This window comes from Acipenser ruthenus, chromosome 16 (assembly GCF_902713425.1).
Source record: "Acipenser ruthenus chromosome 16, fAciRut3.2 maternal haplotype, whole genome shotgun sequence".
Lineage (NCBI taxonomy): Eukaryota > Metazoa > Chordata > Actinopteri > Acipenseriformes > Acipenseridae > Acipenser > Acipenser ruthenus.
In genome coordinates, this window is record NC_081204.1 from 27,189,217 (window position 1) to 27,315,449 (window position 126,233).

The window sequence follows — 126,233 nt, forward strand, 5'->3', positions numbered from 1 at the left end:
ATAGGAATGTTTGGAAATGCTGCTCTGTGATTGCTTGATTTCTCATATGTGATTTATAATAATTGGGATAGCCACTTATTCAGGATATTTTTCCTTCTTCCAAGGCGTCCCGATAAAGTGACGCAGACTGAATTAAAGTAAGGTACATTTAAACCTACTTCCCTTTGGGGTAAAATGTCTCTATGTATGTGTAATAAAATACTGCTCTTAAAATGCAAGTGGTGTCCTGACTGATATGCAATCACAGAGTTTGTAAAATAGCCTGGGGAGCACTGTTACATGATGCTCATCGCATCATCCTTGAAATTCAAAAAGACAAGTCTAATGAAAGGCACAATAAAAACTATATTGCAGATTCATCTGGCTGTGGCTGATTTGAAATGTAAACGGTTTTTAAATGCAAAAAACACACCAGGCAGAGAGAATTGACGCACGGCCCCCCTGGTTTTACAGGCAGCTAAAGGTGCTGAACTGGAATCACTAGGCCCACTCTGGGTCTGGCTCTTAACTCCTCAGCTCTCCCACGGGGACAGTGTGTTTAAAATCAATATTCATGATAACTTCATGCTCCTTCATTACTAAAGTAAGCATGAAGCTCTGCCAAAGCTCAGTAAATTGCTCAGATGCTTTTATACTGCAATGCCATAAACATTCAACTACACATTTCATATTCATGAACATAGTGACCATCAGCATCATGAACTTTGCTTATGAACACGTTACGCATTACTAATAGCAGCTCATGAAATGTCTTCATCTTAAATATTATCAATGTACATATTCATTATAATATATTATAACCAGTAAAGAATACTGTCTGGGGTAATTCTGGGGGAACTGGTAGGCCCCACAAATTACTGGTGACAACTGCAGCTTTCTGTTGAATATATATAGGGCTTCTGATTTTTTGTGTTTTCTTTCGACTTTTCTACTCTCCGTTAAAAATTCAATTATACCTGTTAAGCCATTTGTGTATCTCAATCACAACTGAGAATCGTGTTAATGGTAAAACTGATTTAATTTACAGGGTTTTTCTACGAAACAACTAAATGGGCTCATTTCAAAGCAGAAGCGACTCCTCTTTATTCATGTAAATACAGTCAATTGTAATAAAGTGTGTCCAGCATAAATTAAAGATTAGTCGCTTATTAACATGTTGCAATCTAGTTTGTATGTTCTGCTTCTGCTTGTTAATCAAAAAAAAAATATATATATATATATTAAAGAGTGTTTATTTAATGAATGCCACTAGATGTCAGTGCAGTCTAAATTCTTTAATGATGGTTCAGCCTCCAAACAAAAGGAGATCTGAAAGGAGCATTACATTGCCATAACAGATCATTTGGTGAGGGCTAACACATCCAAAGTAGCACATTAAACACCTTAACTATATAACTCATAAAAAAGACAATTCCCAGATATCCTATTCACCTTCCTTTAATGCAAAACTTACTGCATGAAGACATACACAGGAGACACAAGACCTCAAAATGATCAATTACCGGGAGATAGATACATGCACTTTGATTTTGATTCCTGTTCGAGAAAGGACCTTCCTAGGCCCGGTGCCTTATCTGTACAGGACAAACTGTAGAAGAACCAAAGAACAATGTGGTTTATTTTAATGATTTAAACAGATTTTAATACTGCCACCATATCATTTATACAGCTGATTTTTCATGGACCTCTTTTTGTTGTGTTTTTATTGTACAGTATGTATGAGCTATTTAGATCCACCACAGTTTAGATCATTAAAATAGGCCCCATGGTCTGCATTGCACCTCACTGAAGATTGGGGGCATTGTTTGGAAAGTGATGGTACTCATCAACACCAGAGACTAGGACTGTAGCGTTAAAGGTGCGAGGACGATCTGGGTCCTGTAAGAAAGAAAAAAAAAGAAAGGTTTTCAAATTACTTTTAAAAAGATTGTGAATGTAGTGGGATAATTAACTGCCTTTTACCTATGGGTTTAAATCCTGTGTTAATGTTATTAATATATATATATATATTTTTTTCTTAGCAGACGCCCTTACCCAGGGTATGCTCTTACCCTTACCCAGTTGTATACAAAAAATTCATATCAAGAATTACAGCACAATTAATGGCAAGATGCAAAATACAATGACTTCAGTCCTAACAAGAGCAAATACAAAACACAGTACGATTTGATATCGGGGCAGTTCAAGACCAGATAACAGTGTTGATAGTTACATCAGGGTTAGATACGAGTGCAAGTGAAATACAAGATACTACAGATTGGGTTAAGTGCAGGATTAAATACAGTAAAATAGGGAGCAGATAAGTGCAAGTTAGAGTGCATTAAAGGCAGAGTGCTATATTGTCCAGAAGGGAAGAGTTGAGTTTTACATGTGTTGTCTGAAGAGGTGTGTCTTGAGGAGGCGCCGGAAGGTGGTCAGGGACTGGGCAGTCCTGGATGCGAGCGGTGATCCGGAGTCAGTGGAGTGAGCAGAGCAGTGGAGTAGCGTGGGAGAAGTGAAGGCAGGAAGCACGCCAGGCGAGCAGCGGAGTTCTGGATGAGCTGGAGCTCACAAGTCTAAGCGAATGTTCCACTGTTACACGGTATTAAACTGTAAAGCAGGTGAAGCCAACAGAAACAGCCTCGCACGACTTTGGGGATTAAGGAAATCAATTTTGCTAATATTTAATCTACACTAAATGTAACCTATGCGTTAACTGATTAAAAATGAAGAACCACTCAATGATTGCAAAATTGCAAGGCAACAGAAACAGACTATTAAGAACCACTCAATGATTGCAAAATTGCAAGGCAACAGAAAAGTTACATTTACAGAACATGAAGCTTAAATATGTTTTACAATAAAACAAGTATGGAACAACTATAGGGTAGAGTCTTAGTGTCTCCTGACTTTTTAAACTCTACTTTTATAGTCTTGTGGCCACCCCCCCGTCTCCCATCTCAAAAGTGATGTGCTTACCTGAACAGGATAGGCAGAGGTTGGCACATAGCGAATAACGAAACCACAGCGCCTCCGAGTGGACAGGTTGGGCTCACTGCCATGGACTGTCAGACCATCGTGGACCTGGGGTATAAGAGTGAGTATAGCGCCCTCTTGTGCCGACAGGAGAATTTCTTGTGAATTTTACTCCTTTTTATTGAGTATCCAACATTTTTTATGTATAAAAAATACATAAAATTTCTCAAGGATGTCATTTTTTGGTGGGGATGTTAAGCTTTCTTTTGATACCAAATGCACATATGTGTATATATATATATATATATATATATATATATATATATGCAGTATTATCAACCACTGGAAAAGGTCAAATGTTGCCACGGCGAATTAGTGAAAAATCTTCATGTTATATATATATATATATATATATATATTGAAACATTCTGACGGGAAAATATGGTATGCTGTGATGAATAAAATCTCATTTTAAAGCGGTAGTGATGACAATATCAGAGATTTCACTGTGAAGCATTACTATGTGTTGCTACCTGTTAGCAATGTGTGCAAAGCTTAAATCCCAACTGCAATACTGGTATGGGTTCTATACACTGAAAAGACTGAAAAGACTATGACCATATGGAACATTTTTTAAACTTCCATACTAATGTACTCAGGTACTTTTTACCTGTCATCATTACAATAGCTAAATAATAAGTTTTGGTTAAAATTCGTCCTCATACTTTGCTATAAGATTATCAAATAACTGTGTTGACCTCCTTCTAACTTGCACAGTGCATAAAAAAGTCTACATCTGTACATGTTGATTACTGTACATGTTGATTGCTCCTAGCATTAATAAATTGTAGGGCTAGCATCAAATGCACATATTCATTATATTAAAGGAACCTGCCTTCTAAGCAGGTGTAAGTACTATTTATTTATATTTTAATTTGTTAACCAGGTATGGTGAAAGGGAACAAGGGTTTTTTTAAGGACCCTGGCAGCAGCTATAGAGAGATAAATACATATGAGCACCATTTAAATGTGAAAAGCAGCTAAGATACATCTAAATAAATAGCAATATACAATAAATGCAAGAAGAAAAGGTGTAAGTCGCAGTACCTGGGATGACCTGCAGGACTCCATTCTCTCAGTCTACGTCGTCCAGGGCCAGCCACACAGAAGCCACTGAACCCCCCTCAAAACCCCAGTACCTGCCATTCAAAATCACACTCAGGGTCAGTGATGATTTAAGCATCATCTCCACAACTACAAGACCCCCCAGCATCATTGCATTAACAAGCCCCCTTGAGGTGCTTGTGTAATTAGTGCAGTCACTGAGTTTGTACCAAATAAACACCCTCTTATTTTCTTGTTTTAAGGTTAAAAAATATTAGATTAAGTCTAATGCCAGACAAACTTCCAGGAGCACTTTTCAGTAACCAAGTTTGATTCAATAAACAATACAGCACCTTCATTATGTCAGTGTTTAATGTAGACATTTAATCAAAGGTGCAATAAACAGGATTGCTATAAAGAAACCCCTTAAAGCTTTGTGGCCATAACTTTTAAAGGGAATGTGGAAAGAAGTTTGTAAAGGGAAGTGGTTACATTTGCCTCTACACGTAATGCACAATATCGCCCTCTGGTGGACATGAAACAACCTTGTAGGCCAATTATTACTATAATTAATAAACTTCATTCCATACATGTGTATATGTGTTTAACATGAGGCATGTTCACCATAATAATTGTATTGATATTTTTCTACACTACTGACCTGATGTCCTGGTGCCAGGCAACAAAGGGAAGCCTGTGATTATGCTGACCTCCACAGGGGGGCGCTGTGATATTGCAGTTCTCCACAGGGAGTGCTGCTGTTCTGTTGTTTTCCACAGGTAGCTTCGTGGCTCTTCTGTTTGATCGGGTATTTGCAGATGAAGCGTGAATCAAGGAGGATGACGTTGGGTCCCAGGATCCCCTTGATTGGCTCCAGCACCTTGGGATGGGTGGCCAGAGACATCACCCAGCGGTACTTCAAGTGCACGTTATGGAGACTGTACTGGGCATACTCCAACCCTACAGTGGAGAGGGTAATAGAGGTGAGGACAGGCACTCAGCAGTGCATTCATACAAGCCATGGCAAATTAAGAGATTTTACATTTATTCAAATTGTACAACCAAACAACATCCTAGGCATATACTCACCAAACTCCCTCTCCAGTCTACTGAAGCCCTCTGTAGCTCTCTCCAGCTCTTTGGGGTCTAGCGCTGGCACCCCTGTTAGGAAGCCACGGTCGCATTGTTGAGTTGAATTGGAGGTACTTACAGCTCCAAGCTCACGCCCTTGTTTCCCTCAAAGTTCGCTCTCTTTGTTTCTAGTTTACTCTGTATTGTCTCAACTCACTCTCAGCACTTCCAGCTCACTCACTGAGCTCACTCTGTACATGCCCAACAACTTAGGAATTACTCTTCCCTTGCTCACACTTCACATTCACGCACACAGCTTATGCTATGCAATGTGAGTTCTCTCTACTCTCTTCAGAACACAGATTCCCCTGTTTTCAGAACACTACTCACACCCGCTTGACACTCTCTCACTACTCACACTCACTTTTTCCCAACAGCACACGTGCCACACTTTGTACACTCCCACTTTGCAGGATTTCTGCTCACTCTTTTAGCACTTAAAGTTCACTTGCCTAAATCTCTATTCCTTATCTAAACTGGCTTTTTTTTTTAAAAAACTCTCTCATTCTGCGCACTCTTAGTTTACACAATACAATTTTAGCTCACACTCCAAGCCCTCTGTTCCCTCACTCGCCATGCTCACTGTTTTTTTTTTTTTTTGTTAAATCTCAGGTCACCCAACTCAATTTATTTTCTAGATCCCCTTGTGCACTATAGCTCTAGTGCAGTATATTACAATCACACTGAGCTCACCCTTTCACTCGCAGTGCACTCTGTAAACTGGGCCACTCTCTACCCTCACAGCTGTCTCCTCAAAGTCAGAGTCCCAGCAGATCCAGGGCTGCTTTTTAAACCCTGCTGGATCATTTTTTGAGTGTTTACGAGTGTTTTATTTGATAATAAAAAGACAACACCTGAATTTGCTTTAACAGATGAATATCTGCATTACATTAAACATATGAGTAATTCATTTATAATTTCTGGGTACAGGTGCTTTTTTCCAGCTAGTCAACTTCCTTGTGTCAAGAAAGTGGAGGAAGCCAATTACATTGTTATAGATTATTGCGGTCAATACTTTTTCTTTTGATGCACACGTTGCTACTGTTACAATTACATGTTTTTATATAATTTGACCAGAATTTACATGTGTACCGATTAAAGCAACTTTATATCTGATGTGTAGGAATATTCACATTAGCAGTTTTGTTGCATATATAACATTTCCCTTTCATCCAGAACCTCTTGATTCTGTAACATCATACTAGCACTAAGCTGTATGATCGATCAGTCAAAAGAAGAAAAAAAAAAAGCCTCATGGTTTAGGAACTTACAAATCTTAGAGGGTTGCTCACCAAGAAACTAAAGTATTACTGCTTTAAAAAAAAACTAGTATGTTGGTGTTTGTAATTTTGATTTATGGTTATCCGTTGCATAACACCTGTCTGATTAGTTTAATCTACCTACCATTTAAATTTAAAAATAGAAAACAAAACAAAAGCACTAACATGCTTATGAGATAATAAGTGTGCCACTAGCTATGCTGTCTATATGACATCATCTTCACCTATTCACACCTAATTCAATTTGCTTTAAGTTTTTTTTTTAGTGATGCTATTATGATGTACATATTTTGTATGACAAAAGGGAAACTTTATGCAGTTACAGAAAACCCAGTTTTTCTTGCTTTACTGGTAATATAGGTTACATTGTGTGCTTATGTAATGATGGTATCTGGGTCTCTGGCAACACATATGCTGGCCTGTTAGATTTAAAATAGAAGTTTTGTGGTCTTTCTTTAAAACTCTTCAAAAAGGGCATTAAAGTCAAATAAAGATCCCTCTAGTCCAGAGGTTCCCAAACTGTGGTACGCGTATCCCCAGGGGTACGCGAGACGTGTTTAGGGGGTACGCGTGACAAATTGTGTAATGGCGAACATTTTTTTTGTTGTTGTTGTTTTTGTTTTGTTTTTTGCATTTTCATAAGACTTGTCATACTCACACAAAACTTTAAAACGCATTGGAAATTCATTTTAATTTCTGCCGTGAAATGGAGAAACAAACAGAGCCATGCAAGACAATCTCGCAGCAGCGGGGCATTTGGGATCAACACTGTGGTGTGCTCGTTTATTGCAAACCTCCAAGAGGTAACAATGAGAACAAGGATACACAGGCACAGTGACGTACAGAACTCTCACCACCAATAACTGTACAACGCGAATTAAATGTATTATATTTATGACATATGTTTTTAGTTTTTTATTAATTACATTTTTTTGGTGCTTATTATGAGCTATTTTCGATTTTTATGTAAATCATTTTTTCAGAGCTTTCGATTTTTATGTACTTGTATGAAATTATTGTTTTCTGTTACTGTACTTTACAAAATGCTTGTTTTTTTCTGTCACAAAGTAGTAACTGTACAGTACCACACTTTGTACCTTCTTTCCTTTGGTGTCTTCCACAACGAAATCCCTGTGGTCATGGACACATTCTTCTGGGTTTTTTGTGTTTAGGCATTGTTTTACATTTCGCCACAATTTGCAATTCTGTTTTAAATCTTACGTATCTTAACTGTAATATAGCTTTAAATCCCGCGAACAAGCCTCCAGTCGAGAAAGTATTCAGAACTAATCAATACAAGTTAGGGAAAGGTAGTTTGTTTTTGTTTTTATGTATTAGGTTTTTGAGTTATGTGAATTGAGTATATTTCCAGTGTTTTTCTGGTGTTTATTATACACAGATTTTTTTAATTATTTATTTATTTATTTTTTGTATCAGGGGTGTTTTATCGGTTAAACCCTAAAATCAGAAGCCGTAATTATATTATCATAGTCATTTATATTGTAAGTATATTATTGTGTATGTGTATAAATCTGTGTATTATGAAAGCATATATTAAAAACAACATGAAAATATAAGTCTGTATGCTAGGGGTACGCAGACAGTTGATAGGTCTGGAAGGGGGTACGCGGCAATCAAAAGTTTGGGAACCTCTGCTCTAGTCCATAAGTTAAACCTCAGTTCAGAAATTCAGGTTTTTTTCTGAGCTTTTTGAGAAACGTTAGTTAGTAAACCTGATAAATACATAATGATCAAAGCAGAAAAAGCAATCGCGAATGAGACAAAACACACCCAGGAGTCTATTTCAATGATCTAAAGAGTGGCATATGTAAATACCCCTGCTCTTTATCTCAGTGTTAACCCAGCTGGGATTTACTTACAGTATTAACATTACAAATACAGTGTGACAAAGTCGTGAAAAATCTAGATTTACATTTTTAAAATAGACCCCATAATACAATATAAAAGAGAGTGTTAATCATGTATTCTCCTTGTTGCTTAGGTTCACTTTGCAAATTAAATAATTTCAGTCATTACATCCTGGTGGCTTTTTAAAAGAGAAGTTTAAACAAGCCCTCCCCAGACTAAGTGTACAAATTATCTAAGAGGGGCGTCTAGTTTGTGAAGTGCATAAAGTTTAAAGGAAACAAAAACTAAAATAAGTAAATAAATAACACATTGATGAAGCAAAGTGAAAGAAAAGGAAGAATGACAAATAAACACCAGTGTAATGAAGAGGTGAAAATGAGAGAAAGGGGGGTAAGGGAAATGTCTGTGGGGATATTTTTGTTTGTTTGTTTTCCAAATGGTTAACAAACTCTTTACTTAAGAAAAAATGAGCACCACTGTTGGTCCAGTTCAGTAAATAGCAAGGGTCTAGAAAGGGGATTTTTAAATGAGGCACAGATTGTAGAAGGGCAGCACGTATGTCATACTAGAATGGTGTTTGAGGAAATACTGAAAAGGAAGAGTAATGGAGAGTCCTGCATACCTTCACTGGGTGGGTGTCCTTCCCCTGAATGCATCTCATCATTTACATATACAGTGCCTTGCAAAAGTATTCAGACCCATGACCAATTCTCTCATATTACTGAATTACAAATGGTACATTGAAATTTTGTTCTGTTTGATATTTTATTTTAAAACACTGAAACTCAAAATCAATTATTGTAAGGTGACATTGGTTTTATGTTGGGAAATATTTTTAAGAAAAATAAAAAACTGAAATATCTTGCTTGCATAAGTATTCAACCCCCACACATTAATATTTGGTAGAGCCACCTTTCGCTGCAATAACAGCTGTAAGTCTTTTGGGGTAAGTATGTACCAGCTTTGCACACAGTGTCGGAGTGATTTTGGCTTATTCTTCTTGGTAGATTTGCTATAGGTTGTTCAGATTGGTTGGACGACGCTTGTGGACTGCAATTTTCAAATAGTGCCACAGATTCTCAATGGGATTGAGATCAGGACTTTGACTGGGCCACTGTAGGACATTCACCTTTTTGTTCTTTTTTTCCACATGGTCAACAGACTCTTTACTTAAGAAAAAATGTGCATGATGAGGAAAGTCAGCGTGCGACAATCTCTGTCAGTTCAGGAAATGGCAAGGACATTCACATTAGCAGTTTTGTTGCAGATTTAACATTTCCCTTACATCCAGAACCTGTTGATTCTGTAACATCATACTAGCACTAAGCTGTATGATCGATCAGTCAAAAGAAGAAAAAAAAAAAAGCCTCATGGTTTAGGAACTTACAAATCTTAGAGGGTTGCTCACCAAGAAACTAAAGTATTACTGCTTTAAAAAAAACTAGTATGTTGGTGTTTGTAATTTAGATTTATGGTTATCCGTTGCATAACACCTGTCTGATTAGTTTAATCTACCTACCATTTAAATTTAAAAATAGAAAACAAAACAAAAGCACTAACATGCTTATGAGATAATAAGTGTGCCACTAGCTATGCTGTCTATATGACATCATCTTCATCTATTCACACCTAATTCAATTTGCTTTAAGTTTTTTTTTTAGTGATGCTATTATGATGTACATATTTTGTATGACAAAAGGGAAACTTTATGCAGTTACAGAAAACCCAGTTTTTCCTCCTTTACTGGTAATATAGGTTACATTGTGTGCTTATGTAATGATGGTATCTGGGTTTCTGGCAACACATATGCTGGCTTGTTAGATTTAAAATAGAAGTTTTGTGGTCTTTCTTTAAAACTCTTCAAAAAGGGCATTAAAGTCAAATAAAGATCCCTCTAGTCCATAGGTTAAACCTCAGTTCAGAAATTCAGGTTTTTTTCTGAGCTTTTTGAGAAACGTTAGTTAGTAAACCTGATAAATACATAATGATCGAAGCAGAAAAAGCAATCGCGAATGAGACAAAACACACCCAGGAGTCTATTTCAATGATCTAAAGAGTGGCATATGTAAATACCCCTGCTCTTTAACTCAGTGTTAACCCAGCTGGGATTTACTTACAGTTTTAACATTACAAATACAGTGTGACAAAGTCGTGAAAAATCTAGATTTACATTTTTAAAATAGACCCCATAATACAATATAAAAGAGAGCGTTAATCATGTATTCTCCTTGTTGCTTAGATTCACTTTGCAAATTAAATAATTTCAGTCATTACATCCTGGTGGCTTTTTAAAAAAGAAGTTTAAACAAGCCCTCCCCAGACTAAGTGTACAAATTATCTAAGAGGGGCGTCTAGTTTGTGAAGTGCATAAAGTTTAAAGGAAACAAAAACTAAAATAAGTAAATAAATAACACATTGATGAAGCAAAGTGAAAGAAAAGGAAGAATGACAAATAAACACCAGTGTAATGAAGAGGTGAAAATGAGAGAAAGGGGGGTAAGGGAAATGTCTCTGGGGATATTTTTGTTTGTTTGTTTTCCAGATGGTTAACAAACTCTTTAATTAAGAAAAAATGAGCACCACTGTTGGTCCAGTTCAGTAAATAGCAAGGGTCTAGAAAGGGGATTTTTAAATGAGGCACAGATTGTAGAAGGGCAGCACGTATGTCATACTAGAATGGTGTTTGAGGAAATACTGGAAAGGAAGAGTAATGGAGAGTCCTGCATACCTTCACTGGGTGGGTGTCCTTCCCCTGAATGCATCTCATCATTTACATATACAGTGCCTTGCAAAAGTATTCAGACCCATGACCAATTCTCTCATATTACTGAATTACAAATGGTACATTGAAATTTTGTTCTGTTTGATATTTTATTTTAAAACACTGAAACTCAAAATCAATTATTGTAAGGTGACATTGGTTTTATGTTGGGAAATATTTTTAAGAAAAATAAAAAACTAAAATATCTTGCTTGCATAAGTATTCAACCCCCACACATTAATATTTGGTAGAGCCACCTTTCGCTGCAATAACAGCTGTAAGTCTTTTGGGGTAAGTATGTACCAGCTTTGCACACAGTGTCGGAGTGATTTTGGCTTATTCTTCTTGGTAGATTTGCTATAGGTTGTTCAGATTGGTTGGACGACGCTTGTGGACTGCAATTTTCAAATAGTGCCACAGATTCTCAATGGGATTGAGATCAGGACTTTGACTGGGCCACTGTAGGACATTCACCTTTTTGTTCTTTTTTTCCACATGGTCAACAGACTCTTTACTTAAGAAAAAATGTGCATGATGAGGAAAGTCAGCGTGCGACAATCTCTGTCAGTTCAGGAAATGGCAAGGACATTCACATTAGCAGTTTTGTTGCAGATTTAACATTTCCCTTACATCCAGAACCTGTTGATTCTGTAACATCATACTAGCACTAAGCTGTATGATCGATCAGTCAAAAGAAGAAAAAAAAAAAAGCCTCATGGTTTAGGAACTTACAAATCTTAGAGGGTTGCTCACCAAGAAACTAAAGTATTACTGCTTTAAAAAAAACTAGTATGTTGGTGTTTGTAATTTTGATTTATGGTTATCCATTGCATAACACCTGTCTGATTAGTTTAATCTACCTACCATTTAAATTTAAAAATAGAAAACAAAACAAAAGCACTAACATGCTTATGAGATAATAAGTGTGCCACTAGCTATGCTGTCTATATGACATCATCTTCATCTATTCACACCTAATTCAATTTGCTTTAAGTTTTTTTTTTAGTGATGCTATTATGATGTACATATTTTGTATGACAAAAGGGAAACTTTATGCAGTTACAGAAAACCCAGTTTTTCCTCCTTTACTGGTAATATAGGTTACATTGTGTGCTTATGTAATGATGGTATCTGGGTCTCTGGCAACACATATGCTGGCTTGTTAGATTTAAAATAGAAGTTTTGTGGTCTTTCTTTAAAACTCTTCAAAAAGGGCATTAAAGTCAAATAAAGATCCCTCTAGTCCATAGGTTAAACCTCAGTTCAGAAATTCAGGTTTTTTTCTGAGCTTTTTGAGAAACGTTAGTTAGTAAACCTGATAAATACATAATGATCGAAGCAGAAAAAGCAATCGCGAATGAGACAAAACACACCCAGGAGTCTATTTCAATGATCTAAAGAGTGGCATATGTAAATACCCCTGCTCTTTAACTCAGTGTTAACCCAGCTGGGATTTACTTACAGTTTTAACATTACAAATACAGTGTGACAAAGTCGTGAAAAATCTAGATTTACATTTTTAAAATAGACCCCATAATACAATATAAAAGAGAGCGTTAATCATGTATTCTCCTTGTTGCTTAGATTCACTTTGCAAATTAAATAATTTCAGTCATTACATCCTGGTGGCTTTTTAAAAAAGAAGTTTAAACAAGCCCTCCCCAGACTAAGTGTACAAATTATCTAAGAGGGGCGTCTAGTTTGTGAAGTGCATAAAGTTTAAAGGAAACAAAAACTAAAATAAGTAAATAAATAACACATTGATGAAGCAAAGTGAAAGAAAAGGAAGAATGACAAATAAACACCAGTGTAATGAAGAGGTGAAAATGAGAGAAAGGGGGGTAAGGGAAATGTCTCTGGGGATATTTTTGTTTGTTTGTTTTCCAAATGGTTAACAAACTCTTTACTTAAGAAAAAATGAGCACCACTGTTGGTCCAGTTCAGTAAATAGCAAGGGTCTAGAAAGGGGATTTTTAAATGAGGCACAGATTGTAGAAGGGCAGCACGTATGTCATACTAGAATGGTGTTTGAGGAAATACTGGAAAGGAAGAGTAATGGAGAGTCCTGCATACCTTCACTGGGTGGGTGTCCTTCCCCTGAATGCATCTCATCATTTACATATACAGTGCCTTGCAAAAGTATTCAGACCCATGACCAATTCTCTCATATTACTGAATTACAAATGGTACATTGAAATTTTGTTCTGTTTGATATTTTATTTTAAAACACTGAAACTCAAAATCAATTATTGTAAGGTGACATTGGTTTTATGTTGGGAAATATTTTTAAGAAAAATAAAAAACTGAAATATCTTGCTTGCATAAGTATTCAACCCCCACACATTAATATTTGGTAGAGCCACCTTTCGCTGCAATAACAGCTGTAACTCTTTTGGGGTAAGTATGTACCAGCTTTGCACACAGTGTCGGAGTGATTTTGGCTTATTCTTCTTGGCAGATTTGCTATAGGTTGTTCAGATTGGTTGGACGACGCTTGTGGACCGCAATTTTCAAATAGTGCCACAGATTCTCAATGGGATTGAGATCAGGACTTTGACTGTGCCACTGTAGGACATTCACCTTTTTGTTCTTTTTTTCCACATGGTCAACAGACTCTTTACTTAAGAAAAAATGTGCATGATGAGGAAAGTCAGCGTGCGACAATCTCTGTCAGTTCAGGAAATGGCAAGGACATTCACATTAGCAGGTTTGTTGCAGATTTAACATTTCCCTTACATCCAGAACCTGTTGATTCTGTAACATCATACTAGCACTAAGCTGTATGATCGATCAGTCAAAAGAAGAAAAAAAAAAAGCCTCATGGTTTAGGAACTTACAAATCTTAGAGGGTTGCTCACCAAGAAACTAAAGTATTACTGCTTTAAAAAAAACTAGTATGTTGGTGTTTGTAATTTAGATTTATGGTTATCCGTTGCATAACACCTGTCTGATTAGTTTAATCTACCTACCATTTAAATTTAAAAATAGAAAACAAAAGAAAAGCACTAACATGCTTATGAGATAATAAGTGTGCCACTAGCTATGCTGTCTATATGACATCATCTTCACCTATTCACACCTAATTCAATTTGCTTTAAGTTTTTTTTAAGTGATCCTATTATGATGTATATATTTTGTATGACAAAAGGGAAACTTTATGCAGTTACAGAAAACCCAGTTTTTCTTGCTTTACTGGTAATATAGGTTACATTGTGTGCTTATGTAATGATGGTATCTCGGTCTCTGGCAACACATATGCTGGCCTGTTAGAAGTTTTGTGGTCTTTCTTTAAAACTCTTCAAAAAGGGCATTAAAGTCAAATAAAGATCCCTCTAGTCCATAGGTTAAACCTCATTTCAGAAATTCAGGGTTTTTTTCTGAGCTTTTTGAGAAACATTAGTTAGTAAACCTGATAAATACATAATGATCAAAGCAGAAAAAGCAATCACGAATGAGACAAAACACACCCAGGAGTCTATTTCTAAAGAGTGGCATATGTAAATACCCCTGCTCTTTAACTCAGTGTTAACCCAGCTGGGATTTACTTACAGTATTAACATTACAAATACAGTGTGACAAAGTCGTGAAAAATCTAGATTTACATTTTTAAAATAGACCCCATAATACAATATAAAAGAGAGCGTTAATCATGTATTCTCCTTGTTGCTTAGGTTCACTTTGCAAATTAAATAATTTCAGTCATTACATCCTGGTGGCTTTTTAAAAGAGAAGTTTAAACAAGCCCTCCCCAGACTAAGTGCACAAATTATCTAAGAGGGGCGTAGTTTGTGAAGTGCATAAAGTTTAAAGGAAACAAAAACTAAAATAAGTAAATAAATAACACATTGATGAAGCAAAGTGAAAGAAAAGGAAGAATGACAAATAAACACCAGTGTAATGAAGAGGTGAAAATGAGAGAAAGGGGGGTAAGGGAAATGTCTCTGGGGATATTTTTGTTTGTTTGTTTTCCAAATGGTTAACAAACTCTTTACTTAAGAAAAAATGAGCACCACTTTTGGTCCAGTTCAGGAAATGGCAAAGGTCTAGAAAGGGGTCGGAGTGATTTTGGCTCATTCTTCTTGGCAGATTTGCTATAGGTTGTTCAGGTTGGTTGGATGACGCTTGTGGTTCGCAATTTTCAAATAGTGCCACAGATTCTCAATGGGATTGAGATAAGGACTTTGACTGGGCCACTGTAGGACATTCACCTTTTTGTTCTTGAGCCACTCCATTGTTGCTTTGGTCTTGTGCTTGGGATCATTGTCCTGCTGAAAGGTGAATTTCCTCCCAAGCTTCAGTTTTTTAGCGGACTGAAGCAGGTTCTCTTGCAGTATTTCCCTGTATTTTGCTCCATCCATTCTTCCTTCAATTTTAACAAGATGCCCAGTCCCTGTTTACGAGAAATATTGCCACAGCATGATGCTGCCACCACCATACTTCACCGTAGGGATGGTGTGTCTTGAGGCATGGTCAGTGTTAGGTTTGCGCTACACATAGCGCTTTGAGTTTTGGCCAAAAAGCTCTATCTTGGTCTCATCTGACCACAAAACCTTTTCTCACATCGCAGCTGGGTCACTCTCATGCTTTCTGGCAAACTCCAGACGTGCTTTCAGATGGTACTTTTTGAGTAACGGCTTCTTTCTTGCCACCCTCCCATACAGACCAGTGTTATGCTGAGATCTTGATATGGTTGACAGGTGCACCATTACTCCACTCCCAGCCACTGAACTCTGTAGCTCCTTCAAAGTGATTGTTGGCCTCTCTGTGGCTTCTCTCACAAGTCTCCTTCTTGGATATTATTTTGTACCCTTTCCCTAATCTATGCATTTGTATCACTTTATCTCTAACTTCTGTAGAATGCTCTTTGGTCTTCATTTTCCTTCAGATTCACAGCCTGACCAATGATCCTTCAACAGTGGGGTTTTTATCCAGAAAATGTGACAGCAACTTTAATGGTTCACAGGTGGAGGCCAATGGTAAGGTAATTGTGTCCTTGTTAGGGCAATTTCTTTCATCGGTGTAAACTGGGAGCTTCCACAGCACAGGGGTTGAATACTTATGCAAGCAAGATATTTCCGTTTTTTTATTTTTCTTAAAAATATTTCCCAACATAAAACCAATGTCACCTTACAATAATTGATTTTGAGTTTCAGTGTTTTAAAATAAAATATCAAACAGAACAAAATTTCAATGTACCATTTGTAATTCAGTAATATGAGATGAATTGGTCAGGGGTCTGAATACTTTTGCAAGGCACTGTATATATCCCTATATGAGGAAGTGTAGGATTACATTTCTCTGCAATGCACCTGCACCCAGGTAAACCAGGTAAAGGTGCGTGGAAATGGCAGTGTCATAGCAGCTCTTTCGGTTGGAAGAGGTCAGTGACATTTGTGGTTTATATTTGACAGAAGATTGTGTTTCTAAATTTGCAATAAGTGATGTCCCCAGATCATGAAGTTGACACACAAAAACAGGTAGTGCAGGTTGAAGCGCTGGTGCGTGTATTTATTACACAAATAAATAAAAAAGCCAACAAAAAACACTGCTCACAGAGCCAAATAAACACAAATACCTCCACCAAAGAAGTAACAATTGTCTCTTTTCTTTTGATACTTTCTCCTTTGCTTACTTGCTTGCTTAGTAGCTCGCTCACGCTCCTCCTTCCTGCGCACCCACCCAGGTCAGCAAATGCTGCGGGTTTTTATAGATGTGGTCATCTCCGGATTAGCAAACACTTAATCAATCTGGAGATGACGAGTTTGCACGAGTTTATGGGGATGGGTTTTTTACATTAACAAACATTCACCCGTTCTAAATCAACACAAACAATACATTTAAATCATACAATAACAACATCATTTGTTGCTGAATGCATGTCAATGCATACCCTGCATTCGTCTGTTTCACCCGCTAGACACAAATTACAGCACCAGCTCAATTGGAGCTCCAACTCTTAGCTAATCAACCTCTATCCCTCAGGGATAAACCACACCCGGAATTGGGGAGATTTCTGAGGAGATAACTATTTTGTTAGGTGAGGAAAGACTTATTTGGGGAAGTTTGACGGGTTATTTACATTCCCAGATGATTCTAGGTTAGGTAGAAGCTGGCTGCAAACACTAATATAAAAAATGATCCCATGTTTACAGAAAAGTTCATTTGAAGTTTAAAATGTTATTATTTTTGGTTTTCTTTTTATAAGCTCAATGTCCCACTCCACTCCATGTTACTGTTGCTGGTTCTTGCTTACGTAGATGTGTAGACTGTGTTTCTTCCAAATTGCTAACATACAAAACTACAGGACAGGACCGCCCAGGTGTATTAAAGTAAAGCAGGAGAGGACCCCCTGTAGAGATGGGGTCTCAAATGCAGTCTCAATATGTGAAATGGCCCCTCCAGAATAATTTTAACAACACGTGGACTTGCAACATTGAATAAGTCCTCGCAGTCAATGGTGGCTATTTATTGCTGTTATTGCTCAATTAAAAAGCATGTGCTGTCAGTGTTTCATGAGTATTGACACAACTGTTCCAACATTTTCTTGAATTCAGGCAGCTGCAAAACATATTTTCTGTGTTCCTTGCTCTGTTTATAGGAGTGCTGGGTACCGTTTGTTCAATTGCAACCTCTTGTTGAAATCAGCTGTGGTCAATAAAGTGAACGAGGCCTGTTTTCCTTGCCAGGAGAGAACAGGAGAGGAGTAGACCTGCATTCGTGTGGAAGTACCTCATGAAACCCAACAAGTATTCTCTTTCTTTTAAACTGAGACTGTTTCCAATAACAAATAATGTTTGTCATATATTTTTAACTTTTATTGTGCTGCCCCCAATGCCAAATGAGAACAGAAATAGAAGGTAAAGAAAATGAAATAACCATTGTTTCCGATTAATAGTTCTCTTGTAGATTGTATCAGTATGCTATGATATTTGGTTATAAAATGGCATGGATGGTTTCTTTAACCTAATGTAGGACATTTCTCATTGTAGTCTCACACTGCAGTTTGTCTATTGATGTAATTTGAAGGAGCGGAAAGTAAATGTACTCTTGCATGGGCAATTGATTTCAAAAGAGAACACATCATTTTACCAATTTATTATCTGCAGTATATACAATATCACTTAACAATGAAAGTACTGTATTATTGTACACCTTAAACACTGTAAACTAATAATCTTTTTCAATTAAATAAAATATAAACACCAAAACAATTACAATTGTTTCATTTGTATTATAGTTGCACACTTGGGGCATTACATTGATTTCACATTTGATGATTTAATTGATTGAATTGACAGATGATATCTTCCAAACTAGTGACCTGTTACACAAATCAACAGTATTGCAATTCCGATGCAAAAGTCTGAAATTACACACAATAAATATTTGTAAAAGATCAAATAAAATAACAAGAATTCAATAAATAGAGCAATAGTGAGATTCACAGTGCTATCAGAATTGAGAGTATATACATTACATAATCCATGTGAACTGTGCTTTACTTACAATTGAGTATGACTGGTAAATTATGCACTATATAACAACAACAACAACAACAACAACAACAACAACAACAATACTAATAATAATAATACATTAAAACAAAACACAAATGGCATAAAGATATTGTTTTCTTCAAGTGTACGTCATCAAAGGATGTCATGAAGCCCTTCACTCCAGGTGCATGGTGAGGTGGGAGCAGTCCTGCATGTCTTCTATGTTCTCCACGGCATCAATGATGGCCTCCACTCTCTCTCCTGGCAGGACTGCTCCAGCGTTGGCCCGGAACTTTTTCAGCAGACTGTCACGACTCAGTGGCTTCCTCCAGTGTCCATAAAAGGTGTCGCAACGACCCTTCAAGACATCGCCCGTTGTGAGGGTCACCAGCACCTCTGCGTACATCTTATTGAAATTGGCAGGGTTGTCCTGGGGGTGCTCGACCTGTACTCTGCTCAGGAGGCTGAGCAGCTCAGGACGGTCCAGGAAGGCTGGGCTGAAGGATTGTACACTGACCTCGCCGTCCAGCAGAGCAGTGCAGGCGTTGAACTGGAAGGAGTGTCGGGCCTGGTGCTCGGATTCAGGGAAGGGCCGGTTGATATATTTGGAGAGGGGGATTCTCAGTAGGATGTTCTGGATCATAGAGGGGTGGAACCCCCCTACGGTGTTGACCAAAAGCTCCCGTGCTGAGCATGCTGCGTCTGCCACCCAGTGCATCCCCAGGTGTGCAGGGAAGCGCTTGAAGGCTATGTCCTGGTCCTCCAGCAGGAAGCGGGGATCCTGTTCCACCGGGGAGGGCAGAGCCTGAGGCAGGTAGTCGTTGTAGAAGGCACTAAAGCCAGCGCAGCCTGGGGTCGAGTCCAGGATCAGTGTGCTGGCCTCCAGGCCCCGGGATGCCAGCAGTGCCGCCTCCAGACCAAGTCGGGCTGCGTTCCCAATATGAAGAGGCTTGGATTGAGTGGCAGCGTTGGCCATGGGAGCCCCTGCCAGCGAGGCAGCAATCGCCAAGGCGTTTGAGCACTGCGAGCGATCCAGGGAGAGCAGACGGGAGCAGGCAGCAGCACTACCCAGAGGGCCCACTACAGTCGGGGGATGGAACCTGAAGGGAGAAACACTGGCATGACCATCCTGGTAACTGAGAGAGTATTTTACATTATATATGCTTTTAATGGTTTTAAAATTCTGATTTAAAAACAACCTCGGGTAGACAAACGTTTCTTATCATGCCTTCTAAAAAAACATGTTATTTTGCTAGGAAAGTGTAATAATTTCCAATAAAAACAACATAATCACTGTGAGGCTAAAAAACCACTGAAAAACAGATTAAGATTTGCTTTCAAATTCAAACACGGTCTCATTCATGCTGGAAGAATATTGGCACACTTCCTTCTTGGCAGCACTACAGTATTGTGCCAAGTTTGTTCGGCAGCAGTCTCCTCACCTGTTGGGGATGTTTTGGGCTTCGTTGGAGAACCTCATGAGCCGACCCTGAATCTCAATGCCCACGTTGAAGGCTAGCAGGAGGTCCATCCCACTGGGCTTGGCGTTGCCAGGTAACATCTCAGCAATAGCGAGCAGGGCAGGAAGGACTGCCCCTGAGGGGTGGGTGGCTGGGTGCCAGGTATCATCGAAATCCATTGAATGGACCTGCAAAGAAGAACGTGCGGGCACAGTAAGCACCTGGTACAGTGTGATCTCCACTGACATCCCTGACTGTGAGGAAGCCTGGCAGTGCCCCATCTTTCTACAAAAGAAACCTCAAGGACATGAATACAAACCTGAGCTTTCACTTTTCAAAAAAAAACAAAAAAACAACAGGATAAATGGAATGTGTCCTGAATACAGTCACTCCCTGATGGGCAAATATCCAGTATAATGAACAAATTAAATTATTTAAGTATTATATTTAAACAATTAAGGCATTACATTGGTTTTAATTTTCTGCATTATGAAAATGTTTAGCCTCAGATCTCAGAAGTTTTTCTCCTTTGACTTTCTCATAGAACTACTCCTTAATCATCTGCTAAGTAACCTGTAAAGTGCTCTTGTTTGCTTTTCTCAAACAATTACTTAAAACTAGAGATAAAACAAACGTTTAAACTATTTTATGTTGAAATAATAACACATCATCTCTTACAGGATCTACTGATTTGTGTATGTACGGTATATACTAACATTTTGGAATGCTGTATTTCAAGAGGTGTTTTCACGGAAATTAGTTGCAGGCAGTGTAATGAGGAAATGACCAGCCACAGACATGAGCTGCAGAGCTCGTCAGCTGCTAGAATGTGCTCATTTCATGGACTACATTTTTACAATTTGAAAGGGCTGAGCACTGTGTAAACAAACCTGACATTAAAATATGCCAGCCAACAAATACACTGACTTACCGCAACTCCATTGACAAAGGCTGCCAGACTTGGAGAGAGTCTTGTGTGCCTTCGACCAAAGACTGAACTGATGTAATCTGGAGCATACATTTGCTGCAAAGAGAGTTAATCACAGATCATTATAGGGTCTCAATGTTCTTTAAGATGGAAACAAGCAAGTTAAATTCTTGATTATCATCACCCTGGTTTGACAATGCAAACCTCAACTGGAACGGTGACTGTTCAAAGAAACTTTTAAAAAATGGGGTAAGTACTGAAGGAATGGTTGATATTAAAATTGTACAGCCAGGGCCCACTTCTTTGGCCATTATTTTAGGACCATAGCCCAGTGTAAGCCTCAGCTGAAGGATTACCTGGCAGTGCTGCAGAGCCAGCTCAAAGACATGGGAGCTGCTTCCCAGCAGCCCCACCCCGATGCTGTCCAGGATCATCCTCTTACTGCGGTGCAGCACAGTGTCTGACAGCTGGCCTGGGTGCACCAAGTGGATGAACCCTCCAAAACTGCTGGTGATTGTCTCCTCTGGGGCAGGTCTTTCTTGCACTGCAGGACAACAAACAGCAGATCAGTCTCTGCCTGTGCTTCACTTTAGTATTCAGAGCATCAACTCTACAATAATGCACTAAAATAACAACACTTAAAGACAACTGGGTCCATTGAATTGGTGATGGTATGAAATCCTTAAAATTAACGTTATTTATACCGTTTTTTTTTTTTAATTAAATAGCTTTTTAAAAAATGTTTACCTTCAACTGCAGATTTATGTAGAAGTCGCAGGCAGGAAAAGTGCCTTGAGGTTCTCTGAAACTAATTCAAAAAGGGAAAAAAATGAAATAAAATCAATATGATATATGACAGAAAATACTACTACGACTACTATGACTACTACTACTACTACTACTACTAATAATAATAATAATAAAATAAAAAATAAAAATGCATACATTTCTAAGAGTTTCAGCGCAATAATTACCTTGAGTGCTGAGAGCATGATGGTGTTCAGTAGATTGCTGTGTACAACAAAGTTCTGTCACTGAGCTGATATTTTGCTGTGGTTCCATCCTCTCTTTATATTCTTTCATACCTGGATGCTGATTGTCCTCCAGGTTCCAAAACCCCTCCTTCTTTTAGTGAAACTATTCAACTAATTGGGGGGATTTTTCTAATTTGACCAGGAAATGGGTTATGTATTGACCAAGAAGGGGTCTGGAATGTTGGGGAATAACCCTCTTTCTGTTCTGGGAGGACACTTACTGAGAACTTGGCACTGGGAGACTACTCCCCTGCTTGAGAGAGAGGTTCTATAAAAAATAAACTCTCACCTCCTAAAGTTCACACTGCAGCTGAAGAGACACCTTGTTGGCCAGGTACTGTAATACCAATCTTGTTTCATATTTTTAGTTAGACAAATGCTTGTTTGATTATATAGAAAATATTTAAATGTATTTGTTTTATGTAAATTATGTTATATAGTGTGTGATCATTTTTTGTATTATTAAAAATACCAACTGTATTTTAGTTAACTAGTAGAAATGTAGATTATTATAAAACATATATATCAAATACTGCATGCATTGGGGGCGCCCATCCTCATGAGTGTGATAATAATTATTATCACATACCATACAGTATATAATAAAGGAAACACAAAGACTGCGCAGAATATTTCCTTTACAAACACTAAAGATAAATAGATCAAAATGGCAAGCTTTTTCATAAACCAGTATAATTAATGTATTACGTTTTTACGTGAACAAACAGTTAAGTTTACAAAGTATATATACAGTGTGGGTAATATATTTCATTAAAAAAAAAGATATATATCATTATAATCATTTGCATTCATAGAATATCTACATGATTACCTGACATATGCTTTCATTAGTCACCATACTATATTGAACTATACTGTACTGAACAAGTATGCTTAAGACTTAAATAAAATGCCTCTGTATAAACTGGCACTGTGGAAAATAGGTTGTGTTTTTGAAAAGACCACTTAGTTCAGTTTACTATTGACACAGATTATATTACCCACAATTTAATAAAAACATGTATTTATTTATTTATTTGTTTATTTGTTTATTTGTTTGTTTGCTTGTTTGTTTATTTATTTATGTAGTTTGTGTATATGTATATACAAATAATGGGGTGGATATCCCTTTTTTCTCTTAGTACATGGTTATGCAGTTTCATTTGTATGCTTTATGGTGCATTAAGTTGGTACTGGTATTGCTAACTGTTCCTTGGCTGGCAGGCAGACAGATCACTGATAGCTAGATTCAGGAATTTCCTCATGCATGTCGACACTCCTGGGTGTTGTGTTCAAGCCTTTTCTTCTTTTTCAATAGCATTGTGTATCAGTCATTGTGGCAGGATAGCGGCAGAGGGAAGACTCAGAGACAGAAAGTGCAGTGAAACCAAAATATTTTAATGGACAAAACACAAATAAAAAGGCACGGTGGCCAACCAAAAAGACAAACACAAAAACAGGCTTTAAACATAAACTATACAGAAAGAATCACTCACTCTCTCACACACGTCTTTTCACTGTTACAAACACTCACCTCCTAACAAACACTCACCTCCTAACAAACACTCCCACTCCCTTTTATACAGGTGCCTGGGCTAATTGGGCGATTCAGACCTCATTAGCCCAGGCACATTCCACACATTCCTCACACATACTCACTGAACCACACCCCAAACTCACTCACATCCACTCTAAACAATACAAAAACACAGAACCACCACAAAATAGGCTGCACCCCATCACAGTCATGCTTGTTTAAGGAAGTAGTTTGACTCTGATTTTGCGATCAGCTGTACAGTGTTTACCATAAAAATCAGTCAGATGTGCATATGAACTCCAAATCACTTTAAAGGAAAAGCAGAAAATAAACATTTTGGTGTATCCATTTAAATTGTTTCTCTGGGCAGTACCAGATATCTAAATGGAACAACATTACTGAAATGCCAGTTTCTCGGGTTTGTTGTTGCTGAAAGATGCTGAGCTCCAGTCGAGCTGACAGGCTGTGATTGGCTGATTTGGCAGTTGTGGGTACAGACTGGTTGCTTTCATCGCTACAAAGTATTGATTGGCTGTTTGTGGTGGATAATATAATAAATGTGTACCAATTGTGTCTTTGTTTGGTATTTGCTGTCCAATAGAACTGTGCTTTCATTACGGCAAGTCAAAATGAAAAGCCGGCTCTTGCACTGATTGATTTTAAGTTTGATTCACAGTTGATGCTGTGACGTTCCAGTGGGCACCGTCTCATAGAAGCCTGCTAGAGTTGGCTGAGTGTACTCAATGGTTTTCTAATTTGACAGAGTTTTGACGTTAAGAAGATGGCGAGTGCAGATGAATTTGCGGCCATGTTCTATGGAGAGCCAGGGGTCCTGGGCCTCCTGGCCAATGGAATCAGTGCTTTCCTCGTTCTTCTGCAGAACTTCAACGGAGCACAGACTGGTGTACCATCCCAGGGAGTGGAGCACATTCTGGCTGGTAAAAACACAATCTATCTGTGTCTTAGGCAAAAAAGGATTCCATGTTCTCTAAACACCAATTCTTCCTGTACTGATCTCTTCTATGATATTTAAGATGTTTCTTAATATTGTATTACTCTTATATGCTTCAATACAGTCTTACAGACCATGAGTGTAAGGCTGAGGTGCAGCAAATAAAGTTGGTATTCTATTAGAAAAACAATATGAACATACAGTGACCCTGTATGCTAATTTTTTAAAAAAGAAAAGAAAGATCTTCAGCACAACAATAATTGGACCTGTAATAGCACAGCTGATAATTACTTTGAAGTTTGTTTGTTAGGTGACCTTGCTGGACTCTGACTTCTACCTATCTACATTTCACAGGTGTTCAACTGATTCTGATTGGGGGGGTAACTCAGCTGTTGGCTGGGCTCCTATCCTTCCGGAAGTATGATCACTTAAGTGGGACATCCTTCATCGCATTTGCTGCTCTCTGGGGCAGTTATGGGTCTACCCGTATAGTCCTGGGTGCCTTTCCACCCTCTATTAACAGCACCAACACCACTGACCAGCTATATCCAGCCAACAGCACTTTTCCAAATACAGAATTGGCTACTCCACCAATCGGTCAGTCTGCTATAGCAGGGCTAATCGCTTACATTTCCATCTCATTTATCCTGTCCTTCTGCTCTGCCACTGTAAACTACATCATGCCTTTTGTCTTTGGGGCCATCACCTTGACGCTGATCTTTGAGGCAGTGGGGCTTGTCGGGGGGTGGGCTCTAGTGGTCTCCGGGGTCCTGGAGCTGGTGATCCTCATGTGTGGGCTTTATGGAGCGGCAGCCTTGCTCCTGAAAGGTGTCATGCAACGTTACATCCTCAAGGGCTTTGGGACCCCCCTTTTTGACGTGCTGCTCCTGGGGACGGCCAATAACAGCAACTCCCAAAAAATAGGGGAAGAAAAGAAGAAGAACACCCAATATGCTGAACCCATGGCACTGGGCTACCTGTGCGACACAATCTCTCCTTTCATCTTTGCCTTCTTCTGCTTTGGCTACCTACCTTCCTTCTTTGTGGGCACTATTTGGGTCACTATCAACGCTTTCTCCCAGCTTTTCTCCAGTTACTATGCCTACCTCCGAAAAGACGTCTACCACACTACCAAGTTTTGTCTGCACAGCACCTACTGGCTGGTGAAATCATGGGAGGAGTTTGTGCTGTCAGTTCTCATCGACAGAGAGGGAGCGGTCAGCGGGCGAGAAAGGATGGTTGGTGACTGGTTCTTCCTAGCGACCGCCATTGTTCTCTGCTTGATGTCACTCAACATGGATGTGCTAGAGGTGGCCCATAACTTGCTATTCCTCCTGCTCACGGTATCCACAATCTCCCAGATCCCACTGGGGGGCTACTACATCTTCTTTGGGGTGATCTGCAGCTTGTTCACAGCCCTGTCTCTCTACGGTACCTTTGCCCGACTCATCAATTCCATAGGGGAGAAGACCTTGATCCCTGTTGGGGTGCAGCCACTATCCACAGAGAAGCTCCAGGATGTCCTGGGACTCATCAAACGGTGCTGGGTGAAACCCCAAGACCTCCCTCGCAGCACCGTTACACAGCTACCTGATGCCCTTTTCTACGTGACCAATGGCATAGCTGCCCTCTCTGCCATCCACAGCCAGGACGTGCACCCCACCTTCCTCCATCTCACCATCCCCTGGGTACTGATCCCTGGAGCAATCATCCAGGTTTACGTGAGCCGACTGGGCATCCAGAAGGGAAGGCGCTTTGGGCCCATTATCCCATCCTGCTATGCTGCCATCTGGGCTACCTGGACCTGGTATCGGTTTGCAGGTATGTTTTAATAAGGGGAAAAGGCAATGCCAGTTGTCTTTTTAAGTAAATTCACATGATAACTTTACAGTGATCGACCAATTTGTTATAATAAACCCCTGTAGTAGGCAACAGTCATGTCAGTGGAAGTGCAACCTGTTTTAATTAAATAAAGTGGTTGAGGAAGTATATAGGTGTTGAAAGTAATAAATAAAAGATGTGTGTCCCTGTTGTAAAAAAGAGTAGCTCTGTTTGACTGCACACATGATATAAGGATTCTAGAACAAGCTAAACACTTTCTATTTGTGAAATCCCCCTGAGGATGTCCATGACTGTCCTGCACCTAATTCATGATTTTCTTAGTTGGGAATGTCTTGCTTTTAAAATTAGTAAAATAATGTCTTCATTTTGTAGGTGTGTTACTTGGCATTTCTACTGATTTTGCTGGTGGATTCACAGCTGGGGCTGTAGCATTCTTGGTACTTAATGGCTTCCTAATGCTTATAGGTAAGTAATTTTAATGGAATTGGATCTTCGTCTAACATTTAGGGGTTTGTTTAGTTGGAGTGAAAAGTGTCAGAGTAAATGGATGGAAAATATTAATGTGTGTTGCTGTGTGTTTTCCTCTCTTTCTCAAGGTGCCTATGTAAATGTTGTGCTGCTGTTGCTGACTCTTGTCATGGAGGTGATTGTGGTGTGTTTCCTGCTCTCCACACTGGGCAGACTGCCTTACCAACTGGAAAGTAAGAGTCTCCCCTTCTCCTTCCCCAAAGTCAAACCTGGAGCAAAGATTAACAACAACTTGTTATTTAAACAATTTGAATTAGGAAGGTAGACATCTATCACCCGAACACCATACATAATGGCTAATAATTTATCCTTAATGAAAACATATTCTGTGTTTGGATTGGCAATCAAACGGGTTAAGTTCTTGACTAAATGTTTTCCTTAGACTAGAGTATTCATCTTTGGCTTTTGATTGAACTGAACTCAACAGATCCTAGACTTTTGGCTCACCCACAGTTCACGCATGGCAATCTCTCCTGTTTCTCCCCAATGTTACCATTGTTGGGTCTGTTTTGTTACACACATGCACTACCTCTATGGAGCCTGCCTGTAGACTCCAGTACATTTTCTTTCCAAGGATGGTGATAAAACTAAGTTGGTTTTCCATTACAGTTGCGATGCTGGCCATCTTCTCTTTGATCTGTTTGTATGGTACTCTGGCCTCCCTTGCAAATTCCATCTTCAGAAAGGAGCTGCTGCCTCTCGGGCCCCCATTGCTGCAGGTAAAGTTGTCATCCAGCTATATCGGAATTAGTTTTAAAATAATGTTTTTTTTTCAAAATAATAAAGATTTTTAATAGATCCTTAAACTAAGGTATGTCCACGAAGCCTTTGAATTCCCAGTGGTCATTACAAAAGTGCTGAAGTGGATTGTTGCAGATTTGACCATGCTTTCAAATACACTCTTTCTTATAGGCTACACAGGAAAAAGCTGACAAAACTCCCCCTCCTCCTCCTTGTTCCATCGCCACCTCAAGAAAGACCAGTGGGCTGCTGAGCATCTCAAAACTCCTGGATGCTGGTGGGGTCTGTGGTATTCCCACTGATACTGTGTACGCATTGGCAGCATCCTGCAAACACCCACAGGCTATAGAGAAGATCTACAATATCAAGGTATGGACTGGCGTATTTATGTGTTTGTTTGTCTGTGCTGTACAAAATAAGCACTCAAGAGTTCTTTTGCATGGAGGCAGGAGTAGAGTCACTTTCCAGAGCCATGCTCTCAGCTCACACTTCTGTCCCTCTTTCAGGATCGCCCACAGGAGAAGCCCATCTGTATCTGCATCTCCAACTTGGAGCAGCTGTCAACTGCCAAGCCCCCCTTCAGCCCCCTGCTCTGGGAGTTCATGAGGAACGTCTACCCAGGAGGCATCAGCTGCATTGTCAAGAAGGGCGAGTGGCTCAATAGGCTAGGTGAGTTCAGACAGGCTCTTCCATCTAAAGGAAATGATCCCTGCCACCGTACAGGCAGTTAGGTCAGCTACCGTTTGTATGTATATAGGATTTTACACAGTACGTTTTTGTTATTTAGTTGTATTACTGATATTACTGGCAAATGGAAAAAAAACTTAAGTTTAATATGAACTATTTAAACACCTGTTAATTTAATGAAACTACTTTAAAACTCCTGTTGAAAGTTTAGTTGTATGTTTCTAGTTTTGTAACATTAATAGATGTTTTTGTCCTTCCAAAAATTGGAATGTATAATTTAGAGAAAAAAGCGAGGTCTGTGTTTCAAATCCTGGCAGTCATCACTGCATTGGTCTAATAGTTTATGGGTGTTATGGCAATTTCTGTGTAAAACCACAGGTGACTTCACTCTCACTTTTATAGCACTGCTACATCTGTTGACTCTTTTACTCATATGGAAGGCTATCATTTGTTTCCTTTAAGAAAATCCAAAAACCTGTGTGAGTTTAGTTTGTAAGAGAGGCTCTGTCCAAAGACCCACGCTCACAGCCTTCTCTTGGTTCTGGTTTAGGAATCGGGCCAGCCTATGACAGAGTGGGGACTAAAGAAAGCATCATGATCCGAGTCCCTGACCACACAGTGACCGCCCATCTGTGCAATATGACTGGACCACTGGCCATCACTTCAGCCAATCCAAGTGGAGAGCCTGATAGCACACACCATGACATGGTGATAACGTAAGTATTTGTGCTGTATGCTAATGACCAGGTGACAGCCACAACAGCAGCCGTTAAGGAAGATTCATTTCTATTCTAATTGTTAGATACTATATTCATGGCAGTGTGAGGTTGGTCCTAATTATTGAGCGTCTACTGGGTACTAATGGGAAAAAAGTGTTGTATCATGGATACATAATATTGCATGTTAGAATAATATTTACCTGCATTAAAGGACCTACTGGGCTAGTGTAGGAAAGCTAATATTTTGTAGTCACTGTTATTTCCTTTTTGTTTCCCACAGGCGTCTCGGGCACAAAATCAGTGGGGTTCTGTGTGACGGAGAATCAAATGAAGCGGTCGGTTCCACTGTGGTCAACTGTTTGAAGATAGATGAAGGTATTTCCTTGATATTTTTCCTGTTCCCTTTTGTTTAAGGCAGCCTGGACTGAGAGCTTTTTTTACTGAACACTGTTACTCAGTTTTATTTTCTCTTTCAGGTACAATCACTATTATACGAGAAGGCTGTTTTCCTGCTGCCCAAGTTAGACACATTTTTGAAAAAGTCAAAAATTCCATGGAGTAAAGACAAGGAACACTCACTACAAATAACAGTAACGTAGTGAATCACTTCTCAGGATGTGAGAAGTGTACTAGCTGGTGAAAATGTGAGCAGTGATCTTCAATTAGAACTGAGATGATGTAGTGACATCACTAGGATAATAAATTATTATTATAGTATTTATAATTATAAAAACTGTGCCATTTAATTTATTCTTAAACTTGTTTCTGTGAAGACTGGCAACATTTACTCCTGAAATAAAGATTTCAAATTTTACAGTCCACATTTGTGAATAATGTATATAGTAATAAAGTATAAATAAACATTTTGTGTGTGCATATATTGAAAACACTTTGATGGTAAATTATAATACAATTTGTGTATGCTATGTACTTTATGTAATTATATTTGTTATAGGTTTGTATTTATAAACTAATAAAACAAATCAAATAATTTGGTGAATCTTACCCCTGAATGCTATTTGCTATGATTGTCTCAAAATCCTGGATATAAAAGAACTGGTCAAGCAATTAAATGCATAGTATAGGCATTTGAAAAACATGGCCAAGTGTTAAAAATTATATTTGTCGGGGTGACATTTCTGTTTTGTATCTGCTGTGAATTTCCTTCCTTAAACATGTACTGTTTTATTTCATAAGACATTTTTAATACTGTGTATATATGTATATAGATATTTTTTTTCTATTCTTATAAAGTATACTATGTCTAGGAAGAAGTGACTGGATTTTGAATCTGTAATTAATCCTTGTTAAAACTGTATAAACTGTTCAATGTCTTATAATTACAACATGTATTCTGTGATTGTCCTTATCAATGACCATCAATAAAGTATAATTAAGACTCAAATGACTAATACTTGAAACTTAACAAGATTACATTTATTTAATTTCCAAAGCACAACTTAAACTTCCATTACATTTAGTTGCAGCATCCAACAGCAGATTTAAGATAATGGCCAGGTTACCTGTTTTCTGCTGGGAGGTGATGGTATATGACTCCTTCACATGGTGGATAGGAGATCTGGAGATGTTGGAATCATCTTGGGATGTCTCACTACCCTTATATCTATACTGAAAACATGTTTAAAAATAAGATGAGGCCCCTTAACTATTTCCTTTTAGCTTTTCTCATGAAACTGGTCATAAACCAATTTCTGTCAAACAAGTCAATATGTTTATGTCCCAGCCATCACCTTACAATATATACCATAGGTTAACTATCGGTCAGTGCATATATATTCTCCTGCCAAAGCTTGATATAATACATCTGCCGAAGCCTGAACGCATCTTTGGTACACTCAGGCATTTCCCCTTGACATTTTTACTTTCTATACATAGTTCACTGAGGACATCATTAAAACTCCCTCTGTGTTATCTGGATTTGAGACTTGAGTTTTACAGCAACTCAGACTTTCTTAATTGGTTAAACTCAAATCTGTCTCTTCTCAGTCAATTACACAGTACAGCAGTCTAGTCCAGTACAGCTCCAAATTATGCTGTATTGCTAAGCAGGCGTGCAGCTTGATAAAAGGAAAGTAATTCTGAATTCAGCTGTTTAATTTAGGTTTGGAACATACTAAATACAAACAAAAAGGTTTGGGATGAAACCTGAACTAGGATCGGTACAGTGATATCTTTCACTATTAAAAGTTAGAAGTATCAAACCCCTGAGAATTACCCCTGAGAAGTACAGCCCAACCCCACCACCGCATGACCCAGTACATCACAACCCCACCACTGCGTGACCCAATACAGCGAGACACCTTTACAGCGACAGACCTCCATCATGAGCCCCGTTACAGCGCATCACTGCGCACAACTTTGTAGCTATACTTGCTGCCTGCCTGAGATGCATTCAGGGTCTTAAGTTATTGTGAAGTAGCTGCCTGGTTTGTTTCAAGTTATTATCATTGTTATTATTTATTATTTTTATTTTATTACACATTACCTTAACAAGTTGCTCTTCTTCAGTAAAGACATGTTTTCCATGCAGAGTTTCGATAAAGGACACTTCAGAAGCAATTCATGTTCAAAGCACTTTTTTATTATTATTTGGCTTACAGTACCAAAATAAATAAGTCAAAACAAAGTGAAATGAAATTCTGCTTCCCTCTCTAACAAAAATAGTTCCAGTGTCACACTAATATCTGCTCTGTTGGAAAATAAAACTTAAAAAAAAAAATAATAGTAATAATAATTATAATATTAATAATAATAATAATAATAATAATAATAATAATAATAATAATAATAATAATAATAATAATAATAATAATAATAAAACTGCAGTCTTTTTTTAAGTAAATTACCTTATACATGTGTATGTGTATATGTCTAATTGATTCATTATTGTAGGGTTACATGTAAAAATACTACAGCATAAAACATTATGGAATGTATACAGCAGCTAAGGTCGAAAGTTTTGCATCACCTAGAATTTTAGGATTGAGTCCAAATTAAAATAAAGTGCCTATATTAGCATAATTTAGCTATTTTATTTAACATAATGTAATCAAATGATCTTGCAAAAGTCTACCAGAAGCCATAATAATAGTACAATATTTCACATTAGATTTTGAAATGTCAACTTTTTGTCTCTTTCTCGTTAAGTTTGGAAAACTATGAAGCGGTATGTAATTTAATATGTTAACGTAACATTATTAGCCGGTTTCAACTGACTTTATGAAGCAAAATGTGTTCATTCTACATGGCGATGCAAAAGTTTTGGCCATACAGTAGCTGTAGTATAGTATAGTAACTGCATGCAGCCTTTCTTTTGAAAAAAAGTCCCTGTTCATGTTCATTTAAAATAAATACATGTAAATCTGTCTAAAATAGATGTGTACTGCCTGGGAATTCAATACCATGTGCTTTCTCATGCATGATTACATTTGAATTGCTGACAGTGTATCAATCTCTGAGATTATAATGGAAACACATTGTGTAGAAATGGAAATGGAAATTGAAAGCACATTTTAATAGGATGTTTTCAAGCAACATAATTGATTTCTAAAATGTTTTCCTTTTCAAAGTTGACTTATATCATGGGAAAAGCATTGCAAAGTGTAGTTTAAGACAGCAAAAAAAAGGTATGATACATGGCAAATTAAGGTAAATGCATAGACTAAGTATGACAAACTGCAAAATGAATGTGCATTGTATACACAAGACAAGAGGTATAGGAATGTTTGGAAATGCTGCTCTGTGATTGCTTGATTTCTCATATGTGATTTATAATAATTGGGATAGCCACTTATTCGGGATATTTTTCCTTCTTCCAAGGCGTCCCGATAAAGTGACGCAGACTGAATTAAAGTAAGGTACATTTAAACCTACTTCCCTTTGGGGTAAAATGTCTCTATGTATGTGTAATAAAATACTGCTCTTAAAATGCAAGTGGTGTCCTGACTGATATGCAATCACAGAGTTTGTAAAATAGCCTGGGGAGCACTGTTACATGATGCTCATCGCATCATCCTTGAAATTCAAAAAGACAAGTCTAATGAAAGGCACAATAAAAACTATATTGCAGATTCATCTGGCTGTGGCTGATTTGAAATGTAAACGGTTTTTAAATGCAAAAAACACACCAGGCAGAGAGAATTGACGCACGGCCCCCCTGGTTTTACAGGCAGCTAAAGGTGATGAACTGGAATCACTAGGCCCACTCTGGGTCTGGCTCTTAACTCCTCAGCTCTCCCACGGGGACAGTGTGTTTAAAATCAATATTCATGACAACTTCATGCTCCTTCATTACTAAAGTAAGCATGAAGCTCTGCCAAAGCTCAGTAAATTGCTCAGATGCTTTTATACTGCAATGCCATAAACATTCAACTACACATTTCATATTCATGAACATAGTGACCATCAGCATCATGAACTTTGCTTATGAACACGTTACGCATTACTAATAGCAGCTCATGAAATGTCTTCATCTTAAATATTATCAATGTACATATTCATTATAATATATTATAACCAGTAAAGAATACTGTCTGGGGTAATTCTGGGGGAACTGGTAGGCCCCACAAATTACTGGTGACAACTGCAGCTTTCTGTTGAATATATATAGGGCTTCTGATTTTTTGTGTTTTCTTTCGACTTTTCTACTCTCCGTTAAAAATTCAATTATACCTGTTAAGCCATTTGTGTATCTCAATCACAACTGAGAATCGTGTTAATGGTAAAACTGATTTAATTTACAGGGTTTTTCTACGAAACAACTAAATGGGCTCATTTCAAAGCAGAAGCGACTCCTCTTTATTCATGTAAATACAGTCAATTGTAATAAAGTGTGTCCAGCATAAATTAAAGATTAGTCGCTTATTAACATGTTGCAATCTAGTTTGTATGTTCTGCTTCTGCTTGTTAATCAAAAAAAATATATATATATATATATATTAAAGAGTGTTTATTTAATGAATGCCACTAGATGTCAGTGCAGTCTAAATTCTTTAATGATGGTTCAGCCTCCAAACAAAAGGAGATCTGAAAGGAGCATTACATTGCCATAACAGATCATTTGGTGAGGGCTAACACATCCAAAGTAGCACATTAAACACCTTAACTATATAACTCATAAAAAAGACAATTCCCAGATATCCTATTCACCTTCCTTTAATGCAAAACTTACTGCATGAAGACATACACAGGAGACACAAGACCTCAAAATGATCAATTACCGGGAGATAGATACATGCACTTTGATTTTGATTCCTGTTCGAGAAAGGACCTTCCTAGGCCCGGTGCCTTATCTGTACAGGACAAACTGTAGAAGAACCAAAGAACAATGTGGTTTATTTTAATGATTTAAACAGATTTTAATACTGCCACCATATCATTTATACAGCTGATTTTTCATGGACCTCTTTTTGTTGTGTTTTTATTGTACAGTATGTATGAGCTATTTAGATCCACCACAGTTTAGATCATTAAAATAGGCCCCATGGTCTGCATTGCACCTCACTGAAGATTGGGGGCATTGTTTGGAAAGTGATGGTACTCATCAACACCAGAGACTAGGACTGTAGCGTTAAAGGTGCGAGGACGATCTGGGTCCTGTAAGAAAGAAAAAAAAAGAAAGGTTTTCAAATTACTTTTAAAAAGATTGTGAATGTAGTGGGATAATTAACTGCCTTTTACCTATGGGTTTAAATCCTGTGTTAATGTTATTAATATATATATATATATTTTTTTCTTAGCAGACGCCCTTACCCAGGGTATGCTCTTACCCTTACCCAGTTGTATACAAAAAATTCATATCAAGAATTACAGCACAATTAATGGCAAGATGCAAAATACAATGACTTCAGTCCTAACAAGAGCAAATACAAAACACAGTACGATTTGATATCGGGGCAGTTCAAGACCAGATAACAGTGTTGATAGTTACATCAGGGTTAGATACGAGTGCAAGTGAAATACAAGATACTACAGATTGGGTTAAGTGCAGGATTAAATACAGTAAAATAGGGAGCAGATAAGTGCAAGTTAGAGTGCATTAAAGGCAGAGTGCTATATTGTCCAGAAGGGAAGAGTTGAGTTTTACATGTGTTGTCTGAAGAGGTGTGTCTTGAGGAGGCGCCGGAAGGTGGTCAGGGACTGGGCAGTCCTGGATGCGAGCGGTGATCTGGAGTCAGTGGAGTGAGCAGAGCAGTGGAGTAGCGTGGGAGAAGTGAAGGCAGGAAGCACGCCAGGCGAGCAGCGGAGTTCTGGATGAGCTGGAGCTCACAAGTCTAAGCGAATGTTCCACTGTTACACGGTATTAAACTGTAAAGCAGGTGAAGCCAACAGAAACAGCCTCGCACGACTTTGGGGATTAAGGAAATCAATTTTGCTAATATTTAATCTACACTAAATGTAACCTATGCGTTAACTGATTAAAAATGAAGAACCACTCAATGATTGCAAAATTGCAAGGCAACAGAAACAGACTATTAAGAACCACTCAATGATTGCAAAATTGCAAGGCAACAGAAAAGTTACATTTACAGAACATGAAGCTTAAATATGTTTTACAATAAAACAAGTATGGAACAACTATAGGGTAGAGTCTTAGTGTCTCCTGACTTTTTAAACTCTACTTTTATAGTCTTGTGGCCACCCCCCCGTCTCCCATCTCAAAAGTGATGTGCTTACCTGAACAGGATAGGCAGAGGTTGGCACATAGCGAATAACGAAACCACAGCGCCTCCGAGTGGACAGGTTGGGCTCACTGCCATGGACTGTCAGACCATCGTGGACCTGGGGTATAAGAGTGAGTATAGCGCCCTCTTGTGCCGACAGGAGAATTTCTTGTGAATTCTACTCCTTTTTATTGAGTATCCAACATTTTTTATGTATAAAAAATACATAAAATTTCTCAAGGATGTCATTTTTTGGTGGGGATGTTAAGCTTTCTTTTGATACCAAATGCACATATGTGTATATATATATATATATATATATATATATATATATATATATATGCAGTATTATCAACCACTGGAAAAGGTCAAATGTTGCCACGGCGAATTAGTGAAAAATCTTCATGTTATATATATATATATATATATATATATATTGAAACATTCTGACGGGAAAATATGGTATGCTGTGATGAATAAAATCTCATTTTAAAGCGGTAGTGATGACAATATCAGAGATTTCACTGTGAAGCATTACTATGTGTTGCTACCTGTTAGCAATGTGTGCAAAGCTTAAATCCCAACTGCAATACTGGTATGGGTTCTATACACTGAAAAGACTGAAAAGACTATGACCATATGGAACATTTTTTAAACTTCCATACTAATGTACTCAGGTACTTTTTACCTGTCATCATTACAATAGCTAAATAATAAGTTTTGGTTAAAATTCGTCCTCATACTTTGCTATAAGATTATCAAATAACTGTGTTGACCTCCTTCTAACTTGCACAGTGCATAAAAAAGTCTACATCTGTACATGTTGATTACTGTACATGTTGATTGCTCCTAGCATTAATAAATTGTAGGGCTAGCATCAAATGCACATATTCATTATATTAAAGGAACCTGCCTTCTAAGCAGGTGTAAGTACTATTTATTTATATTTTAATTTGTTAACCAGGTATGGTGAAAGGGAACAAGGGTTTTTTTAAGGACCCTGGCAGCAGCTATAGAGAGATAAATACATATGAGCACCATTTAAATGTGAAAAGCAGCTAAGATACATCTAAATAAATAGCAATATACAATAAATGCAAGAAGAAAAGGTGTGAGTCGCAGTACCTGGGATGACCTGCAGGACTCCATTCTCTCAGTCTACGTCGTCCAGGGCCAGCCACACAGAAGCCACTGAACCCCCCTCAAAACCCCAGTACCTGCCATTCAAAATCACACTCAGGGTCAGTGATGATTTAAGCATCATCTCCACAACTACAAGACCCCCCAGCATCATTGCATTAACAAGCCCCCTTGAGGTGCTTGTGTAATTAGTGCAGTCACTGAGTTTGTACCAAATAAACACCCTCTTATTTTCTTGTTTTAAGGTTAAAAAATATTAGATTAAGTCTAATGCCAGACAAACTTCCAGGAGCACTTTTCAGTAACCAAGTTTGATTCAATAAACAATACAGCACCTTCATTATGTCAGAGTTTAATGTAGACATTTAATCAAAGGTGCAATAAACAGGATTGCTATAAAGAAACCCCTTAAAGCTTTGTGGCCATAACTTTTAAAGGGAATGTGGAAAGAAGTTTGTAAAGGGAAGTGGTTACATTTGCCTCTACACGTAATGCACAATATCGCCCTCTGGTGGACATGAAACAACCTTGTAGGCCAATTATTACTATAATTAATAAACTTCATTCCATACATGTGTATATGTGTATAACATGAGGCATGTTCACCATAATAATTGTATTGATATTTTTCTACACTACTGACCTGATGTCCTGGTGCCAGGCAACAAAGGGAAGCCTGTGATTATGCTGACCTCCACAGGGGGGCGCTGTGATATTGCAGTTCTCCACAGGGAGTGCTGCTGTTCTGTTGTTTTCCACAGGTAGCTTCGTGGCTCTTCTGTTTGATCGGGTATTTGCAGATGAAGCGTGAATCAAGGAGGATGACGTTGGGTCCCAGGATCCCCTTGATTGGCTCCAGCACCTTGGGATGGGTGGCCAGAGACATCACCCAGCGGTACTTCAAGTGCACGTTATGGAGACTGTACTGGGCATACTCCAACCCTACAGTGGAGAGAGTAATAGAGGTGAGGACAGGCACTCAGCAGTGCATTCATACAAGCCATGGCAAATTAAGAGATTTTACATTTATTCAAATTGTACAACCAAACAACATCCTAGGCATATACTCACCAAACTCCCTCTCCAGTCTACTGAAGCCCTCTGTAGCTCTCTCCAGCTCTTTGGGGTCTAGCGCTGGCACCCCTGTTAGGAAGCCACGGTCGCATTGTTGAGTTGAATTGGAGGTACTTACAGCTCCAAGCTCACGCCCTTGTTTCCCTCAAAGTTCGCTCTCTTTGTTTCTAGTTTACTCTGTATTGTCTCAACTGACTCTCAGCACTTCCAGCTCACTCACTGAGCTCACTCTGTACATGCCCAACAACTTAGGAATTACTCTTCCCTTGCTCACACTTCACATTCACGCACACAGCTTATGCTATGCAATGTGAGTTCTCTCTACTCTCTTCAGAACACAGATTCCCCTGTTTTCAGAACACTACTCACACCCGCTTGACACTCTCTCACTACTCACACTCACTTTTTCCCAACAGCACACGTGCCACACTTTGTACACTCCCACTTTGCAGGATTTCTGCTCACTCTTTTAGCACTTAAAGTTCACTTGCCTAAATCTCTATTCCTTATCTAAACTGGCTTTTTTTTTTAAAAAACTCTCTCATTCTGCGCACTCTTAGTTTACACAATACAATTTTAGCTCACACTCCAAGCCCTCTGTTCCCTCACTCGCCATGCTCACTGTTTTTTTTTTTTTTTGTTAAATCTCAGGTCACCCAACTCAATTTATTTTCTAGATCCCCTTGTGCACTATAGCTCTAGTGCAGTATATTACAATCACACTGAGCTCACCCTTTCACTCGCAGTGCACTCTGTAAACTGGGCCACTCTCTACCCTCACAGCTGTCTCCTCAAAGTCAGAGTCCCAGCAGATCCAGGGCTGCTTTTTAAACCCCGCTGGATCATTTTTTGAGTGTTTACGAGTGTTTTATTTGATAATAAAAAGACAACACCTGAATTTGCTTTAACAGATGAATATCTGCATTACATTAAACATATGAGTAATTCATTTATAATTTCTGGGTACAGGTGCTTTTTTCCAGCTAGTCAACTTCCTTGTGTCAAGAAAGTGGAGGAAGCCAATTACATTGTTATAGATTATTGCGGTCAATACTTTTTCTTTTGATGCACACGTTGCTACTGTTACAATTACATGTTTTTATATAATTTGACCAGAATTTACATGTGTACCGATTAAAGCAACTTTATATCTGATGTGTAGGAATATTCACATTAGCAGTTTTGTTGCATATATAACATTTCCCTTTCATCCAGAACCTCTTGATTCTGTAACATCATACTAGCACTAAGCTGTATGATCGATCAGTCAAAAGAAGAAAAAAAAAAAAGCCTCATGGTTTAGGAACTTACAAATCTTAGAGGGTTGCTCACCAAGAAACTAAAGTATTACTGCTTTAAAAAAAAACTAGTATGTTGGTGTTTGTAATTTTGATTTATGGTTATCCGTTGCATAACACCTGTCTGATTAGTTTAATCTACCTACCATTTAAATTTAAAAATAGAAAACAAAAGAAAAGCACTAACATGCTTATGAGATAATAAGTGTGCCACTAGCTATGCTGTCTATATGACATCATCTTCACCTATTCACACCTAATTCAATTTGCTTTAAGTTTTTTTTTTAGTGATGCTATTATGATGTACATATTTTGTATGACAAAAGGGAAACTTTATGCAGTTACAGAAAACCCAGTTTTTCTTGCTTTACTGGTAATATAGGTTACATTGTGTGCTTATGTAATGATGGTATCTGGGTCTCTGGCAACACATATGCTGGCCTGTTAGATTTAAAATAGAAGTTTTGTGGTCTTTCTTTAAAACTCTTCAAAAAGGGCATTAAAGTCAAATAAAGATCCCTCTAGTCCAGAGGTTCCCAAACTGTGGTACGCGTATCCCCAGGGGTACGCGAGACGTGTTTAGGGGGTACGCGTGACAAATTGTGTAATGGCGAACATTTTTTTTGTTGTTGTTGTTTTTGTTTTGTTTTTTGCATTTTCATAAGACTTGTCATACTCACACAAAACTTTAAAACGCATTGGAAATTCATTTTAATTTCTGCCGTGAAATGGAGAAACAAACAGAGCCATGCAAGACAATCTCGCAGCAGCGGGGCATTTGGGATCAACACTGTGGTGTGCTCGTTTATTGCAAACCTCCAAGAGGTAACAATGAGAACAAGGATACACAGGCACAGTGACGTACAGAACTCTCACCACCAATAACTGTACAACGCGAATTAAATGTATTATATTTATGACATATGTTTTTAGTTTTTTATTAATTACATTTTTTTGGTGCTTATTATGAGCTATTTTCGATTTTTATGTAAATCATTTTTTCAGAGCTTTCGATTTTTATGTACTTGTATGAAATTATTGTTTTCTGTTACTGTACTTTACAAAATGCTTGTTTTTTTCTGTCACAAAGTAGTAACTGTACAGTACCACACTTTGTACCTTCTTTCCTTTGGTGTCTTCCACAACGAAATCCCTGTGGTCATGGACACATTCTTCTGGGTTTTTTGTGTTTAGGCATTTTTTTACATTTCGCCACAATTTGCAATTCTGTTTTAAATCTTACGTATCTTAACTGTAATATAGCTTTAAATCCCGCGAACAAGCCTCCAGTCGAGAAAGTATTCAGAACTAATCAATACAAGTTAGGGAAAGGTAGTTTGTTTTTGTTTTTATGTATTAGGTTTTTGAGTTATGTGAATTGAGTATATTTCCAGTGTTTTTCTGGTGTTTATTATACACAGATTTTTTTAATTATTTATTTATTTATTTTTTGTATCAGGGGTGTTTTATCGGTTAAACCCTAAAATCAGAAGCCGTAATTATATTATCATAGTCATTTATATTGTAAGTATATTATTGTGTATGTGTATAAATCTGTGTATTATGAAAGCATATATTAAAAACAACATGAAAATATAAGTCTGTATGCTAGGGGTACGCAGACAGTTGATAGGTCTGGAAGGGGGTACGCGGCAATCAAAAGTTTGGGAACCTCTGCTCTAGTCCATAAGTTAAACCTCAGTTCAGAAATTCAGGTTTTTTTCTGAGCTTTTTGAGAAACGTTAGTTAGTAAACCTGATAAATACATAATGATCAAAGCAGAAAAAGCAATCGCGAATGAGACAAAACACACCCAGGAGTCTATTTCAATGATCTAAAGAGTGGCATATGTAAATACCCCTGCTCTTTATCTCAGTGTTAACCCAGCTGGGATTTACTTACAGTATTAACATTACAAATACAGTGTGACAAAGTCGTGAAAAATCTAGATTTACATTTTTAAAATAGACCCCATAATACAATATAAAAGAGAGTGTTAATCATGTATTCTCCTTGTTGCTTAGGTTCACTTTGCAAATTAAATAATTTCAGTCATTACATCCTGGTGGCTTTTTAAAAGAGAAGTTTAAACAAGCCCTCCCCAGACTAAGTGTACAAATTATCTAAGAGGGGCGTCTAGTTTGTGAAGTGCATAAAGTTTAAAGGAAACAAAAACTAAAATAAGTAAATAAATAACACATTGATGAAGCAAAGTGAAAGAAAAGGAAGAATGACAAATAAACACCAGTGTAATGAAGAGGTGAAAATGAGAGAAAGGGGGGTAAGGGAAATGTCTCTGGGGATATTTTTGTTTGTTTGTTTTCCAAATGGTTAACAAACTCTTTACTTAAGAAAAAATGAGCACCACTGTTGGTCCAGTTCAGTAAATAGCAAGGGTCTAGAAAGGGGATTTTTAAATGAGGCACAGATTGTAGAAGGGCAGCACGTATGTCATACTAGAATGGTGTTTGAGGAAATACTGAAAAGGAAGAGTAATGGAGAGTCCTGCATACCTTCACTGGGTGGGTGTCCTTCCCCTGAATGCATCTCATCATTTACATATACAGTGCCTTGCAAAAGTATTCAGACCCATGACCAATTCTCTCATATTACTGAATTACAAATGGTACATTGAAATTTTGTTCTGTTTGATATTTTATTTTAAAACACTGAAACTCAAAATCAATTATTGTAAGGTGACATTGGTTTTATGTTGGGAAATATTTTTAAGAAAAATAAAAAACTGAAATATCTTGCTTGCATAAGTATTCAACCCCCACACATTAATATTTGGTAGAGCCACCTTTCGCTGCAATAACAGCTGTAAGTCTTTTGGGGTAAGTATGTACCAGCTTTGCACACAGTGTCGGAGTGATTTTGGCTTATTCTTCTTGGTAGATTTGCTATAGGTTGTTCAGATTGGTTGGACGACGCTTGTGGACTGCAATTTTCAAATAGTGCCACAGATTCTCAATGGGATTGAGATCAGGACTTTGACTGGGCCACTGTAGGACATTCACCTTTTTGTTCTTTTTTTCCACATGGTCAACAGACTCTTTACTTAAGAAAAAATGTGCATGATGAGGAAAGTCAGCGTGCGACAATCTCTGTCAGTTCAGGAAATGGCAAGGACATTCACATTAGCAGTTTTGTTGCAGATTTAACATTTCCCTTACATCCAGAACCTGTTGATTCTGTAACATCATACTAGCACTAAGCTGTATGATCGATCAGTCAAAAGAAGAAAAAAAAAAAAGCCTCATGGTTTAGGAACTTACAAATCTTAGAGGGTTGCTCACCAAGAAACTAAAGTATTACTGCTTTAAAAAAAACTAGTATGTTGGTGTTTGTAATTTTGATTTATGGTTATCCGTTGCATAACACCTGTCTGATTAGTTTAATCTACCTACCATTTAAATTTAAAAATAGAAAACAAAACAAAAGCACTAACATGCTTATGAGATAATAAGTGTGCCACTAGCTATGCTGTCTATATGACATCATCTTCATCTATTCACACCTAATTCAATTTGCTTTAAGTTTTTTTTTTAGTGATGCTATTATGATGTACATATTTTGTATGACAAAAGGGAAACTTTATGCAGTTACAGAAAACCCAGTTTTTCCTCCTTTACTGGTAATATAGGTTACATTGTGTGCTTATGTAATGATGGTATCTGGGTCTCTGGCAACACATATGCTGGCTTGTTAGATTTAAAATAGAAGTTTTGTGGTCTTTCTTTAAAACTCTTCAAAAAGGGCATTAAAGTCAAATAAAGATCCCTCTAGTCCATAGGTTAAACCTCAGTTCAGAAATTCAGGTTTTTTTCTGAGCTTTTTGAGAAACGTTAGTTAGTAAACCTGATAAATACATAATGATCGAAGCAGAAAAAGCAATCGCGAATGAGACAAAACACACCCAGGAGTCTATTTCAATGATCTAAAGAGTGGCATATGTAAATACCCCTGCTCTTTAACTCAGTGTTAACCCAGCTGGGATTTACTTACAGTTTTAACATTACAAATACAGTGTGACAAAGTCGTGAAAAATCTAGATTTACATTTTTAAAATAGACCCCATAATACAATATAAAAGAGAGCGTTAATCATGTATTCTCCTTGTTGCTTAGATTCACTTTGCAAATTAAATAATTTCAGTCATTACATCCTGGTGGCTTTTTAAAAAAGAAGTTTAAACAAGCCCTCCCCAGACTAAGTGTACAAATTATCTAAGAGGGGCGTCTAGTTTGTGAAGTGCATAAAGTTTAAAGGAAACAAAAACTAAAATAAGTAAATAAATAACACATTGATGAAGCAAAGTGAAAGAAAAGGAAGAATGACAAATAAACACCAGTGTAATGAAGAGGTGAAAATGAGAGAAAGGGGGGTAAGGGAAATGTCTCTGGGGATATTTTTGTTTGTTTGTTTTCCAAATGGTTAACAAACTCTTTACTTAAGAAAAAATGAGCACCACTGTTGGTCCAGTTCAGTAAATAGCAAGGGTCTAGAAAGGGGATTTTTAAATGAGGCACAGATTGTAGAAGGGCAGCACGTATGTCATACTAGAATGGTGTTTGAGGAAATACTGAAAAGGAAGAGTAATGGAGAGTCCTGCATACCTTCACTGGGTGGGTGTCCTTCCCCTGAATGCATCTCATCATTTACATATACAGTGCCTTGCAAAAGTATTCAGACCCATGACCAATTCTCTCATATTACTGAATTACAAATGGTACATTGAAATTTTGTTCTGTTTGATATTTTATTTTAAAACACTGAAACTCAAAATCAATTATTGTAAGGTGACATTGGTTTTATGTTGGGAAATATTTTTAAGAAAAATAAAAAACTGAAATATCTTGCTTGCATAAGTATTCAACCCCCACACATTAATATTTGGTAGAGCCACCTTTCGCTGCAATAACAGCTGTAAGTCTTTTGGGGTAAGTATGTACCAGCTTTGCACACAGTGTCGGAGTGATTTTGGCTTATTCTTCTTGGTAGATTTGCTATAGGTTGTTCAGATTGGTTGGACGACGCTTGAGGACTGCAATTTTCAAATAGTGCCACAGATTCTCAATGGGATTGAGATCAGGACTTTGACTGGGCCACTGTAGGACATTCACCTTTTTGTTCTTTTTTTCCACATGGTCAACAGACTCTTTACTTAAGAAAAAATGTGCATGATGAGGAAAGTCAGCGTGCAACAATTTCTGTCAGTTCAGGAAATGGCAAGGACATTCACATTAGCAGGTTTGTTGCAGATTTAACATTTCCCTTACATCCAGAACCTGTTGATTCTGTAACATCATACTAGCACTAAGCTGTATGATCGATCAGTCAAAAGAAGAAAAAAAAAAAAGCCTCATGGTTTAGGAACTTACAAATCTTAGAGGGTTGCTCACCAAGAAACTAAAGTATTACTGCTTTAAAAAAAACTAGTATGTTGGCGTTTGTAATTTTGATTTATGGCTATCCGTTGCATAACACCTGTCTGATTAGTTTAATCTACCTACCATTTAAATTTAAAAATAGAAAACAAAACAAAAGCACTAACATGCTTATGAGATAATAAGTGTGCCACTAGCTATGCTGTCTATATGACATCATCTTCATCTGTTCACACCTAATTCAATTTGCTTTAAGTTTTTTTTTTAGTGATGCTATTATGATGTACATATTTTGTATGACAAAAGGGAAACTTTATGCAGTTACAGAAAACCCAGTTTTTCTTGCTTTACTGGTAATATAGGTTACATTGTGTGCTTATGTAATGATGGTATCTGGGTCTCTGGCAACACATATGCTGGCTTGTTAGATTTAAAATAGAAGTTTTGTGGTCTTTCTTTAAAACTCTTCAAAAAGGGCATTAAAGTCAAATAAAGATCCCTCTAGTCCATAGGTTAAACCTCAGTTCAGAAATTCAGGTTTTTTTCTGAGCTTTTTGAGAAACGTTAGTTAGTAAACCTGATAAATACATAATGATCGAAGCAGAAAAAGCAATCGCGAATGAGACAAAACACACCCAGGAGTCTATTTCAATGATCTAAAGAGTGGCATATGTAAATACCCCTGCTCTTTAACTCAGTGTTAACCCAGCTGGGATTTACTTACAGTATTAACATTACAAATACAGTGTGACAAAGTCGTGAAAAATCTAGATTTACATTTTTAAAATAGACCCCATAATACAATATAAAAGAGAGCGTTAATCATGTATTCTCCTTGTTGCTTAGATTCACTTTGCAAATTAAATAATTTCAGTCATTACATCCTGGTGGCTTTTTAAAAAAGAAGTTTAAACAAGCCCTCCCCAGACTAAGTGTACAAATTATCTAAGAGGGGCGTCTAGTTTGTGAAGTGCATAAAGTTTAAAGGAAACAAAAACTAAAATAAGTAAATAAATAACACATTGATGAAGCAAAGTGAAAGAAAAGGAAGAATGACAAATAAACACCAGTGTAATGAAGAGGTGAAAATGAGAGAAAGGGGGGTAAGGGAAATGTCTCTGGGGATATTTTTGTTTGTTTGTTTTCCAAATGGTTAACAAACTCTTTACTTAAGAAAAAATGAGCACCACTGTTGGTCCAGTTCAGTAAATAGCAAGGGTCTAGAAAGGGGATTTTTAAATGAGGCACAGATTGTAGAAGGGCAGCACGTATGTCATACTAGAATGGTGTTTGAGGAAATACTGGAAAGCAAGAGTAATGGAGAGTCCTGCATACCTTCACTGGGTGGGTGTCCTTCCCCTGAATGCATCTCATCATTTACATATACAGTGCCTTGCAAAAGTATTCAGACCCATGACCAATTCTCTCATATTACTGAATTACAAATGGTACATTGAAATTTTGTTCTGTTTGATATTTTATTTTAAAACACTGAAACTCAAAATCAATTATTGTAAGGTGACATTGGTTTTATGTTGGGAAATATTTTTAAGAAAAATAAAAAACTGAAATATCTTGCTTGCATAAGTATTCAACCCCCACACATTAATATTTGGTAGAGCCACCTTTCGCTGCAATAACAGCTGTAAGTCTTTTGGGGTAAGTATGTACCAGCTTTGCACACAGTGTCGGAGTGATTTTGGCTTATTCTTCTTGGCAGATTTGCTATAGGTTGTTCAGATTGGTTGGACGACGCTTGTGGACCGCAATTTTCAAATAGTGCCACAGATTCTCAATGGGATTGAGATCAGGACTTTGACTGGGCCACTGTAGGACATTCACCTTTTTGTTCTTTTTTTCCACATGGTCAACAGACTCTTTACTTAAGAAAAAATGTGCATGATGAGGAAAGTCAGCGTGCGACAATCTCTGTCAGTTCAGGAAATGGCAAGGACATTCACATTAGCAGGTTTGTTGCAGATTTAACATTTCCCTTACATCCAGAACCTGTTGATTCTGTAACATCATACTAGCACTAAGCTGTATGATCGATCAGTCAAAAGAAGAAAAAAAAAAAAGCCTCATGGTTTAGGAACTTACAAATCTTAGAGGGTTGCTCACCAAGAAACTAAAGTATTACTGCTTTAAAAAAAACTAGTATGTTGGTGTTTGTAATTTTGATTTATGGTTATCCGTTGCATAACACCTGTCTGATTAGTTTAATCTACCTACCATTTAAATTTAAAAATAGAAAACAAAAGAAAAGCACTAACATGCTTATGAGATAATAAGTGTGCCACTAGCTATGCTGTCTATATGACATCATCTTCATCTATTCACACCTAATTCAATTTGCTTTAAGTTTTTTTTAAGTGATCCTATTATGATGTATATATTTTGTATGACAAAAGGGAAACTTTATGCAGTTACAGAAAACCCAGTTTTTCTTGCTTTACTGGTAATATAGGTTACATTGTGTGCTTATGTAATGATGGTATCTCGGTCTCTGGCAACACATATGCTGGCCTGTTAGAAGTTTTGTGGTCTTTCTTTAAAACTCTTCAAAAAGGGCATTAAAGTCAAATAAAGATCCCTCTAGTCCATAGGTTAAACCTCATTTCAGAAATTCAGGGTTTTTTTCTGAGCTTTTTGAGAAACATTAGTTAGTAAACCTGATAAATACATAATGATCAAAGCAGAAAAAGCAATCACGAATGAGACAAAACACACCCAGGAGTCTATTTCTAAAGAGTGGCATATGTAAATACCCCTGCTCTTTAACTCAGTGTTAACCCAGCTGGGATTTACTTACAGTATTAACATTACAAATACAGTGTGACAAAGTCGTGAAAAATCTAGATTTACATTTTTAAAATAGACCCCATAATACAATATAAAAGAGAGCGTTAATCATGTATTCTCCTTGTTGCTTAGGTTCACTTTGCAAATTAAATAATTTCAGTCATTACATCCTGGTGGCTTTTTAAAAGAGAAGTTTAAACAAGCCCTCCCCAGACTAAGTGCACAAATTATCTAAGAGGGGCGTCTAGTTTGTGAAGTGCATAAAGTTTAAAGGAAACAAAAACTAAAATAAGTAAATAAATAACACATTGATGAAGCAAAGTGAAAGAAAAGGAAGAATGACAAATAAACACCAGTGTAATGAAGAGGTGAAAATGAGAGAAAGGGGGGTAAGGGAAATGTCTCTGGGGATATTTTTGTTTGTTTGTTTTCCAAATGGTTAACAAACTCTTTACTTAAGAAAAAATGAGCACCACTTTTGGTCCAGTTCAGGAAATGGCAAGGGTCTAGAAAGGGGTCGGAGTGATTTTGGCTCATTCTTCTTGGCAGATTTGCTATAGGTTGTTCAGGTTGGTTGGATGACGCTTGTGGTTCGCAATTTTCAAATAGTGCCACAGATTCTCAATGGGATTGAGATAAGGACTTTGACTGGGCCACTGTAGGACATTCACCTTTTTGTTCTTGAGCCACTCCATTGTTGCTTTGGTCTTGTGCTTGGGATCATTGTCCTGCTGAAAGGTGAATTTCCTCCCAAGCTTCAGTTTTTTAGCGGACTGAAGCAGGTTCTCTTGCAGTATTTCCCTGTATTTTGCTCCATCCATTCTTCCTTCAATTTTAACAAGATGCCCAGTCCCTGTTGACGAGAAATATTGCCACAGCATGATGCTGCCACCACCATACTTCACCGTAGGGATGGTGTGTCTTGAGGCATGGTCAGTGTTAGGTTTGCGCTACACATAGCGCTTTGAGTTTTGGCCAAAAAGCTCTATCTTGGTCTCATCTGACCACAAAACCTTTTCTCACATCGCAGCTGGGTCACTCTCATGCTTTCTGGCAAACTCCAGACGTGCTTTCAGATGGTACTTTTTGAGTAACGGCTTCTTTCTTGCCACCCTCCCATACAGACCAGTGTTATGCTGAGATCTTGATATGGTTGACAGGTGCACCATTACTCCACTCCCAGCCACTGAACTCTGTAGCTCCTTCAAAGTGATTGTTGGACTCTCTGTGGCTTCTCTCACAAGTCTCCTTCTTGTTTGAGCGCTGAGTTTTGGGGGATGGCATTTTCTTGGCAGTGCCTGGGTGGTGTGATGCAGCTTCCACTTCCTGATTAGTGATCCAACTGTGCTCACTGGGATATCCAAACACTTGGATATTATTTTGTACCCTTTCCCTAATCTATGCATTTGTATCACTTTATCTCTAACTTCTGTAGAATGCTCTTTGGTCTTCATTTTCCTTCAGATTCACAGCCTGACCAATGATCCTTCAACAGTGGGGTTTTTATCCAGAAAATGTGACAGCAACTTTAATGGTTCACAGGTGGAGGCCAATGGTAAGGTAATTGTGTCCTTGTTAGGGCAATTTCTTTCATCGGTGTAAACTGGGAGCTTCCACAGCACAGGGGTTGAATACTTATGCAAGCAAGATATTTCAGTTTTTTTATTTTTCTTAAAAATATTTCCCAACATAAAACCAATGTCACCTTACAATAATTGATTTTGAGTTTCAGTGTTTTAAAATAAAATATCAAACAGAACAAAATTTCAATGTACCATTTGTAATTCAGTAATATGAGATGAATTGGTCAGGGGTCTGAATACTTTTGCAAGGCACTGTATATATCCCTATATGAGGAAGTGTAGGATTACATTTCTCTGCAATGCACCTGCACCCAGGTAAACCAGGTAAAGGTGCGTGGAAATGGCAGTGTCATAGCAGCTCTTTCGGTTGGAAGAGGTCAGTGACATTTGTGGTTTATATTTGACAGAAGATTGTGTTTCTAAATTTGCAATAAGTGATGTCCCCATATCATGAAGTTGACACACAAAAACAGGTAGTGCAGGTTGAAGCGCTGGTGCGTGTATTTATTACACAAATAAATAAAAAAGCCAACAAAAAACACTGCTCACAGAGCCAAATAAACACAAATACCTCCACCAAAGAAGTAACAATTGTCTCTTTTCTTTTGATACTTTCTCCTTTGCTTACTTGCTTGCTTAGTAGCTCGCTCACGCTCCTCCTTCCTGCGCACCCACCCAGGTCAGCAAATGCTGCGGGTTTTTATAGATGTGGTCATCTCCGGATTAGCAAACACTTAATCAATCTGGAGATGACGAGTTTGCACGAGTTTATGGGGATGGGTTTTTTACATTAACAAACATTCACCCGTTCTAAATCAACACAAACAATACATTTAAATCATACAATAACAACATCATTTGTTGCTGAATGCATGTCAATGCATACCCTGCATTCGTCTGTTTCACCCGCTAGACACAAATTACAGCACCAGCTCAATTGGAGCTCCAACTCTTAGCTAATCAACCTCTATCCCTCAGGGATAAACCACACCCGGAATTGGGGAGATTTCTGGGGAGATAACTATTTTGTTAGGTGAGGAAAGACTTATTTGGGGAAGTTTGACAGGTTATTTACATTCCCAGATGATTCTAGGTTAGGTAGAAGCTGGCTGCAAACACTAATATTAAAAATGATCCCATAAGTTTACAGAAAAGTTCATTTGAAGTTTAAAATGTTATTATTTTTGGTTAGGACATTTCTCATTGTAGTCTCACACTGCAGTTTGTCTATTGATGTAATTTGAAGGAGAGGAAAGAGCAATTGATTTCAAAAGAGAACACTTCATTTTACCAATTTATTATCTGCAGTATATACAATACATTTATATCACTTAACAATGAAATTACTGTATTATTGTACACCTTAAACACTGTAAACTAATAATCTTTTTCAATTAAATAAAATATAAACACCAAAACAATTACAATTGTTTCATTTGTATTATATTTGCACACTTGGGGCATTACACTGATTTCACATTTGATGATTGAATTGATTGAATTGACAGATGATATCTTCCAAACTAGTGACCTGTTACACAAATCAACAGTATTGCAATCCCGATACAAAAGTCTGAAATTACACACAATAAATCTTTGTAAAAGATCAAATAAAATAACAAGAATTCAATAAATAGAGCAATAGTGAGATTCACAGTGCTATCAGAATTGAGAGTATATACATTGCATAATCCATGTGAACAGTGCTTTACTTACAATTGAGTATGACTGGCAAATAATCACTAAAATTCTGCACTATATAACAACAACAACAACAACAACAACAACAACAACAACAACAATAATAATAATAATACAGTAAAACAAAACACAAATGGCATGAAGATCGTTTCCCCAATCATTTCATATTGTTTTCTTCAAGTGTACGTCATCAAAGGATGTCATGAAGCCCTTCACTCCAGGTGCATGGTGAGGTGGGAGCAGTCCTGCATGTCTTCTATGTTCTCCACGGCATCAATGATGGCCTCCACTCTCTCTCCTGGCAGGACTGCCCCAGCGTTGGCCCGGAACTTTTTCAGCAGACTGTCACGACTCAGTGGCTTCCTCCAGTGTCCATAAAAGGTGTCGCAACGACCCTTCAACACATCGCCAGTTGTGAGGGTCACCAGCACCTCTGCGTACATCTTATTGAAATTGGCAGGGTTGTCCTGGGGATGCTCGACCTGTACTCTGCTCAGGAGGCTGAGCAGCTCAGGACGGTCCAGGAAGGCTGGGCTGAAGGATTGTACACTGACCTCGCCGTCCAGCAGAGCAGTGCAGGCGTTGAACTGGAAGGAGTGTCGGGCCTGGTGCTCGGATTCAGGGAAGGGCCGGTTGATATATTTGGAGAGGGGGATTCTCAGTAGGATGTTCTGGATCATAGAGGGCTGGAACCCCCCTACGGTGTTGACCAAAAGCTCCCGTGCTGCGCACGCTGCGTCTGCCACCCAGTGCATCCCCAGGTGTGCAGGGAAGCGCTTGAAGGCTATGTCCTGGTCCTCCAGCAGGAAGCGGGGATCCTGTTCCACCGGGGAGGGCAGAGCCTGAGGCAGGTAGTCGTTGTAGAAGGCACTAAAGCCAGCGCAGCCTGGGGTCGAGTCCAGGATCAGTGTGCTGGCCTCCAGGCCCCGGGATGCCAGCAGTGCCGCCTCCAGACCAAGTCGGGCTGCGTTCCCAATATGAAGAGGCTTGGATTGAGTGGCAGCGTTGGCCATGGGAGCCCCTGCCAGCGAGGCAGCAATCGCCAAGGCGTTTGAGCACTGCGAGCGATCCAGGGAGAGCAGACGGGAGCAGGCAGCAGCACTACCCAGAGGGCCCACTACAGTCGGGGGATGGAACCTGAAGGGAGAAACACTGGCATGACCATCCTGGTAACTGAGAGAGTATTTTACATTATATATGCTTTTAATGGTTTTAAAATTCTGATTTAAAAACAACCTCGGGTAGACAAATGTTTCTTATCATGCCTTCTAAAAAAGGCATGCTAGGAAAGTGTAATAATTTCCAATAAAAACAACATAATCACTGTGAGGCTAAAAAACCACTGAAAAACAGATTAAGATTTGCTTTCAAATTCAAACACGGTCTCATTCATGCTGGAAGAATATTGGCACACTTCCTTCTTGGCAGCACTACAGTATTGTGCCAAGTTTGTTCGGCAGCAGTCTCCTCACCTGTTGGGGATGTTTTGGGCTTCGTTGGAGAACCTCATGAGCCGACCCTGAATCTCAATGCCCACGTTGAAGGCTAGCAGGAGGTCCATCCCACTGGGCTTGGCGTTGCCAGGTAACATCTGAGCAATAGCGAGCAGGGCAGGAAGGACTGCCCCTGAGGGGTGGGTGGCTGGGTGCCAGGTATCATCGAAATCCATTGAATGGACCTGCAAAGAAGAACGTGCGGGCACAGTAAGCACCTGGTACAGTGTGATCTCCACTGACATTCCTGATTGTGAGGAAGCCTGGCAGTGCCCCATCTTTCTACAAAAGAAACCTCAAGGACATGAATACAAACCTGAGCTTTCACTTTTCAAAAAAAAAAAAATAAAACAACAGGATAAATGGAATGTGTCCTGAATACAGTCACTCCCTGATGGGCAAATATCCAGTATAATGAACAAATTAAATTATTTAAGTATTATATTTAAACAATTAAGGCATTACATTGGTTTTTAATTTTCTGCATTATGAAAATGTTTAGCCTCAGATCTCAGAAGTTTTTCTCCTTTGACTTTCTCATAGAACTACTCCTTAATCATCTGTTAAGTAACCTGTAAAGTGCTCTTGTTTGCTTTTCTCAAACAATTACTTAAAACTTGAGATAAAACAAACGTTTAAACTATTTTATGTTGAAATAATAACACATCATCTCTTACAAGATCTACTGATTTGTGTATGTACTGTATATACTAACATTTTGGAATGCTGTATTTCAAGAGGTGTTTTCACGGAAATTAGTTGCAGGCAGTGTAATGAGGAAATGACCAGCCACAGACATGAGCTGCAGAGCTCGTCAGCTGCTAGAATGTGCTCATTTCATGGACTACATTTTTACAATTTGAAAGGGCTGAGCACTGTGTAAACAAACCTGACATTAAAATATGCCAGCCAACAAATACACTGACTTACCGCAACTCCATTGACAAAGGCTGCCAGACTTGGAGAGAGTCTTGTGTGCCTTCGACCAAAGACTGAACTGATGTAATCTGGAGCATACATTTGCTGCAAAGAGAGTTAATCACAGATCATTATAGGGTCTCAATATTCTTTTAGATGGAAACAAGCAAGTTAAATTCTTGATTATCATCACCCTGGTTTGACAATGCAAACCTCAACTGGAACGGTGACTGTTCAAAGAAACTTTTCAAAAATGGGGTAAGTACTGAAGGAATGGTTGATATTAAAATTGTACAGCCAGGGCCCACTTCTTTGGCCATTATTTTAGGACCATAGCCCAGTGTAAGCCTCAGCTGAAGGATTACCTGGCAGTGCTGCAGAGCCAGCTCAAAGACATGGGAGCTGCTTCCCAGCAGCCCCACCCCGATGCTGTCCAGGATCATCCTCTTACTGCGGTGCAGCACAGTGTCTGACAGCTGGCCCGGGTGCACCAAGTGGATGAACCCTCCAAAACTGCTGGTGATTGTCTCCTCTGGGGCAGGTCTTTCTTGCACTGCAGGACAACAAACAGCAGATCAGTCTCTGCCTGTGCTTCACTTTAGTATTCAGAGCATCAACTCTACAATAATGCACTAAAATAACAACACTTAAAGACAACTGGGTCCATTGAATTGGTGATGGTATGAAATCCTTAAAATTAACGTTATTTACACAGTTTTTTTTTTTTTTATTAAATAGCTTTTTAAAAAATGTTTACCTTCAACTGCAGATTTATGTAGAAGTCGCAGGCAGGAAAAGTGCCTTGAGGTTCTCTGAAACTAATTCAAAAAGGGAAAAAAATGAAATAAAATCAATATGATATATGACAGAAAATACTACTACGACTACTATGACTACTACTACGACTACTACTACTACTAATAATAATAATAATAATAATAATAATAAAATAAAAAATAAAAATGCATACATTTCTAAGAGTTTCAGCGCAATAATTACCTTGAGTGCTGAGAGCATGATGGTGTTCAGTAGATTGCTGTGTACAACAAAGTTCTGTCACTGAGCTGATATTTTGCTGTGGTTCCATCCTCTCTTTATATTCTTTCATACCTGGATGCTGATTGTCCTCCAGGTTCCAAAACCCCTCCTTCTTTTAGTGAAACTATTCAACTAATTGGGGGGATTTTTCTAATTTGACCAGGAAATGGGTTATGTATTGACCAAGAAGTGGTCTGGAATGTTGGGGAATAACCCTCTTTCTGTTCTGGGAGGACACTTACTGAGAACTTGGCACTGGGAGACTCCTCCCCTGCTTGAGAGAGAGGTTCTATAAAAAATAAACTCTCACCTCCTAAAGTTCACACTGCAGCTGAAGAGACACCTTGTTGGCCAGGTACTGTAATACCAATCTTGTTTCATATTTTTACAGTTAGACAAATGCTTGTTTGATTATATAGAAAATATTTAAATGTATTTGTTTAATGTAAATTATGTTATATTGTGTGTGATCATTTTTTGTATTATTAAAAATACCAACTGTATTTTAGTTAACTAGTAGAAATGTAGATTATTATAAAACATATATATCAAATACTGCATGCATTTGGGGCGCCCATCCTCATGAGTGTGATAATAATTATTAACACATACCATACAGTATATAATAAATGAAACACAAAGACTGCGCAGAATATTTCCTTTACAAACACTAAAGATAAATAGATCAAAATGGCAAACTTTTTCATAAACCAGTATAATTAATGTATTACGTTTTTACGTGAACAAACAGTTAAGTTTACAAAGTATAAATGCCTCTGTCATAAACTGGCACTGTGGAAAATAGTTTGTGTTTTTGAAAAGACCACTTAGTTCAGTTTACTATTGACACAGATTATATTACCCACAATTTAATAAAAACATGTATTTATTCATTTATTTATTTGTTTGTTTGTTTATTTATTTATGTAGTTTGTGTATATGTATATACAAATAATGGGGTGGATATCCCTTTTTTTTATTCTTAGTACATGGTTATGCAGTTTCATTTGTATGCTTTATGGTGCATTAAGTTGGTACTGGTATTGCTAACTGTTCCTTGGCTGGCAGGCAGACAGATCACTGATAGCTAGATTCAGGAATGTCCTCATGCATGTCGACACTCCTGGGTGTTGTGTTCAAGCCTTTTCTTCTTTTTCAATAGCATTGTGTATCAGTCATGCTTGTTTAAGGAAGTAGTTTGACTCTGATTTTGCGATCAGCTGTTCAGTGTTTACCATAAAAATCAGTCAGATGTGCATATGAACTCCAAATCACTTTAAAGGAAAAGCAGAAAATAAACATTTTGGTGTATCCATTTAAATTGTTTATCTGGGCAGTACCAGATATCTAAATGGAACAACATTACTGAAATGTCAGTTTCTCGGGTTTGTTGTTGCTGAAAGATGTTGAGCTCCAGTCGAGCTGACAGGCTGTGATTGGCTGATTTGGCAGTTGTGGGTACAGACTGGTTGCTTTCATCGCTACAAAGTATTGATTGGCTGTTTGTGGTGGATAATATAATAAATGTGTACCAATTGTGTCTTTGTTGGTATTTGCTGTCCAACAGAACTGAGCTTTGACGTTAAGAAGATGGCGAGTGCAGATGAATTTGCGGCCATGTTCTATGGAGAGCCGGGGGTCCTGGGCCTCCTGGCCAATGGAATCAGTGCTTTCCTCGTTCTTCTGCAGAACTTCAACGGAGCACAGACTGGTGTACCATCCCAGGGAGTGGAGCACATTCTGGCTGGTAAAAACACAATCTATCTGTGTCTTAGGCAAAAAAGGATTCCATGTTCTCTAAACACCAATTCCTGTACTGATCTCTTCTATGATATTTAAGATGTTTCTTATATGCTTCAATACAGTCTTACAGACCATGGGTGTAAGGCTGAGGTGCAGCAAATAAAGTTGGTATTCTATTAGAAAAACAATATGAACATACAGTGACCCTGTATGCTAATTTTTTAAAAAAGAAAAGAAAGATCTTCAGCACAACAATAATTGGACCTGTAATAGCACAGCTGATAATTACTTTGAAGTTTGTTTGTTAGGTGACCTTGCTGGACTCTGACTTCTACCTATCTACATTTCACAGGTGTTCAACTGATTCTGATTGGGGGGGTAACTCAGCTGTTGGCTGGGCTCCTATCCTTCCGGAAGTATGATCACTTAAGTGGGACATCCTTCATCGCATTTGCTGCTCTCTGGGGCAGTTATGGGTCTACCCGTATAGTCCTGGGTGCCTTTCCACCCTATATTAACAGCACCAACACCACTGACCAGCTATATCCAGCCAACAGCACTTTTCGAAATACAGAATTGGCTACTCCACCAATCGGTCAGTCTGCTATAGCAGGGCTAATCGCTTACATTTCCATCTCATTTATCCTGTCCTTCTGCTCTGCCACTGTAAACTACATCATGCCTTTTGTCTTTGGGGCCATCACCTTGACGCTGATCTTTGAGGCAGTGGGGCTTGTCGGGGGGTGGGCTCTAGTGGTCTCCGGGGTCCTGGAGCTAGTGATCCTCATGTGTGGGCTTTATGGAGCGGCAGCCTTGCTCCTGAAAGGTGTCACGCAACGTTACATCCTCAAGGGCTTTGGGACCCCCCTTTTTGACGTGCTGCTCCTGGGGACGGCCAATAACAGCAACTCCCAAAAAATAGGGGAAGAAAAGAAGAAGAACACCCAATATGCTGAACCCATGGCACTGGGCTACCTGTGCGACACAATCTCTCCTTTCATCTTTGCCTTCTTCTGCTTTGGCTACCTACCTTCCTTCTTTGTGGGCACTATTTGGGTCACTATCAACGCTTTCTCCCAGCTTTTCTCCAGTTACTATGCCTACCTCCGAAAAGACGTCTACCACACAACCAAGTTTTGTCTGCACAGCACCTACTGGCTGGTGAAATCATGGGAGGAGTTTGTGCTGTCAGTTCTCATCGACAGAGAGGGAGCGGTCAGCGGGCGAGAAAGGATGGTTGGTGACTGGTTCTTCCTAGCGACCGCCATTGTTCTCTGCTTGATGTCACTCAACATGGATGTGCTAGAGGTGGCCCATAACTTGCTATTCCTCCTGCTCACGGTATCCACAATCTCCCAGATCCCACTGGGGGGCTACTACATCTTCTTTGGGGTGATCTGCAGCTTGTTCACAGCCCTGTCTCTCTACGGTACCTTTGCCCGACTCATCAATTCCATAGGGGAGAAGACCTTGATCCCTGTTGGGGTGCAGCCACTATCCACAGAGAAGCTCCAGGATGTCCTGGGACTCATCAAACGGTGCTGGGTGAAACCCCAAGACCTCCCTCGCAGCACGGTTACACAGCTACCTGATGCCCTTTTCTACGTGACCAATGGCATAGCTGCCCTCTCTGCCATCCACAGCCAGGACGTGCACCCCACCTTCCTCCATCTCACCATCCCCTGGGTACTGATCCCTGGAGCAATCATCCAGGTTTACGTGAGCCGACTGGGCATCCAGAAGGGAAGGCGCTTTGGGCCCATTATCCCATCCTGCTATGCTGCCATCTGGGCTACCTGGACCTGGTATCGGTTTGCAGGTATGTTTTAATAAGGGGAAAAGGCAATGCCAGTTGTCTTTTTAAGTAAATTCACATGATAACTTTACAGTGATCGACCAATTTGTTATAATAAACCCCTGTAGTAGGCAACAGTCATGTCAGTGGAAGTGCAACCTGTTTTAATTAAATAAAGTGGTTGAGGAAGTATATAGGTGTTGAAAGTAATAAATAAAAGATGTGTGTCCCTGTTGTAAAAAAGAGTAGCTCTGTTTGACTGCACACATGATATAAGGATTCTAGAACAAGCTAAACACTTTCTATTTGTGAAATCCCCCTGAGGATGTCCATGACTGTCCTGCACCTAATTCATGATTTTCTTAGTTGGGATTGTCTTGCTTTTAAAATTAGTAAAATAATGTCTTTATTTTGTAGGTGTGTTACTTGGCATTTCTACTGATTTTGCTGGTGGATTCACAGCTGGGGCTGTAGCATTCTTGGTACTTAATGGCTTCCTAATGCTTATAGGTAAGTAATTTTAATGGAATTGGATCTTCGTCTAACATTTAGGGGTTTGTTTAGTTGGAGTGAAAAGTGTCAGAGTAAATGGATGGAAAATATTAATGTGTGTTGCTGTGTGTTTTCCTCTCTTTCTCAAGGTGCTTATGTAAATGTTGTGCTGCTGTTGCTGACTCTTGTCATGGAGGTGATTGTGGTGTGTTTCCTGCTCTCCACACTGGGCAGACTGCCTTACCAACTGGAAAGTAAGAGTCTCCCCTTCTCCTTCCCCAAAGTCAAACCTGGAGCAAAGATTAACAGCAACTTGTTATTTAAACAATTTGAATTAGGAAGGTAGACATCTATCACCCCAATACCATACATAATGGCTAATAATTTATCCTTAATGAAAACATATTCTGTGTTTGGATTGGCAATCAAACGGGTTAAGTTCTTGACTAAATGTTTTCCTTAGACTAGAGTATTCATCTTTGGCTTTTGATTGAACTGAACTCAACAGATCCTAGACTTTTGGCTCACCCACAGTTCACGCATGGCAATCTCTCCTGTTTCTCCCCAATGTTACCATTGTTGGGTCTGTTTTGTTACACACATGCACTACCTCTATGGAGCCTGCCTGTAGACTCCAGTACATTTTCTTTCCAAGGATGGTGATAAAACTAAGTTGGTTTTCCATTACAGTTGCGATGCTGGCCATCTTCTCTTTGATCTGTTTGTATGGTACTCTGGCCTCCCTTGCAAATTCCATCTTCAGAAAGGAGCTGCTGCCTCTCGGGCCCCCATTGCTGAAGGTAAAGTTGTCATCCAGCTATATCGGAATTAGTTTTAAAATAATGTTTTTTTTTCAAAATAATAAAGACTTTTAATAGATCCTTAAACTAAGGTATGTCCACGAAGCCTTTGAATTCCCAGTGGTCATTACAAAAGTGCTGAAGTGGATTGTTGTAGATTTGAGCATGCTTTTAAATGCACTCTTTCTTATAGGCTACACAGGAAAAAGCTGACAAAACTCCCCCTCCTCCTCCTTGTTCCATCGCCACCTCAAGAAAGACCAGTGGGCTGCTGAGCATCTCAAAACTCCTGGATGCTGGTGGGGTCTGTGGTATTCCCACTGATACTGTGTACGCATTGGCAGCATCCTGCAAACACCCACAGGCTATAGAGAAGATCTACAATATCAAGGTATGGACTGGCGTATTTATGTGTTTGTTTGTCTGTGCTGTACAAAATAAGCACTCAAGAGTTCTTTTGCATGGAGGCAGGAGTAGAGTCACTTTCCAGAGCCATGCTCTCAGCTCACACTTCTGTCCCTCTTTCAGGATCGCCCACAGGAGAAGCCCATCTGTATCTGCATCTCCAACTTGGAGCAGCTGTCAACTGCCAAGCCCCCCTTCAGCCCCCTGCTCTGGGAGTTCATGAGGAACGTCTACCCAGGAGGCATCAGCTGCATTGTCAAGAAGGGCGAGTGGCTCAATAGGCTAGGTGAGTTCAGACAGGCTCTTCCATCTCAAGGAAATGATCCCTGCCACCGTACAGGCAGTTAGGTCAGCTACCGTTTGTATGTATATAGGATTTTACACAGTACGTTTTTGTTATTTAGTTGTATTACTGATATTACTGGCAAATGGAAAAAAAACTTAAGTGTAATATGAACTATTTAAACACCTGTTAATTTAATGAAACTACTTTAAAACTCCTGTTGAAAGTTTAGTTGTATGTTTCTAGTTTTGTAACATTAATAGATGTTTTTGTCCTTCCAAAAATTGGAATGTATAATTTAGAGAAAAAAGCGAGGTCTGTGTTTCAAATCCTGGCAGTCACTGCATTGGTCTAATAGTTTATGGGTGTTATGGCAATTTCTGTGTAAAACCACAGGTGACTTCACTCTCCCTTTTATAGCACTGCTACATCTGTTGACTCTTTTACTCATATGGAAGGCTATCATTTGTTTCCTTTAAGAAAATCCAAAAACCTGTGTGAGTTTAGTTTGTAAGAGAGGCTCTGTCCAAAGACCCACGCTCACAGCCTTCTCTTGGTTCTGGTTTAGGAGTCGGGGCAGCCTATGACAGAGTGGGGACTAAAGAAAGCATCATGATCAGAGTCCCTGACCACACAGTGACCGCCCATCTGTGCAATATGACTGGACCACTGGCCATCACTTCAGCCAATCCAAGTGGAGAGCCTGATAGCACACACCATGACATGGTGATAACGTAAGTATTTGTGCTGTATGCTAATGACCAGGTGACAGCCACAACAGCAGCCGTTAAGGAAGATTCATTTCTATTCTAATTGTTAGATACTATATTCATGGCAGTGTGAGGTTGGTCCTAATTATTGAGCGTCCACTGGGTACTAATGGGAAAAAAGTGTTGTATCATGGATACATAATATTGCATGTTAGAATAATATTTACCTGCATTAAAGGACCTACTGGGCTAGTGTAGGAAAGCTAATATTTTGTAGTCACTGTTATAAATGCTATAATTTCCTTTTTGTTTCCCACAGGCGTCTCGGGCACAAAATCAGTGGGGTTCTGTGTGACGGAGAATCAAATGAAGCGGTCGGTTCCACTGTGGTCAACTGTTTGAAGATAGATGAAGGTATTTCCTTGATATTTTTCCTGTTCCCTTTTGTTTAAGGCAGCCTGGACTGAGAGCTTTTTTTACTGAACACTGTTACTCAGTTTTATTTTCTCTTTCAGGTACAATCACTATTATACGAGAAGGCTGTTTTCCTGCTGCCCAAGTTAGACACATTTTTGAAAAAGTCAAAAATTCCATGGAGTAAAGACAAGGAACACTCACTACAAATAACATTAACGTAGTGAATCACCACTCAGGATGTGAGAAGTGTACTAGCTGGTGAAAATGTGAGCAGTGATCTTCAATTATGATGTAGTGACATCACTAGGATAATAAATTATTATTATAGTATTTATAATTATAAAAACTGTGCCATTTAATTTATTCTTAAACTTGTTTCTGTGAAGACTGGCAACATTTACTCCTGAAATGAAGATTTCAAATTTTACAGTCCACATTTGTGAATAATGCATATATTAATAAAGTTAATAAACATTTTGTGTGTGCATATATTTAAAACACTTTGATGGTAAATTATAATACAATTTGTGTATGCTATGTACTTTATGTAATTATATTTGTTATAGGTTTGTATTTATAAACTAATAAAACAAATCAAATAATTTGGTGAATCTTACCCCTGAATGCTATTTGCTATGATTGTCTCAAAATCCTGGATATAAAAGAACTGGTCAAGCAATTGAATGCATAGTATAGGCATTAGAAAAACATGGTTGTTAAAAGTGTTAAAAAGTGTTAAAAATTATATTTGTCGGGGTGACATTTCTGTTTTGTATCTGCTGTGAATTTCCTTCCTTAAACATGTACTGTTTTATTTCATAAGACATTTTTAATACTGTGTATATATGTATATAGATATTTTTTTTCTATTCTTATAAAGTATACTATGTCTAGGAAGAATTGACTGGATTTTGAATCTGTAATTAATCCTTGTTAAAACTGTATAAACTGTTCAATGTCTTATAATTACAACATTTATTCTGTGATTGTCCTTATCAATGACCATCAATAAAGTATAATTAAGACTCAAATGACTAATACATGAAACTTAACAAGATTACATTTATTTAATTTCCAAAGCACAACTTACATGTATTAAACTTCCATTACATTTAGTTGCAGCATCCAACAGCAGATTTAAGATAATGGCCAGGTTACCTGTTTTCTGCTGGGAGGTGATGGTATATGACTCCTTCACATGGTGGATAGGAGATCTGGAGGTGTTGGAATCATCTTGGGATGTCTCACTACCCTTATATCTATACTGAAAACATGTTTAAAAATAAGATGAGGCCCCTTAACTATTTCCTTTTAGCTTTTCTCATGAAACTGGTCATAAACCAATTTCTGTCAAACAAGTCAATATGTTTATATCCCAGCCATCACCTTACAATATATACCATAGGTTAACTATCGGTCAGTGCATATATATTCTCCTGCCAAAGCTTGATATAATACATCTGCCGAAGCCTGAACGCATCTTTGGTACACTCAGGCATTTCCCCTTGACATTTTTACTTTCTATACATAGTTCACTGAGGACATCATTAAAACTCCCTCTGTGTGTTATCTGGATTTGAGACTTGAGTTTTACAGCAACTCAGACTTTCTTAATTGGTTAAACTCAAATCTGTCTCTTCTCAGTCAATTACACAGTACAGCAGTCTAGTCCAGTACAGCTCCAAATTATGCTGTATTGCTAAGCAGGCGCGCAGCTTGATAAAAGGAAAGTAATTCTGAATTCAGCTGTTTAATTTAGGTTTGGAACATACTAAATACAAACAAAAAGGTTTGGGATGAAACCTGAACTAGGATCGGTACAGTGATATCTTTCACTATTAAAAGTTAGTAGTATCAAACCCCTGAGAAGTACAGCCCAACCCCACCACCGCATGACCCAGTACATCACAACCCCACCACTGCGTGACCCAATACAGCGAGACACCTTTACAGCGACAGACCTCCATCATGAGCCCTGTTACAGCGCATCACTGCGCACAACTTTGTAGCTATACTTGCTGCCTGCCTGAGATGCATTCAGGGTCTTAAGTTATTGTGAAGTAGCTGCCTGGTTTGTTTCAAGTTATTAACATTGTTATTATTTATTATTTTTATTTTATTACACATTACCTTAACAAGTTGCTCTTCTTCAGTAAAGACGTATTTTCCATGCAGAGTTTCGATAAAGGACACTTCAGAAGCAATTCATGTTCAAAGCACTCTTTTTTTATTATTATTTGGCTTACAGTACCAAAATAAATAAGTAAAGTCAAAACAAAGTGAAACGAAATTCTGCTTCCCTCTCTAACAAAAATAGTTCCAGTGTCACACTAATAACTGCTCGGTTGGAAAATAAAACTTAAAAAAATAATAATAATAATAATAATAATAATAATAATAATAATAATAATAATAATAATAATAATAAAACTGCAGTCTTTTTTTAAGTAAATTACCTTATACATGTGTATGTGTATATGTCTAATTGATTCATTATTGTAGGGTTACATGTAAAAATACTACAGCATAAAACATTATGGAATGTATACAGCAGCTAAGGTCGAAAGTTTTGCATCACCAAGAATTTTAGGATTGAGTCAAAATTAAAATAAAGTGCCTATATTAGCATAATTTAGCTATTTTATTTAACATAATGTAATCAAATGATCTTGCAAAAGTCTACCAGAAGCCATAATAATAGTACAATATTTCACATTAGATTTTGAAATGTCAACTTTTTGTCTCTTTCTCGTTAAGTTTGGAAAACTATGAAGCGGTATGTAATTTAATATGTTAACGTAACATTATTAGCCGGTTTCAACTGACTTTATGAAGCAAAATGTGTTCATTCTACAGGGTGATGCAAAAGTTTTGGCCATACAGTAGCTGTAGTATAGTATAGTAACTGCATGCAGCCTTTCTTTTGAAAAAAAGTCCCTGTTCATGTTCATTTAAAATAAATACATGTAAATCTGTCTAAAATAGATGTGTACTGCCTGGGAATTCAATACCATGTGCTTTCTTATGCATGATTACATTTGAATTGCTGACAGTGTATCAATCTCTGAGATTATAATGGAAACACATTGTGTAGAAATGGAAATGGAAATTGAAAGCACATTTTAATAGGATGTTTTCAAGCAACATAATTGATTTCTAAAATGTTTTCCTTTTCAAAGTTGACTTATATCATGGTAAAAGCATTGCAAAGTGTAGTTTAAGACAGCAAAAAAAAGGTATGATACATGGCAAATTAAGGTAAATGCATAGACTAATTATGACAAACTGCAAAATGAATGTGCATTTAATACACAAGACAAGAGGTATAGGAATGTTTGGAAATGCTGCTCTGTGATTGGTTGATTTCTCATATGTGATTTATAATAATTGGGATAGCCACTTATTCGGGATATTTTTCCTTCTTCCAAGGCGTCCCGATAAAGCGATGCAGACTGAATTAAAGTAAGGTACATTTAAACCTACTTCCCTTTGGGGTAAAATGTCTCTTATGTATGTGTAATAAAATACTGCTCTTAAAATGCAAGTGGTGTCCTGACTGATATGCAATCACAGAGTTTGTAAAATAGCCTGGGGAGCACTGTTACATGATGCTCATCGCATCATCCTTGAAATTAAAATAGACAAGTCTAATGAAAGGCACAATAAAAACTATATTGCAGATTCATCTGGCTGTGGCTGATTTGCAATGTAAACGGTTTTTAAATGCAAAAAACACACCAGGCAGAGAGAATTGACGCACGGCCCTCCTGGTTTTACAGGCAGCTAAAGGTGCTGAACTGGAATCACTAGGCCCACTCTGGGTCTGGCTCTTAACTCCTCAGCTCTCCCACGGGGACATTGTGTTTAAAATCAATATTCATGACAACTTCATGCTCCTTCATTACTAAAGTAAGCATGAAGCTCTGCCAAAGCTCAGTAAATCGCTCAGATGCTTTTATACTGCAATGCCATAAACATTCAACTACACATTTCATATTCATGAACATAGTGACCATCAACATCATGAACTTTGCTTATGAACACGTCACGCATTACTAATAGCAGCTCATGAAATGTCTTCATCTTAAATATTATCAATGTACATATTCATTATAATATATTATAACCAGTAAAGAATACTGTCTGGGGTAATTCTGGGGGAACTGGTAGGCCCCACAAATTACTCATGACAAATGCAGCTTTCTGTTGAATATATATAGGGCTTCTGATTTTTTGTGTTTTCTGTCGACTTTTCTACTCTCCGTTAAAAATTCAATTATACCTGTTAAGCCATTTGTGTATCTCAATCACAACTGAGAATCATGTTAATGGTAAAATTGATTTAATTTACAGGGTTTTTCTATGAAACAACTAAATGGGCTCATTTCAAAGCAGAAGCGACTCCTCTTTATTCATGTAAATACAGTCAATTGTAATAAAGTGTGTCCAGCATAAATTAAAGATTAGTCGCTTATTAACATATTGCAGTCTAGTTTGTATGTTCTGCTTCTGCTTGTTAATCAAAAAAATAATATATATATATATATATATTAAAGAGTGTTTATTTAATGAATGCCACTAGATGTCAGTGCAGTCTAAATTCTTTAATGATGGTTCAGCCTCCAAACAAAATGAGAATCAGACAACTCAAGGGTAAAGAAACCATTAAATATAGTTAGATGCTTTCTAATAATAATAATAATAATAATAATAATAATAATAATAATAATAATAATAATAATAATAATAATAACCAAACTGTACACAATAAAGCTGTACAGGTGGCATGCCCAGTCTTATTGCTGTAACTATCTGAAAGGAGCATTACATTGCCATAACAGATCATTTGGTGAGGGCTAACACATCCAAAGTAGCACATTAAACACTTTAACTATATAACTCATAAAAAAGACAATTCCCAGATGTCCTATTTCACCTTCCTTTAATGCAAAACTTACTGCATGAAGACATACACAGGAGACACAAGACCTCAAAATGATCAATTACCGGGAGATAGATACATGCACTTTGATTTTGATTCCTGTTCGAGAAAGGACCTTCCTAGGCCAGGTGCCTTATCTGTACAGGACAAACTGTAGAAGAACCAAAGAACAATGTGGTTTATTTTAATGATTTAAACAGATTTTAATACTGCCACCATATCATTTATACAGCTGATTTTTCATGGACCTCTTTTTGTTGTGTTTTTATTGTACAGTATGTATGAGCTATTTAGATCCTCCACAGTTTAGATCATTAAAATAGGCCCCATGGTCTGCATTGCACCTCACTGAAGATTGGGGGCATTGTTTGGAAAGTGATGTTACTCATCAACACCAGAGACTAGGACTGTAGCGTTAAAGGTGCGAGGACGATCTGGGTCCTGTAAGAAAGAAAAAAAAAGAAAGGTTTTCAAATTACTTTTAAAAAGATTGTGAATGTAGTGGGATAATTAACTGCATTTTACCTATGGGTTTAAATCCTGTGTTAATGTTATTAATATATATATATATATATATATATATATATATATATATATATATATATATTTCTTAGCAGACGCCCTTACCCAGGGTACGCTCTTACCCTTACCCAGTTGTATACAAAAAATTCATATCAAGAATTACAGCACAATTAATGGCAAGATGCAAAATACACTGACTTCAGTCCTAATAAGAGCAAATACAAAACACAGTACGATTTGATATCGGGGCAGTTCAAGACCAGATAACAGTGTTGATAGTTACATCAGGGTTAGATACGAGTGCAAGTGAAATACAAGATACTACAGATTGGGTTAAGTGTAGGATCAAATACAGTAAAATAGGGAGCAGATAAGTGCAAGTTAAAGTGCATTAAAGGCAGAGTGCTATATTGTCCAGAAGGGAAGAGTTGAGTTTTACAGGTGTTGTCTGAAGAGGTGTGTCTTGAGGAGGCGCCAGAAGGTTGTCAGGGACTGGGCAGTCCTGGATGCGAGCGGTGATCTGGAGTCAGTGGAGTGAGCAGAGCAGTGGAGTAGCGTGGGAGAAGTGAAGGCAGGAAGCACACCAGGCGAGCAGCAGAGTCCTAGATGAGCTGGAGCTCACAAGTCTAAGCCAATGTTCCACTGTTACACGGTATTAAACTGTAAAGCAGGTGAAGCCAACAGAAACAGCCTCGCACGACTTTGGGGATTAAGGAAATCAATTTTGCTAATATTTAATCTACACTAAATGTAACCTATGCGTTAACTGATTAAAAATTAAGAACCACTCAATGATTGCAAAATTGCAAGGCAACAGAAAAGTTACATTTACAGAACATGAAGCTTAAATATGTTTTACAATAAAACAAGTATGGAACAACTATAGGATATGTCTCATTTTCAAGAGTCTTAGTGTCTCCCGACTTTTTAAACTCTACTTTTATAGTCTTGGGGCCACCCCCCATCTCCCATCTCAAAAGTGATGTGCTTACCTGAACAGGATAGGCAGAGGTTGGCACATAGCGAATAACGAAACCACAGCGCCTCCGTGTGGACAGGTTGGGCTCACTGCCATGGACTGTCAGACCATCGTGGACCAGGGGTATAAGAGTGAGTATAGCGCCCTCTTGTGCCGACAGGAGAATTTCTTGTGAATTTTACTCCTTTTTATTGAGTATCTTGTATAAAAAATTTTTATTGAGTTATGTATAAAAAATACATTAAATTTCTCAAGGATGTCGTTTTTTGGTTGTAATAGCACTCTTAGAAGCCCAATTTGAAAGGGAAGGCCGCAATTGCCAAGCATACATGTGGTCATTTATTGTTCCTGAGATGTTAAGCTTTCTTTTGATACCAAATGCACATATATATATATATATATATATATATATATATATATATATATATATATATATATATATATATATATATATATATATATGATCTGGGGTGATCTGGGATCTCCTGATTGGCTGTCAGCATGTTCCCCAGTCGGGGTGAGGTTATGTGGGGGAGGAGACCTTGATGGTGACTTCCTAAAAGATATTATGGAATTAAGTTTCATTTAAAGACATTGAAATTGCTTAAAACTGAACATCAGTATTTATACCATTAAAGCTGACCGTTAGACTGCAGTTTAAGATTCATTCATAAAATCTAAAAACATACCATTAAATCCTTGGCGGTCCAGTGGTTAAAGAAAAGGAGGTTCCTACTTCAAATTCTCAGCTACTGACTCACTTTGTGTGACCCTGAGCAAGTCATATAACCTCCTTGTGCTCCATCCCACAAATAAGACATCAAACTGAGGTCCTATTGTAAGTGAATCTGCGGCAGCAGTTGTTGATGCATAGCTCACCCCTTAATCACTGTAAGTCGCTTTGCATAAAAAGCATCTGTGAATTAATAATGATAATTTTGAAGAGGAATAGTTTATTACAATACAATATCAAAACAACATCCAGATTTGAAATTATTTTGAAAAAAATGCTGCTATAATAAATATATATATATATATACCTCTGATAAAATAAATTGTTTACAACTAGTTATAACAAATCCAGTACACCTTACTGTACATATAAATTCAATGCAGACGTATTATGTTCAGTTGGGTGTATTTTATTCCTTATAGATTTTAAATATGCATTTCATGTGGGTCATGCTTCAGTTTGGTTTATTAACTGCTGACAACTGGTTTACTAAACTTATTTTCATTTTTACCAGTGGTTAGGTAATATACAGTAACCTATTTATAAATAATAAAAAAGGTCAGCTAAACCTGTTCAGCTGATCCCTATTTCAGTGTTATCAACTTCACGTGTGTCATGTTATTGAACGATGTGCAAAGGCACTTTTAAACATGTTACTGTAGTAATGTTTAGCAAGTTAGAGCTGTTTTTATTTTATTATACCTTAGTTTATATATAGGTTAACACAAAATAATGTTTGTTGCCATGTTAGTAGGCTGTTGTTAACAGTTACTAAACTGAAATGTCCCTTAAAATCATGGCCCACAGCATTGCTAATGCCTGTTACTATTGCTTATAAAATGCATTTAGTGCTGCAGATGCATTATTGAGTGTTTATGACTAAAGTGTAACCACATGAACCACTTGGGGATATCTTAACACACCCCAGAGAAAAAGAACTGGAATAAAGATGACTGGTTACTAGGGGTGTAGTGAGGATTCATATTTGTAAAAATGGCACACAGACAGGATACGATGCTGGACCAGGAGAAAGATAAACTCAGTCAGGCATGACATATTCAGTTTGATCTCAGATGCATTCAATTGCATTTGCAATATCCACGTGGGACTGTGCCCATTGGAGCTGTAAGTGTAACTACACAGCAGTGTTTCTTTAAAAACATCACGTCAACATGTTCCTTTCTACGCTTCCTTGGTGCTCATGCGGCGTGCAGTATTATCAACCACTAGAAAAGGTCAAATGTTGCCACGGCGAATTAGTGAAAAATCTTCATGTTATATATATATATATATATTGAAACATCTTCTGACGGGAAAATATGGTATGCTGTGATGAATAAAATCTCATTTTTAAAGCGGTAGTGATGACAATATCAGAGATTTCACTGTGAAGCATTACTATGTGTTGCTACCTGTTAGCAATGTGTGCAAAGCTTAAATCCCAACTGCAATACTGGTATGAGTTCTATACACTGAAAAGACTGAAAAGACTATGACCATATGGAACATTTTTTAAACTTCCATACTAATGTACTCAGGTACTTTTTACCTGTCATCATTACAATAGCTAAATAATAAGTTTTGGTTAAAATTCGTCCTCATACTTTGCTATAAGATTATCAAATAACTGTGTTGACCTCCTTCTAACTTGCACAGTGCATAAAAAAGTCTACATCTGTACATGTAGATTACTGTACATGTTGATTGCTCCTAGCATTAATAAATTGTAGGGCTAGCATCAAATGCACATATTCATTATATTAAAGGAACCTGCCTTCTAAGCAGGTGTAAGTACTATTTATTTATATTTTAATTTGTTAACCAGGTATGGTGAAAGGGAACAAGGGGTTTTTTAAGGACCCTGGCAGCAGCTATAGAGAGATAAATACATATGAGCACCATTTAAATGTGTAAAGCAGCTAAGATACATCTAAATAAATAGCAATATACAATAAATGCAAGAAGAAAAGGTGTGAGTCGCAGTACCTGGGATGACCTGCAGGACCCCATTCTCTCAGTCTACGTCGTCCAGGGCCAGCCACACAGAAGCCACTGAACCCCCCTCAAAACCCCAGTACCTGCCATTCAAAATCACACTCAGGGTCAGTGATGATTTAAGCATCATCTCCACAACTACAAGACCCCCCAGCATCATTGCATTAACAAGCACCCTCTTATTTTCTTGTTTTAAGGTTAAAAAATATTAGATTAAGTCTAATGCCAGACAAACTTCCAGTTGAACTGTGACAAAAAAAAAAGACAGGAGCACTTTTCAGTAACCAAGTTTGATTCAATAAACAATACAGCACCTTCATTATGTCAGTGTTTAATGTAGACATTTAATCAAAGGTGCAATAAACAGGATTGCTATAAAAAAAAAACCTTAAAGCTTTGTGGCCATAACTTTTAAAGGGAATGTGGAAAGAAGTTTGTAAAGGGAAGTGGTTACATTTGCCTCTACACGTAATGCACAATATCGCCCTCTGGTGGACATGAAACAACCTTGTGGCCAATTATTACTATAATTAATAAACTTCATTCCATACATGTGAATATGTGTATAACATGAGGCATGTTCACCATAATAATTGTATTGATATTTTTCTACACTACTAACCTGATATCCTGGTGCCAGGCAACAAAGGGAAGCCCGTGATTATGCTGACCTCCACAGGGGGCGCTGTGATATTGCAGTTCCCCACAGGGAGTGCTGCTGTTCTGTTGTTTTCCACAGGCAGCTTCGGGTATTTGCAGATGAAGCGTGAATCAAGGAGGATGACGTTGGGTCCCAGGATCCCCTTGATTGGCTCCAGCACCTTGGGATGGGTGGCCAGAGACATCACCCAGCGGTACTTCAAGTGCACGTTATGGAGACTGTACTGGGCATACTCCAACCCTACAGTGGAGAGAGTAATAGAGGTGAGGACAGGCACTCAGCAGTGCATTCATACAAGCCATGGCAAATTAAGAGATTTTACATTTATTCAAATTGTACAACCAAACAACATCCTAGGCATATACTCACCAAACTCCCTCTCCAGTCTACTGAAGCCCTCTGTAGCTCTCTCCAGCTCTTTGGGGTCTAGCACTGGCACCCCTGTTAGGAAGCCACGGTTGCAGTAGGTGGCACACAGTTCAGTCAGGGAGGGGGTCATTGTTGAGTTGAATTGGAGGTACTTACAGCTCCAAGCTCCCGCCCTTGTTTCCCTCAAAGCTCGCTCTCTTTGTTTCTAGTTTACTCTGTACTGTCTCAACTGACTCTCAGCACTTCCAGCTCACTCACTGAGCTCACTCTGTACATGCCCAACAACTTAGGAATTACTCTTCCCTTGCTCAAACTTCACATTCACGCACACAGCTTATGCTATGCAATGTGAGTTCTCTCTACTCTCTTCAGAACACAGATTCTCCTGTTTTCAGAACAATACTCACACCCGCTTGACCTGATCTCACTTTTTCCCAACAGCACACGTGCCACACTTTGTACACTCCCACTTTGCAGGATTTCTGCTCACTCTTTTAGCACTTAATGTTCACTTGCCTAAATCTCTATTCCTTATCTAAACTGGCTTTTTTTTAAAAAAAACTCTCTCATTCTGCGCACTCTTAGTTTACACAATACAATTTTAGCTCACACTCCAAGCCCTCTGTTCCCTCACTCGCCATGCTCACTGTTTTTTTTTTTTTTGTTAAATCTCAGGTCACCCAACTCAATTTATTTTCTAGATCCCCTTGTGCACTATAGCTCTAGTGCAGTATATTACAATCACACTGAGCTCACCCTTTCACTCGTAGTGCACTCTGTAAACTGGCCCACTCTCTACCCTCACAGCTGTCTCCTCAAAGTCAGAGTCCCAGCAGATCCAGGGGCTGCTTTTTAAACCCCGCTGGATCATTTTTTGAGTGTTTACGAGTTTTTTATTTGATAATAAAAAGACAACACCTGAATTTGCTTTAACAGATGAATATCTGCATTACATTAAACATATGAGTAATTCATTTATAACTTCTGGGTACAGGTGCTTTTTTCCAGCTAGTCAACTTCCTTGTGTCAAGAAAGTGGAGGAAGCCAATTACATTGTTATAGATTATTGCGGTCAATGCTTTTTCTTTTGATGCACATGTTGCTACTGTTACAATTACATGTTTTTATATAATTTGGCCAGAATTTACATGTGTACCGATTAAAGCAACTTTATATCTGATGTGTAGGACATTCACATTAGCAGTTTTGTTGCAGATTTAACATTTCCCTTGCATCCAGAACCTCTTGATTCTGTAACATCATACTAGCACTACGATGTATGATCGATCAGTCAAAAGAAGAAAAAAAAAATAAGCCTCATGGTTTAGGAACTTACAAATCTTAGAGGGTTGCTCACCAAGAAACTAAAGTATTACTGCTTTAAAAAAAACTAGTATGTTGGCGTTTGTAATTTTGATTTATGGTTATCCGTTGCATAACGCCTGTCTGATTACTTTAATCTACCTACCATTTAAATTTAAAAATAGAAAACAAAAGAAAAGCACAAACATGCTTATGAGATAATAAGTGTGCCACTAGCTATGCTGTCTATATGACATCATCTTCACCTATTCACACCTAATTCAATTTGCTTTAAGTTTTTTTTTAGTGATGCTATTATGATTTACATATTTTGTATGACAAAGGGGAAACTTTATGCAGTTACAGAAAACCCAGTTTTTCTTGCTTTACTGGTAATATAGGTTACATTGTGTGCTTATGTAATGATGGTATCTGGGTCTCTGGCAACACATATGCTGGCCTGTTAGATTTAAAATAGAAGTTTTGTGGTCTTTCTTTAAAACTCTTCAAAAAGGGCATTAAAGTCAAATAAAGATCCCTCTAGTCCATAGGTTAAACCTCAGTTCAGAAATTCAGGTTTTTTTCTGAGCTTTTTGAGAAACGTTAGTTAGTAAACCTGATAAATACATAATGATCAAAGCAGAAAAAGCAATCACGAATGAGACAAAACAAACCCAGGAGTCTATTTCAATGATCTAAAGAGTGGCATATGTAAATACCCCTGCTCTTTATCTCAGTGTTAACCCAGCTGGGATTTACTTACAGTATTAACATTACAAATACAGTGTGACAAAGTCGTGAAAAATCTAGATTTACATTTTTAAAATAGACCCCATAATACAATATAAAAGAGAGTGTTAATCATGTATTCTCCTTGTTGCTTAGGTTCACTTTGCAAATTAAATAATTTCAGTCATTACATCCTGGTGGCTTTTTAAAAGAGAAGTTTAAACAAGCCCTCCCCAGACTAAGTGTACAAATTATCTAAGAGGGGCGTCTAGTTTGTGAAGTGCATAAAGTTTAAAGGAAACAAAAACTAAAATAAGTAAATAAATAACACATTGATGAAGCAAAATGAAAGAAAAGGAAGAATGACAAATAAACACCAGTGTAATGAAGAGGTGAAAATGAGAGAAAGGGGGGTAAGGGAAATGTCTCTGGGGATATTTTTGTTTGTTTGTTTTCCAAATGGTTAACAAACTCTTTACTTAAGAAAAAATGAGCACCACTGTTGGTCCAGTTCAGGAAATGGCAAGGGTCTAGAAAGGGGATTTTTAAATGAGGCACAGATTGTAGCAGGGCAGCACGTATGTCATACTAGAAGGGTGTTTGAGGAAATACTGTAAAAGAAGAGTAATGGAGAGTCCTGCATACCTTCACTGGGTGGGTGTCCTTCCCCTGAATGCATCTCATCATTTACATATACAGTGCCTTGCAAAAGTATTCAGACCCATGACCAATTCTCTCATATTACTGAATTACAAATGGTACATTGAAATTTTGTTCTGTTTGATATTTTATTTTAAAACACTGAAACTCAAAATCAATTATTGTAAGGTGACATTGGTTTTATGTTGGGAAATATTTTTAAGAAAAATAGAAAACTGAAATATCTTGCTTGCATAAGTATTCAACTCCCACACATTAATATTTGGTAGAGCCACCTTTCGCTGCAATAACAGCTGTAAGTCTTTTGGGGTAAGTATGTACCAGCTTTGCACACAGTGTCGGAGTGATTTTGGCTCATTCTTTTTGGCAGATTTGCTATAGGTTGTTCAGGTTGGTTGGACGACGCTTGTGGACCGCAATTTTCAAATAGTGCCACAGATTCTCAATGGGATTGAGATCAGGACTTTGACTGGGCCACTGTAGGACATTCACCTTTTTGTTCTTTTTTTCCACATGGTCAACAGACTCTTTACTTAAGAAAAAATGTGCATGATGAGGAAAGTCAGCGTGCAACAATCTCTGTCAGTTCAGGAAATGGCAAGGCTATAGAATGGGGATTTTTTTTTTTTTAAATCAGGCACAGATTGTAGCAGGGCAGCACGCATGACATACTAGAAGGGTGTGTGAGGAAATAGTGTAATGGAGAGTCCTGCATACCTTCACTGGGTGGGTGTCCTTCCCCTGAATGCATCTCATCATTTACTCATAAGCTTCCCGAGGCAATGTAACACAATCCCATTTTACTGACAACCTTTTACTATTTACAAGTGTTTTATTTGATAATAAAAAGACAACACCTGAATTTGCTTTAACAGATGAATATCTGCATTACAAATTACACCGTGTAACAATTTTTTTTTTTTTTTTTGTTCCTGGTTAGTAAGTGTTATTTCCTAATTGCTTATGCCTCAAAAGTATAGAAAATGGCTATTATTCCCCACAAACTTTGCTTTTGTGACCAGGGCAGTGATATTTTGAAATGTACCTATTTTCCAGAACATTCCAGATAGATTCAATGCTGAGTAAACTTGGAGTAACTTCTAGAACTTTCTAGGACTTTCCAGTAATATAAATAGTAGTACACATACAGGGGCCTTAAGCCCACCAGTTCAGTTTAGTTCCAGCTGCCTAAGTGGATACATATCTGCATTTTTCTGAGATGGCATCAAGAGGCTGCAAGCATCCGGCAGACGCATTTTGAGACTTCAAAATGGTGGCATTCCTGATGGGTCTCCAAGGCGGTTTTACCAAGTTTCCATGCTATCTTTGCCTTTGGGACAGCAGGGACACCAAGGCGCACTACCACAGGCGGGACTGGCCACAGCGGACCCTTGTTCTCTGTGGGGAGGAACAACGTCAAGTGGGAGCCACTGGTGGACCCCCGGAAGGTGCTGTGCCACCACTGCACATCAAATTTGGCCTTATGAAACAATTTGTCAGAGCTCTAGATAAGGAGTCGGCAGCCTTCAAGTACCTTCAAGACTTCTTCCCTAAGCTGTCTGAGGCAAAGGTCAAAGCCGGTGTCTTCGTCGGACCACAGATAAAGAAGATCCTGGAGTGCAATGAATTCCCCAAGAAGCTCACTAGTAAGGAGAAAGCGGCTTGGAACAGCTTTGTCGCAGTGGTTCGGGGATTCACAAGGCCGAAAACTATGTGGAGCTGGTTGAGACTCTGGTGAAGAACTACGGCACAATGGGCTGTAGGATGTCCCTCAAAGTCCATATCCTTGATGCTCATCTTGAGAAATTCAAGGAGAACATGGGAGCGTACTCGGAGGAGCAAGGCGAGCGCTTCCACCAGGATATACTGGACTTTGAACGCCGCTACCAAGGACAGTATAACGAGAACATGATGGGAGACTACATTTGGGGGCTGATTCGTGAAAGTGATTTACAGTATAATCGTAAATCTCGACTTCTACTCACTTCTAAATCTTTTGTAGTCATTTTTGTATTACTTTAATATAAATACATGTTAATTTGGATTCATATGTTGTTTTTTTCTGACTTTATGTGAACGAAAAGATACAAATTCGCCTGTTTTCTCATTGGAAATAGGTAAATTTCAAAATATCACTCCTGGTCACAAAAGCAAAGTTTGTGGGGAATAATAGCCATTTTCTATACTTTTGAGGCATAAGCAATTAGGAAATAACACTTACTACCCAGGAACAAAAATTGTGTTACATAGTGTTATCTAAGAGGGGCGTCTAGTTTGTGAAGTGCATAAAATTTAAAGGAAACAAAAACTAAAATAAGTAAATAAATAACACATTGATGAAGCAAAATGAAAGAAAAGGAAGAATGACAAATAAACACCAGTGTAATGAAGAGGTGAAAATGAGAGAAAGGGGGGTAAGGGAAATGTCTCTGGGGATATTTTTGTTTGTTTGTTTTCCAAATGGTTAACAAACTCTTTACTTAAGAAAAAATGAGCACCACTGTTGGTCCAGTTCAGGAAATGGCAAGGGTCTAGAAAGGGGATTTTTAAATGAGGCACAGATTGTAGCAGGGCAGCACGTATGTCATACTAGAAGGGTGTTTGAGGAAATACTGTAAAGGAAGAGTAATGGAGAGTCCTGCATACCTTCACTGGGTGGGTGTCCTTCCCCTGAATGCATCTCATCATTTACATATACAGTGCCTTGCAAAAGTATTCAGACCCATGACCAATTCTCTCATATTACTGAATTACAAATGGTACATTGAAATTTTGTTCTGTTTGATATTTTATTTTAAAACACTGAAACTCAAAATCAATTATTGTAAGGTGACATTGGTTTTATGTTGGGAAATATTTTTAAGAAAAATAAAAAACTGAAATATCTTGCTTGCATAAGTATTCAACCCCAACACATTAATATTTGGTAGAGCCACCTTTCGCTGCAATAACAGCTTTAAGTCTTTTGGGGTAAGTATGTACCAGCTTTGCACACAGTGTCGGAGTGATTTTGGCTCATTCTTCTTGGCAGAAGAAAGCCAACAAAAAACACTGCTCACAGAGCCAAATAAACACAAATACCTCCACCAAAGAAGTAACAATTGTCTCTTTTCTTTTGATACTTTCTCCTTCGCTTACTTGCTTGCTTAGTAGCTCGCTCACGCTCCTCCTTCCTGCGCACCCACCCAGGTCAGCAAATGCTGCGGGTTTTTATAGATGTGGTCATCTCCGGATTAGCAAACACTTAATCAATCTGGAGATGACGAGTTTGCACGAGTTTATGGGGGTGGGTTTTTAACATTAACAAACATTCACCCGTTCTAAATCAACACAAACAATACATTTAAATCATACAATAATAACATCATTTGTTGCTGAATGCATGTCAATGCATACCCTGCATTCGTCTGTTTCACCCGCTAGACACAAATTACAGCACCAGCTCAATTGGAGCTCCAACTCTTAGCTAATCAACCTCTATCCCTCAGGGATAAACCACACCCGGAATTGGGGAGATTTCTGGGGAGATAACTATTTTGTTAGGTGAGGAAAGACTTATTTGGGGAAGTTTGACAGGTTATTTACATTCCCAGATGATTCTAGGTTAGGTAGAAGCTGGCTGCAAACACTAATATTAAAAATGATCCCATAAGTTTACAGAAAAGTTCATTTGAAGTTTAAAATGTTATTATTTTTGGTTAGGACATTTCTCATTGTAGTCTCACACTGCAGTTTGTCTATTGATGTAATTTGAAGGAGAGGAAAGTAAATATACCCTTGCATGAGCAATTGATTTCAAAAGAGAACACTTCATTTTACCAATTTATTATCTGCAGTATATACAATACATTTATATCACTTAACAATGAAATTACTGTATTATTGTACACCTTAAACACTGTAAACTAATAATCTTTTTCAATTAAATAAAATATAAACACCAAAACAATTACAATTGTTTCATTTGTATTATATTTGCACACTTGGGGCATTACACTGATTTCACATTTGATGATTGAATTGATTGAATTGACAGATGATATCTTCCAAACTAGTGACCTGTTACACAAATCAACAGTATTGCAATCCCGATACAAAAGTCTGAAATTACACACAATAAATCTTTGTAAAAGATCAAATAAAATAACAAGAATTCAATAAATAGGGCAATAGTGAGATTCACAGTGCTATCAGAATTGAGAGTATATACATTGCATAATCCATGTGAACTGTGCTTTACTTACAATTGAGTATGACTGGCAAATAATCACTAAAATTCTGCACTATATAACAACAACAACAACAACAACAACAACAACAACAACAACAACAACAACAACAACAACAACAACAACAACAATAATAATAATAATACAGTAAAACAAAACACAAATGGCATGAAGATCGTTTCCCCAATCATTTCATATTGTTTTCTTCAAGTGTACGTCATCAAAGGATGTCATGAAGCCCTTCACTCCAGGTGCATGGTGAGGTGGGAGCAGTCCTGCATGTCTTCTATGTTCTCCACAGCATCAATGATGGCCTCCACTCTCTCTCCTGGCAGGACTGCCCCAGCGTTGGCCCGGAACTTTTTCAGCAGACTGTCACGACTCAGTGGCTTCCTCCAGTGTCCATAAAAGGTGTCGCAACGACCCTTCAACACATCGCCAGTTGTGAGGGTCACCAGCACCTCTGCGTACATCTTATTGAAATTGGCAGGGTTGTCCTGGGGGTGCTCGACCTGTACTCTGCTCAGGAGGCTGAGCAGCTCAGGACGGTCCAGGAAGGCTGGGCTGAAGGATTGTACACTGACCTCGCCGTCCAGCAGAGCAGTGCAGGCGTTGAACTGGAAGGAGTGTCGGGCCTGGTGCTCGGATTCAGGGAAGGGCCGGTTGATATATTTGGAGAGGGGGATTCTCAGTAGGATGTTCTGGATCATAGAGGGCTGGAACCCCCCTACGGTGTTGACCAAAAGCTCCCGTGCTGCGCACGCTGCGTCTGCCACCCAGTGCATCCCCAGGTGTGCAGGGAAGCGCTTGAAGGCTATGTCCTGGTCCTCCAGCAGGAAGCGGGGATCCTGTTCCACCGGGGAGGGCAGAGCCTGAGGCAGGTAGTCGTTGTAGAAGGCACTAAAGCCAGCGCAGCCTGGGGTCGAGTCCAGGATCAGTGTGCTGGCCTCCAGGCCCCGGGATGCCAGCAGTGCCGCCTCCAGACCAAGTCGGGCTGCGTTCCCAATATGAAGAGGCTTGGATTGAGTGGCAGCATTGGCCATGGGAGCCCCTGCCAGCGAGGCAGCAATCGCCAAGGCGTTTGAGCACTGCGAGCGATCCAGGGAGAGCAGACGGGAGCAGGCAGCAGCACTACCCAGAGGGCCCACTACAGTCGGGGGATGGAACCTGAAGGGAGAAACACTGGCATGACCATCCTGGTAACTGAGAGAGTATTTTACATTATATATGCTTTTAATGGTTTTAAAATTCTGATTTAAAAACAACCTCGGGTAGACAAATGTTTCTTATCATGCCTTCTAAAAAAGGCATGCTAGGAAAGTGTAATAATTTCCAATAAAAACAACATAATCACTGTGAGGCTAAAAAACCACTGAAAAACAGATTAAGATTTGCTTTCAAATTCAAACACGGTCTCATTCATGCTGGAAGAATATTGGCACACTTCCTTCTTGGCAGCACTACAGTATTGTGCCAAGTTTGTTCGGCAGCAGTCTCCTCACCTGTTGGGGATGTTTTGGGCTTCGTTGGAGAACCTCATGAGCCGACCCTGAATCTCAATGCCCACGTTGAAGGCTAGCAGGAGGTCCATCCCACTGGGCTTGGCGTTGCCAGGTAACATCTGAGCAATAGCGAGCAGGGCAGGAAGGACTGCCCCTGAGGGGTGGGTGGCTGGGTGCCAGGTATCATCGAAATCCATTGAATGGACCTGCAAAGAAGAACGTGCGGGCACAGTAAGCACCTGGTACAGTGTGATCTCCACTGACATTCCTGATTGTGAGGAAGCCTGGCAGTGCCCCATCTTTCTACAAAAGAAACCTCAAGGACATGAATACAAACCTGAGCTTTCACTTTTCAAAAAAAAAACAAAAAAACAACAGGATAAATGGAATGTGTCCTGAATACAGTCACTCCCTGATGGGCAAATATCCAGTATAATGAACAAATTAAATTATTTAAGTATTATATTTAAACAATTAAGGCATTACATTGGTTTTTAATTTTCTGCATTATGAAAATGTTTAGCCTCAGATCTCAGAAGTTTTTCTCCTTTGACTTTCTCATAGAACTACTCCTTAATCATCTGTTAAGTAACCTGTAAAGTGCTCTTGTTTGCTTTTCTCAAACAATTACTTAAAACTTGAGATAAAACAAACGTTTAAACTATTTTATGTTGAAATAATAACACATCATCTCTTACAAGATCTACTGATTTGTGTATGTACTGTATATACTAACATTTTGGAATGCTGTATTTCAAGAGGTGTTTTCACGGAAATTAGTTGCAGGCAGTGTAATGAGGAAATGACCAGCCACAGACATGAGCTGCAGAGCTCGTCAGCTGCTAGAATGTGCTCATTTCATGGACTACATTTTTACAATTTGAAAGGGCTGAGCACTGTGTAAACAAACCTGACATTAAAATATGCCAGCCAACAAATACACTGACTTACCGCAACTCCATTGACAAAGGCTGCCAGACTTGGAGAGAGTCTTGTGTGTCTTCGACCAAAGACTGAACTGATGTAATCTGGAGCATACATTTGCTGCAAAGAGAGTTAATCACAGATCATTATAGGGTCTCAATGTTCTTTTAGATGGAAACAAGCAAGTTAAATTCTTGATTATCATCACCCTGGTTTGACAATGCAAACCTCAACTGGAACGGTGACTGTTCAAAGAAACTTTTCAAAAATGGGGTAAGTACTGAAGGAATGGTTGATATTAAAATTGTACAGCCAGGGCCCACTTCTTTGGCCATCATTTTAGGACCATAGCCCAGTGTAAGACTCAGCTGAAGGATTACCTGGCAGTGCTGCAGAGCCAGCTCAAAGACATGGGAGCTGCTTCCCAGCAGCCCCACCCCGATGCTGTCCAGGATCATCCTCTTACTGCGGTGCAGCACAGTGTCTGACAGCTGGCCTGGGTGCACCAAGTGGATGAACCCTCCAAAACTGCTGGTGATTGTCTCCTCTGGGGCAGGTCTTTCTTGCACTGCAGGACAACAAACAGCAGATCAGTCTCTGCCTGTGCTTCACTTTAGTATTCAGAGCATCAACTCTACAATAATGCACTAAAATAACAACACTTAAAGACAACTGGGTCCATTGAATTGGTGATGGTATGAAATCCTGAAAATTAACGTTATTTACACAGTTTTTTTTTTTTTATTAAATAGCTTTTTAAAAAATGTTTACCTTCAACTGCAGATTTATGTAGAAGTCGCAGGCAGGAAAAGTGCCTTGAGGTTCTCTGAAACTAATTTAAAAAGGGAAAAAAATGAAATAAAATCAATATGATATATGACAGAAAATACTACTACGACTACTATGACTACTAATACTACTACTACTACTACTACTAATAATAATAATAATAATAATAAAATAAAAAATAAAAATGCATACATTTCTAAGAGTTTCAGCGCAATAATTACCTTGAGTGCTGAGAGCATGATGGTGTTCAGTAGATTGCTGTGTACAACAAAGTTCTGTCACTGAGCTGATATTTTGCTCTGGTTCCATCCTCTCTTTATATTCTTTCATACCTGGATGCTGATCGTCCTCCAGGTTCCAAAACCCCTCCTTCTTTTAGTGAAACTATTCAACTAATTGGGGGGATTTTTCTAATTTGACCAGGAAATGGGTTATGTATTGACCAAGAAGTGGTCTGGAATGTTGGGGAATAACCCTCTTTCTGTTCTGGGAGGACACTTACTGAGAACTTGGCACTGGGAGACTCCTCCCCTGCTTGAGAGAGAGGTTCTATAAAAAATAAACTCTCACCTCCTAAAGTTCACACTGCAGCTGAAGAGACACCTTGTTGGCCAGGTACTGTAATACCAATCTTGTTTCATATTTTTACAGTTAGACAAATGCTTGTTTGATTATATAGAAAATATTTAAATGTATTTGTTTAATGTAAATTATGTTATATAGTGTGTGATCATTTTTTGTATTATTAAAAATACCAACTGTATTTTAGTTAACTAGTAGAAATGTAGATTATTATAAAACATATATATCAAATACTGCATGCATTTGGGGCGCCCATCCTCATGAGTGTGTTAATAATTATTATCACATACCATACAGTATATAATAAAGGAAACACAAAGACTGCGCAGAATATTTCCTTTACAAACACTAAAGATAAATAGATCAAAATGGCAAACTTTTTCATAAACCAGTATAATTAATGTATTACGTTTTTACGTGAACAAACAGTTAAGTTTACAAAGTATATATACAGTGTGGGTAATATATTTCATTAAAAAAAAAAAGATATATATCATTATAATCATTTGCATTCATAGAATATCTACATGGTTATCTGACATATGCTTTCATTAGTCACCATACTATATTGAACTATACTGTACTGAACAAGTATGCTTAAGACTTAAATAAAATGCCTCTGTCATAAACTGGCACTGTGGAAAATAGGTTGTGTTTTTGAAAAGACCACTTAGTTCAGTTTACTACTGACACAGATTATATTACCCACAATTTAATAAAAACATGTATTTATTCATTTATTTATTTGTTTGTTTGTTTGTTTATTTATGTAGTTTGTGTATATGTATATACAAATAATGGGGTGGATATCCCTTTTTTTCTCTTAGTACATGGTTATGCAGTTTCATTTGTATGCTTTATGGTGCATTAAGTTGGTACTGGTATTGCTAACTGTTCCTTGGCTGGCAGGCAGACAGATCACTGATAGCTAGATTCAGGAATGTCCTCATGCATGTCGACACTCCTGGGTGTTTTGTTCAAGCCTTTTCTTCTTTTTCAATAGCATTGTGTATCAGTCATGCTTGTTTAAGGAAGTAGTTTGACTCTGATTTTGCGATCAGCTGTTCAGTGTTTACCATATAAATCAGTCAGATGTGCATATGAACTCCAAATCACTTTAAAGGAAAAGCAGACAATAAACATTTTGGTGTATCCATTTAAATTGTTTATCTGGGCAGTACCAGATATCTAAATGGAACAACATTACTGAAATGCCAGTTTCTCGGGTTTGTTGTTGCTGAAAGATGCTGAGCTCCAGTCGAGCTGACAGGCTGTGATTGGCTGATTTGGCAGTTGTGGGTACAGACTGGTTGCTTTCATCGCTACAAAGTATTGATTGGCTGTTTGTGGTGGATAATACAATAAATGTGTACCAATTGTGTCTTTGTTTGGTATTTGCTGTCCAATAGAACTAAGCTTTCATTACGGCAAGTCAAAATGAAAAGCCGGCTCTTGCACTGATTGATTTTAAGTTTGATTCACAGTTGATGCTGTGACGTTCCAGTGGGCACCGTCTCATAGAAGCCTGCTAGAGTTGGCTGAGTGTACTCAATTGTTTTCTAATTTGACAGAGTTTTGACGTTAAGAAGATGGCGAGTGCAGATGAATTTGCGGCCATGTTCTATGGAGAGCCGGGGGTCCTGGGCCTCCTGGCCAATGGAATCAGTGCTTTCCTCGTTCTTCTGCAGAACTTCAACGGAGCACAGACTGGTGTACCATCCCAGGGAGTGGAGCACATTCTGGCTGGTAAAAACACAATCTATCTGTGTCTTAGGCAAAAAAGGATTCCATGTTCTCTAAACACCAATTCATCCTGTACTGATTTCTTCTATGATATTTAAGATGTTTCTTAATATTGTATTACTCTTATATGCTTCAATACAGTCTTACAGACCATGGGTGTAAGGCTGAGGTGCAGCAAATAAAGTTGGTATTCTATTAGAAAAACAATATGAACATACAGTGACCCTGTATGCTAATTTTTTAAAAAAGAAAAGAAAGATCTTCAGCACAACAATAGTTGGACCTGTAATAGCACAGCTGATAATTACTTTGAAGTTTGTTTGTTAGGTGACCTTGCTGGACTCTGACTTCTACCTATCTACATTTCACAGGTGTTCAACTGATTCTGATTGGGGGGGTAACTCAGCTGTTGGCTGGGCTCCTATCCTTCCGGAAGTATGATCACTTAAGTGGGACAGCCTTCATCGCATTTGCTGCTCTCTGGGGCAGTTATGGGTCTACCCGTATAGTCCTGGGTGCCTTTCCACCCTCTATTAACAGCACCAACATCACTGACCAGCTATATCCAGCCAACAGCACTTTTCCAAATACAGAATTGGCTACTCCACCAATCGGTCAGTCTGCTATAGCAGGGTTAATCGCTTACATTTCCATCTCATTTATCCTGTCCTTCTGCTCTGCCACTGTAAACTACATCATGCCTTTTGTCTTTGGGGCCATCACCTTGACGCTGATCTTTGAGGCAGTGGGGCTTGTCGGGGGGTGGGCTCTAGTGGTCTCCGGGGTCCTGGAGCTGGTGATCCTCATGTGTGGGCTTTATGGAGCGGCAGCCTTGCTCCTGAAAGGTGTCACGCAACGTTACATCCTCAAGGGCTTTGGGACCCCCCTTTTTGACGTGCTGCTCCTGGGGACGGCCAATAACAGCAACTCCCAAAAAATAGGGGAAGAAAAGAAGAAGAACACCCAATATGCTGAACCCATGGCACTGGGCTACCTGTGCGACACAATCTCTCCTTTCATCTTTGCCTTCTTCTGCTTTGGCTACCTACCTTCCTTCTTTGTGGGCACTATTTGGGTCACTATCAACGCTTTCTCCCAGCTTTTCTCCAGTTACTATGCCTACCTCCGAAAAGACGTCTACCACACAACCAAGTTTTGTCTGCACAGCACCTACTGGCTGGTGAAATCATGGGAGGAGTTTGTGCTGTCAGTTCTCATCGACAGAGAGGGAGCGGTCAGCGGGCGAGAAAGGATGGTTGGTGACTGGTTCTTCCTAGCGACCGCCATTGTTCTCTGCTTGATGTCACTCAACATGGATGTGCTAGAGGTGGCCCATAACTTGCTATTCCTCCTGCTCACGGTATCCACAATCTCCCAGATCCCACTGGGGGGCTACTACATCTTCTTTGGGGTGATCTGCAGCTTGTTCACAGCCCTGTCTCTCTACGGTACCTTTGCCCGACTCATCAATTCCATAGGGGAGAAGACCTTGATCCCTGTTGGGGTGCAGCCACTATCCACAGAGAAGCTCCAGGATGTCCTGGGACTCATCAAACGGTGCTGGGTGAAACCCCAAGACCTCCCTCGCAGCACCGTTACACAGCTACCTGATGCCCTTTTCTACGTGACCAATGGCATAGCTGCCCTCTCTGCCATCCACAGCCAGGACGTGCACCCCACCTTCCTCCATCTCACCATGCCCTGGGTACTGATCCCTGGAGCAATCATCCAGGTTTACGTGAGCCGACTGGGCATCCAGAAGGGAAGGCGCTTTGGGCCCATTATCCCATCCTGCTATGCTGCCATCTGGGCTACCTGGACCTGGTATCGATTTGCAGGTATGTTTTAATAAGGGGAAAAGGCAATGCCAGTTGTCTTTTTAAGTAAATTCACATGATAACTTTACAGTGATCGACCAATTTGTTATAATAAACCCCTGTAGTAGGCAACAGTCATGTCAGTGGAAGTGCAACCTGTTTTAATTAAATAAAGTGGTTGAGGAAGTATATAGGTGTTGAAAGTAATAAATAAAAGATGTGTGTCCCTGTTGTAAAAAAGAGTAGCTCTGTTTGACTGCACACATGATATAAGGATTCTAGAACAAGCTAAACACTTTCTATTTGTGAAATCCCCCTGAGGATGTCCATGACTGTCCTGCACCTAATTCATGATTTTCTTAGTTGGGAATGTCTTGCTTTTAAAATTAGTAAAATAATGTCTTTATTTTGTAGGTGTGTTACTTGGCATTTCTACTGATTTTGCTGGTGGATTCACAGCTGGGGCTGTAGCATTCTTGGTACTTAATGGCTTCCTAATGCTTATAGGTAAGTAATTTTAATGGAATTGGATCTTCGTCTAACATTTAGGGGTTTGTTTAGTTGGAGTGAAAAGTGTCAGAGTAAATGGATGGAAAATATTAATGTGTGTTGCTGTGTGTTTTCCTCTCTTTCTCAAGGTGCCTATGTAAATGTTGTGCTGCTGTTGCTGACTCTTGTCATGGAGGTGATTGTGGTGTGTTTCCTGCTCTCCACACTGGGCAGACTGCCTTACCAACTGGAAAGTAAGAGTCTCCCCTTCTCCTTCCCCAAAGTCAAACCTGGAGCAAAGATTAACAGCAACTTGTTATTTAAACAATTTGAATTAGGAAGGTAGACATCTATCACCCGAACACCATACATAATGGCTAATAATTTATCCTTAATGAAAACATATTCTGTGTTTGGATTGGCAATCAAACGGGTTAAGTTCTTGACTAAATGTTTTCCTTAGACTAGAGTATTCATCTTTGGCTTTTGATTGAACTGAACTCAACAGATCCTAGACTTTTGGCTCACCCACAGTTCACGCATGGCAATCTCTCCTGTTTCTCCCCAATGTTACCATTGTTGGGTCTGTTTTGTTACACACATGCACTACCTCTATGGAGCCTGCCTGTAGACTCCAGTACATTTTCTTTCCAAGGATGGTGATAAAACTAAGTTGGTTTTCCATTACAGTTGCGATGCTGGCCATCTTCTCTTTGATCTGTTTGTATGGTACTCTGGCCTCCCTTGCAAATTCCATCTTCAGAAAGGAGCTGCTGCCTCTCGGGCCCCCATTGCTGAAGGTAAAGTTGTCATCCAGCTATATCGGAATTAGTTTTAAAATAATGTTTTTTTTTCAAAATAATAAAGATTTTTAATAGATCCTTAAACTAAGGTATGTCCACGAAGCCTTTGAATTCCCAGTGGTCATTACAAAAGTGCTGAAGTGGATTGTTGTAGATTTGAGCATGCTTTTAAATGCACTCTTTCTTATAGGCTACACAGGAAAAAGCTGACAAAACTCCCCCTCCTCCTCCTTGTTCCATCGCCACCTCAAGAAAGACCAGTGGGCTGCTGAGCATCTCAAAACTCCTGGATGCTGGTGGGGTCTGTGGTATTCCCACTGATACTGTGTACGCATTGGCAGCATCCTGCAAACACCCACAGGCTATAGAGAAGATCTACAATATCAAGGTATGGACTGGCGTATTTATGTGTTTGTTTGTCTGTGCTGTACAAAATAAGCACTCAAGAGTTATTTTGCATGGAGGCAGGAGTAGAGTCACTTTCCAGAGCCATGCTCTCAGCTCACACTTCTGTCCCTCTTTCAGGATCGCCCACAGGAGAAGCCCATCTGTATCTGCATCTCCAACTTGGAGCAGCTGTCAACTGCCAAGCCCCCCTTCAGCCCCCTGCTCTGGGAGTTCATGAGGAACGTCTACCCAGGAGGCATCAGCTGCATTGTCAAGAAGGGCGAGTGGCTCAATAGGCTAGGTGAGTTCAGACAGGCTCTTCCATCTAAAGGAAATGATCCCTGCCACCGTACAGGCAGTTAGGTCAGCTACCGTTTGTATGTATATAGGATTTTACACAGTACGTTTTTGTTATTTAGTTGTATTACTGATATTACTGGCAAATGGAAAAAAAACTTAAGTGTAATATGAACTATTTAAACACCTGTTAATTTAATGAAACTACTTTAAAACTCCTGTTGAAAGTTTAGTTGTATGTTTCTAGTTTTGTAACATTAATAGATGTTTTTGTCCTTCCAAAAATTGGAATGTATAATTTAGAGAAAAAAGCGAGGTCTGTGTTTCAAATCCTGGCAGTCACTGCATTGGTCTAATAGTTTATGGGTGTTATGGCAATTTCTGTGTAAAACCACAGGTGACTTCACTCTCCCTTTTATAGCACTGCTACATCTGTTGACTCTTTTACTCATATGGAAGGCTATCATTTGTTTCCTTTAAGAAAATCCAAAAACCTGTGTGAGTTTAGTTTGTAAGAGAGGCTCTGTCCAAAGACCCACGCTCACAGCCTTCTCTTGGTTCTGGTTTAGGAGTCGGGGCAGCCTATAACAGAGTGGGGACTAAAGAAAGCATCATGATCAGAGTCCCTGACCACACAGTGACCGCCCATCTGTGCAATATGACTGGACCACTGGCCATCACTTCAGCCAATCCAAGTGGAGAGCCTGATAGCACACACCATGACATGGTGATAACGTAAGTATTTGTGCTGTATGCTAATGACCAGGTGACAGCCACAACAGCAGCCGTTAAGGAAGATTCATTTCTATTCTAATTGTTAGATACTATATTCATGGCAGTGTGAGGTTGGTCCTAATTATCGAGCGTCTACTGGGTACTAATGGGAAAAAAGTGTTGTATCATGGATACATAATATTGCATGTTAGAATAATATTTACCTGCATTAAAGGACCTACTGGGCTAGTGTAGGAAAGCTAATATTTTGTAGTCACTGTTATAAATGCTATAATTTCCTTTTTGTTTCCCACAGGCGTCTCGGGCACAAAATCAGTGGGGTTCTGTGTGACGGAGAATCAAATGAAGCGGTCGGTTCCACTGTGGTCAACTGTTTGAAGATAGATGAAGGTATTTCCTTGATATTTTTCCTGTTCCCTTTTGTTTAAGGCAGCCTGGACTGAGAGCTTTTTTTACTGAACACTGTTACTCAGTTTTATTTTCTCTTTCAGGTACAATCACTATTATACGAGAAGGCTGTTTTCCTGCTGCCCAAGTTAGACACATTTTTGAAAAAGTCAAAAATTCCATGGAGTAAAGACAAGGAACACTCACTACAAATAACAGTAACGTAGTGAATCACTTCTCAGGATGTGAGAAGTGTACTAGCTGGTGAAAATGTGAGCAGTGATCTTCAATTAGAACTGAGATGATGTAGTGACATCACTAGGATAATAAATTATTATTATAGTATTTATAATTATAAAAACTGTGCCATTTAATTTATTCTTAAACTTGTTTCTGTGAAGACTGGCAACATTTACTCCTGAAATGAAGATTTCAAATTTTACAGTCCACATTTGTGAATAATGTATATAGTAATAAAGTATAAATAAACATTTTGTGTGTGCATATATTGAAAACACTTTGATGGTAAATTATAATACAATTTGTGTATGCTATGTACTTTATGTAATTATATTTGTTATAGGTTTGTATTTATAAACTAATAAAACAAATCAAATAATTTGGTGAATCTTACCCCTGAATGCTATTTGCTATGATTGTCTCAAAATCCTGGATATAAAAGAACTGGTCAAGCAATTAAATGCATAGTATAGGCATTTGAAAAACATGGCCAAGTGTTAAAAATTATATTTGTCCGGTGTGACATTTCTGTTTTGTATCTGCTGTGAATTTCCTTCCTTAAACATGTACTGTTTTATTTCATAAGACATTTTTAATACTGTGTATATATGTATATAGATATTTTTTTATACTATGTCTAGGAAGAAGTGACTGGATTTTGAATCTGTAATTAATCCTCGTTAAAACTGTATAAACTGTTCAATGTCTTATAATTACAACATGTATTCTGTGATTGTCCTTATCAATGACCATCAATAAAGTATAATTAAGACTCAAATGACTAATACTTGAAACTTAACAAGATTACATTTATTTAATTTCCAAAGCACAACTTAAACTTCCATTACATTTAGTTGCAGCATCCAACAGCAGATTTAAGATAATGGCCAGGTTACCTGTTTTCTGCTGGGAGGTGATGGTATATGACTCCTTCACATGGTGGATAGGAGATCTGGAGATGTTGGAATCATCTTGGGATGTCTCACTACCCTTATATCTATACTGAAAACATGTTTAAAAATAAGATGAGGCCCCTTAACTATTTCCTTTTAGCTTTTCTCATGAAACTGGTCATAAACCAATTTCTGTCAAACAAGTCAATATGTTTATGTCCCAGCCATCACCTTACAATATATACCATAGGTTAACTATCGGTCAGTGCATATATATTCTCCTGCCAAAGCTTGATATAATACATCTGCCGAAGCCTGAACGCATCTTTGGTACACTCAGGCATTTCCCCTTGACATTTTTACTTTCTATACATAGTTCACTGAGGACATCATTAAAACTCCCTCTGTGTGTTATCTGGATTTGAGACTTGAGTTTTACAGCAACTCAGACTTTCTTAATTGGTTAAACTCAAATCTGTCTCTTCTCAGTCAATTACACAGTACAGCAGTCTAGTCCAGTACAGCTCCAAATTATGCTGTATTGCTAAGCAGGCGTGCAGCTTGATAAAAGGAAAGTAATTCTGAATTCAGCTGTTTAATTTAGGTTTGGAACATACTAAATACAAACAAAAAGGTTTGGGATGAAACCTGAACTAGGATCGGTACAGTGATATCTTTCACTATTAAAAGTTAGAAGTATCAAACCCCTGAGAATTACCCCTGAGAAGTACAGCCCAACCCCACCACCGCATGACCCAGTACATCACAACCCCACCACTGCGTGACCCAATACAGCGAGACACCTTTACAGCGACAGACCTCCATCATGAGCCCCGTTTCAGCGCATCACTGCGCACAACTTTGTAGCTATACTTGCTGCCTGCCTGAGATGCATTCAGGGTCTTAAGTTATTGTGAAGTAGCTGCCTGGTTTGTTTCAAGTTATTATCATTGTTATTATTTATTATTTTTATTTTATTACACATTACCTTAACAAGTTGCTCTTCTTCAGTAAAGACATGTTTTCCATGCAGAGTTTCGATAAAGGACACTTCAGAAGCAATTCATGTTCAAAGCACTTTTTTTATTATTATTTGGCTTACAGTACCAAAATAAATAAGTAAAGTCAAAACAAAGTGAAACGAAATTCTGCTTCCCTCTCTAACAAAAATAGTTCCAGTGTCACACTAATATCTGCTCGGTTGGAAAATAAAACTTAAAAAAAAAAAAAATAGTAATAATAATAGTAATAATAATAATAATAATAATAATAATAATAATAATAATAATAATAATAAAACTGCAGTCTTTTTTAAAGTAAATTTCCTTATACATGTGTATGTGTATATGTCTAATTCATTCATTATTGTAGGGTTACATGTAAAAATACTACAGCATAAAACATAATGGAATATATACAGCAGCTAAGGTCGAAAGTTTTGCATCACCTAGAATTTTAGGATTGAGTCAAAATTAAAATAAAGTGCCTATATTAACATAATTTAGCTATTTTATTTAACATAATGTAATCAAATGATCTTGCAAAAGTCTACCAGAAGCCATAATAATATTACAATATTTCACATTAGATTTTGAAATGTCAACTTTTTGTCTCTTTCTCGTTAAGTTTGGAAAACTATGAAGCGGTATGTAATTTAATATGTTAACGTAACATTATTAGCCGGTTTCAACTGACTTTATGAAGCAAAATGTGTTCATTCTACAGGGTGATGCAAAAGTTTTGGCCATACAGTAGCTGTAGTATAGTATAGTAACTGCATGCAGCCTTTCTTTTGAAAAAAAGTCCCTGTTCATGTTCATTTAAAATAAATACATGTAAATCTGTCTAAAATAGATGTGTACTGCCTGGGAATTCAATACCATGTGCTTTCTCATGCATGAGTACATTTGAATTGCTGACAGTGTATCAATCTCTGAGATTATAATGGAAACACATTGTGTAGAAATGGAAATGGAAATTGAAAGCACATTTTAATAGGATGTTTTCAAGCAACATAATTGATTTCTAAAATGTTTTCCTTTTCAAAGTTGACTTATATCATGGGAAAAGCATTGCAAAGTGTAGTTTAAGACAGCAAAAAAAAGGTATGATACATGGCAAATTAATGTAAATGCATAGACTAAGTATGACAAACTGCAAAATGAATGTGCATTTTACCATGGTAAACTTTTACAATATTGTTTTCTGTTCATTATGAGCTTCCAAACATTACCCACGAGCATTCCTCAAGCCTACCCCTTCACTGACTGCATTATTGTGGGGGAAAGACGGAACAAGTCGGTCTCCATTTTTTGTATTTTAAATTATGTATTTTACATTTAATCATAATGTGATGTGATTTCATTATTTTTCTTTTCATTAAGAATCAAAAAAAGTGTAACTAAGGTTGTCTCAACTGCCTCTCGTTTTTAAGTCGTTTATAAGAAGGGTGTCTCTTTATTGTATAAGAGATGTCATCTTGCGTAATTTGGGTGAGAGGACCGCGAAGCGAGAGGACTAACTGCGCGAAATGATGTCACTTTCCAGTAAGAGACACCCTTCACACGACGTATTAACGTATTATAAATCACACACATAAGGATTAGACACACACATATCTATACAGTGAAAATAACTTTTATTTTCGTTAAATATAACATTCAACCCCCCTTCTCCCTGTCTGAAAATGGTTTGGTCCAGGATCGACCATAAATGACCTACTACAGTAGCCGGTCTGTGCTGTGTTTGCAGACTAGTTAAACGTGACGAAACTATTTATTAAAAAACAAACGTACATCCTGTAAAACTTGCACCACTAGCATGTAAGTGTCCTGAAGTGCAGTTAGTAACTGAAGAGTTGAAACAGTGGCTCTGATTTGGTGTAGGAAAGAAGCATCGCTGTCGCAGCAGGTGGGACTTGTTCCTGAAGACTTGCGTGAAGAAATGTAGCCTATTTATTTCCCTTTTTTGCATTTCATCCGTGTTTGTCACGTAATGCTTGAGACTGAGTTTGCTCTTGTGTCTGTAATGCTGATGTTTGAGTGACATATTCACGGCCAGTGACATCACGTAATATGACCCAATTACTTATCCAAATTAAAATAAAGGTCAACGTTAATAACAGGATTTTCCATTTTGCTATGTTTTTATTTAGAGCATTTTATTTCTTTAAATACAGATCATTCTATGCACAGAATGACATTTATACACAAGACAAGAGGTATAGGAATGTTTGGAAATGCTGCTCTGTGATTGCTTGATTTCTCATATGTGATTTATAATAATTGGGATAGCCACTTATTCTGGATATTTTTCCTTCTTCCAAGGCATCCCGATAAAGCGACGCAGACTGAATTAAAGTAAGGTACATTTAAACCTACTTCCCTTTGGGGTAAAATGTCTCTATGTATGTGTAATAAAATACTGCTCTTAAAATGCAAGTGGTGTCCTGACTGATATGCAATCACAGAGTTTGTAAAATAGCCTGGGGAGCACTGTTACATGATGCTCATCGCATCATCCTTGAAATTCAAATAGACAAGTCTAATGAAAGGCACAATAAAAACTATATTGCAGATTCATCTGGCTGTGGCTGATTTGCAATGTAAACGTTTTTTAAATGCAAAAAACACGCCAGGCAGAGAGAATTGACGCACGGCCCTCCTGGTTTTACAGGCAGCTAAAGGTGCTGAACTGGAATCACTAGGCCCACTCTGGGTCTGGCTCTTAACTCCTCAGCTCTCCCACGGGGACAGTGTGTTTAAAATCAATATTCATGACAACTTCATGCTCCTTCATTACTAAAGTAAGCATGAAGCTCTGCCAAAGCTCAGTAAATCGCTCAGATGCTTTTATACTGCAATGCCATAAACATTCAACTACACATTTCATATTCATGAACATAGTGACCATCAACATCATGAACTTTGCTTATGAACACATTACGCATTACTAATAGCAGCTCATGAAATGTCTTCATCTTAAATATTATCAATGTACATATTCATTATAATATATTATAACCAGTAAAGAATACTGTCCGGGGTAATTCTGGGGGAACTGGTAGGCCCCACAAATTACTCATGACAAATGCAGCTTTCTGTTGAATATATATAGGGCTTCTGATTTTTTGTGTTTTCTGTCGACTTTTCTACTCTCCGTTAAAAATTCAATTATACCTGTTAAGCCATTCGTGTATCTCAATCACAACTGAGAATCATGTTAATGGTAAAATTGATTTAATTTACAGGGTTTTTCTATGAAACAACTAAATGGGCTCATTTCAAAGCAGAAGCGACTCCTCTTTATTCATGTACATACAGTCAATTGTAATAAAGTGTGTCCAGCATAAATTAAAGATTAGTCGCTTATTAACATGTTGCAATCTAGTTTGTATGTTCTGCTTCTGCTTGTTAATCAAATTTTTTTTATATATATATATATATTAAAGAGTGTTTATTTAATGAATGCCACTAGATGTCAGTGCAGTCTAAATTCTTTAATGATGGTTCAGCCTCCAAACAAAATGAGAATCAGACAACTCAAGGGTAAAGAAACCATTAAATATAGTTAGATGCTTTCTAATAATAATAATAATAATAATAATAATAATAACCAAACTGTACACAATAAAGCTGTACAGGTGGCATGCCCAGTCTTATTGCTGTAACTATCTGAAAGGAGCATTACATTGCCATAACAGATCATTTGGTGAGGGCTAACACATCCAAAGTAGCACATTAAACACCTTAACTATATAACTCATAAAAAAGACAATTCCCAGATATCCTATTTCACCTTCCTTTAATGCAAAGCTTACTGCATGAAGACATACACAGGAGACACAAGACCTCAAAATGATCAATTACCGGGAGATAGATACATGCACTTTGATTTTGATTCCTGTTCGAGAAAGGACCTTCCTAGGCCCGGTGCCTTATCTGTACAGGACAAACTGTAGAAGAACCAAAGAACAATGTGGTTTATTTTAATGATTTAAACAGATTTTAATACTGCCACCATATCATTTATACAGCTGATTTTTCATGGACCTCTTTTTGTTGTGTTTTTATTGTACAGTATGTATGAGCTATTTAGATCCACCACAGTTTAGATCATTAAAATAGGCCCCATGGTCTGCATTGCACCTCACTGAAGATTGGGGGCATTGTTTGGAAAGTGATGGTACTCATCAACACCAGAGACTAGGACTGTAGCGTTAAAGGTGCGAGGACGATCTGGGTCCTGTAAGAAAGAAAAAAAAAGAAAGGTTTTCAAATTACTTTTAAAAAGATTGTGAATGTAGTGGGATAATTAACTGCCTTTTACCTATGGGTTTAAATCCTGTGTTAATGTTATTAATATATATATTTTTTTATTTCTTAGCAGACACCCTTACCCAGGGTACGCTCTTACCCTTACCCAGTTGTATACAAAAAATTCATATCAAGAATTACAGCACAATTAATGGCAAGATGCAAAATACAATGACTTCAGTCCTAACAAAAGCAAATACAAAACACAGTACGATTTGATATCGGGGCAGTTCAAGAGCAGAAAACAGTGTTGATAGTTACACCAGGGTTAGATACGAGTGCAAGTGAAATACAAGATACTACAGATTGGGTTAAGTGCAGGATCAAATACAGTAAAATAGGGAGCAGATAAGTGCAAGTTAAAGTGCATTAAAGGCAGAGTGCTATATTGTCCAGAAGGGAAGAGTTGAGTTTTACAGGTGTTGTCTGAAGAGGTGTGTCTTGAGGAGGCGCCGGAAGGTGGTCAGGGACTGGGCAGTCCTGGATGCGAGTGGTGATCCGGAGTCAGTGGAGTGAGCAGAGCAGTGGAGTAGCGTGGGAGAAGTGAAGGCAGGAAGCACGCCACGCGAGCAGCGGAGTTCTGGATGAGCTGGAGCTCACAAGTCTAAGCCAATGTTCCACTGTTACACGGTATTAAACTGTAAAGCAGGTGAAGCCAACAGAAACAGCCTCGCACGACTTTGGGGATTAAGGAAATCAATTTTGCTAATATTTAATCTACACTAAATGTAACCTATGCGTTAACTGATTAAAAATTAAGAACCACTCAATGATTGCAAAATTGCAAGGCAACAGAAACAGACTATTAAGAACCACTCAATGATTGCAAAATTGCAAGGCAACAGAAAAGTTACATTTACAGAACATGAAGCTTAAATATGTTTTACAATAAAACAAGTATGGAACAACTATAGGGTAGAGTCTTAGTGTCTCCTGACTTTTTAAACTCTACTTTTATAGTCTTGGGGCCACCCCCCGTCTCCCATCTCAAAAGTGATGTGCTTACCTGAACAGGATAGGCAGAGGTTGGCACATAGCGAATAACGAACCCACAGCGCCTCCGAGTGGACAGGTTGGGCTCACTGCCATGGACTGTCAGACCATCGTGGACCTGGGGTATAAGAGTGAGTATAGCGCCCTCTTGTGCCGACAGGAGAATTTCTTGTGAATTTCACTCCTTTTTATTGAGTATCCAACATTTTTTATGTATAAAAAATACATAAAATTTCTCAAGGATGTCATTTTTTGGTGGGGAATCTAACATGTGGTCATTTATTGCTCCTGAGATGTTAAGCTTTCTTTTGATACCAAATGCACATATGTATATATATATATATATATATATATATATATATATATGATCTGGGGTGATCTGGGATCTCCTGATTGGCTGTCAGCATGTTCCCCAGGCGGGGTGAGGTGATGTGGGAGAGGAGACCTTGATGGTGACTTCCTAAAAGATATTATGGAATTAAGTTTCATTTAAAGACATTGAAATTGCTTAAAACTGAACATCAGCATTTATACCATTAAAGTTGACCTTAGACTGCAGTTTAAGATTCATTCATAAAATCTAAAAACATACCATTAAATCCTTGGCGGTCCAGGAGAAAGATAAACCCAGTCAGGCATGACAAATTCAGTTTGATCTCAGATGCATTCAATTGCATTTGCAATATCCACGTGGGACTGTGCCCATTGGAGCTGTAAGTGTACACAGCAGTGTTTCTTTAAAAACATCACGTCAACATGTTCCTTTCTACGCTTCCTTGGTGCTCATGCGGCGTGCAGTATTATCAACCACTGGAAAAGGTCAAATGTTGCCACGGCGAATTAGTGAAAAATCTTCATGTTATATATATATATATTGAAACATCTTCTGACGGGAAAATATGGTATGCTGTGATGAATAAAATCTCATTTTAAAGCGGTAGTGATGACAATATCAGAGATTTCACTGTGAAGCATTACTATGTGTTGCTACCTGTTAGCAATGTGTGCAAAGCTTAAATCCCAACTGCAATACTGGTATGAGTTCTATACACTGAAAAGACTGAAAAGACTATGACCATATGGAACATTTTTTAAACTTCCATACTAATGTACTCAGGTACTTTTTACCTGTCATCATTACAATAGCTAAATAATAAGTTTTGGTTAAAATTCGTCCTCACACTTTGCTATAAGATTATCAAATAACTGTGTTGACCTCCTTCTAACTTGCACAGTGCATAAAAAAGTCTACATCTGTACATGTAGATTACTGTACATGTTGATTGCTCCTAGCATTAATAAATTGTAGGGCTAGCATCAAATTCACATATTCATTATATTAAAGGAACCTGCCTTCTAAGCAGGTGTAAGTACTATTTATTTATATTTTAATTTGTTAACCAGGTATGGTGAAAGGGAACAAGGGGTTTTTTAAGGACCCTGGCAGCAGCTATAGAGAGATAAATACATATGAGCACCATTTAAATGTGAAAAGCAGCTAAGATACATCTAAATAAATAGCAATATACAATAAATGCAAGAAGAAAAGGTGTGAGTCGCAGTACCTGGGATGACCTGCAGGACTCCATTCTCTCAGTCTATGTCGTCCAGGGCCAGCCACACAGAAGCCACTGAACCCCCCTCAAAACCCCAGTACCTGCCATTCAAAATCACACTCAGGGTCAGTGATGATTTAAGCATCATCTCCACAACTACAAGACCCCCCAGCATCATTGCATTAACAAGCCCCCTTGAGGTGCTTGTGTAATTAGTGCAGTCACTGAGTTTGTACCAAATAAACACCCTCTTATTTTCTTGTTTTAAGGTTAAAAAATATTAGATTAATTCTAATGCCAGACAAACTTCCAGTTGAACTGTGATAAAAAAAAAAAAAGACAGGAGCACTTTTCAGTAACCAAGTTTGATTCAATAAACAATACAGCACCTTCATTATGTCAGTGTTTAATGTAGACATTTAATCAAAGGTGCAATAAACAGGATTGCTATAAAGAAACCCCTTAAAGCTTTGTGGCCATAAATGTGAGTTCTCTCTACTCTCTTCAGAACACAGATTCCCCTGTTTTCAGAACACTACTCACACCCGCTTGACTTGATCTCACTTTTTCCCAACAACACACATGCCACACTTTGTACACTCCCACTTTGCAGGATTTCTGCTCACTCTTTTAGCACTTAAAGTTCACTTGCCTTAATCTCTATTCCTTATCTAAACTGTTTTTTTTTTGTTTTTTTTAAAAACTCTCTCATTCTGCGCACTCTTAGTTTACACAATACAATTTTAGCTCACACTCCAAGCCCTCTGTTCCCTCACTCGCCATGCTCACTGTTTTTTTTTTTTTTTGTTAAATCTCAGGTCACCCAACTCAATTTATTTTCTAGATCCCCTTGTGTACTATAGCTCTAGTGCAGTATATTACAATCACACTGAGCTCACCCTTTCACTCGTAGTGCACTCTGTAAACTGGCCCACTCTCTACCCTCACAGCTGTCTCCTCAAAGTCAGAGTCCCAGCAGATCCAGGGCTGCTTTTTAAACCCCGCTGGATCATTTTCTGAATGGAGACCTGTTCAGGCAAATAAATACAGGGTGGAATTTCCTCTCTGGACTCTCCTCTAAGCTCTCCTTGTCTGCCTTTTATTATTAGCCCAAATGTACGGTACTTGCGGCTGTTTACAGATATAGGAATTTACAAGTACAGCATTATTATTTGTTTATTTATTTAGCAGACGCCTTTATCCAAGGCGACTTACAGAGACTAGGGTGTGTGAACTATGCATGAGCTGCAGAGTCACTTACAATTACGTCTCACCCGAAAGACGGAGCACAAGGAGGTTAAGTGACTTGCTCAGGGTCACACAATGAGTCAGTGGCTGAGGTGGGATTTGAACCGGGGACCTCCTGGTTATAAGCCCTTTTCTTTAACCACTGGACCACACAGCCTCCTATGGCCACTTTAAACTAAAAAACATCTTGTTAGAATAATTACTTCTGAATTGCTTTCATCAACAGGGACTTTATAAACAGTTAACACCAAAATAATATTTTCTTGATATTTTGCCCCAGTGGCAGATTGTGTCTATGCAAAACAAGACATTAAGAATCAAATCAAGAAATATTACCTGTCACCTGGCAAGATATATACTGTACATAATGAGGCTGTAATATCCATTAAGTGTTGTATAAAACTGAAAAGCCCAAACTGTCTGCTTAGTATTCAGTGGGGGACCGCCTAACCTAGACTCAATGGATATATTATTACACTCAAATCTGAATGGGGAACTGCCAATTTAAAACAAGTAAGGGAATGTAATTGCAGAACTTCAGCATTACTTTTAGTTTTTTGTCATTCAGATTGATGTATTTGCAGTATTTTGGAATTCCTGTTTTAAACCAGTAACAAAGTAAAATGTGAGACAAAAAAAAAAATAGCTGTTCCAAAATGGGCTATTTGATAGAAAACTATTCATAATTCAAGAAAATTAACAATACAGACATCGAAAGTGGTGTGGTTTCAGATGGACGGAAGTGCCTTTGCATGTTCAAGTGACATTTTAGAACATTAATAAATAGCTCCAAGCAGTTTAAAATATAGTGCACAAACAAACAACATATTTTCATTACATGCCTTTAGTATCATCTAGAATTTTAGGATTGAGACAATAATTAAAAAAAAAAACAAAAAACTATATGAACATAACTTAGATCTTTTAATTATCATCTTATCAAATGATATTGCAAAAGTCAACCGGATGCCATACTAGCAGTACAGTATTTCATAATAACAGTACAGTATTTCATAATAGCAGTACGGTATTTCAGTATTTAGATTTTGAAATGTCACATTTTTCAATGTTTGTTAGTTTTTTGTTAAGTATATGGAAAACTACAAAGCAGTATGTAATTCAATATGTTAACGAAACATAATTCTGCAAGTTTCAATCGACTTTACGAAGCAAAATATGTTAATTCTGTAGGGGGATGCAAAACCTTTGGCCATACCTGTAGATTATTACTTGTTATGTGCCTGGCCACAGTTTAAGATCTTCACTGTGTATCTTGAAACATTTAGCAGGATTATTTAAAATAAGAATTGTAAAGATGAGGTTGGTTTGTAAAGCACTTTGGGATTATTGCATATACTGCAGTTAACAAAATATTCTGACTTGGGTATTTTGAAATTGAAATGCCTGATGTAATAAAAACAGATGAGAATAAATGTCTATAACAGGGAACGAGGCTTACGTGAATATGTTGCCTCATAGTGGATGTATTTTGTATAAACTTCTTTACTAAAGAGAGATAGAGAGCAGGCAGGCTGATCATTGTAGAAAGACACAAAGACAGACTGACAATTAAGTTGTCCTGCTGACAAGTGTGTACAAAAATACAAATGATTACAGTACTCTGAAACCCAACAAGGAAAGCTTGTATTGCCTTATTTAGTTCAAAAGCTTTTTTTAATTAGAAAGTACAGATAAAATCATAGCTTACAGGTGGAGAACAAAAGATACAGTCAGGCTGACCTAACGTTATTTAGTTTGGGATGTACATTGCTAATGCTGTCAGACTTTGTAATACAAATCATATTAATAACAGTTACAATTATAAAAAAATATCCCCTTTCAAACATGACAATATGGAAACCCTTCCACCCCCACACACAATATTTACAGTCACTGCAGAAGGCACCGCATTTATAATGAAACACACAAGCTTGTTACTCACTGTCAGTTTCAACAGTGCTGTTAATTAAAATAATTAGTAGTAGAGCTGGCTGATTAATTACCTTCTTAAGTTCCAGAGAACTAAGATTCTGTGTTTTCCGTAAAACATTGGATCGCATGGAAATTGACCAGTGGGTTTGTCCCCTAACTGTCCTCAGACATCATAACTAATAACTCACAGAGTATAACATAACCAGATACACTGCCCTCCAAGTATTGGATGAATAAAGGCAGAACAAGACTGTGGTTGGGGAATTTGTTTCACAACACTTTGCCAGACTCCTAAGTGCAGTCGAAGCCCAAATATTACCCATTCACAACCAATGCAAAATGACTTCATTGCACCCTTAAATTGATTTTTGTAATGGAGACTGACAAAACAGTTACCACAGTGTGTGTGTGTGTGTGTGTGTGTGTGTGTGTGTGTGTATATATATATCTTTTTTTTTTTTTGAAAATGAATAACTAGCATATAAGGCAGAATCAGCTTTATAAAATAAAACAATGTCTCACTCAGGATAAAGATATTTGAAGGAGCTTCAAAGGTTACAGTTCCCTTTCCCTATTCCATTTTGAGCATGGAAACTGAAAAAGCCAGTCTCTACTGAAGTCCAACAATGGGAGTATCAGTATCTGCTCCTGAGTGCTGGCTCTGGTTAGTGGTAGTCGATAGTGAAAGGGGAGGCCTGCACCTCTGCATCCTGGTGTTGGTGTGGCCGCTGCGCTCGGCGGCACTCGCTGGCCTTGTGCCCGTGCCGCTCACAGTGCTTGGCACAGCCGCTGCGGTGGGCTGAGCCCTGCCTCTCCCCGGGCGGGCGCTCGTGCTCATTGTTGCACCGGTGGACCAGGACAGGGTCAGTCGGGCCTGCCTTCTTTAACAGGAGCCTCTGCAAGACTTGCTTATCGGAGCGCTCCTTTCTGAAATCGTCTTCATACACTTTCAGCTGCGGAAACAGGCAGGCACCAGGGGTTAGTCTTTTACCTATGTGCAGGGAGGCAAGGAAAACAGATCCTATACAAAATACAGTAATAAATATGGCCAATAGACTTCCATATTGTTAAATGCTAAACCGGGAACTTGGTTCACTTCATGTTTTGCAGACATTAATTTTTGTTAAAACATTTTGTGCCTTGGGATCATTTATGTAAGGGTAAGTTTCCTTATTATTACAGCTGGTTTCACAAACCCTGATTAGCACTACATGGAATAGCTTACATAAGACAGACAACAATAATAGCAAAATTAGATATGCAGGGTGATCGTAAAATAACTTGGTCACAAAATCCCAGTATATGCCAGCACATCACATGGGCTGTAATGCATGCAGACACTGGAACAGTTCAACCACAGAAAGTCAATGACTGGAAGACTTGCCTACACACCAGTGGAAGAGGTACTGTAACACAGAGCCAAAGCAGGGAACAGCACTGTCTCTAGCAATCACCAATGGGAGATTGCTACTGCAGTATTCCTTCCATTTCACTAGAAGTGTTCTGCTGGGGCAACACACTGTTCCAGGGTTAGCATGGCGACTGCCAACAGCTGGGTTACCAGAATTTCCTCATTAATTTGAAATTAGATTCAAACTGCAGGGAGCTTGCCTACTTAAACATTTCTATTTAATGTCACAGATGAAATCCAGCATGCATGATGTTTGGTTTCGACACCACGTGTCTTTTAAATACACAGAGGAATCGTTTTCTTTTTCTTACAGACTCCGCGTTGGGCCCTAACTGACCTGCTCTTGCTGCAGCGCCATCTGCTGGCGCAGCTCCTCTTCCTTTCGACGCAGCTTGCTGTTCTCATTCTTCATACGCTCTCTGTCTTTGTGTTCTGTCTTGTAGTCAGCTTCATAGATCCGTGTCTACAAACAGAACAAACAGTCATAGGCTGCTGATAGGGGCCAGCTAAAAGTGTTATTTACAAGCAGGTCCTCCTTCAACATAGAGGGGTCTATTTATAAAGGGTTAATGCCTGTCGAAATGAGAAAACAGGAATCCATGATCCGATTTCGTCTATAGCTGCCTATGGCAGTTGCTATTCATAAGAGATAATTCAGATGCGTAGTTAAGCCCCAACTATTTTCGTCTATGAAGGCATGTTTTTAACGAATTGAGAGAAAGGTTAACGATTACCTCATTAGCATAAAGTTTTCATCGGTCCTGAGGGTCAACCTGCTATTCATAATAGAGAACGACAGCAAAATGCTGTCGATAACTAGGAGTTATTAAATGCTTTCTACAGTCAAGTCTAAACTAATGACAGCCTCGGCAGACTATTTTTTATTACTACACTTGCTGTGTTATACAGTTTGACATACCCCTGATTAACACTGCCTATTTTGAATAAAATATATATAAATCTGTAGCTTTATATGAAGGAAAATATTTAATATAACTATCTACGCAGACAAGAACATATTCTCTGGCATAATCATTTTCAAACAGTGCTGTGAAGCGGAGAGCAAGTGAGAGACTGAGAATAGGTAGTTATTCTATTATTATTATTCCTTTGCCGTGATCCGTGGCTGACAGCGGTCCATTTCTTTTTATTTCTTTTACCTGTGTTCACAATAAACAGTTTGGACAAATACTGCCTGTGTGAACCTGTTTATTTTCATGCAGCGTTACAATATACAGTATACCAGTGCTGCTGATGCAGTCTGTGGAAAATTTGGGCTTGCTTGGTATTGCAAAAAACACTGATCGATCCTCAGCGCGAGGCCCGATCAATGTTCGAAGGGAGTCTTTTTTTTTTTTCACGCACCACAAAACAATCCATTTTGTGAACAGTGTGCAATATGGCGTGAAACTTTCATTGATTCATAAACGTGTGTGTGTGTGTGTGTGTGTGTGTGCGTAGATAAAACCGCATGCAGTACACCAGGGAGAATATGTATATATACAGCTAAAGCATCAGAAATCATGAATGAAGAAAATAAATGAAATAACACAATTTGCAAGAAGAAACTAAGATGGTGAAGGACAAATTGACCCCATTTTAGAGCTGGCATTTAATTGGTTTCAGTTTTAGTACACTGCATTTTGAAGGTGGCAAGCTACTTTAATGCAGGGAGAGGGAACTTTATTATTCAGCTTAGAGAATTATTTGACAACCAGGACTTGTAACACTGTTCTTGGCTACTTGCTTTCAACCATATAAAACTCTCAAAACTGTTCTGAAGACATTCATTCATTTCAAGGTTATTAACTTTTAAAACAACACAAATTACAATTGCAAGGCTGCCTCGCTGGAGTGTCGTTATCAATATACAATAGGGCTTTTGAAAGGTGTATTGCTATTGTACATTTATCATGAGCTATATAAAAGCTTTTATGTTAGTTCTCATTACATTTTCTGTTACTTCCTTCGTGGATTAATAGAATAGCACGCAGTATTGAGCTGTTTTACACAATTTAAACTATTACATTACAATATATAAAACAATGGAAATTCAATCGTAGGGTACATGTATGCATAATTGTGAGCAAAATAGTGAAGGTCATGTGTGAATATCAAGACATCTTTATTTTACTGTGATCATGGTAACACTGTTTGCTGCAGATTTCTGTGATTTATATCTTTGGGTATTTTAGTTAATGTATGTAAGTTGCACTCGATAGCATTATAATTTAATTGCATTGTTTACAATTACCTCCTGACATTGACACGTGTGCAGCAGCTGAAGACAAGACTTAATCAAAAAGAAAATTGATTCCCCGGGTTGAGATTGAGGAGCAACCAGGTGAAACACTAGAAGTGTTCATCAACATGCTTAACTATGAAGAACAGTTAAACAAAACTGTGCAATTACTGTGCAAATTGACCTTTTCTCACTGTTTACCAGCCTGCCCTGCGCAACACAGAGCAGATTAGATTGCATAGGGAAGATGACCCATTTTAGCATGGGATTGAAGAATAACTTCCTGTGCAACAGGCATTAGGACCCTACCTGACAAAACAAAACAAAACTGTGATTGTCAATTAATGTAGAGTAGTATAGACAGGAGGCCTACTAAGCCTACATCCTGTCAGCCAGAATTCAGGTACATACGTTACTTTGAAAACACTAATCAAAGGGATGTGGGATGTGGTTATCTCATGCAAACTTGATTAGCTAGTCAGTAACTTTGTGATCAACTCAGAGTTAAACAGACCTGTACACGCAGAAAGCATCAGACACCACAGTCTATTCATTGAATCGTTACAGCTCTATTAAGAATCGACCATGCCTCCTTTACCCACTCACCTGGCATTTAAGGGTTTCCAGCTGGTCCTTCAGCTCCTGCACCTCCTTCAGCATGTCAGACTGTCCCTTAAATGACCTCAAGGTGGCGCTGTCCTGCTTTGATCTGCCCTGCCTGGGGTTGCCCTGCTTTCTGTCGCCATTTCCTGGTGGTTCGAGTGGGGGAGGCGAGTGGCTGGAGCCCTTGTACTGCATGCGGGGGGGCTGGGAGGGGAACTCATACAAACCCTCACAAACCTCTGGCGGTCTGCAAACCTCCACGCCATTCTGAAACACCAGACAATGAAAATGAATAACCAGAGGTTTGAAACACACATTTGCTTGTCTCTCGATAGCATACAAACAGCCATTTCCAGACTTTACTGTCCCTATGACTTGGTTGAAGCTGCAGTATGAAAAACATGTATTGGAAACCTGCAGCCTACCATCTTTGAAAAAGTGTTGTTTAGCTTCCATTTCCATTATTATATAACAGCAAATTGTGACGTCAACCAAGATAATGTCTAAACAAGACTTCTTCCTACTGGCAAAATAGACTTCTAACTATTTGTAAATACAGTCTTTTTGGTTTCATTCCAATCCAGCATGGAAAGAGTTAAAGCTGCAGTAAGAAACTAGGATTGGTTTGGGTGTCTCTGGGGCTGCTACAAGCTGGCCACAGAGCATATGTTGTGTACAGTGGAGAAACTGGAGTGAGAACAGGATGCCAGGTTAACATGGGTCTGTACACATCTAAGCAGATCTCACCACACTAAGCAGATTGAAGTTCAATATGTCTTTTATTTCTATGCAGATCAAGTAATCTCCATAAACACAATCCCAACCTTTACAATGTGTACTCTAAAGAACAAAATGAAAGGTTTCTGTCTGATAAACTGTCAAATGAACCTGGGTGCTGGACTAGTGTGAGTTTCTAAAGCTGGTTAAACAGAGAAGAAGAACAAAGCAGCTGATAAATACAGAATTCTTTGAACCCCCACCCTCACCACTCTTAATAATTGAGAACGTTTCTTATAACTCACCAGTACCCCTGCTGGCCGCTCACTGGCAGTGCTGCTGCTGCTGCTGCGGTGAATCTTGCCCTCTAGGTGGCGCACATACTCCTGAAGGTGCTGGTTCTTCCTGAGCTCCTGCAGCAGGGTCTGCTCATAGTACTCACGTTTACTCTGAAAGAAGGAGCAGAAAAGAGGGTCATAACCAGACGCAATCCCCTCAGATACTGTCTCTGTACCTTGTGTTTTCCCTTAGTAAAATGGAAAGAAGGGTATACATTCATACTGCTTTCCAATGAGTTAATGTGCCCTAATTAAATCTGAATTCTACAAATCCGTAGATAGACTGTGTAGCAATATGTATGATTGTATCGGTCAATGAAGGACTTGGACTATGTTTGCAGTTGTTTAGGATGGAAAGGCTTCCATGCGTATTGTCCACTATTACGGCGATCAGATGCATATGTTATTTACCATACTGTGTTGCATGCGTTACATAAAATCAAAGATGATTTTTTTTTTTTGGGCCATTCTATTCCAAATCTAATATACAAGTTGTTTAAGATAAATGTGTGGGTTCTGCACACGAGTCTTTCATTTTTAGCAATCAAGAAAAGACTACATGCAGGACAGTTAGGAGATGGCTGGCTTGTGGGTAAGTTATTGTTAGGGCTTCTGATTGTCGGTTTTAACTGATGAAAATCAATAAAACACCCCCAGTACAAAAAAATGAAATCGGTGTGTAGACAATAAACACCGGAAATGGGTTACTCAATTCATGTTAACGTCACCCCTTTCCCATTTAAGAAAAAAAACCCGACAACAAAAAAACTAAAACAAACTACCTTTCCCAGTGCAGCTGGGCAATGTCCCGCCTTCCTGACTTGCATCTATCATTGATTCGTTCTGAATACTTTAAACCCACCCCAACTACTGAGTGGCAGCACATTCCTACTTTTCTATTGGAGACTCAGCTTGCAGGATTTAAAAGAGATTACAACTACAGTAGAAAGCTTGTTCGCAGGAGTTAAAGCTCTATAACAGATAGTGAGAATTAGAATTGCAGATTATGTCGAAATGTAAAAAAATGCCAACACAACAAAACCCAGAAGAATGTGCCCGTGACCATAAGGATTTCATACAACTAAAGAAGGTACAACTACAAGTACTGTCGAGTTACTACTATTGTGACAGAAAAAAAACCACCCAAGCATTTTGGAAAGCAACAGTATATAAAAAGCAAAAGTCTCGATTTACATAAGACTCAAAAATAGCTCAAAATAAGCACTGAAAAATGAAATGAATAAAAACAGAAAAACAGAAACCCTAGTTATAGTTCAAATAGTTTATAATTTATATAGACCACACTGAGTTCAATACTGTTTTAATAACTATGCACATTATACAGAAACAGTAGCAAATGCCATATCAAGCAATTCATTAAATTAATTTGTTTGCAGTGTTGTGAACTCATGCATGCTGTAACACACACACACACATTCAATATCTGAAATACATTCAAAATGCCAATAAGATTCAGAGAATATACACATTACACAGTATATATATTCAGGGTATGGATTCTTAAAAGATCAACCGATGCATAGGTATCTTTTCTCAATATAACTGTTCTGTATATCACTTTTTTTCCTAAATTGCTAAAGATAAACACACAGGGTTCTTTTGGTTGACTTTCCAGGATGTATTGGTGGAGTTTTTGGGGGTATTAAGCTTTATCAGCTTGTTGACAGATATGGTTCCTGAGTACTACACTTAGAAAGTCCCTCGTGAGTTCAAATGGAAACCAAAAGTAACACATTTGACAAAAAAGCAGACTTCAAATATTAGGACAAAAGTGACCTCAGTGAACCCAATACAAGCTTAATAAAATACTGAAATCTGAATGTAGCCTAAAAACGAAATGTAGGTCTCAATCTTATTTCCATGTATTCAGTGTAGTTTAAAGATTTAAACAGAGGCGTTTCTAATAAAACCCTCCCTCTACTTCATACCAATCCCACTGGAGTTTCCACTCAGTGATTTATAGCTTAACTGAAGGCAATACAAATACAGATAGTTTTAAATTTTATGGCTTTGATCATTAATGTTGACAGATGTTGACTTTTATATGATGTTGACATTTTAGACTGATAAAATGCTATAAAATGAAAGACTTATTTCCAGTTTTTGACCTTTCTAAACATCCATTACCGGTAACAAATATAAGTAAAATGAATGCCATCTAGCTCTTCCTACTTTCAGTAAAGAAAATGAGGATATTTATGATTTATGAAGTAGTCATAAATGTCAACATAAAGAAATCATTTCAATAGGGTAATTGAGGACTTCCCTGATGTGTCACACTTTAAAGGGTACATAAGGACCTTTTTATTTTATTGTGTTACATGTTCCCATGTGTTGCTACAACTGTTTACGTAAGGTGTGTGTATTGTTTTGATTATTATTTTTTTTTACATTTTGACCACTTTTTTAAACTTTTAAATTGCATTCCCTGCCTCACAATGGCTTTACATGTACCCGCATGGACCTATCAGAACTACATTTCCCATCATCCTTGCTCACATATGTAACTAAGATGGATTTACCAGTGAGCAGGAGGATGATGGGAAATGTAGTTCTGAGGTCCATGAGGGTACATGTGAAGCCATCTTGAGGCAGGGAATGCAATTTAAAAGTTTAAAAAAAAATGGTCAAAATGTAAAAAAAAAAAAATGAACACAATACACACATCTTACGCAAACAGTTGTAGCAACACATGGGAACAATAAAATAAAAAGGTTGTTATGTACCTTTTAAACCGTTTCCTGACAATCCCCATGGTTGTGCTGAGAGAGCTATTAATGGCTGGTGAGTATGTCAGGCTGCCCCCTGTGGCTGGAGGCTGCGTGCCCCTCTGTACCTGCTCATGCTCCAGTTTCATTACGAGCCTCTCGTTGTGCTGGTTCAGCCCCACCACCTCCTGCTGCAGGGAGCTGATCTTCTCCTGCAGCCCCATCGTGGTGCTGCGGTAGATATGATCCCACTCCTCATTCAGCTTCATCAGCTACCAGAAGAAAAAATAAGGTATTAATATAGTCTCATGGAAGACTTGGGTCACCTCAGTATAGCAGAGAGCCACCTGATGCATTCATGATAGCTGCAACACAGCCAGGTAGTACATAGCTCATATATGTACAGATCCCCTATGCCTTTTAGAGCATCTGTTGTAGCTCCCCATTAGAATTTATAGCACTCGATAGGATTCTGATCTGGATACTGTCCAAGCAATTGAGAGTTGTAGGCTTTATGCGGTGTATGGTGTAAATCCAGTAAAGCAGTTTTTTGTTTCGAAATGGATTTCACTTTGGGTATCAGTGCAAGATGCACAAGATAACTGTCACTTTTATTTTCATACATACTTCCACACTGCAGAATAATGCTGATCATCAGACCTTGAGTAATTTACATAAGCAAACTAACAATAAAATCACAATCAAATCACTATTTCGACTTTAGCAGCTAAAACTTAACCAGAGGTACATGCCAGCTTATTGTCAGATTATCATATATGGATTCAACAAAATCAATGGAGATGTTAATCATGACATCCCTCTTCGCAAGCATCCGTGAACATGCAACGCTGTGTGATCGTGCATCATGGCAGTCTATATGTCCCCGCCCTCACCTCCTTGTTGAGTCTCCTCAGATCTGTGTTCCTGTTCAGCAGCAGGAGTTTTTCTTCGTCGGCTGACGTCACTGTCATGCTCTCCGAGATGATGGTCACGTTTTCTTCAGTGTCATTCCCGCTAGAGATCAAATGCCTGCCGTGACCCTCTGTCTCCTCCCCATGGTCATCAGGCTCTGCCTCTCTGCAAACCAGAGTCCAGATAAATCACTGTCCAGAAAGCATATTATAACCCTTTCTTGTGAAATACACCCCAAAAAGTTTTGACTATTGGCACGTCATTGAATAGGGATGGTTTACTTTGCTACTGAAACAAACTAAGAGGACATTCCCGCGATGAATACCCCAGAGATAGAAAAAAATTAATTATTGTGTTACCATTGGATCCTCACACGCATATATACATCCATGCCTTTGATTGAATAAATAGGAGAATAACACAGTTTCGAAATAACCTCATTAAATCATATCTGACTGTTGCAATAATAACACTTATTAAAATATGGTTGTGCTGCTTTAATGTAACAGAGTTTAACACTAGGATATGCCAGTATTGGTGTATTTGATAAGGTCTATCATGTTTTGACCTCTAGCATTGATACAAGTGGGTTAAAATGAAACCTTTTAAGTTATTTTAAGTATAACACTTTAGTACATTCTAGATTTACTGCAAAACATAGCACCACATAAAACAATTACAATACTAACAAACTAAATGGGTAATGACATGAGTTACAGTATCTGCATACACCATGCATAAGTATAGTGTATAGAGAATCCCATATCCTATCATTACACCAGACTTTTTTACCTGCTCTGCAAGCAGGACACACCACAGCAATATGGGTTAAAACAACACAGTTATTTTACATAATGTAGATGTCAGTATACACAGATTAAGCAATGATCTGTGGCTAAGCTTACAAATGTGGAGGGGAACAGAGCCAGCTGCATAAAACACACTGCAGCAGGAAATTATTATTTTAAATATTGGTGTGGAAAGTACAAGGATAGAAATTATCACACACACCCCTGGATGACATCACGGAGCGTACCGTCAAGCTGGGGTGTTGTACTGTGGGGTTTTTGAGCTCAGTGACCCCACGGTAATATTTAGAACCACAAAGCAATGTGATTTGTGGTTAAAGCATTTGTAAAGTTTACAACTTAACTGCTATGGCAGACATCTGTTAAGCGTCTATACAGGTTTAATAAAACATTTAAATAGCACGTAGCTGCTTCAGATTATTCAGAGTGGTTCTCTGCAATAACTCAAATATTGTGTTTTCTAGAAAAACAATGTAAGTGTGACATACAGATGAACAGACAGGCAGACACAGATGAACAGACAGACAGACACCCCCCTATATTCTCAATAACTTATGCTAAATAATGTTACTACCAAGTATCATGACAACACTCCCCTTGGATGTTTTTTTCTGGTGTATAGTGTAACAAGATGATCACCTGGTTACGAAGGTGATTGGTGTTTCCAAATGATTGTATCACAGGAATGCACTCTTCCCCTAATTGGCCAACACTTCTCTGCTAAGTGCTGTTCCAATATTCTCTTTCGATATCATGCAACATTTAACCCAGATGAGTCATTCTTATTTTCACTTACTAAAAGCTACAGCACACTTACCAGAAAGCACTGGCTAGTGTGTGTGTCTCTGGACTGTGCAGCTGATTGTTTGATAATGCTTTCTTGACCTTTAGTGGTCATTATTAGTACATTGCATCATTTTGTGTTTTCTGTGAATAACATATTCCTCCACCAGAAGTGTTGTTACTACTTTATACCCTGATGAAAAACCCAGCAGCAAACGCTGATAAACTGATTACCAGCTCAGAGCAATATTGAAACAATATTTTTGGCCTTTCACTGGCCAGCCAGCAGGTATAATCCCAGACAAGTTTTACAGCAAACAGATGACTAATTTAAGAGTGTTGACAACAAACAGTTGACTTAGAACTCAACACTAAAGGGATTTTTAATGGACTTTTAATCAGTTTAACCAGCTCCTCTCCCAGCACAGCTCCTTGCACCAGCACAGTTGAAAACCAGCAAACTACAGGCACTGACCAGCATATACCAGTACCAGTCATACAGTATATAGGTCTCCTCTACTACAGTTTATACTTGGTTCTATATTGCCACCAGAATTCAAGCAAAGCTACATTTCTCAACTAAACTACCTGTGACAGCAGTACAATAAAGATGAAAGAGACTTTTAAATATATGACTAACTTTATTTTATACCACACTACCTTGTCTACAGACCCTACATTAATTGTGTACCCAAAAGGCTACTTTCAGTAAATGATACAGTATATGCCACCACAGCCAAAACACCAAAATGTACACGCCTGATATAGTTTGATATAAATTTAGTGTAACTGATTTTACATAGTCATGTAACTGATGCAACCCTCTTTAGCATTTATATAAGTAAGACATAGGAAGACGTGCTGATAACTTTGATGGTATGCTTTTTATCTTTTAACATCTGTGGCTATAGCTTATGACATATTTATGTTGGCAGGTACTGGTGCACTGATCACCATGTATTCAGTATAAAAATTCAGAAAACTCTTAATGCATTTAAAGAAATTTAATGTATTTAAAAAGGCAACAATATTTTAATGTCACAACATATTTGAAAGAAAGCATAATAGGTGCAGACCGACGCGGATGAAATGACTATTGTACAGTACTGTCTGTTTAGAGATTTTCAAAATAAATATATTGGAAAGAAAAAAAAAAGAAAAAAGAAAAACAATGGTCAGGAGGAAAACTTTGCGCTAAATTGGTATAACACCCTGGTTAAAATAACAGCCAAGACTCAAATGAAATGGCAGAAATGTGTTATACAAAAAATAGGAATGGTTTCATTGGCCATGTTTGCCAAGAGTTTTTCAAACCTGTTGGCTAAAAACCTTTTAATTAAACCTCTCTTTCAGATTCCTATCCCAGACAAGAGCAAGCTTTGAAAGGCTCTTGTGCTAGAGTTGTTGAGTTTCCATGGTGCTGAAACCTAGCAACCCCAGACAAGGGGACAGTCTTGTATCATTTAATGAAGAGCCTGCCCATTTACAGGCTGAATGCACCGCTTCCACTTCCTGTTTTGAGTGAAAATAGCAGCAGCAGTCAATAACCAAAGGGTAAACAAAGACGCCTCTGAAAGCAGCAATCTCCCTTTCGATCTCTGTATTGCACTGGATATAAGGACACCTTATATGTATATATAGCAATACACATATAGTACATTGTCCTGTGATTAACAATGTGATTTTATGCATTTGAATGATGAAAAATAAAAAAGCAAGGTTTAAAAACTGCTTCAAGGTCAAAATTTTGAGCAATGAACCCTCCATCTGTCTACCAGGGAACATGCACTGTCTCATAAGAATTCAGAATGTAATATGCATGCAAAAATTACATGTAAGCACATGTGTGCTGTGACAGAGTAGACTGAGCGGTGGCAGTCAAGCAAGCAGCACAAAACAATTCCAAATAGATTTTTGCATACTTGACTATTTGCTGCACATGTACATGATGAGCCTGCCTGCTGTGTATGATTGCCAGCTGTGGAATCTAATCAGCAGGTAGGTGTGTTCCAGCGGGGTGTCAAGTATAAAAGGATCCCGTTTATTTACTTCAAGGCTGCTGCAAAGCCAAGGACAACGGGCTGAACATCGTCCACACTACCTGGACAAAGAGGCCTAAAGACCTTGCTGTAATCCTCTGATTGCCGTGAAAGTGACCCACGATAAGAACGTAAAGAAACCGAAACCGCCGACGGACGGGCGAATAGCCGGAGTCTGGGTTTGTTTAGTAATGAACAGACAAGATTAGTTCAGGGATTGTAGATCCCACCGAGGGACAGAGAGCGAGGTGAATAAGCGGGCCACCCATGTATTAGGAGTCGCACATGCCGTTTTTACGGCATCTTGTATTTTATAGTTTTGCACAATGTTTTATTTTGTCTTTTGTACGTCGGGCCATATGTCCCACGTGGCAGCGTCATTGCTGGTAGCGTCACGTGGGGTTCCTTTATGTTCTGTCTGTGTTTATGTAAATAAAACCTGCCCGCCTGATAGGGCGTGTCAACTGAAACCTCTGTCTAGGTCTCCAAGATTTTTGTGTTGATAATAAAAACAAATCTTGGGCATACCAGTAGTCTCCAGGTTGAAATGACCCAGGAAGTGCAAGACAATATGAAAGCATACTTACAAACTGAGATTTATTTACCCTAGCGTAGTAACAAATAATGTATTTCTTTCAAAACTGCACATTTGAGACCAGTGCATGGTGGGGGGGATGTATGGATTATTTTGTTAGCTACACTTTAATAATAGTAATCATATTTAATAGTCCCTCAAGGTACATCACAGTAAGGACTAGAGCCATCTGGTTAGATACCAGTTTATTCTGCTTTCATATACAAGATTGTATAGTGTCACAAACAACCATTTGGGACTTGGACTTTGGTGTTTAGGATAGACCCATCATCACAAAAAATATCAGTCGAATATTACATAGCTGCCTGTGTGCTACCATTGCTGCTTTGTACAGAAGAATGACATGGTTATTGTAGAGCATTTGGTAAGGGTATGAGTCTGTGGCAGTGTAGTATGGTGAAAGCCCTGCCAGTGCACATGTGTGTGTTGGTGTGGGGAATATTGGGTTGGCAAGGAGGGGGTTAAATTTCTCCCTGTCAAAACACGCTGGAGCAGACAAGTGAATAAATGATTAATTAGGCTGTGTTCCAGAAAGGGAGGAGCTGCCGTCCTGCATGCCAGAAAGGGAGGAGCTGTGTGCCGATGGGGGTGGAGCTGCCATTGTCTCCAGCGCCACAGGGAGAAGCCCTGCTGTCTCAGGTGCCACAGGGAGAGGCCCAGCTGTCTCCAGCACCCAGGGAGAAGCCCCGTTGTCTCTTGCGCCCCAGGGAAAAGTCCTGCTAGCTCCAGCGCCACCACTGCTGGATTGGCCAGCGCTGGCACCACTGCCGGAGTGCCCCGTGCTGAGGTCAGCATTGCCGCTGCCAGCGCCACCACTGCCAGCGTGGCCACGGCTGGAGTGCCCCGCACCACTGTCAACATTTCTGCTGCCAGCATTGCCACTAGCAGCATTTCTGCTGCTGGAGTGCCCCGCACAGCTGTCAGGCTGTGTGGTCCAGTGGTAAAAGAAAAGGGCTTGTAACCAGGAGATCCCCGGTTCAACCTCAGCCACTGACTCATTGTGTGACCCTGAGCAAGTCACTTCACCTCCTTGTGCTCCGTCTTTTGGGTGAGACGTAATTTTAAGTGACTCTGCAGCTGATGCATAGTTCACACACCCTAGTCTCTGTAAGTCGCCTTGGATAAAGGCGACTGCTAAATAAACAAATAATTTACACTGCTAGTATCAAGGGCCACTGTGTCATTAACTCTTTCATCATTGCAGACCAGTGTACAGGTCTAACTCCAATTAAAAGTGTAGGCTACCAAACTAATTTAATAAACCAATATTGATATCAATGTCCATTTTTTCTTCAGTATAAGACACTTTCTATGACATCAGTGAAGGCATCAGTCAATACGCACAATAACTCAAACATTAGAAGGTAGGCTGTGACAAGCAGTATGAACCAGAACAGCACACAATGAGTTACACAGGATAATCACTCTATTAAGAACATAACTAAATGACAACTGAAGTATCACAAGCTGAACAGAGTTCAGAATCAGTGTCAAAGACCCTCAACTCTAAACACCAGTGCCACATTTACTTGGTCACACTATTCAGTTCTAACCACTGCCTTCCAGTCCCTTGGTCCAAAGCCAGTCTGTCTTCTTAATACATGTTGTTAGACACATGTGTAACTCAGTAAGACTAATACAATATTACCCTCCTGCAATTTCTTCTTAATAATAAAGTGAACATTGGCCTATTTGAACATTGGCCTATTCATTAACTATTGCCATATCTGTCCCTGATACAGTAGGTTTGGCTTTTAAGTAAAGTAATACAGTAGTAATATGTACACTTTTAAAATAACTGAATCCTGAATAATTAAAGAAACGTATCAAATTATAATACACACCTAACGAGAATTAATACAGATAATGAAAATATACTTGCACACATTGAGATTGATACAGCTGTTAATGTAAGTAAACACTGTATGCCCTTACCCGTTCAAAGCCAAGCTGCTCCGCTGGGTCAAAGTCTGTCTGTACTGGTCCTGCTGGACGGCAGACGTGTTGTCCGCAGCTGGGGAGTCTAACTCCGAACTCGCCGGTGAAGATTTTAAGAAAGGATTGCCATCCATCATTTACAGGTCTAGTCTTCTATACTGTATCGTAAACAAAATAAATAAATAAATAAATAATAACATACAAAAAGTTGTTTTTGTTGTTTTACATATATTTATTTATCTGAGAAATTATCTTTATAGTCTCTTCAAACCCACACCGCAGCCAGAATCGCACTCGTGTCTGCGAAAGAAGTTATTTATTGACAAAGACTAAGAGGAACTTTAAAAACACCACATGCACAGTTTCAAGGAGGAAGTTAGTCACAATCAGCAGGTGCCGCCGTGTCAGAAGGCTGGAGTTTTTTTTACCATTACTGTACTACGCTTGCTCTTTCCTAAATAGATTTGTTACGCTACTGTATTTGTATCATGGCTTTAAAAATAATAATAACACATCATTTTATGTTAGTTACGAGATATATCTGGTCGCTGGAACTGTTTAAAATCATTTTGCATAACATAGCAAACATTTGCATACACCACAGAAAATGAAAGCGTTTGTTTTACATAACAGAACACCATCTATGTGTTACTATAAAATGGTTTACCTGAAAAACAAATGAAATATGCGTGGCTTTCCCCTGGTCTTCTTACTGTAGCAGGCAGTGGACTTAATAAAGCAGTTTCTGTGACCTGGAGTTCATGATTGATTTTTCCTTTAACTCACCATTGAGGAAGTTGGAGGGTGGATATTAAACTACATTCTCAAGAAGGGAAATTCCAGCATAGTGTTGAGACAAAACCAGAAGTTAAACAGAGTGATCTCAGCGAAAGCCAGGGACTAACCTGTTTTGTGTGTGATGCCCAAGGCCATACATTCCCATATATAATAGTTGGACTATAATAGATACATTATTTGGACTACAGCCTACTAATTTATCTGAAGGTCACTTCCTGGTGGCATTGGCACACTGGAAAATAACTGGGCAACACTGGTATTCTTTCAAAATCAGGTTGAACTTCAATAGGCAAACATAAACCCTTTCTAAGAACTAAAACTAATCCTAAAAAGAAGCAAACTACTGTATGTATGATAATGTGTACTAGAGGCACACTTAATCTTGAGCTCAACGCGCTGGCACAGACGGACACACACTCTTATGTTCTCTTTGGCACACAGTCCTACAGGCCTATTGTATTGCCATCCTACAGGCCTATTGTATTGCCACTGCAAGACCATTTGTTTTAGGAGTTTGTCCAGAACCACTGAACAGTAACATGCTCAGTAAGGAACTCCAGTTAATTTGCAAAGACCCACGACAGATGCTGGTAAAAAATTGTACTATGTTAATTGTCAAGGTCTGTATTTAGATGTGCATATGGATGTTTTGGCATGTGTGTGTGTGTGTGTACATGCGTGCGTGCGTGCGTGCGTGTGTGTGTCTAACAGAACTTGTTTGCATCTGACTGAGATGCAGCCTAATGTCTTTATTGACCGCAGATGTGCTGTCTGGGCCAAGGACAAATTGTTAATTTCTCAACCGGCGAGGGGGAAAAAAAGATGATGAACTCCGAGAAAGACATGGCAGGACAGGGCAGTATATGTGTCAGCCACCCTACACTGAGGTGCCTGGTGGAAAGCCCCTGTGGTGAACAGAGATTTATTCAGTCTGCCCATTGTCATACAGAGAGAATAAGCTCTCTGTCCCTAATATAGCTTTATATATCTACATGTCTAACCATCTCTTACTAACTGTGCCCTGCAAAATGTGCATACTCCCTCCCCTATATAATGCCCTGTATATATTTTCCTATACTTTGTTCTGTCCCCAATATAATGTGCCTTGTACATACAGTACACCCCATCCTCACCTGATCACTCTCTCCTCCTCTACATCCCTGGGGTCCCTGTCATTTATATCTGTCCCAGCAGAACTGTGAGGCTCCACTTCGTTCAGCTCCGCAGTAATTTATCTCAGGTTATTTTCTGCATCTGATTGGTAAGCATGTGCAGGTCGGCAAGGTGCCTCACCCATCAATAACAGGCTCAATAAAAACCTGTTGTCAGGGGTGATTTAGTGTCTGACCGCTAAGGGCTGGTCTCCCTGCGCCTATAAAAACCTGTGACAGGGCTTGAAATACTGCAGTCATAAAAAGCTATTTTACAGCAACATACAGGATTATGTAAATCTTACAGGTCTATCTCTATATCACTGTATCTACCTGTGTGGGAGTATGTGTACATTGTGTGTGTGTATTCCTTTCAATATGTCTAGTTATCAAAACATTAACCTTCTTATTGTTTCAAAGTGGCATCTGGTGGTGGACTAACTGCCTTATAAATTTCTTATTTTAAAAAAAGCATGTGAATACACATACAAGATGTATGAGTACGTGTTTTCAGTGATACATTTTTAATAGGATCAGATCAAATATGTTTAAAAAAGATATATACTGGCTTTTGAGACCAAGCGAGAAGTGGAAATTGAAGGCAAAGTAAAGTACTCTCACAGACTCCAAAAATTAAATATCAACTTTTATTTGCCTTAATTCCTTCAATGCATACCTGGTTGGCAATATGGATAGCAATGTATCATGTAATATTTAATTTAATAATGAAAGATATAATTTAATAGGATATACGTATCAGTTGACACACACTGTTCAAAAAGATCAGATCCTTTTCAATAAGATGTTGAAAACCCTATATCCCATTATCTTGTCTAACCAATAGAGGCAGCATTATCCAAACCAGCTGTGCATCACAAGGCACATCAATTCCTCCTTACAGGCTCTTACTTTGTAGTTATTTTACTCCTTTTATTTTTTCTTTGAGGATCTCAGCACCCTGCACCCAAATCCCACACACATAAAGATCCATGATTCTAACCTGACGTCTCCTTTTCATTCTATGCCTGCATGCCAGTTCAAAGAGATTCAACGAATCACATTTAATATCAAGGCCAAGGAGGTTTATACAGTGTTCTCTGAGTGAAGGTTTCTGTGTTTTAAATGTACTAGATGTATTTATAAAGCATACACCTTTAAACTGCTTCTGTTCCAAGTGTCCTGACTGACAACCAGCCATGATTGAACCATATGAATAATGACAACTAAGGAATGAAATTCACATCAATAATGAATGGAAAGGGGGGCAATTTAACTGAGAATAAAAAATAAGTTAGAATATATGATCCTTAAATGATGGTCATTACAGGACGAATCACACAAATGCTTTCAGACAGGCTGGTTTAACTCTTTCGTAACCCTGGCTTTGACATTGAAGAACTAACCCCTATACAAAGGAAAAATACCCTTAAAATACCAATTCTTACCCTGAGAAACCACAGCATTACCAGCTAAGGCAACCCTATGGATGTGGAACAAAATATTGCACGGGTATCCACATATTGTACTGCAATGGATTACCAATGAGTATTGGTTAATACTATTGCGGTAACATTGGTACTTTATGTAAAAGTATGAAAATGTTACCATTGTGGTACCATTCTACTAACTGCTGATACCACTGTAGCTGCCCTGTCATTTCTCCTTAATCCAGAACCAGTGCATTCCCTTTGTGATGCCACAGAATTACAATTGAGGATCATTTAGTAAAGTGAATGAATGAATGAATGAATGAATTAATTAATCCTTTTCTGTTTACACGCAAGTAACATTATGTTTGCATTTGTTTTATTGGTTATGGGCATGCTGTATTGTAGATGTGGTATTCAGAATACATATTATAAATACCTGTATTGAAACTCCCCTGTAAACAGAAAATAAAAGCTGTATATACAATGTGTTTCTGAACTCACTTTCCAGCTTGAAGTCATTGTCTGTAATAGAAAATACTGTTATATACCAGTTTCAGACTTTTCAGTATTTAATATGAGCTTGGACATATCATAGAGGACATGGCAGAAGTAACAAAGTAGGCTCCCAGTAAATCCTAGCTTAAACTACTATGCAAAGAAATTCACACACTCTGAGATATAGGGCCCCATTTTCCACTGTGCTGTAATGGTGACTTACCTCTGTTTCAAACTGATGCTCCAGTGGCATGCCGAACTGAATTCAAGGACAAAATATTTACTATGTCCCCATTAAGTACATGCGTAGAGCATCATCTGAAACAATGAAGTACGCCCTGACGCTCTTTCGATGCTAGCACGCCTTCCTCTGCCGCTCCGAGCACCTCTGGTGCACCTTGGTTTCATATGGCGCTCCAGCAGCAAACTGTACTTAACTATACTTAATGATAATGTACGCAAATGATATGCTAAAGAGTATTATGTGTCCCACAATGCTACACTGATCACCTGTTATCACCAGAATTAATCATGGCAGCGCCCACAGAGGAGCAGCCAGTTCTCTCACTTGTAATAAAGCATTTCATGAAGAAATGTCTTGTTGCCACCATCATGCTGAGAATAGCCATCATCTTTCATCTTTTCTTTCTCTCTTGACGAATCTTCCAAATAATGATCCGTCACCTGGTATCACTTGAATCCATATCTAACTCGCTAGCTAGAACAGGGATTGCTATGTGACAGAGTGGGTACATGTTTTCTTTGGTACAGTTGCACTATATTGATAACAAACGTAAACAAACACATACATTCACACTCACTCACTTCCTGGTTTTGTCATTACTTACTACGATTCAATGCTTTGAGAATAGTGTTAAAAGTATTTAGTAAAGTACTAAAATGTAACTGTTAATTGCAAACCCATTTGAGTTTGAGCACAGATCTCCCTAATACATTTCTCTCAGGGCTTTACAATTGAACAGCTGTCCAACTTCTCCTCTGACTCCATTCTAATGGACCCTTTGAGTGCTCTAAAGCCTCAATGTCACCATGCAGCAGTCTCTCCTCTCGCTTGCTGTAATCGACGGCCTTGACGACGGCCACAATTCATTTTCCGTTCCCTCCCTGCAGCTCACTGTTCTGACCTCTCTGACCTGGTCTTGCTCGATTTGCTTTTCAAATACTCCCTCACTTTAATAGATTCCAGTAGTTGATGATCTCCCATTTGAGAGGTGACAAACTGGAGAAAGGTGCGTTTCAGCATAATTCAGTCTGGACACACAGAGATAGTGTCCCCTTTCTCCCTCCACGACTATGGCTGTGCATGGGGCTATGCTTTCAGAAATTCGCAAGTTCATGACCCAGACTTGTCAGACTTCAGTTGGATCTCAGCTCAGTACCGTGGCAGTCTGTTGGACAAAGACAATTTAACAGACTTTCTAACCTATTTAAATATTGCCTTTACTGTTGCAAACCACCTGAAACAGCTTTTTTCCTCTAGCGAACGCTGGGCACCTGACAGACAATGGTTTTTGATGAGGTGAGCTAGGTCCAGCTGACTTTCCTGATGTAGCCATTGTAGTCTTCCATGTAGAGTGAGTCGGAATTGTACCACACTCACATGGCTCACCCTGCAATCCAAACAGCACTGCTTTTATTAGGTGACACACTTCAGACCCCAACAGTACAACTGTTTTTAATGAGCTCTCTGAAACAGTAACAGACATGCAAACTAAGAGCCATCTTTAACTTAAAATGGTACCATTTGTCATTTCTTAAAAATAATAACAAGCGCTTCTTTTCCAGAACTTCACCTGTGACATCAACATATCGAATGGACTGGAATTATCAAATTAGCTGTGAACCCTTTAAAGCAATCTTTGATAAATGCTTTTTAAATGTAAACAATTTGGACTAAACCTGCACATCTAACAACGTAACTGTATTTTTTTGACATGAGGGTAAAAAGAAGCCTGACAACCCTTATAGAAAAGTTAACCGTATAATATCAGAATATTACCTTGAATAAAAGCCTACTGTAGCAGAGGCAATGGCAGACCTCAATACTACCAGTAATGGAAAACATAATGAATTTGGATTATGTACAAATCCATTACCATTGCAGAACAGTACTTACATTGTCACATAAGCTTTAGCATTTTAAACTTTGCTCTGAAACTAACAGGAATAACAAACAGCTCAGCAGGCCTTTTCGGGACCTTTCGTATTTCTTTCAATTTTTTGAAATAAAAATTGATTTTTCTGTTCTGCTAAATTGGAAAAGCTTTTCGTGTTCAACTGGTTATCGGGGAGATTGTATTTCACAAAAGTAAAAACAAAAAAACATACCAGGACTCTCTCCCACGCAGTGTTTCAATTCAGCCAGACTTGTAATATCACGGCAGGTTATGTCTGAGAGAATTTCATTTTATTCATCATTCTGCACTTTAATCAGAGACAGAAAGAACAAATACCGCAGCATGGGGGCAAATTTGTTGCAGTGGAAATATATCCAATGCTTCATGTATTTTAAAGGTGCCCTTGAAGAGAAAAACTGAAATCCGATTCACCTGTGGAATAGAGCACTGGTTTTCACACATTCAGGGAAATGAAGGAAACAACAGCCGCAAAGAAAATGGACTCCCGCATGAAATGCATGACATGTAATGAGCAGTTTATGAAATGCAAATAACCTCAGTTGTGCGGCATGTTGTGACAGCTAATACAAAAGAGTCAGAAAATTCAGTCGATTCGTTGAAATTATATAGAGAAAAACCTTACAGACATAACCATTGAGGGTGCAGAGCTTACCTTTATAGACTTTACAATCACCTCTAGTACAAGTACTGTGAAATCCTTGTATAACTTGATTATTCAAAAACAAACAGACAAACAAACATAATTAAACTGGCAATTGTGATCTTTTTATCACAGGAGGACTAATAGAATCAATATTATTGATACAAAAACATAGTGGAATCTAATGCATTCATTAAAATACCTGTAAGCTTGTCCTTGCTACTGCTGAAAGTCAATAGAACATGCTTACTTCTATACCGTTCTTTCTGTATCAGACAAGATTGTAAGGGAATGCCTCAAGACCTGACACAAACAGATACCGCAAGTGAACTGGAATGTAATTGTGGGAGGGAAGGCTTGAATGGCAGGGAGCTTTTGGTTTGTATGCACACACTGCCAGTTTGGTACCTCATATTGTGAATAGCAGAAGGTCAGCAAATCAAATGAACTTCAATGGCAATGCTGGGGCACTACAATGGCAATATAATGGTTCTGTATAGCCAATTGTAGCACAAAGGCAGCTATGGTATAGGCTGCCATTGGTATTATGATACCACAGGATTTTCATTATCAAAATAAAAATAATACTCTTTTCCTGTGACATGGTAAAGTGAAAGGTACTGAGCAAGTATACCACGGTATACGATGTTCTACAGCCTTCAGAGTCAGAGTAAGATCTGTGATAGATAAAAATGCTCTGAATCTCTGGGAAACATCTCTATTCCTATGTGTAGTACAAAACACCTCTCTATCCTGATACTGAATAACCCTTGAGTGAATCGCATTGCAATCTGTCTTTCAGCTGGAGTGGTCATAGAAATCATCACTTGTCAGAGCAACAGATACAGACCAGAGGAGGAATACTGTACAGTGCTAGAAACCACACCATGGCAGTACTGCCTACTGCTTCTATAGAAGATAACTAATAGTTCAGTATTAAGGGCGAATATTACACAGGGGTATTTTGCAGTTTACCATGCTTTTCTCATGCTAATATTCTAATTGTTTCTAATTATCATGATTGAAAACCAGCACCTGATGATAATTATAGAATAAATAAATACATAATCATCATGTGCTGAAAAATAAATTGGAAATTTGTTATAAAAAAAAGCAAAAAAATGGTTAAATCTAAAGAGTACAGCAACAAGGGCAGCAGTGTGGAGTAGTGGTTAGGGCTCTGGACTCTTGACCAGAGGGTCGTGGGTTCAATCCCCGGTGGGGACACTGCTGCTGTACCCTTGAGCAAGGTACTTTACCTAGATTGCTCCAGTAAAAACCCAACTGTATAAATTGGTAATTGAATGTAAAAATAATGTGATATCTTGTAACCATTGTAAGTCGCCCTGGATAAGGGCGTCTGCTAAGAAATAAATAATAACAATAATAATAACATTCTCAAAATGATACAACTAAACGAAAAAAAGGAGAAACTACCAGAAAAAAAGCAGAAAGACTCGGTTTACCAAAAATCGTTCTGTGGGTGATTATTGACAAACAAATGAGAACAGGAACTACTGCAACTAGCTCCAGGTGTGGGAGACAAGAACGATTTCTGCAAAATCTGGAACAAGAATCACTCGAGCAGCCCGGCAAAATCCTCGGATTACTGCAAAAGATTTGACACAAGAATTGAGAGATGTTCAAGAAATTCACGAACAAACAGTTCAATGATACCTTAACAAGATGAATGTCCATGGGCAAAAACCAAGATGCAAACCTTTGTTAAAAACAATACATAAAAGAAAGCAATTGGCGTTTTCCATTGAATACTTGAAGAAGCCTGATGATTTCTTCAACCAAATTTTATGGTCAGACGAATCCAAAATATAACTTTTTTCACCAACACAGCAACAATATGTGTGGAGGAAGAGAAGTGAAGAATTAAATGAAAAGTTCATCATCCCCTGTGTTAAACATGATGGAGGTTGTGTGATGGTATGGGCTTGTTTTTCTTCCTCAGGCACTGGCAACCTTTGTATTGTAGAAGGATCAATGAATGTTGCAAAATATCAAGACACTTTGCACTCTCATTTGTTACCCAGTGCTAGAAGGCTTATTGGATAATGATAATGACCCTAAGCATTCTGTGTCTACAAAGGGCCATCTGTCCCCAGAGTTAAATCCCATCGAGATGTTGTGGATTGACTTGAAGGCTGCTGGTGCAAAAAGGAAACCACACTAATTTGTAATCCAGTGCAGCATCATGGTACCATGTCACTTCTAGTCTTTACCATATCTGGACCTCTGTGTACTTATTTGTTCCAATTCCATTGTGCTTCCTTTCCTGATTATTTTCTTCAAACTATGTATCTTCTGGGATATACACTGGCAATGGTATCTTAATGGTATTTTTAATGTAACCATAGCCGTTTTCATTAAGTGTGCCCAGGCGTGGTGTCTTCCTGAAGAAATCAGCCTGTTTTTAATAGCAGTTGTTTAATTCAGCAGAAATTACCACATTCCCTCAGTTACTGTTTAGGCTGCATAACTGGATTAAAATGCTGTGGCAGACAAATTTGTCTTTTATTACATAGGCTGCTTAGCTTTATTCCAGAGACTGCTAACTGCGTTCCCACTTCCTCTTGCCATCATGTTTATCAAAGAGCTACTAACCTGCGACAAAGTAAACTGAGGTAAGCCCTAATTAACAACTGAACATCCTATTCAAACAGAATGCTGCAGTGAACAGTATACAGAACTTTAAGAACTCAAGGGAAGAGAATAAGACCCCCGACAACACTACGATATTCAAATTCTGCGTACCATATAATCACAATTAGGAATAACGTGACTTGTGGCCTGGTTCGGCAATATTACATACAATCCATAATTGCTGGTAATTGCCTCTGTGTCAGATTTTATTACTTGCAATGTAATTATGCAGTGTATAATTTAGCTGCTGTTTCCTTTCTGTGATGTTTCATTATCAGACACCCTGACATTGTATAAATTAATAAATACATTGAGATGGAGTGTAGAGCGGCTAAAGATGAATATACATACCCAACTTGCTGCAAAAGTGATATCACTGGCATGGCATCAAAGGAACCAGCTGACCCACAGTATTGCCCAGCGCAGCCATTCTACAGCCAAGCAGTAAGAGCAGTGAGATTTATCGCCCCTGTCAGCCGAAGGCAGAAAACTGTCTCTCAGCAGCCATTATTGCCCTCTGCTGAGCAATAATTCAGAGGAATGAGAGTGCGGATCCTGATATTCATGGGAATGTACAGTATCGTTAACTTATTAATATTAACAAGCACCAAAGACATCTGCATAACTACCTTCTCCTGGTATTGAACATGGACCAATTAAAGAAACTTACAAGAAGCAACCTAATGATCCAGGGTCAGGGAATCTTGATTGCATATTGCAAGTTAATGTGTTTGAGTGTGTGTGTGTGTGTAGCTGGTCATCAATGTGTACAACATATGGGGCATGGCATGTTCTTAATTAGAAAGCAGTTTCATATTAATTCCAGTGAAATAGCTGCTGTTACTATGCTGTCCCATTTGAATGCATTCAATATGTAGCTTACCTGTAGAATATTTGACTAGATTCTGCAAGAATTTTAGATTTTGCACAAAGACGAGCACAGAACATGGTCAAGGTCTTCAATTACAAGTCTTAAGCTCCATAAGCTTTGTTAGCCCTTTAACCACAATTAAAAAAATTCAAGTCCAAAGATGTACTGTATGCATTATTTGCTATAGATTCTGATGGAGGCTGGGTGTCATAATGGAATCTTTTTAACAATGCCAGGATGCAGCGAACAAAATAATTCCATAAATCTTACCTGTTATGTACTTCCATTTGTTATATAGGTCTCAAATGTGCAGTTTTGAAAGAACACATGTTATAGCAAACTTGCATTTTAATTTAAAAACACATGGTTATACACT

At 38.5% G+C, this 126,233-nt stretch overlaps 9 protein-coding genes and 1 pseudogene across 11 annotated transcripts; 5 read left to right on the forward strand and 5 right to left on the reverse strand.

Moving 5' to 3' along the window:
• Positions 1–18,180: 18,180 nt before the first annotated feature.
• Positions 18,181–22,090, reverse strand: LOC131697811 (cis-aconitate decarboxylase-like). The gene is made up of 6 exons (XM_058989229.1): positions 21,959–22,090; positions 21,732–21,792; positions 21,341–21,528; positions 20,988–21,080; positions 20,039–20,244; positions 18,181–19,696 (listed from the first exon to the last, which is right to left on the reverse strand). The coding sequence occupies exons 1-6, from the start codon at positions 21,974–21,976 to the stop codon at positions 18,772–18,774; spliced, it is 1,491 nt and encodes a 496-aa protein (XP_058845212.1). The 5' UTR covers positions 21,977–22,090; the 3' UTR covers positions 18,181–18,771.
• Positions 22,091–22,207: 117 nt separating this feature from the next.
• Positions 22,208–30,429, forward strand: LOC131697810 (uncharacterized). Its single transcript, XM_058989228.1, has 11 exons — positions 22,208–22,352; positions 24,319–24,493; positions 24,862–26,328; positions 26,722–26,814; positions 26,946–27,050; positions 27,487–27,596; positions 27,790–27,987; positions 28,125–28,287; positions 28,856–29,021; positions 29,305–29,399; positions 29,501–30,429. The coding sequence occupies exons 2-11, from the start codon at positions 24,337–24,339 to the stop codon at positions 29,584–29,586; spliced, it is 2,640 nt and encodes an 879-aa protein (XP_058845211.1). The 5' UTR covers positions 22,208–22,352; positions 24,319–24,336; the 3' UTR covers positions 29,587–30,429.
• A 19,846-nt stretch (positions 30,430–50,275) lies between these two features.
• Positions 50,276–54,237, reverse strand: LOC131697812 (cis-aconitate decarboxylase-like). The gene is made up of 6 exons (XM_058989230.1): positions 54,106–54,237; positions 53,864–53,924; positions 53,472–53,659; positions 53,119–53,211; positions 52,168–52,373; positions 50,276–51,832 (listed from the first exon to the last, which is right to left on the reverse strand). The coding sequence occupies exons 1-6, from the start codon at positions 54,121–54,123 to the stop codon at positions 50,908–50,910; spliced, it is 1,491 nt and encodes a 496-aa protein (XP_058845213.1). The 5' UTR covers positions 54,124–54,237; the 3' UTR covers positions 50,276–50,907.
• A 186-nt stretch (positions 54,238–54,423) lies between these two features.
• On the forward strand, positions 54,424–58,215 carry LOC131697813 (uncharacterized). Its single transcript, XM_058989231.1, has 4 exons — positions 54,424–54,499; positions 55,712–55,891; positions 56,240–57,706; positions 58,100–58,215. The coding sequence occupies exons 2-4, from the start codon at positions 55,735–55,737 to the stop codon at positions 58,198–58,200; spliced, it is 1,725 nt and encodes a 574-aa protein (XP_058845214.1). The 5' UTR covers positions 54,424–54,499; positions 55,712–55,734; the 3' UTR covers positions 58,201–58,215.
• A 112-nt stretch (positions 58,216–58,327) lies between these two features.
• Positions 58,328–61,820, forward strand: LOC131697814 (putative threonylcarbamoyl-AMP synthase). The gene is made up of 7 exons (XM_058989232.1): positions 58,328–58,428; positions 58,865–58,974; positions 59,168–59,365; positions 59,503–59,665; positions 60,231–60,396; positions 60,692–60,786; positions 60,888–61,820. Exons 1-7 carry the CDS (start codon positions 58,365–58,367, stop codon positions 60,971–60,973), a joined length of 882 nt encoding a protein of 293 aa, XP_058845215.1. The 5' UTR covers positions 58,328–58,364; the 3' UTR covers positions 60,974–61,820.
• A 4,292-nt stretch (positions 61,821–66,112) lies between these two features.
• On the reverse strand, positions 66,113–71,341 carry LOC131697876 (probable alpha-ketoglutarate-dependent hypophosphite dioxygenase; annotated as a pseudogene).
• Positions 71,342–77,490: 6,149 nt separating this feature from the next.
• Positions 77,491–81,415, reverse strand: LOC131697815 (cis-aconitate decarboxylase-like). The gene is made up of 6 exons (XM_058989233.1): positions 81,347–81,415; positions 81,108–81,168; positions 80,717–80,904; positions 80,364–80,456; positions 79,413–79,618; positions 77,491–79,077 (listed from the first exon to the last, which is right to left on the reverse strand). The coding sequence occupies exons 1-6, from the start codon at positions 81,362–81,364 to the stop codon at positions 78,153–78,155; spliced, it is 1,491 nt and encodes a 496-aa protein (XP_058845216.1). The 5' UTR covers positions 81,365–81,415; the 3' UTR covers positions 77,491–78,152.
• Positions 81,416–81,565: 150 nt separating this feature from the next.
• On the forward strand, positions 81,566–85,299 carry LOC131697816 (uncharacterized). The gene is made up of 3 exons (XM_058989234.1): positions 81,566–81,740; positions 83,279–83,453; positions 83,822–85,299. Exons 2-3 carry the CDS (start codon positions 83,297–83,299, stop codon positions 85,297–85,299), a joined length of 1,635 nt encoding a protein of 544 aa, XP_058845217.1. The 5' UTR covers positions 81,566–81,740; positions 83,279–83,296.
• Positions 85,300–85,655: 356 nt separating this feature from the next.
• On the forward strand, positions 85,656–89,383 carry LOC131697817 (putative threonylcarbamoyl-AMP synthase). Its single transcript, XM_058989235.1, has 8 exons — positions 85,656–85,774; positions 85,906–86,010; positions 86,447–86,556; positions 86,750–86,947; positions 87,085–87,247; positions 87,813–87,978; positions 88,274–88,368; positions 88,470–89,383. The coding sequence occupies exons 1-8, from the start codon at positions 85,765–85,767 to the stop codon at positions 88,553–88,555; spliced, it is 933 nt and encodes a 310-aa protein (XP_058845218.1). The 5' UTR covers positions 85,656–85,764; the 3' UTR covers positions 88,556–89,383.
• A 10,132-nt stretch (positions 89,384–99,515) lies between these two features.
• On the reverse strand, positions 99,516–116,524 carry LOC117411988 (TNFAIP3-interacting protein 1-like). 3 transcript variants are annotated; one of them, XM_034903586.2, is made up of 8 exons: positions 116,445–116,524; positions 115,656–115,816; positions 109,476–109,659; positions 108,711–108,854; positions 105,821–105,964; positions 104,802–105,065; positions 102,291–102,416; positions 99,516–101,495 (listed from the first exon to the last, which is right to left on the reverse strand). In XM_034903586.2, the coding sequence occupies exons 2-8, from the start codon at positions 115,793–115,795 to the stop codon at positions 101,208–101,210; spliced, it is 1,290 nt and encodes a 429-aa protein (XP_034759477.2). In that variant the 5' UTR covers positions 115,796–115,816; positions 116,445–116,524; the 3' UTR covers positions 99,516–101,207. The 3 variants fall into 3 exon arrangements, with proteins under 3 accessions (XP_034759477.2, XP_034759476.2, XP_033875790.3); XM_034903585.2 differs by having other exon boundaries at positions 116,326–116,517; XM_034019899.3 differs by lacking the exon at positions 116,445–116,524 and having other exon boundaries at positions 115,656–116,058.
• Between the last annotated feature and the right edge of the window lie 9,709 nt (positions 116,525–126,233).

Bases quoted from the DNA above. Each gene is read 5' to 3' on its own strand.
- LOC131697811 (XM_058989229.1), bottom strand. The intron at 21,529-21,731 runs GTAAACATTTTT...GTTGTCCTGCAG, and splicing joins ACATAAATCTGCAGTTGAAG to TGCAAGAAAGACCTGCCCCA. The intron at 20,245-20,987 runs GTAAGTCAGTGT...TCTTCTTTGCAG, and splicing joins CCTTTGTCAATGGAGTTGCG to GTCCATTCAATGGATTTCGA.
- LOC131697810 (XM_058989228.1), top strand. From the start codon at position 24,337: ATGGCGAGTGCAGATGAATTTGCGGCCATGTTCTATGGAGAGCCAGGG. The intron at 27,051-27,486 runs GTAAGAGTCTCC...TTTCCATTACAG, and splicing joins ACTGCCTTACCAACTGGAAA to TTGCGATGCTGGCCATCTTC. The intron at 29,022-29,304 runs GTAAGTATTTGT...TGTTTCCCACAG, and splicing joins CACCATGACATGGTGATAAC to GCGTCTCGGGCACAAAATCA.
- LOC131697812 (XM_058989230.1), bottom strand. The intron at 53,212-53,471 runs GTAATCCTTCAG...CTCTCTTTGCAG, and splicing joins TGGCTCTGCAGCACTGCCAG to CAAATGTATGCTCCAGATTA. The intron at 52,374-53,118 runs GTAAGTCAGTGT...TCTTCTTTGCAG, and splicing joins CCTTTGTCAATGGAGTTGCG to GTCCATTCAATGGATTTCGA.
- LOC131697813 (XM_058989231.1), top strand. From the start codon at position 55,735: ATGGCGAGTGCAGATGAATTTGCGGCCATGTTCTATGGAGAGCCGGGG. The intron at 55,892-56,239 runs GTAAAAACACAA...TACATTTCACAG, and splicing joins AGTGGAGCACATTCTGGCTG to GTGTTCAACTGATTCTGATT. The intron at 57,707-58,099 runs GTATGTTTTAAT...TTTATTTTGTAG, and splicing joins GACCTGGTATCGGTTTGCAG to GTGTGTTACTTGGCATTTCT.
- LOC131697814 (XM_058989232.1), top strand. From the start codon at position 58,365: ATGGAGGTGATTGTGGTGTGTTTCCTGCTCTCCACACTGGGCAGACTG. The intron at 58,429-58,864 runs GTAAGAGTCTCC...TTTCCATTACAG, and splicing joins ACTGCCTTACCAACTGGAAA to TTGCGATGCTGGCCATCTTC. The intron at 59,666-60,230 runs GTGAGTTCAGAC...GTTCTGGTTTAG, and splicing joins CGAGTGGCTCAATAGGCTAG to GAGTCGGGGCAGCCTATGAC.
- LOC131697815 (XM_058989233.1), bottom strand. The intron at 80,905-81,107 runs GTAAACATTTTT...GTTGTCCTGCAG, and splicing joins ACATAAATCTGCAGTTGAAG to TGCAAGAAAGACCTGCCCCA. The intron at 79,619-80,363 runs GTAAGTCAGTGT...TCTTCTTTGCAG, and splicing joins CCTTTGTCAATGGAGTTGCG to GTCCATTCAATGGATTTCGA.
- LOC131697816 (XM_058989234.1), top strand. From the start codon at position 83,297: ATGGCGAGTGCAGATGAATTTGCGGCCATGTTCTATGGAGAGCCGGGG. The intron at 83,454-83,821 runs GTAAAAACACAA...TACATTTCACAG, and splicing joins AGTGGAGCACATTCTGGCTG to GTGTTCAACTGATTCTGATT.
- LOC131697817 (XM_058989235.1), top strand. The intron at 86,011-86,446 runs GTAAGAGTCTCC...TTTCCATTACAG, and splicing joins ACTGCCTTACCAACTGGAAA to TTGCGATGCTGGCCATCTTC. The intron at 86,557-86,749 runs GTAAAGTTGTCA...TCTTTCTTATAG, and splicing joins TCGGGCCCCCATTGCTGAAG to GCTACACAGGAAAAAGCTGA.
- LOC117411988 (XM_034903586.2), bottom strand. From the start codon at position 115,795: ATGATGGATGGCAATCCTTTCTTAAAATCTTCACCGGCGAGTTCGGAG. The intron at 102,417-104,801 runs GTGAGTGGGTAA...TTCTGTTTGTAG, and splicing joins TGGAAACCCTTAAATGCCAG to ACACGGATCTATGAAGCTGA. The intron at 101,496-102,290 runs GTCAGTTAGGGC...CTGTTTCCGCAG, and splicing joins TGGCGCTGCAGCAAGAGCAG to CTGAAAGTGTATGAAGACGA.